Raw genomic sequence first — 127,704 nt, forward strand, 5'->3', positions numbered from 1 at the left:
TCAAGATGACTAACCCCATAAACTTTTGGGAAAAAAAATCTTGTTTTACTCCTCTCGAGAGGTTATTTCCTGATGGCTTTAGCATTTCCTTTAGGGCTGTTATCTGTGTTCCGAAGTGTTCTCTGTTCCCGTAGGCCAGTGATTTATTGGTAAAATGAGAAGTGTTTTTCTTACAGGTTGCAATACAGTAACATACGCTTTCAAAGGCTTTTGTGCCTGTCTTCTGCTTTGCGTAGGTTTTTTTGTGCTTTTGATTTGCAACTTTGGTGTATTAATGCGCTTCCTCTGTTGCAATAGTGAAATATGAACGTGATTCTTGTCTCTGTTACTACACCCTCTGTTATTCAGCATCACAAATGCATTGCAAGACAAAGCAAGAATTTTTGTTGGACATCCAAGGTTATGCTGGTTCCTTGGAAATCAGTAAAAGAACTGATGGAGAAGGCAGTTAGTCTCCTTTTTGCAGGCAGAAACAAAACAAGGCTACATCTATGGCACCATTTTGCATTGCTAATTTAAGCCTGGCCAAACTTCCAACGGTGTTCGGTGTTGCTGAAATCTACCTGTATTTCAGCTCAGGGCATTTGCCAGCAATGTACATCAAAGAACAAGTTGCTACACTGGCTGCACACAGGAGACTTATTCTGACCAGTTAATCTTAGCTTGTTCAGCAGGAGGATATGTAAAGGCATAACCCAAAATGGAGTGGTACAGAGCTCAGAAAAAGGCTCTTGTCCAAGTTCTTGTTATAGTTGTCATAGGCACCCTAAGCCAGGTGTCAGAGAGGAACAACTGAGTAGCCTTGGGGAAAACAGAACACCTTGACAGATGGACAAATGTGTTAAATCAGTCAGATAGTCTGACAAAGGGAATTGCAGATCCTGTCTTAAACTTTGGATGAAACTTGTTCTAAATACAAGAGAATATTCCTTCCAGATAATGGGTTGTGGGTGCCTATTAGTGTTAATGAGACAATACGGTGAGTTTGATTGCCTTGCTTCCATTCAGGGTTAAACCAGAAAGGCCAAATCCTACTGACCTCAGTGACTCACTGACTGATTTTAAAATGCAGAGTGAAATCCTAAGGCTGTAGTGATAGATATCTGCAAGGATGGAGTAGTCTGTAGGAGCTCAAAGAGAATGTGGAAATGCAGAGGAGAAGAGCGTGGAATGAAGCTGCGGAAAGTTTTGACTTGCTGGAGCCAAAGACATTTAGATTTTCTCTTGAGTTACTAATTTAGACAAGTTACAGGTTTTCTATCATTTATGGTAGGCTACCACAGTACTTCTGGATGAGGAATGACTGTAGTTTGCATAAACAAGGACATGAAATTAGAGTAACAGGAAAAAAATACTAGCTTTCAGACAAAAATTGAACCTGAATCAAGACCAATACTACTAACAGAGGCATTTCTTCAGCAGACTAAGCCAACACCTATTTTAGGATTAGTATTACCCATGTATGGCAAATCTCCTGTTTGTTTTCATGGATGTTGCTATCAATGTAAGAAAGCTTTCCAGTCATATGTGAGTTTCTCTGTATTATTGGGATCTAGCCTGAAATAAAGGACTCACTTAACGTGTCTGGAAGTGACTAAGATAATTTCTATTGTATTGTGTACTGAAAATTTGTTGTCTGAGTAGCACCTTGTTAAGATGTCAGAGCTTGTCACTGTGAGATGGTAAATGGAAGCATGACCTCTTCATCTGCCTCCCGTTACATTGCTGGCAACCCCAAGCATGTGTCTGACCTGAAACTGCTCTGAGCAGCTGGTGACCTTTCCTTGATGTTTCTTCTCTGCCAACTGCACGTCAGGTAGAGGCAGACAACTGTAAAGTAGGAAATACTGCACCAGTTTGCAGCCCTTACTCTCTGTGTTCCTGCCATCCAAATCACAGCTGTCCCTGGGCTTGCTTAGCTGCACACTCCTGTGGGCACGGCAAAGAATGAGCTAATCTGTGGTTTGCCTGCACGTGGAACACAGTCACATTAGAGAGGCACAGTGTGTAAAAATAGGGTGGAGTCCTAGCAAGCTCAGAGACATCAAGAAAATTTGTCCTTGAGGGAATGCATCGTCTTCTATCTGTGGTCCTTTGTGCCTTATTAGGGTGATTGGGCTAAATTTAATCAGGATGCCTTCTAGCTCTGTTCTTTATGGCCGTAACTCTTAAATTATGTCAGCAGTCAGAGCTGTGGTCAGGTTCCCAAGGCAGCTGAACCCTAATTGCTCACATAAATGAGGAAGCAGTCTTTCAAACCGGAGCACAGTAGGTGATAAGGCTTCTGAAAACCTGGTGTATAAGCATCCAAAACAGTAACAGCTGGATGAAAAAACCTGACCCATACTCTGTGGTGAGCATTTGAAAATCTGGCTGCATATCAATCATCTCTGTTATCTCAGAGGAAAATCCTCAGATAACAGGAAGATACATGAGATTTAGAGCTTAACTATAATGGTTGTATCATGTAATTGATTTTTAAGTAGAGCTTGTGATTAAAGGTCTATTAGATAAATAGCCTTTTTCATTAGTTGGAGTCAAGCTAGGTATAGTATTCCCTGAAGATACTTAAAATCATAACTCCAAACTTTCCACTTTCCAAAAAGAAAAGGGACAAGGTAGAAAACGTCTTATGCTGTGTTTAGTCTTCCTCTGGATGTTTTTTTAGGGAGAGAGGGGTGCATGGAAGTATGGGAGAAGAGCAGCATGCCTTCCCTGCTCCAAGGCTGTGGAGAAGAGTGGTTCATGTACACCCTTGGCCGAGAACATGTCAGAGTGGCTGCATCTAGCATTCTACCAGCATCCCAAAATTGAACCAGTCTACTTATCCCTCTTGCCAGCTCTACCCTTTAGCCCAAAGCCTGCCCGCTTTGCTCTGCTTCCTGTGGCTTACAGCCCCTGAGTCCTTCCCTGTCCTCTGCCACTGTGCACCCTGCCTAGCTCTGCCCTTCCTCCTGCCCCTCAATACCACCTCTCCTTTCAGGCCTGGCTTAGCCCTTTGGATTCTTCCAGCCCTCCCAAGTAGCAAATTCTGCCCAGCAGCACTCACCATCTACCTGCACAGCCCATGCCCTCCTTCTGCTCAGCTCCCCATCATCACCCTTTCTCCCCTCCCCAACATCCACAGCTGCAGCCTTCCTCATCCTTAATTCTTCTGTGGGATGCAAGGCTTAAAGGATTACAGGCTGTTTGAGTTCACAACCCGAACTCCAAGCTGTGAACTCGTCGAGGCTGGAGCCAGCCTCACCCAGGGCTGGAGTTGGAGCAAGCAGGAGGAATATGTTCCTGTATTAGACATAGAACATGCAAAATATGAAAGAATTAAGAATTATTAGAATCCATAAAAATGGTGGGAAACAGTAAAATTGCTGTGTGTTTGGCATGTATTTGTTTAATTTCTTACTCCCAAGGAAAAATAAAAAAATTAAATGGACAATGTTACATTAATTCTCAAGCTTAGAAAACAATGTGACATTTTATTGTAGACCTTTGAGTCATGGCAGTTTAGGATATGATTTCAGTAAGGATTGCCTTCATTTGAATGGAAGATTTACATCACTTTAGCATGCCTTCAGAGAGCTGATGTTTTGTCAGCTACATGTCTTGCCATTACACTTGTGCTCCTTTCTTGTGACTGTGATAAATCTGCACATCAACTCGTCAGGGAACTTAAAAATTATATTCGTTGGTTTTCATCTGAGGAAACAAACCAGTAGTAGTTGTTATAACAGATTTCACAGCTAAACAAAGATACAAAATGACAGGGATTACATGATGCATGTACTTGGAGCTTGTATCTTCCTTTATGAGCTCCCCCCCACCAAAGACTCTGTTTTTCCCTCATTTCTCTGTTTTATTTCTGTTTGCAAGCTTTGAGTCTTGGCATCCTGATAAACTACAAAGTCAGGAATGCTTGAAACAAAAATGGGAAAGGCACATGTCTTTTTGACACTAGAACAAAATTAATACTGCAAAAGAAAATCAAAATGTCTTTGACTCCAGCAAGTCAAGATTTTCTGCAGCTTCATTCCTCGCTCTTCTCTGCATTTTCACATTCTTTTCAAGTTCCTTGGTTTGGTTCTGATGCTTTTTGGTAACAGGTTAGGGTGCAATGGCCAACCACCAGTCCAGATTTTTGTTCCAGCTCCAGCACCTTACGCTTTTCAGGTGACAAAAATGTCCTGCTCAGCAGCTCCAAGGTTCTTTCTGTGGGAACTGGATGCAATGAATTGTCTGATAGAGGACATGGCCATATCAGCAAGGTCATTTCAGTTTGTTAGAAAGCAACTTATGGCTTTGAATGAACGCTTTCAGATGAAGTCCTGAAAACCTCCTGCACATGTGTAATTTCACCTGATAGAGATTTTAAATAAGGATGCTCCTGTTTACCAAACTTGAACACGCAGTTTGGTGCCTTCCCCTTCAGAAATCAGAGTACTGCCATGAGACAGAGGACTGTCTGTTCTCCATACTGCTAATTCCTTGTTGCAACCAGTTAAGCACTGGCTACCAGTACAGCTCTTTCTTGTGATACACTGATATCTTGTGGGGGACATACAGGCTTCAGCTGGGCTGGGTCCCACAGGCACAGTCCCAGTCACAAAGTTCAGTCCTGGCCAACGAATTCATCTGTGCAGATGATGCAAGTGGCCAGCAGCTGTATGTGGGACAGCACAAGCCTAGACAGTGGCCTCACCTCAGGCTACTGCCATGGACACCTGGAGATTAGAACTGATAGATTCTTCTTCTCTCTTGTGGCTTACTTATTTTGGATATTTTTAATTAATGCATTTATAAATTTCTTCTGAAAGCCAGGACCTGAGATGGACTACTTGGGCAGAGGCAAGCGAGATTATAATACACAGTTCACACAAACCATGAATCCAATAAAAGTGTCTGTATGTCAGTAAGAACAGAACACTACAAAATATTTAATCAGCCAAACTGAGTACATATGTGAACACTACCACAGAAGCAAAGTCATTGATCTGGATAGACACTTTTCAGGAAAAAAAAAATTCTCTGTTTTCATCTCTATTTGTGACTCTCTGCCAAGCAGAAGCCCCCTCAGCACAGGGTGACTATCCCACGCTTTCCACAAAACGTAATCCTACCTCAGGAGCTTAGCTGCTGCAGTGACCTTCTTTTGTCTGCTTCCTCTGTAGTAAATGCTGTCTGACGTGAGTAAAGAAGATTGGAAGAAGGTTATTTTTAATATCAGTATTAAATAATCTGTAGCACAACAAAAGGCAAGAAAGAAAGGCATCCGTTCATTATGTTTTCAGGGAGAATGTCACCACCACCTACAACATCTTGTAGGGAGCTCATAAACAACATACTTTGCAGGATTAACCTGACAGGGCCCCTTCGCTCCAGTTTCTATTATTAACTTTACACCTAGTGCAAGTCTCCTCAAATGAACTATATGAGGTATAACGGTTTATCTAATACAGACTATACCTCAGCTGTAAATTTATTAGCGGGATAGTAAAGGCCTGGGTTTTAAAAGCCCTTCACAGAGTTGTGCTGAACACCTGATCCCTAAGGTTCTTACAGGGTGAGTAGAGAGTAATTTTTGTCATTGTCCAAGTTTCATGGTCTAGGTGATGAACTAGAACTCTCTCTCCTCATATTCAGCTCCACACTTAAAAATTCCCCCAACATTTCTGTCCCCATCCCAAGCTCCCAGTTTCCACTGAATAGTTGGGATAGCCGCCTACTACCCACAAGCTGTTATCACACAAAACAGGAGTGCAACGTCTCCCCTGTGCCACCTCACAGCTCCAGCTCCCTGCTTGGTCATCTCAAGTTTGATACAAAACCGTTCATTATGGCTGAGCAAAAGAGTGCAGCCCTGATGATAACATGATTCCAGCAAAATGACTTTTTTTTCCTATAATAAAATGACTTCTTTTTTAAAAGGAAGGTATTTTCAGAATTTTGTGAAGATTGGCTCTTTCTTTCCCTAATGTTCTCATTTATTATTTCCTGTATTTTACCTTCCTGCTGCTAAGCTTTAAGAGACCAAGAAATTGTGAAGTATTTCTACTGTTGAAGCATGTAAGATGTAAAAAAGAAAAGCTGACCTTTAGCCCTGGTTCTTTGTCTTTTTGTATGTCAGAATATCAAATGATTTTCGTTTTGTAAGTATTTCATGGCAACATTAAGCCTTTGAGAACAGAGAACATGTTTGTTGGAGGACACTCGAGGTTTGTTGCTTTAAAGTTAATCTGTAATCTTGAAATGTAGCCTGAGTTGAGGTAGCACACAGCTGTATTTGTGCAGGCAGCAGAGCAAGAATCAGCCTCATGCTCCAAGAACCACAGGGTGCCTCTTGGTTCTGCCCTACTGCAGGCTACAGCTTCCCTCCCTCTCTGCTTGAGTTCTCAGTCGAGCTGATGAATGCAGCAGAGGTGCATCCACGTTGTTATTCTTGTTTGATCTTTGCTCAAGTGTCCAGTCTTTGGCTCCATAAATTCACACGAGTCTCCAGACTGGTACAGTTCAAGGAATAGTGAAGTCTGGGGTTGCAGGTCATTCGCCTGAGTACATCCTGCAGTCTGCGCCCTTTGGCCTGGGAACAGAGCCCACATAGACATAGAAAACAGAGACATTACACACATCATCTATAAGCTGAGCAGAAAAAGGACTAACTTTCATCAAGTTTGCTTATCACCTGCTTTCATAAAAGGGACTGTGGCAAGTCCTGCACTCTTTGGTCTGTACTGCATGCTGTGAGGAAAGGAATGGTCAGGTGTTATTTCATAAGCCAGAGAGGACTGTTCTCATTACCTTGCATGTGATTCATATGCACAGCATACAGAAATCCAGGAAGGTTTATACTAGTTTCAATATTAAGCTAGCAGGTATGGCAGACTCCTGGGAGTCAGATGAGAGTACACTTTGGTGTACTGTGAATGTCTGAACAGACATCTTCTCTCATCATTAAAGACTAAAATTCTAGTCTTCACCTCAGTAGACCAGTTTAATTTTCCAGTTTCTTTTTCACTCTTTTGAACAGCCTCACAACAGTGATGACCACTGTAGTGGGTCCACAGTACCAAGCAATACCAAAGAATTAGGTGTGACACCACTCAGTGGTGATAGTAAGTCTTCAAGTTTGACCTCTACATCTTGGCCCAACACTGGTGCCATTTGACCTTTTTAAGATTGTTTTAGTCTTTTCTTTTGACAAACTGATGATATTACGATAGTGTAGCACCATTCTTGAATCTTGCTAGGTAGAACTTCTACGCTTTTCTCTTTTTTTCTTATTAATGTATTAGAAAAAAAGCATGTTAAATAATGAAACAAGTTTTTAAAAAGATGGTCTGTTCTTGGAACAGGCAGTGGTCCAAAGTGGACACGACAGATAAATGACTGGGATTTTGGTTCTAATTCCAACTAGAAAGCAGCAGTATTCCCTTCAGCATATAAAGCCTGCAAATCCTCCACAGCTGCTAAGGTAGAAAAGACCTTTTGACAAATCTAGAAGCCATTATTTATTATTCTAATGCTTTATCTATAAATCTGAGCCTCACTCATATTGTGGCAGTCTTTCTGCTCCTTTAATTCCCTGGACATTGAATTACAGATATTTGAAGATCTGAGGTCTAACAGCTTAGAGCTTAGATTGCAAGCTCCTGTTCCCGTTTCTCTCGCTAAATGGACACTTCATTAAATTCCTCTGCATTTCATTCTGCCCATTTGATGAGGCAGCCACAGAAAAGCCTTACAAGGGAATTAGAGGCATAGTTCAAATAATAGTAATTTTCACCATGTTTTGGTTAAGCTTTCTCTGTTTTTGTTGCACCTTGCCCATCCTAGCATTTGCCTCTGTAGAGGCTTGAATATTTGCGTTTTCACATTTGTAGTAGTTACCCTCTGCTATTTGCAGTATGGAAATAAATAAATTCCCCATTTGTGCTGTAGTTGTAGAAGCAATCATCCTATAAAAAGTAATCCACAATTCACTGCAGTAAAATGTATTCGTTTATCTATTCTGTATGAGCTGAGAGTTGATACAGTAAAGGCATGTAATTAAAAAGTGCACATGAGATGTATTTTGAGCTTTCCTTAGCAGCTGTTTCATATTATGAAACATGCACAGTGCAGTGGTTTTGTAATTGGATTTAAGTAGATTGCAGAATATCTCAATACACAGGGCAAAACCCAGCAAAATGTTATAAAAAAGTGCGCATAGTTATTCTGCCCAGGACTTGCCAAAGAAAGAGCAGAGAGCTCACATCAAAAATATTTCCTGCCCATGTGAATCTATGAAAATTCCCAGAAATACTAGAAACATTCTCTTGGATAGGAATGAATACAGTTTACACTAAACTCAACAAGAGGAGATAAATGTGTGTTTAGCTGTCAGCCAAATTTGAATTCTGGTATACATCAAATGTTATTAGTTTGTACTTAATGACACAGAATAGCACATATACTTGAAAAATTCTTTCAGTTGATTTTCCAGCCTAAGTTAGTTTATATTATAACCATTTTGATATTTATTTTCTCTAAGTATTTTGTCTTTTGATTTTTACTGAGAAGCTCAATTTCTTTTTTAGCATTGTGGTTCTTCTGTGATGGAGGAGGCGAGATAGTAATTTATAACTGGAAGCTTAAATGACAGAATCCTAGAATACCAGATTGGAAAGAACCTCAAGGATCATCTGGTCTAAAGTTCTTGGCAGAGGCACTTAAAAATTTAAAGTATATTATTTTCTCTCCTTCAAAATATATTATTTTCTCTCTTTCTTTAAGAGAGGAAAAAATCCAAGATATTTTTGCTGCTGAAGAAGCATTTGCAATACTACCAGGGACTGCTGTTCTATTTGTGAGCTAAGATTACTTTCAGTAAAATGGCTCAGCTCCCTGAGGTTCTCAAAATTTCTCTTATGCCTTTGCCAGATTCACAATAGTCTCACATTTGTTATTTCACTAAAAAGAAAAAAAAAAAAAGAAAAGAGAAAATTATATGTTTGGCTGAAATAAAAAGGAGAAATGTGCATGGCTGAAAAGCTTCAAAAGCAACTCCATAGAGCACCTGTGTGCTGAAAAGCACTGAGGGTCATTTACTGCTTAACCAGGAGCTGTCCAACCCTGGGCTTGGAACAACAGACATGGGGATGGACATAGAAAATCTAGATCCCCTCACTGGGAATCTGTCTGTCCCACTTGTCCTCACGTTGAAGAAAACACTGATCTTGCAGCAGTTCACTTCACTGACTGGAAAAATGGTAAAAATAAAACTTGCCTTGTTTCACAGCTTTCTGCCAATGTATATTTCAGCAGTGCTTCTGGAGCCCTGTTTGAAGAGCCGTGTATGGTACAGTACAGTGTCTTGGGAAATCAGACAGATAAATGCCATGTTTAGAAATTATTTTTCTGTTAAATGAGATCATAATTGGTCAAATTCCTGGGTAGTTAAGGAATTCTTGCTCTTCTGGTTAGATAAACAGACTTTTATTGCAAACAATTCTTGTCTTTCTAAATCAGTTCCAGGAAACCCTATAATGTCAGTCACTATTAGCATTTGGAATAGCATTAAGAGCTTTATACAAGCTCATATTAATCTGTCTAGGTTAACCTTTGTATCCAGGCTGCCTCAGTTGCTATATTTCAAATCTGCAGAATGTCAGTTCTTCTTGGTGGGCAGGAAGAGGTTTAGCACAGATTTAGCAGTGCTTTGATCATAGTATGAAGTCATTTTGAACTTATTTGTGACCAAAATAATTTCTCTGGAGCACTTTTATTCAGTCGTATCAACTGAGTTGTTTAATCAGTTGGAGCAAACTTGTAGCCTCTCTCTTTTGCTCCAGAAGCTGCTATGAAGACCAGATGACCATTACGACAGATAGTAGTGTCAAGAATATTACCTTTCATTGGGTCAGTGGATCTCACAACAGGAGAAATACCACATGTGTAGAGAAAAGAGTGGGAAGGGTCCCCAGTTCCCCATTCTAGCTGCAAAGTCTTCCCAGAACATCCTGAGGCACTTGTCCAACTTGCACTCTAGCACCTCCCTGGAAGGCAGTGCCTCAGACCATGTCCCTCAGGCAGTCTGGTCCAACACTTAATTATGCTCATAAAAAAAAACTTTTCCTAATATATAACCTAAATATTCTTTGCTGAAAAATAGGTTAATTTCTGCTCATCCTTCCCTCAGTGGACATGGGGAATAATTGATTGTTGTTCTCGTAACAATGTTCGAAATACTGAAACATGCACTGGAACATGTTATCATGTCCTTTCTGTGGTCTTCTGGTTTCTGGGTCAAAGCCCAGTTCTTCAAAGCCATCCTAAGAGTCATGTTGTCATCTCTGTCTTGTGACCTCTCTCCAATTTACATGTGTCCTTTAAAACATGGTTCCTCTGTGTAAACAGATTACTCCAGCTGAGAGCTCCTTTCCTGAGGAAACCAACCTGACAACATCCCACATCATAAGGAGCCTCTTCTTCATGCACTGATGCATCTGCCTTCTTGGTAGGCACATACTCAGTGTGTGTATTGGGTCCTGCAGTATCCAGAATGTCTTATGCAATACTGCTGGTAAGACATGTATTTTCAGGGTTGGGGGTTTTGTGACTGTGTGTTTGATTTTTTTTTCTCCTTTTCATTTTGCTTTATTTGTTTTCATGTATTTGATTTCATATATTTGATTTAGAGCTTTCTAAAGACTATTTTGAATAATTCTGCCTCCAAAATGCTTGCTGTTGTCTTTCAAATTGGCATCAGTTGCATATTTTATAAGGATACCCTCCACTAGTTTATCTGTACCATTAAGGAAAGTTTTGGAAGGCAGAGAATTGGGCCCCCAAAAACTCTACTTGAAACAACTTCAAATATTGTCACTGAAGCATTGACACCAAACATCTTATTGTGTACAATGAGAAGAATAATGCACCATCAGTATTCTTGGTTTTATATGGAGCAGGGTTAAACATGGTTTTGTGGGAATAACACAAACCCAGGAGTCAGAGAGGTTTGATTTTGTTGGTTCTTTTGTCCCCATGTTTTAAAACAGATGGCAGAAAGTTATAGCCTCCTTTTTCACTGATTTCCTTGTCTGTAAAAGGGAGGCAAAGATGCTCGTGAAGTGCTTGGCTCCTCAGGGGAAGATGCTATTGCAGCACAGTATGTCCACGGCTGTGCTCTGTCATTACTCATGCAGTTGAAACAAACGGTGCTGAGCCCAGTGAACCTGTGAGACATCCAGTGTTGGTGTCAGAACCCAGGTCTGCACCATGCCCTGGTTTTCTCAGGACCCTTTGCTTCCGTTTCCCCTCCTAGCTCCCAGCAGTGGAAGGCGTGTTTGTGCTTGGCTGGCACTGGTGCTGTGTGAAACGTGGCTGGAAGCAAATTCTAATTGCAATTCCTTGCGTGCACCTGGCACAAACTTCAGCACTGCTCAAATGTACCAGCCACCAGTAAAATAGGGGGGTGGGATGAGATTGTGTTCATGGTTGTTGCTATGATTTTGTAGTTCATATTGAAATAGTTCTCTTCTTTCCATTCTGCTTTTAAGCTTCCTGATAGTGGTGCAAACTAGGTTTTTAAAGCTTATTTGCAGAGAACTGTTGTGATAATACAACAGCTTGAAGCCGGAGTGAGATTTGGGATCATGGGGGTAAACAATACTTGCTCTGAATAAAAATGTGCTGAAATGCTCGCTTGGTGCCCCACACAGCACCGGGTGACCAGCGAGGAAGCTGAGCACAGCTCCAGCCCTGTAGACCCACACAGGGACTGCACTGCTGTGCCAGGGACCTGGGGCTCAGCCCCGGGGGGGTTCTGGGCTCTGCTCCCACACCTCTGGCACAGCCTGTCAGACCCTGCCCGGCTTCTCTCTGCTCTGTAGCACTGGGCTGACTGTGATGCTGAGCCTTTGAGGGCCGAAGAAGAAATGTAGATGATTCTGGAGGAATGATTAAAAAAAAGTTGATGTTGATGACTGGCTGCCTGCTTGCTACTTAAATATGCAGGGAGACATTGATAAATATTTAAGTAGTACCAATTTATCTAGTGCTGTACATGTTTAACAAGATGAATACTAAAGAGGATAAATAGATTAAGATTTCCAAAATGAATTTGTCAAATGTGTCTTTTTACTTTGGGCCTCTGTGTAGCAAGGATGTTTGCACCAGTGTAACTATCTCTTAAAATATTAATAACCATGTGCTTGGAAACCCCAACCATCATATCTTGCTCCAAGGTAGCAATGCTGAACTAAGCAGTATTTTGTGCCGCTGCAATTCTTTCATGGTGTATCAACAAAACATCTTCAGGTCAGACCAGGCTGGGAATTCTGCACCTCTGCTCTGCCTGTCACCTTGAACATCTTTATTCTCACCTTGAAAAGCTTTGCTTTGAAATGAAGATGATTTTAATGTTTAATATTTCCCTTGCACACATGCACACTTGTGTCAGCAAACTCACATGTAAATACATGTGTATATACATGAAGTGTGTGACGTCTGTGTATTTTTCTCTCAGAAACATGTGCTGAGGGGTAAGTTTGAGTGTGGAAGATTAGCTTGAGTACTTTGTATGACACATAAAGCTTCCATGAATCTCTCTTGATTAGTTCTCCTATCCTGACCCTAATACAGAGGTAAAAATATTTAATGGCCTGTACTAAATAAAGTAACACAAGACTGTGACTCAAGTATGCATGACTAAATCTAGTTTAGTGATTCTTATGCTGGAAGTGTGTCATCAAGCTACCCCCAGAAGAGAATGGCTTAGGTAAATGCACTATGGGATCAGCTTGCAAAGGAAGAATTGCATCTGAATACCTGTTTATATTAGTCAAAACCATGCAAGAGCCCTCTGGCAGTGCTTGGCTTTCACTTCAGATAGTAGAAAACCCATTAGAAATGAAATTACAGTGCCAACATTGGGACTTGTTCCCTTTTGTTGTGTTTTGATTGAGAAAAAGACTGCCTTCAGCATGGCAACCATGCAGCTATCATGACCACTGACATCAGGGCAGAAGATTCCAAATATACCTTAGCCCCTTTTTCATGCCTGTATTTGCTTCCCCCACCACACCAGAGAAGCTCTGCTGAGATCAGAGTGTCATGTTAGAAACACAGGCTCATCCTCCACAGAGGTTCAATGTTACATGGGTCAGGACAGGACAAGACTGAAGCAACTCTTCTGGATAGAGCAGAAAGAGCTGAGCTTCTGTTTTCTCACAGTGAACATCTCCTGATACAGCTCCCACTGAAGAACAGGGCAGAGCTGCCTCTGCCCCCCACCAGAGCAGCCCTGCCCCACAGCCAAAACCCTCACCACCAGTAGCAATTCCTTTTCTTGTAGGCAAAGGAGGCAGTGGCTGCCTCTTGTGGGGGTTTTGCTGCCCCTGTCAGGCCTCTGCCTTCACCAGCTGCTTTTTTTTGCCCGTATATTAAACCACTTAAAGGAAGGGGAGGTTTTCCACATGGTCTAGTGAATTCTCTTTTGAGGAGAACTAGAGTTATAAAAACTTTTAAAATTCTTTAGAAATAACACCACTGTGTATGAGAAATATAGCCTATATGTACATATATTACCAAGGATTTCATATGAAATGCATTTATCCTCATTCTGTCACCCATGGAAAGTTTTTTCGCCATTAAAATTATGCATCGCAACTTGTTTATCCATTCTGAATGCACTGGACAGGAGTTAGTTTTCCATATTAAGAGACAAACATACATCACCTTCAAGCACAAATATCACAAATATCACAAATATCACAAATATCACAAATATCTAAGATGTTTTCTGAAAGATTTAATTCCTTTATCGATTTTTTTAGACACCATGTCAGACAGGGACAAAGCTCTGGGTTCTGTACTGTGGAAAGCTCTTCTTTTTGTTTTATTAACGAATAGGAAGAGAGAGGTTGTTGAAGCTCCCTCCCCAAGCAAGGAAGGGACACTGCACCAGTGAGGCAATAAAAACCTGAATGGGAAGCTACCAAGGCCACACTATTATTTTATTTTATTTTGGAGCAACTTGCCAGGACAGCAGGAGTGCTGGTGCCTCAGAGGCCAGGGCCTGGAATAAAGACCAAAACACTGCTGCCAACTGGAGAAAGACCAAGGCCTTCAACTTAGTCCCCCCGCTCTTTGATTTGTGGAAATCAAAGAGAAGGTAAAGGGGTTTTCTTGTCCTCTGTAATTGGAAATATACGTAGAGGATTTATTTTCTCCAGATTTCAAAAGATGTGGTTACTTTTACCTACCAAAACTAGAGGGTCTGGGGAAGGACTCCCCAGCATGTGGCCCCTCTTGGAGACAACACAATTTTTCATGCTCCTACTAGGCAGAGTTACCTGGGGGTCTCTCCACTGCCCCCACCATGGCAATTACCAGAGCAGAGAGGCAGTGGATAAAATGTCAGGATATAGAAAACACTACTTGCTTACTGGCTTCTGTATTTACAATTGTTTTGCTCCAAGTACAAACACTGTGGTCTATTGCAAAGAGCCTTTTAGGGATGTGGAAGCAGAGGAAGAGCTCAGGGTAAGTTTGTGCTGCTTTTGAGTGAAGTTTCAATAGCATATAAACACTGGCAAAGCTCAGCCTCTTGCTGTGAGTATCTTTTTTCCCTTGTCCTGGGGTGAATTGCAGTATGAGATACAGTCTTTAGAAAAATATTAATTAGTATTTCAGTCCACAGCATCTTGCTTGAGCCAGCTGTTCTTTTAGATTCATCTACAGCAGCACATGCCCATTTCTGAGATTTTATAAATAAATTAGATTGTGCATGTACTTGTTTTCAGTTACATGTAGAGAGGACACACATTTTAGGTGAATTTTCCCTGCAGCAACTGAGAAGTTCAGTATTTGAATGTCCTGCAATGGAAGCCCTCATCCATAGAGTTGCAAAAAGCCCCTTGTGATGAGTGAGTGTGGGAGAGATGAAGGAATCATCAAAATACCATTCCCAAATTGTCATATTGCCTTTGTGATGGCTCTGGGAGCTGTACATGTTCATGCAGAGACTTATTTTGAGCATTATTGTCAAGCTCTTCCTGGCACATTCTCCTCTGTTCCATAAGTAACAGATCAGGGTTTCTAAGGGATTGTGCATTATTTACACATCAGTGCTGTGCAATTTCCATCATCCACCTACAGATACCATCCAAATTCAACAGCATGCTTACTTATTCATTATGCATGACTTCCCAAATCTCAGATACACACTTCAGGCCATGCTTTCCTACATATTTTTTTCCTATTTACTAATTTACACCTCCTTTTCCCTACAAATATATGTAATTAATTCTGAATATTTTATGCAAAATGTAATACTAATGGGATTTGAGTCTTGCTGATAAGGATTCAGGTTCCCTAACTGGTATTCATACAAAACTTAGTCTCTAGGTTTCAAAATAGATGTGATCCGCAGTGCAAAGCTGCTTAAAGACACAGAAATAACAACGCTTAAAAGAGAGAGAGAGAAAAAAAAAAAAAAGAGAGAGAGAGAGAGAGAGAGAGAATAAGTGTCACTCATGGAATTCCTCAAGATTTCGTCCTGAACAGGAAGAACTACTTCTTCCCCAAGAAAATGGCAATGCTGAAACCTTTACCCATTTGGAGAAAGATTAAAAAAGGAAAAGTTCCATCCTCAAGCCAACAACTGGTTCATACTGCAATAGTCTTATTTATCAGTGTTCATCGTGCTCACCATCAGGGTAGACAGCTTAAAGGCAGAAGATGACACCTTCCCCCGCCCTATTTTGGAGTAACAGACACTCTGAAGTCATAAAAAAGCCACAAAACCAAACCCACCAATTATTTCAATTTCCAGCTGCAAAGAAACAGAGATACTTTTGTTCAACCTGGAGCCTTTTCTCAGTATTTTTTGGGTGCACGCAGTTATACTTATTCCATGAAAAAAAAAAATATATGTATTAGCTATTTGGTGTTTCATCTTCTATGCCCACTACTTTCTTACTACCTGCAATTTTGCTGACTGGGGGAATTTGAGTTTTATTTGCACTCATGATATTTCCACTCAATGTCATAGTCCATATTATACTGTGCCCTCATCACTTAGTGTCCTTCCATTACCCCTACTGGGTAAATATTGCCTCCCTTGTGGCATTCATTGATCAGGGAGATCTCCTCCATGCTCTTAAAATCAAATCAACCATTTCTATTTACACAATTATTTTCTACATTATGGGGTTTTTTTTCATACAGTGGGACAAGACTCCCAAGCCTACTGATGCTAATAGCCAAAGCAAAAGTACAGACACCTCTAAAAAAGCATGAAGCTGGGACTACCCTTTATTTGCCAGTGCACATCATAGAGAAGATCCACAGGAAGAAGGGCTGTCTGATCCAAAAATTGCAACCCAAATGCTCCACCTGTACCTTTCTCCAGCATCCAAGACTAGCCAGAGCTAGTGCTGCCTTCACTTGTGCAGGACTGCAGCCCCTGTTACATGAAGGAATCCAAGACTAATTCAGACACTTGTGGCTGTGCAGAGTTACTGGAATCACGTGTACAGGAAATCATCTGACTGAAATCACCTGTACTGTAGCTTGAAAATAGACAAGTTACCTGTCAGAAAATTATATATCCCAGATGAAAGACTCTAATTTTTTCAGGACAGAATACTTACATAAACATTGGAAATTGACTAGGCTTCTTGTCAAAACAATATCCAAGAAGCTTAATTTGTTTTCTGAGTAACTTGCTGGGGGTTTTTTGGGTTTTTGGGGGTTTTTTTGTTGGTTTTTGTTTTTGTTTTTGTTTTGTTTTGTTTTGTTTTGTTTTGTTTTTAATAGAGACATTGGAGGAAATAGTGATCCTACTAGGAATATTTTTCAGATATTCATCAAAAGAATTTCTGGTGACAATGGTGTTTTTTATTTCTGAGTTGGACATGAAACAACTACTGGACAGAGCAACACATAAACCAGGGTATTTTCTCACTGGAGTCTTTTACAGATATCAAATTCCAGCTCAGTCTCTCAATTGTTGACTATCCATGGGGATTATAAGAACTACTTTTGCTTGTGTCTGTGGAAATGTCTTCCCTGATCATTAGAGCTATCAGGAATATTATTGAATCTGGGAAACAGCAGCAAGTGCAGCAAGTCCAGAGGAACCTCCCCTGGCAGAACTCCAGCAGCTCCACTCAAACACTGCAACAGCTTGTGCAGTACTGAGTCTGCTTTCAGAGCTCAGATTTCCAACATACAGTGGCCATAAAAGGGCACAAACAACCTGCATTAATTGTGCAAGAGATAGTAGTAAAGCGGTGAAAATTTTGGAAGATGAAAGATGGAGAACTGATTTGTATCAGTGCCAGATGTTCTGGAAAAAGTGGTCCTGACTGGATATGAGAAATTGTTGACAACCCAGTTTGTACACTAATTCGTAGTTGCATTTATCTCCATCACTTCTCTACTGCTAGTGAAACAGGGTCTTCTTTGGAAAAGCAGCTGCTGTTTGGTGTGCTAGGGCACTGTCCTTGTCTCTGATAACCTCACTCTTCCAGATGGGTTCTTCTGCTAACCCACAGTGGGAACCACCAGGTGAAATAGGATACCGTTAGGTTAAATGAGATTATTCAGGTGTTAGAAGGGCCTTGTAGCAGGAAATAAACTGAGAGGAGGGGCTGGATGTTAAAAAGAGGGTCACAGTTGGTTTTGGGAGGAGAATGTGTGTGAAGCCCCACAGCAAGCTTTGGCAGTCCAATTCAAACTCATTTCTTCCATCAGCTACCAGGACGTACAGCACTGAAACCACGTCCAGCAAGGGAAGAGGACTGCTGTAGTAAAGGGGATGTGTGTCCCCGTTTAGGCCAGGGCAGGGCTAATTTTTTACAGTAGCCGATTCGGTACCATCTCACCTCACTGAAAGGTACGGGAGTAAGGGCCTCGCTCACTCTTTCAGGGCAGGGAAAAGTGGTGTGGTGGGGAAGAGCTGGTTGATACTTTGTCGTGTTTTTTTCTGTGTAAATAGTTTCTTTGTCTTATACCTTTTATTTTTAATATTTCTGCTGTTACTTTCATTTTCTTATCTCATTGTCCTTTCCAGTAAATTGTTCTTATCTCGCCCTGTAATCTCTGCCTTCTGTCTCCCACCGGATGGGGGGGGAAGGGGAGCACCATCTGGCCTGGGAGACTCTCAGTGGAGGGAGAGGTCACTAACCTCGGGAGTGCTGTTCCTAACCCACGACATTGTGTTTTCAGGAGTGGTACCGAGTTCAAGAGGAAAGCTTTGAATCTTATTAAGTACAAGGCTTAGCCACAAAGCTCACTTGGGTGCTGATTAAGTAGGTGCAGCTATGAGCACAAGAGAAGAAAGAACTCAGAGAGGGCCAGAGGGGACTGCCATGGGTACAGCTGCAAAGGCCCACTTAACAGGACCTTAAAAGAACATCTTTAAAGACAGGACTCTGGGTCCTGGCTGTAAGGCTGATGAGATGTTAGAAAGGACCCTCCTGTTCGGTCTTTTTCAGGTTCTGCTAAACAATGCCAGTCTTTGCCAGCATCCCGTTAAAGATGCATCCAAATTCAGTTCCCTCCTGCATTTAAAACAGTTTGAAACACCTTTCTGATCTTTCACTGTCTTGGTTCAGTTGTGCAGCAATCCAGAGTGAAACCTATGAAGATGTTAAGAAATTCCCTGAGTTACAAATTAATTCTGCTCAACAATCTGCATTGCTTTAGTGCTTGTCCTTGCGTTACCATGAACAAGAAAACGAAGACAAGCACTATATTTCTTTCCAACTCTTGTGAGAAAGCCTCCAAATAAAGCTCTCTGAAATTAAGGGAATGTTTAGCGTTTGCATTGAGGAATATGTGAAAAACAGCATTTGTTTCAGTGTTAGTACATCTGTGATCAGTTTTAAAAGCTAGAGATGTATTACGTTTGGATTTTGAGACAGAAGCATTTCATTTGCATTTTGTGATTTGCTTGAAGACAAATAAATTTGAACTACAACTTACTCAGAGTTTATTGAAGAGAATTGGTCTATCAAAATGCCTGAACAGACAAAAACTGCCTTCTTTAGCACAAGAGAATTGCTGTGCTGTTGTATTTTTATGCTCCCATTCAACTTCTGTAGGTGAATATTGCTAGAAGCAAATGGTACTCACCCAAGTCAAGTTTTCAGATCATCAGTTACAGTCCTCAAGTGTTCACACAGCATTGGTCATTCCCAACAGCACCTTCTCTGAAACTGTAGCCCAGTGGTTGGCCTCGACTCAGTACAGTTGTAGTCACCAGATAACAAATGCTCCTGCTAGAGAGGGAAATGCCTTCAGCACTCATTCCTGAGCATGTGACCAGCGCTGAATTTCATTTTAAAGAACCATTTCTGGATGGCACAGACATACACATTGATGTGTTTTGGAGAATGTTGCTAAGATGAAATGAAAATAGAGGAAAAGATGCTTTTTCAGTAGTTACCCAACCTGAATTTTACTGTTTGCTTTCTACTACAGCCAGTGACACCTGCCAGATGAACAGAGGAGCTGCAGTAGAGCAGAGCTGCCAGTCAGAACTTAACTGGTAGGTATCATTAATGTGTACTTTACCTCACCAAAGTGGTACAATCATTTTAATATTGCCACACTAAATTTGGTCTAATTGTACATCAGACCTGGAGCAGACCTGCCTTCTCACTTCTAATTGTACCATTTAAAAACATGGAGAAATCATAAGGTCAGGACAGAGGAAGATTATTCTTTAAACTTAGATTTCTGAATTCTCAATATGCATTAAAGAAGGAAAGAGAAAAAATGTTCTCTGTGTGATCAGATTATTATTAGCTCTAGAGAATTGCATGTGACTGTAAATTCAACAACTTGTGACAACAGTTCAGTCAAAGTAAATTGTTCTGCAAGCCACATGTCAGCTAACCCTGCTCACAATCGGGTCTGCTCTAATTGCGGCCTTGAAAGAAAACTGTGCACAGCCGAGGCAACTCAGTAACGTGCTCATTACAGACAAGGGAATTAGGAGTTGTTCAGTTCTTACCATGATTACTCTTAATAAGCCCATATAATTATATGATAATATGATGCAAAATTTCTTCCGTGGGTTCTCAGCACTAAAGGAGCATTCCACCCTGGGAGAAAATGTTTAGTTACGGTGGCAAGCATTGTTTTTGCACTGCAGTCTCACAATTCTTGTGCTTGCTGTATTTCCTAAGGCTGGAACTCCTGGGGTCATCTGATTGTACAGCAATCTGCAATTTATGTATTTATTTTAGAGAAAAAGTCTCCAGTTCTTATGGTTACAGACAAAAGCCTCCAAGTAATTACCACTAATAAGAAAGATGTCCTAGAGGTCCAAGAAAAGAAAGTGACATTCAAAGCTTTTTGTTTTTCAAATCGCAGTGTGTATCAATCATGGTGCTTCAGACCTGCCCTGAATTTTATCCACGGAGAATGGATAATCCTGAAACTTGGTCTTGAAATTGCCTTGCACATTCCCTTGGTGAAGCCTAACACAATGAGTAAATCTAAAGTAAATCAAAGAGTTTCTTTGCTTCAGGCACGTGCTGTTCTTTAGGATGGACCAGCACTATAGGTCCTTCTGGCCTTGTTCTTTACTCTGAGGCAGATTTTGGGTCAGTGAACTAGATTCCCTGTTCTTAATTTCATGGATTTCTTAAGCAGAAATAGTCTATGCCCCACTGTGAGAAACGTGCGGCTGTGAGGCTTAATTGAGATTTGTTGGTTTTGAGATTATTGACTGAAATGTGAAAGCATGATACTACATTTGCACAGGGATTTATTGCACATTTCAAAAAGCTGAAGGACTGTGGCTGAAGTGAAAGCTATTATAGAATTTGGGGTGTAGATTTTCATAAGTGTATCACTTTCAAACAGACAAACTTTTAAGTCGTGCCAGTTGTCTGCTAGAGAAGTGTCCCAGGATGATCTATAGTGTATTTCCTAATTAAATACTTCAGATTAAAGTTATATTAAAATGTCACTGTATTGAAGGGAAAGCTATAGTGGTGCTTTCAACTTACAACCTAGAAATTATTAATTGAATTTGTTTTAATTAGGAAAAGTCAGCTACAATTGAGGAGCTGCCCCACATAATTTTGAAGATTTTTGTAAATTGCAGTGATCGTGAATTGCTACCATTTACCTGATAGTAATAGTGTGGGGTGGGTTTTGAGGGGTTTTTGGGTTTCTTTTGGCTTTTGCTCTTTGTGAGGTTTTGTTTGCTTGTTTATTTTCATTTTCTTGCTTGTTTCTGTGGAATTTGTTTTTTTTTTTAACAAGTATTTGACTTTAGGTTTTTTTCGTTAGATTTTACAGACAAGAATGGGATCTTTACACTAAATTAGCACTGTACAAAAATACATTCATTGCACAGAAAACCTGTCAGGGTGAAGTGTGTCTCTGATTCTTTATGGTCTGCTGGTATTGCACTGAGTATTCAGGCTCAAGGACTTAACTTCATGCCTGAAGTATTTTATTTCAATTCTCATCCAAAAATATAACATCCAAATCTTTGACATGTCACTGGAAGTGTAAATGTAAAGATTATTGAAGTGCAAAGGAAATTGGGCAAAGCTTGCAGCTTTCATCTTCCCTTCACAGCACTACATTGAGGATTTCATTGTCAAGATAGTGACACTGTAAGTGGAGCTGATATTGCATCGCAGTTACCTGCTTCAGGTCTTGAAATAAAGTGACATTTGGTTATCTGTAATCAAAGTGTCAGGGTCCCAAACCATTAATGCATATTTATGGCTATTACACCTTAATAATGAGAAGTGCCAATCTCAACGGAATATGCAAGAGATCAGATTCATAAAAGCATTCAGGTGCTTAAATAAAATTAATTAACATCTAAATATTTTTAAAGTCCAGACCAGACAGTGCAATTTGACCATGCTGCTGCTACATGAGAAACATCCAAACTTCATGCTGACAGAGACAATTTAATGATAGATTTGCTTTATCAACTATGAGGTACTTCAATAGGAGTATAACATGGAAACGAAGGCTCACACTGTTGGTTTTGTTCGCACAGAAGATTTTTGTGAAGCCTTGACAGGAGGACAGCCTCCAGTCCTGGGACCAGTGCAGACAAATAAGGGAGAGTCTAGAGGAAAGAACCTTAAGCTACTTTAGTCTAGGAAAAGAGGTGATCAAGAAGAGTTATGATAGCAGCCTTCCACTAAAAATATGGTTGGGTAGAAAGTGATTTGTTGCTCACTCTACCTGCTAGGGCAAGGAGGAAGGAAATGCATGTATCACAGGCTTCCTCTGCTTCTGCTCTAAGCAGGTAGCACCAGAATAAAGATGGTTCATTATGCTGCTCCAGTATCCTGCCAGCAAGTAAGGATTCATTCTTTGTTGTAGAAAAGAACAAATGTCTTGCCGAAAAAAACAAATTACAGTCATCACTGCAATGAAAAAGCAGCAGGGACCGGTGCAACTTTCAGATGGGTGTGGTGGAAGGGCTCCTGCCCAGGAGATGTGTTCTCTGCACCCAAGCAGCAAGCACAAAGATAGCCAAGAGTCACACAGGAAGAGACCCTGGCCAATCAACTAAGCTTCTTAGAAAGAGCAGGAGAGAAAATAGTGGGGATGCTGCTCTAGACTTGTGAATCCTAAGCCTTCTGCTCTGGGATCAGGGGAAGCCAAAAGCTTCCTGGAGGGAACCACACAGGTGATGTTTCCAAGATGACTTTGTCACCCTCAGCCATGGGATGGCATTGCATGAGCTGTGGAGGAAGGTGGGAACCCTCTTGACAAGGGAAGCTTTTTAGTCTGTCAGCTGTCCAGGATGGGGAGACTTTAAGTCAGATTAGGGAGGAAAAGAATAACAGGAGCCCAGTTATTGGTAAGCAGTAATACTTCAATCTCCACTAAAGCCTAAGGACCAGAAAAAGTCCAGTAGTGACTGTAAATCCAAGGAAAGGACAGGTAGGAATGTGTCTCCACCAAACATTTCAGAGGCTTGTGGACACTGCCTGAGCTGCACACCACTCCATCTCCCTGAGACAGCAAAGGACCAGGACAGAGAGACACAGCCCCTACCCTGTCATTGAGGGCCTCAGCCCTTACTTACCCTGTGTTTGAGGGTCATGGTGGCTGACTTTGACAGGACTTTACTTTCTTGTTTCTCATCACTGGGCACTTAGGGCATCACAAAATGCTTCAGAGATTTCTCTCGTATCTTCTCTAATCCTGCTGAAGGGCCTTTGGGAAACAAATTCTGGCGACAGTTTAGCACTTTTCTCCTTTTACCCCTAGGGGTAATCAAAGGCCCATTAGTAGAGCTTTGCACACCATGAGAGCTTCTTACTTTATCCCTATCACCCTTCTCTGTAGAAACACCACACTAAGACAAAACACAGCAGTACAAACCCACCATTCTCCCTACCAAATATACCACCAGCAATCTCATGGGAACTCATGGGGATCTTAACATATCAGTGTGGAGGTATGTGAGATTTTTCACTCAGCTTAGGTCTTATCCTTGGCACCAAACCAGAAAACTCTGAAAAGTGGCTAACAAAGTTGTTAGCAGATTTCTTGTGATTTAAAAGAGCAATCTTTGGAAAAGGGAAAAAGGAAATGATAGATCAAACTAACTGCAGTCTTCCACAGTTTTTCTGGGCACATAATCAGATTTGGGTTTTGTTCTTTTCAGCATTTGAAGAGTAACGTGATGATGAATGAAAGCCAGAATAAATTTGTCAGATCATTTCAAATAAGTGCATTTCCCTTCAACAACGCAGCACACCATAAGGTGAGAAGCAGCAGATAATCACATATGTTGACTTTTAAGAAGCTTTTGATGCTCTTCTATGTGATATTCCCCAAATAAGGAAACATAGTAGAGATGAAAATTGCTTGGAGCAGATGATAAAATTTCTTGGGAAATCCTGCTTGGGGTTTATTTATCACTATTTCATCCTCACACAGCAGTAAGATTTTGCAGGGGTCTCTTCATGCTCCATTGCCACTCAGTGTTTTTAATCAGTAATATTGGGCAGGTGCCAGAGAAAGGTGAAGTGTAGGCTGTGGATACACTACACAACAGGAGTTCAAAACAAACTTGACTAACCACAGAAACAGATGGCAAAAAATTGAACCGAAGCAGCTCTAATACAGGATTTTACATTTTGGCAGCAGCATACTACAGCACAAGTGCAGGCTTGGGAATAATCAGGCAGTTCCATTGGAAGCATATAATTCCTGTAGCACATTCCAACTCTCCTGGGTCAGAAGTGGCATCCTGTTTTTAAGAGGTAAATTCCATACCAGGATACGGCAGCTAAAAGCTGGCTGATGTAATCCTCAGGTTCAGCTCAGCTGGGATGGAAGGTATCAGCTGGAGTTCTGTGCTCAGAATGAGCATGGGACACACTCTCCACACAAACAGAAGCTGAACTCATTGTGGGGGTTTAGCAGGAGCCTGAAGGGAAACACAAAGCAGTCTCAGCTGCCAAGGATGTAAGAAGAAAAGAGAGGAAGAGGCGAAATCTATTCTCCATGCCACGAATGGACAAAAAGTAGAGAGGGTTAAATTTCAGCAAGGAAGACTTAAAACAGGTAGTAGCGAGATAATAACAGCACTTGCAGCGCTCAAGAAGATTGTGGAACCTATCATTTGAGACGGAGAAAGATGTTAATACCAGGATTGGACACTACATTGGACAGGACCTGAGCTAGAATCAGTAGCTCTATCCAGCTTCTGATACTGTGAAACAGGCTTGATTAACAAGATTTAAAAAAATAGGTTAAACAAGCGAGTGCAGCAGTGAGCACTGGAACAAAGCAAGCAGACACCAGCTGAACAGTGCAGAGGACAAACCTCAGCTCTGGCACCAAGCAGCTCTCCTGGCAGGGAACCCAGCCACTGGGGCTGGACTGTGGGACAAGCACCAACACACAGCAACAAGGGGGAACAGCAGCACAATAGAACCAGAAAATTTTAACAATGGCTTTCCAGAACACTCCAGTTGCTCTAGCCTAGTGCACTGGACTGTCTTCCCTGATTCTTTAAAAGCTGTGACTGGCCCAAGCTTTGAAAGAGTCAGTAGTGGAAGGGCTGGAACTGATGTAGCCTGACTCCAATGCCTCCTTTGCCTTCTACAAGGCAGGTAAATCAATTCCACAAAATTACCCTGATGCCATTAGCAGAATATCTATGCAAAGAATCACTACTGGGGCTTTGGTCCATGCTTTTGAGAAATGAGGGTCTAGCACAAAAACTGGCTGGAGAATTTATTCGCTCCCACATGGAAGCCAAATAGCTCGAGGTCAGTTAGTGAATGGCTGAACAGGCACCATAAAGCATTACCTCAGATGCTGCAGAATTTGCCCTACTCCAAGGTCAAAGTAATTCTAAGTGACTGAAGGCACTCAGAATTTTTGATCATCCCAACAGGTGGGTCCTCTGCTATCACATTAGGGACATTGTCTACCATCAGTGGTTAGTGCTGAACTTCAACACAAGGTTCATTTTCATTGCAGCTACACCTTGAGAGAATCCAAAGGGCAGAAAGCATCAACTGTTCCCAGAAGAAACTCACTTATCACAGCCTCTGCTGCCTTGGCTGTAAAAAGGTGGCTGGTGGCTGTATTTCTGCCTTTAACAGGAGTGTCAAGTTCAAATCAAACCTGCAGGAAAATTTTGGTCTGATAGTCAGAACTGTCACTAGGATGGTACTTGGTAGCATCAAATCACACACCTTCCTTGCGTTGATTTAGAGAATCAATCCTAAGAATATGCTGTCCAATGCTGGATTTTAAGTTTCATTTCACACTTCTCAGTATATCAAATGCATCACTTCCTAAGAATCTGCAATTCCGCTTATTTTAAACTGTCAGCATCAAAAAAGTGTTTCCTGAACTACCTTGATACTTAATGTATTTTCAGGGACAGCAGACAGCCTACAAGATGGAGAAACTTTTTACAAGGGCACGTAGTGACAGGACAAGGGGGAACGGCTTCAAACTTGGAGTAGGTTTAGATTAGACATTAGGAAGAAATGCTTTACTGTGAGGCTGGTGGGACACTGGCACAGGCTCCCCAGAGGAGATGTGGGTGCCCCATCCCTGGCAGTGTCCAAGGCTGTTCAGGTTGGATGTGGCTCTGAGCAACCTGGTCCAGTGAAAGGTGTCCCTGCCCATGGCAGTGGGGTTGGAATTAGATGATATTTAAGGTTCCTTACAACCTAAACCATTCAATGACTCCGTGATCTAAGCACCTGTCAGGACTGGGCATCACAGGAACGTACTCCTGATACTGCAAACAGTCAATGAAGTTGTGACTGTTGTTGTCCAACAAACTGAACATGGATGGGAAGAACAACCAACATCAAACCTGAGACTTCCTTGAACACCAAGAATTGTTCTATTAACAATATACTGCCTTGTAACATAGCTCTCATATCACCAATCCAAGATTAGCAATTCCTGCTATAAAAATGTGGAAGCAGTAAACACAACATATAATGCATACGATGTGTTTGCTTAACCAATACAGGATTTATCTAGCAAAGCTTGTAATAGAACTGCACAAGTCAGCCTAAAAAACTCAAATCCAAGGGTGCTGCTGCAACCCGCATCTTCACACACACAAAAACTGACTCCTCTCTCTCCCTCTCCCCCCAGCGCTCAGTATTTCTCTGCAGTTCATTTCTCAGACAGAACTGCCTCCAACTGAGAATGAACTTCAGCTCCGCTTGATAGCATCAGTCTCCCAGGCAGTGGTGATGAATGGAAGCAATGACAGCCTACACAGCCTGAAGCTGCAGCTGTGAGGCACAGGTGGGCAGCAGAGTTACAACAAGGGCACATTTTAAAATCTGAGTTTACTTCATTGCAAATATGGTGTTTTTTAAAAGAAAGTATGGTGGTTTTTAAAAAGAAAAATTCAAAAACATTGCAATTTTGGAATTTGTAACTGTGAGCTTACTAATAAATGTTCTTTGGTGTTATATATTTATGATCTTTTACAACTCTGCTGGCAGCGTTTTTCTAAATCAGGGTATACTGAAGTCCTAAAAAAAGCCTAACTAGACCCAGGCTTGGTAGCTATGGTTGATGAAAGTTACTATGAAAAAGAATTACAGAAATGATACATCAAGTGTTTTCCAACAGCCTTCACAATCTAAAAATTTTTTACCATTATATACAGAACAATTTCCTTGAGATAAAGGTGGTCCCAACTGCAGCTCCCCCTGACAGCTGCTCACTATTTACACAAAGCTATTTGCTACCCTGCAGTCAGCAAAATTAAGACAGTCCAAATTTCTAAGAAAGAGCACTTACTCTGAAGAAGTTTTAAAAGCAAGTTTTTTTCGCATTTCTGAAGAGCATTCTGAAGCTATGACTCCTTAAGACTGAGTTGGTACAACTCCTAGTTTACTCACAATGGAGGAGCCCAGTTTTGTTTATAAGACAAAATGTTGCAGTGTTTCAGGAGCTTCAGAGCCTGATTACATTTGTGCTATAATTAAGTTGCATCCATCCTTGCTCACCACCACCAAGAAGATTCACATCTCCAGCCCAACAGCTGAGTTGGCACAGCAGCCACAACTGGGCAAATACTGGCTTTAACAACAGTGACCTCTTCAATTATGCTGAGTCACAGAAACAGACTTTGGAACGAATTATTACACTACACAAAATTTTGCACCACAAAAAACTAAGACAAAGTTGAAAAGTTTCCACAAACTCACTTTAAATTAAGAGGAGAGTAAATTAACAGCATGCTTATGATTGTAAAATCTACTATGCTTGAGGGGAAATTCTGCTTGGCTGATGAACATCTGAAAGGCTTCAAAAGATTAATTAAATAATCCTGTCAAAAACCCAGTTGTTTCTTAATGCTCCCATAATGAATAATACTAATTATGAATATACACTGTACTCAGTGTGTGCTTTTGGAATTAATTTGGCAACTGTGACTTTAGCTGAAATATCACTGCTTGCCTAGATTTTATTTTTGGAGGGATTTATCAATTGAAAAACTTAATTTATTCACTGCTTAACCTCTGATGGTCTTATATGTATCACTCTTAAGACAGGAGCTTTTCAAGAAAAGCCAAATGAACAGCTGTAGTTATCGATGAGAAAATCGGTGTTGCTGTTTTTTCTTGTTTGGTGGTTTGTTCCCCCTCAGCCACCTCTAGAGCTCTGAGAAGACCACCCAGGGTCAGAGAAGCAGCTGTGACTTTTCATGAAAGATAGATACCCTAGATATCCAAGGAATCCCTGTAAATCACGAACAGAAAGATGAGTACAATCAGAGAGCTTGCAGCAAAAGGAAGGAATGGCCAATTGGGCCCCTGGCAGACTTGGGGAATTCAAGGGGAAGCGCAGTGTTTGCCATGCCCTCTGCAGCAGTACCTCAGTACACCTTGGTGTTACAGCCATCCCAGGGCAATGATATTACACCTCCACAGCAGGCAGGGATGTATCAGCCATACCCCAAAGCCCAGCGGCACTGCCTTAGACCCAGGCACCACAATTCAAGTGTCAGAACAAAGCCCCAGGAGGATTTAGGCCAGGACTCACGCCCCAGTGCCGTGAGCCATTACCTTTCCACTGCCACCACTGTGTGCTCAGCAAGGGCTTTGCCTGTGCTCGTCCTGCATTCACACTTGGCTTTGCTGTGAAGGTGTAAATCCAATTGTAGTAACTGACTACAGAAATTACAGCTCCCCTGAGACACAGGATTTTTTCATTCACAATGGTGTGTGCCCTTAAAAACCAAATTAGTAACAGGTTAGCAACAATATCTTCTTTCTACGAGCGGCAACAACCAACTCCTACAGAAATAGATCTGAAGCCATTGATAACCCAGTTTTTACACTCATTCCTGTCTCACATTTGCAAGAATCCTACTTTATGGAAATTGGAATTTAATACATTAAATACTTAGCAAGATCACCAACTCTGAATACTAAAAAAGAAATGTCAACACTGTACTTTTCCTTTTTTAAACAAATATTACAAAATTGAATTTTATTGAGTTTCACACAAGATGCACTTATAAAATTGATACAGAATGTCATTCAACAGAAAAAAAAATGAAAGCAATTGGAAGCTTTCTTTAGCAACTGCTAAATAATTATAAAATAAGATACACCAAATTGACAGATACTCTTAATTTCAATGTGTGAACATCTCCAATTAGTATAAAATACATCAAAAATTAAAGATTTCCAAATTTTTCCACAGCACAAGTCCTCTTCTTTTTACTTTCATCCCTGAACATAACCACAGATTTTGGCCATTACTCCCACTGCTCTTTTGGGAGAGGAGAGGCTGAAAGACTGCAGCAAGGAGTTCCCACCAGAGCAGACAACCCTAAACTGTACAGCAGAGTTCTCTCAATAGCAAGTCTGCTCAGACACGTAACTCTGTTCAACTGCCTCCATCTGCTATATTACTGTAGTCCTGCAAGTTTCAGGGATTAGCAGATACATTTAACTTCACATGTTCATACAGCAAATAAAGTTTGGCTTTCCCATTCTGACAAATTATGAAATTAGCAAAGAGCAAATTGTCTTCATTTGTTCAGCACTGAAATACTTTTATGATACCTTCCCTTGGAAAGTAAAATTGGTGCTTACTTGAATGTCTGAAACGCATTTTGGAAGCTAATGATGTGTTTTTACAACATATGAAGAATTTCTCATTAACCAAGGGGTCTCTTATGATAAAACTCTCCAGCCTATGTTTTGAGCTCAAATTGAATCCATTATTGATCTGAGGATTCCAAAAGTTCTTTTTTCAACCCTCCCAACTCTGCATCTCATACCAGAAATGAAGATGCATTGTAGTGCTTAAATGCTCTTTATAGATCTAGTCCATCTACTTAAGTTTGACTACAACCAATCAATTACATTAAATGGATAATTATGATTTGATTGTCAGCGTGAGCTTTTATAGGCATGTTCTCAGGCAAGTTAATACACAGATGTCATTCTTCTAAGAGTTAAATGCAAAATGCAGTGCAATGTTCTTTACTGCTGTGTTAATGTCATACATACAGTTCCAACACAACACTTGTTTGCTGCAATTAACACTGCCGTTCCTTAACATTAGAAGTGCCCCTTTAATATTTTTTCCTACAGCAACAAAAAATTCTCAGCTTTTAAAAGAAAATTTCTAAATTATTTGCCTTGCAGGACACATAACACATGAAATGAATATGCTTCATATTTGCTCAGTTAAGCAGAACCTTCATTACTGTGATCTTGCCTTGGTGTTTAGTATTCAGATAAAATACTAAGCAGTAAGTCTTTCACTTAAAGGCAAAATTTTATTCTGATTACAAGATTTTCAAGATACATCTTGAAAAGATTTTTGTTGACAAGAATAACTATCTTGACTTACTGTTTTATGTACCAATGCTTTATGTGTTTGTTGATATAAGCACAAGTTTTGAATTCTGCTCGCAGATGTTTAATGAAACACGCTAACTGGATAGGCAAGCTTCCGGTCAAGTCGCCATACATTTCCAGGAATATCCTTACACTGGAGGAATCTTCATGAAAGTGTTCTGGAAGCATGGTTTCACAATGCAGAACAGGGTTATGCTTTTTTCCAGTCTGTTTTCCAGAAAAGTGATACTGCAGCTCTGCCACCTGGCTAGAGAGACTCACGATCCACCACATTTTCCAAGAGGCAAGTTAGAGATCACTTACTTGACCTGACCAGATACCAAGCCAAGTTACTTGTAGAAAGAAATTAATTTTTTTTTTTGCCATTAATAATTTAAGTTTTTAAATAAATATTTATGTGCCTTTTGGCAACTGTCCATTCTGGTAGCATCTGCTGTCCCAACAGCTCAGTATCCTTAGCACATTGATTTAAAAAAAAAATAAATTCTTAGTCAATTCTGTTTCCACAAATAGTAAACCTGTCTATCTCCAACAAGTCTTTCTTTGCAGACCTGTGTTTTAACTCTGAACTGTCTTGGCTTATATCTTTTTCTTCTCCATCAGGAGTTGTCAGAAATTGGTCAGAATTGCTTGTTACAAGTAAAGATGGCATATTCTCCTTCTGATGCACTGGTTGATTGGTAACTGATGTAGAACCGTTTTCATCTGTGGAAATTCCTGTTGAAACAGAAGGCAATTACAAAGATAGTAAGGAATTTAACATAGACATATTGATACAATGTACAACATCCAGATTCATCCAAAGGTGTCCTGAAAAAGTGTGCTGCAACAAGTCAGCCGAAGCAACAGAAAAATGCTTTCTGGAAGCCACTACCTCTTCTCAGCTTTACTGTAAGAGATTTCGTTTTCTGATTCAGAAAATACGCAGAAAATAAATAGAAAAAAACAAATTATACAGAAGTTTAAATAATCAGCAAGAGCATAATCAGCAGAAGTTAGGACATACATGCTTATTTTTGTTGGCTTAAGCAAAAAGATTTCTGATGGTCCTTGTGTGAACCACACAAATGTTTGCTACTGAAATGAACAAAAGGAATCTCTGTGGCAGGAACTAGATGTGCCTAATCCTCTACAGAAGTACAATAAACCTGCCCTCTCCAGGGATAGCTAATAAATGACTCATGCACTGCTATGCACTTTAATAGCACTGGCTCCTAAAGCAGTGCTATTAAAGATGTCTATTTTTATTCCTGTCTCTTACTTTAGTGAACTGAACACTGGCTTCATTAACCTAGGATATTGGTAGGTAATATCCATGTATTTTTTCTGTATTTTGTTAAAATGGTTAAAGAATTAAAATGCACAAGCAAATGACAAGGAGATAAGAAAAGAAGACAAGAAAAAAAAAATCTCCTCCTCAGTAAAGACTGAATTATTGTTTGTAAAGGAATCTGAAAAAATCTGACTGATGTTGAGAGTACTGCAGACCAGCCCAGGGAAATGTTACATGTCACAATGGCAGCACTATCCAAATTACTACAAAAAACTTATTTCTGCAAACATCCACACACAGTCTGCCATCTACTATTTAGAAGTACATGGGTTACCTACCCTCTAATCATATGCAAGTTAAAGGTACTAAACTTGCATTGAGAAAGGAGACAAGTAATTTTAACTCTAATACTTGGTTACAAACATAAGCATTTTCTAACCCAGCAGCTTCCAGATGTAGCTGGTCAGCCTATAAATGATTACCAGTAATTAGAGCTTTCATCCTCCAAGAGCAAGTTTTAGAATTTTATTCTCCAAAATTTTAACTGTTTTTGTGGACAAGGTGGAAACTCTTAAAAATTAACTGACTTAAATGATAAGCTAGCAGAAAGGAGACCAGACAAATCAATTCCCTTACCCTCATCCTAATAAGAGGTGGGTTGAGAGACTGTATTGTAAAAACCTGATAAGTGAGGCACAGAGATTAACTAATACTGCAGAGCCCAGCAGTAATACTGCAGCAGAGCCCAGCAGTAATAATGCAAAAGCTGAGGGAAGGTAAAATCATTCTTTCACGTAATCAAGATTTCTAGCAAATAAAAAGGTGTTAAAAAAATACAAAATCCCCAAAAAACTGTAAAATTGAGTTTTTCCCATCACCAGTGGAAGCTAGAAATAGACTGAATAAAATCCACAGAACCTTTTTGGTTGCTACTTTTTGCTCAAAATCTTTCCAGTGAAGAAAATAAGCATCCCTGCTACTTCAGCTCAAAATAGTCTTCAGGATTTATATACTGTAAGTTAAAGCTCAATATAAGAAAGTACAACTTACTAAGTCTCATACCCAAATGCAGTAATAGAATGTTTATCATCATTATAGTCCTCTAATGGAATACAAAATTGAATGTTAATATGAATTCAGAACAATTTATATCACATTCTTTCATCATGAAAGTAAAGCAGTTGTGTGAATTTGAAAGTAAACATTTGCACCAAACTTCTGCCTGATGTGATTTGACACATGAGATATAGAGGTTTATGCCAAACAGTGGCAGATCCTTAACTCTGCCCTTGCTGGCGAGACACTCTGATGACTAATGAGCACCTTGCACTTCAAGCTGTTCCAGTTGCTGGCAAGCCATGGAGGGAACACAATAAAAGCCCCACTGTAAAGTTCTCTAAGGCTCTCATTGAGCTTTTCCCACAGGAAGATGCAATCCAATTCAGTTGACGGGAACAATGAAGGTTTCTGTTTCCTTCTATAATGTGTCACACAAATAGAATAATGCCATATTCCCATTATAAGTGAGGACCTGTAAGAGGAAATTGTGCTGCAAAGACTGGAAAAATGGGCTAGAGACCCACTGAAATTCCTATCTGGATTTCATAAAGCTTTTCATTATGTGTTCATGACAACTACAATTAATTATACCTATGTGTAAACCTACCCTGTTTTACTTTGATTTCCATGAGAAATACAGATTGCTTCCCTACTAAACTCAAGCACTGTCACAGATTATGTGTAAATATTCACTTATTTGTGCAGTGACATGGCAGAGAGGGCTGGACTAGATGGTCTTTAAAGGTTCCTTCCAACCCAAACCCAACGATTCTATGATTATGATTTTAAAACAAAATCATGTTTCTATTCCATTGTTTCTATTACCTCTACATATCACAATGAGATCTTATCAGAGATATGAGAATTTATTACCAAAAGAAGATGTCTGACCCAAAAGCAATAAATTCTATTGTATTTACAGACTTTTGTTCACAGCTGTTGTATGGCACAATTAAGGTCCAGCAAAAGGGTCTGTGCAGCAAACATTGTTATGCATCTGGTTTAATACCAAATTTAGCCCGAAAAATTTTCACTGAAAACAAACCAAGGCAGTTAGCCTTACCTTGGGTAGATTTAAATGTGCCTTGCTGTTTGCCAGCTGGCTTCCCTGGGGTGGCAGTCAGGACAGGATTGAATAATTTCTCCTCCATTTTTGCTTCCTTTACATATTGACATGATTTGCCCAGCAATACAATGCTGTTAAGGACTTTGAGAGAGATTAACCTGGAAAAAAATTAGTTTACATATTTGCATTAGCGTATTAAAATAATTGCATATTATTCATACTGCAATTATTAATATGAAAATAACTGCATACGGTAAGTGCTGTCTTAGAAGGATTAGCTAACAAATTAAATCCTTTCAATATCAAGATCAAAAGGTAATTTCTTTCTCCTAACAATTTGTTTCAGATTCAATGCCTAATTTTCTTTTTCCTCCAGAAAGCATCTAGAGGAAAACATCAAGTTTTATTATTTAACTAAAGGACTACAAGGACAGTTAAGCAGCCATTTAAGACATCAAATATTTAAACACAGAATTTAAAAGTGTCCTCAACACTGCAAGTCCAAAATAAATGCACCCAAATTATGTGTGCCCAGCCAAGGATCTCTAGTAGACTTGGAACCACAGGACAGCAAATAGAGAACCATGGAATCATTAAACCAGCACTGACAAGTCCAATATCTAGCTTTTATAAACTATAGGCTAATCATAGTAAGTCCTTTTTCACATCACAGAAGACAGTCCATGAAACTCAACAGATCTAAAGAGGCTGCACTGCATTACCATCTCAGCACAGCCCAGATGATGGCAAATTCTTTTTCTACTGTGACTAAATTGCAGCACAAACTTCAGAAAATCACTCAGTCTCTTTCACACGGGCCTCTGCATTTGAAGAAAAGGAAGGCCTCATCTACCATCAAGTGCTTTTTTACCACTCATCAGAGTTTTGCAAAATCTAATTTTCATTACTAGCAACACATGACTCATAGAGCAATGTCCACTCGAGGGAGAAAAAGCTCATTGCAGAACGACAAGGAGAGAGTGATCTGTTCTCTGCAGGATGAATGAAGTACTCTCTATGCAAATCAAGCTATGTAACAAGAATGAACCAAATGCAGACTCTGAATTCATTCTCCACTCTCTGAAAAGTCTGTTTATCATGTAAATCATTAACAGACTAAAAAGACAACTTGGAATGAACATTCAGAGATCCATGGAGCAGGTCTAACTGCTTAATCATAAAGTGACACGAGCACACTCCAGCAACAGCTCCTCTAACCGTATAAGTGTACTCAGAACTTGTCAAACAGAAAAACAAACTACACCACACTTTTAAGGGTAAAAATAAGTTTTGTTTATTCCACTTCAATAGAGAAATGGAAGAATGAGCAGAGCACATCACTTTCAGTACTCAGAAGAAAGTGACATTTTAGTATCCAAGCAACCACAAAGAAGGCATCATTTTATACAGGTTGAAAGCTATGCTTCTCTTCAATTCTTTTATATTAGTGGGACAGATTTTATTTCAGAGAGTTGAGAAGCTCTCCTTCATTTTTAATGTTTTAGGTGTTTTTCTTATGCTTCTTATGTAACATGTTTTTGCTTTGAGAGAGGTTTCTACAGCTTAGTTTGACTCTGATTTAATGAGATCAGAAGTGTAAAAGGCCATAAATCACCACTTCCCTGTATCAGTTCCAGCTTCTCACGGAAAATTATGCAAGCATGTCTAGCAATTCTCCTTTATTCTTTTCTGCCAGCCTACCCCAGGCTTAGATTTCTAACAAGAATGTAAGTTTGCAGTTGTTCAAAATTCTAGAAAAAGAAAACTCAAGGGTTTTGTTGGCAAGTCTCTTGAACTACAATTAAAGTTTAACTAGAGTTGTTGATAAACAACACAAAATTAATTCATCCATAGTGTAGGCTCAATTCTTTGCCCAGTTAACTGCTTCAGATTTTATCATGTCATTTCTTACATATCTATGCTATTATGTTTGTATTCTATATATATTCTCACATCTTATGAAAAGCTGAAATTTATGTTCAGAACAAAAATTACTTGAAAGATGCAAGAGGTGAGCTAGCTCCAAGTCTGAGATCACAGCAAAAGTAAAAATTTGTTCTCACTTTTCATTAAGGACAAAAATAGACCAAAATGTATTTACTTTTGTAACATATGTCTGTCAAGAGCAGCATTTAACATGTCATGTTAATCACATTACTTCTATCTGCCCTCCATTCTCCAAGCAACAGACAGTAAAAAATCCTGAGCTGCAGCAGTGCAATGGTAGAGGTAGGAAAATATTACATATATTGGGAAAAAAGGAAAAAAAACCACTGAGCAGGATGAAAGTGCTGACCTTGGTATTCCACAGCTTGAATGTGATGATCAGGGCATAGTGCTTTGAATTATACAAAGCTGGCTTTAGGGAGAACATGGGCACAGCATGTTGTATACTGGGGAAAAAAACAAAGTATGGTGCAGAGGAATGTGGCTAAAATTTTACTGTTTGGCCTGTGTGCAACATCTCAAAGTCTTAGTTATCTGACACTAAACATATGTGTCCCTACACTGATGTAGACAAAATGCATGTGATCAAGCTCTATTTTTTGCAGATCAGGGTCAGACAAGAGATAAGAGCCGACGTATCAATAAAGAATGTGTGGTAATCCTGCTCTTTTCACAAGTTATTGTAGAACAGTAGTCTCCTCTCTTCCTGCTGAACCACTGCCTCAGCCTTAGAAGTCTTACTGCCTTCACTTAAAACACAACTTGGTAGGACACTGGAAGAAGTACTCCCACAATACTGCAGGCAGGTTTTTTCTTCCATCAGCAACTTGAAACCCTTCATTGCTTATGGTCAATTTTGAGAGACAACAAACAATGGCAGTGCAGTATGCAGCTTTCCTAGAAAGTGGCCATCCACAGATAGTACACAGAAAGTGCCTCAAGACAGACAAACTGAATTGGGCGCAAAGTACAGTTATGCAGCCTCAGAAGCACCTATCAACAGGTGAGAAGTTAAAGGTAAGACAAGTATAAACTGACTTGGCAGTGAAGGGATGCTGATGGGATACTTGCACATCATCAGCAATGGAAAATGAATTGCCACAGAACACTGTATTTCTTGACTAAGATTACTTACTGACCCCACCCTTCCCAGGTAAGGTGAGCCTTGCATTTATTTTTTTTTTTTCAACAGCAGTTTCCTAAACCAAAGTAAACCTTGCATTTAACTACCTGAGAGAAAAATTCATGATCTGCTCAGAGCACTTGAACTGCTTATTTTTGTTGGCTTATCGAATCGTTTAGTCTTTTTACAGAAAACTTCCTTCCTTGGAATTCAATTTCCTTTTTGACACAGAAGTATGCTGCTTGTCTCTCAGATTCTCTCAGTCTTTTAGCAGTGAGTTATTTCCATTACTGAAGTTACTTATTGAGGGCTATAATCCCCCAATGTAGTCACAGTACTTAGGGACAAATCTGCACTCTCAATTTCAGATTATGAGCATAAGGGTTTTAAGTTTATGTTCTACTGAATATAAACTCTTTTTATCCTTACATCCAGAAGTATCAACAGAAACTGCTTTCACATATGTAATCAAATAATGGTGAATGCTTTTCAGTTGTGTGGATTTACTTACCCACAGTAGAACAGCACAACACAAACATAAGCTAAGACTCCTTGTACTTTTATTGAGCTTGTTACGACTCTGATGAGCTGTTTTAAGAATAAAAGTTAAAATTTAGCACACAGTTACTAATAGAACATTGTAACAAACATTTTTTATTTGGTAAATTCAAGGAAAAGTAGAAACATTTACATTAACAGAAATTTAGTCTAATGTTCCCCTTGGCAGTACTAACTACTCCAGATTTTGATTTGGGTAAGCATTATACCAGCACTTAGTTGAAACTTTGCCAAAACCAGAGTCTGACAGTGTTTCCTTAACACTTACTTTCTAGCAAAATAAGAAGTGGAAAAAACCTCCAAAACTCAAAGGTTAGAAGAAGAGTTAACAAAATTTGAGGAAAATGTCAAGAGATGCAATGCAGAACAGAATCAGTGTTACACACTATGCTAACCTTATGATTACAAAATTGCTTTGTGGACAAGGCATATGACTCCCAAGTTTGACTAACAAATGGATCCTGAAATTTCAGTTTCATTTCAGTAGTTTAAACAAATCCTGTGAATAGTATTTTTCCCCATCTCTATGGGAGAATATTACACTTAAGTTAATTCATACTGCTGTTCTTCCAGGAACACTGTGCATTAGCATATTTGCTGACAAAGCATGTACAGATCCCCAGCATTATGATAACTACTGCTTGTCTACATGTGTGTATGGGGAAAGTCAGAGCAGCTATTTAGAGAAAACATTCTGCAATAGTTCATTCAGGACAGCATGTGGAGACAGTTCCATTAATGAAGTCATTCATTTTATAGCAACATGTATGTATAACAAAGTCAACTATTTCAGAGTGATGTACTCAACAACAGCTCAGGAGCTCAGTGCCCCATATAAAAGAATATTGGGTCATTAAGCCTGCCATTACAGGGACAGCCACAAGGACTCCTATGAAAAACCTAAATAAACTGCTGCACTACTGCTAACCTTCTGGCAACCAGCTGCTTTGACTATTCCAAATGAATGAATAGGACAACTGCCAAAAGGAATATATGTTTAGTAAACACAGATGTAGTTTAATTTCACTGGTACAGTTCAAGTTCTTACCAATTCTACAAAATTAATATATATTTGATTTTCTGTGAAAGGATGAGAAACAAAAATGCATTTGTGAAGCCACAAGTAGTATGTGATATAGGTTATACTGAGTGTTAACCTTTCAGCATCATTTAAGTTACTTCAGATGATAATTTCATCCTCAATACATGCAGCTAGCTATTTCAGAGGGACACATTCTCAAAGTGAGATCTTATTGACAGAAAACTGATAGGAATGACACAACTTACTAAAACAGCCAGTGGAAGAGGAATGAAACCCATTCTTCTGGAAACTGAATCACTATAATCTGTATATGCCTAGGAAAAGAAGAGGAAGAATAATGAACTACTTATGCAAAGGAATGAGCTTATTTTAGTTTGGCACACCCTCCAGATAAGAATAAAGCTCTGTTAACAAACACTATAGTGGTATAAAGTGTACCTATTCACATTTTGGAATTCAAATGGAGATAGCTGCACTCTCAGACAAAAATATAATACTACCATGACCAGTAAGATTAGCTTCAGTGCTCCAAATCAAGAGCAACTGGGGTATAATACAAATCTCTAAATCAAGAGCAATTAGGACACTGAATCCAAAGGCACTATGATATTTCATTTGTACATTATTACCAGCTTAGAGACCTTTCTGTATTAATTTGACTGATCCTCAAATACTCTACAGAAAAAAAACTGTTACAGGGAGAAAAGAATAATTATCCACCACACTAGCAATTTTAAATCATTCTACAAACATCTATAATTAGCCTTCAGATAACTGTGTTAAAATTATTTTGAAAATATTTTTACATTTGAATTTAAAACACAAGTACTTTGAATGACAGCTTGCCTGCAGTATTGAACATCACACCAAAGTTAGTGCCTAAATGATGCTATTTTATTTCCCACAGAGGCTCCTTGGGACCAGTACTGGAATTTTCAAAACTAATAAACTGGTGTTTTTATTATTTAGAAATTATTATTAATTAATTGTAGCTGATGGTGTCTAGCTTCTTTATAAGGTTTAACTACTGCATTCCTCATAACAGCTCAAGAAAACTACAGAAATCATAGTAATAAAGTTTATTTAATAGGTATAGCACACATCTAAAGCACTGATGAGTGGAATGCTAAGAGGTGAAACCTAACGAGTCCTCATGCATGAAAGGTGTGCAGTAAACAGCTTTCCAAAAAATGGTACTAATTCAAAACAAGTGGTGTGTTCTATAAATACCCATGACATGACAGTAACATGCATAGTGCAAACATCTCTAAACATCTGTGCACTCTGTCTGTAAGGAAATAGAAATTCCTAATGAATACTGTGTTTTAACCAAACACAGTTAAAATACCATGAAATAAAACAGCAATCTAAAATTACCTTGCTAAGTTTACTTACTCCCCATGGATGTCAAAAATGTGAAGTTTTTACAACTGACCCCTTACTGTAAGTATATTTGGAAGAGACTATTCAGCAGTATATTAAATAAAGCTCAAACTGACCCGAATAACTAGATAAAAATAATATAAATAATAAAGAAATATTTCTGTTATCTCATACTAAAGCAAGAGCAGAGTTTCAGCGTTGCAGGAATGTAATAGTACTGCATGTATTTCTTTAAGTGTTTGTTCCAATATCCCCCCCGTAACAATTGTGTTAGTTAATACAGGAAAGTGCATTTTATTTCCAGGCTTACATTTTTCTGTCGACTGCTAACAAGGTCAAATGCAAGACTGGCTCTGTATTCACTGTAGACCTGGAAAAAGTCCAGCACATCAGATGTGTGATTAATTTATTGTCACACTTTATAAAACCAACACAGATATTAATAAAGTATTTCCATAAAATATTACAAAATTATGCATTTGCTGAAAGAGTCAAAGCCAGTTTTTCTGAGGTCTAACTGTACTCTTCAACAGATGAGCCTCTATTCCGCAATAAAGTAATTTGCATATATATATATATATATATACACAACAAACAAACAACACTATGCTATGCTTTAGGAATTGAATGAGACTTCATAAAATTACTGAGTTTCAGGATCATGACAAACACAAAATAACAGAAATCACATTAATCACATTTAGTTTCTTTCCCCCACAGTTCATAACTGCTTTTAAGCTACAGGAAAGCTAGCCCTGAGATTAAATTAAACAAAGAAGAGAGCTTTCTTATACACTAAGCAAATGATCCTATGAAAAAAGCAAATTGTATCTGAAGATGAATTAAGTTTTTCCTTCTCTTTAAAACAGTTCAGCATATTAAGAAAGAAAAGCATCTATTTTAAGCATAAGTGGCAGGACAACTTGCTCTGCAGGTGTTAATAATTCTGCAAAAAGTCTGACCTAGCAACCATAAATCTTTAGCTTCATACATAAACCCCACAAAGTTTATTAAATAAACCTTGCAAAATTGCCAGTAACTACCCCCATCCTCCAGCTGTTTCAGCACTCTGAAGCATGCTACGTTTTTGGCTACCATGACTTCATTACTGCTCTTTTCCACACTCTCTACATGAAAGTAGGGCATGCATAAATGCCTCTGGCATAAGGGAGCTTATTAAGTGCATCTATTACACTTGTTTCTACACCCCACAATGTAGTTACTTTGGAGATGCTGAAAAAGAAAGCACTTCACAAGTTCTGATCTTATTTCCTGAGAAGTGGTTTTAACAGTGAAAAGACTCTAACTCTCATGTTCACAAATTTATCAAGCATGTTTGAATTCACGCAGTGTGGAACACAAATGGTGTATGTATCATGCTGCAACACACAAAAAGCTACCTCATCTACTGCTTTAAAAGAAGGACTGGATAATATATGCGGCTTAAGAAATTTCAGGAGTGGGAAACTAACATAACCTACTTCATATTAGTGCTCCAGGGACAGTGGGAAAAAAAAGTATCTCTGATTTCAGATTCCACTTTTAACACACATGCAAGAATAGAGTTAATCAAGTTATACAATGCTTGCAATAATTTATGCATCTGGAACTACGAATTTAAAAGCAGAGGTTTAGTTACACATTATAAAGATCCTCAAAAGTATAGTATCAGGAAATAAGCAAGCTTTCCCAAGTGGTATCGAATATATGAAAATAACAATTTTTTTTATTTTCTGCACTGGAAAAAATTGTAATATTAAAAAAAAAAAAGGCAAAATTAAATACAATTTAAAATAGCACCCAGCATTCCAAACAGGATACCTACATCTGCGGTGATGTCATTGAATTTTGTTATAAAGGCATGTTTCACAATATCCACTGCAATTTCTGAAGCAACCACCATGCAAACATCTGGGAATAACACCCAAAGGTGATCTGCAGGTTGTGAAGAAAAAAGTTAAGCCACTTAATTTAATGCCAGCATAAAAAAAGAATTATAACAATTCTATTCAACAATGAAAAATCCTCATGAGTCTGAAGAATCTGTAAGTTTACATCATCACTGAGTGATGCAAATTCTTGCTTATTCCATTGCTGTCCTTAAAACTTATCAGCACTGTACAATCACACCACAGTTAGGATCAGGCTCTAAACTCTTTACTTTGTAAACCTTTCCTTCTAGCAGCCTTTGTAAGTACTAGATACTACATGTTCAGTATGTGTAAGACATAGACAAAGCATCTGCAGTTTTAGATACTTAAGGCAAAATTTAGGTAGACTGATGAGATTCAGGCAAAATACATCACACAGATCAGGGGTTAAAAGTACTAAAACCATGTTTTAATAAAATTGGTATTATACACAATATTTATTAAATATGTCATTAAAATCATAAGTATAATCAATATTAGATTAAGAAATGTATCTTTAACATAATCTTTATCACATTTCAATCTCACTACCCACTTTCTAGGGGATCCTTTATTCACAGTACTCCAAGGAAAAAAAAGGGCTGGGAAGAAATCGTTCCAGACACAGCCTGAAATATAACTATACATGTTTATAGTATAACAATATATATTTCTAGCTGAAAGAACACACTCATACTTAAAAGAATACCAGAAATAGAAAAATGAGAATCTAAGGTATTTGACAAAATTAAGATTTGTTAATTAAATGTGTTGATTATCCTTATCTTTCAGATTGAGGGAAGAAGCAAGATACAGTTCTTGATAGAACAGGAGTTTTTCTTCTAGTTTACTCACCTGGATTCCATGAGAACTGCTCCATATTCCTTAGACATACAATTAGTAGCAGCACATAATTGGTGAACCTCTCCTTTATATCTGGATTAAAGAAAACCAAAATCTGTCAGCTCCAAAGAAACATTTATTTGCATACAAATATATCTACTCAATCTGAGGTTCTATCATTTAATAATTCTTGGATTAGATAACATTTTCCACAAATTATTTAACTGAACTTAAGGGGTGGGAGAAATTCTGGGAACCACACCATGGACAGGATTTCTGCAGTAGGTTGTGACCCAGTCTGTCTGATGCTGCCACAACCTGTTGGTTTCCAGCACCAGAAGGGACTTGTGACTTACTACCACCTCTTCTAATACATTAGCAAAATAATCATTCTTCTTGATAAAGTCTGTGCATTCCTTCAAAAAGAACCAGCACTTCCTGTTACTAAAATGAAGAGAATACCTATCTGTCCTTTCAAGCTATTAGCAAGGTACTTCTCATTTTCTACAGACCATAGATATCCAAATTGCTGCATACTGGGTTCAGTAGAAGGAAGAAAAAAAATGTTTGAAGATAACTTTAGCTGGAAGGTTCCAACCAGACTTTCACATTGCCATCATAAAAGAGAAAAGTAGGATGTATCAGCACAGTTATCAAAACTGTAAGCACTGTAACACAAAAGCAATCTAATTAGGGACAAAGTCCTATGACTTGCCTCCCAGACAAGGCAGTCTTTTTTTCTACTTTGGTGTCCTGTTCCCAGAGATCACACACAGAGCTTGCTTCAGGAAGCATCACATTTTTTATTAAAAAACACCTTCATGAAAGTGTATTATTGAAAAACAGGGTAAAACCTAAAACATAATGTCATCACAATTTAGGAAGTCCAAAGAAGTCTTTTTAGAAGCTAGAGCTACTAAGAAAATCTGTGAAGACACTGTTACTGCTTGTTATATCATTTTCTTAAGCACCTCCAATATTGTGTGGGCTTCTACCTACTGGTTTTGGGAAACAAGAAATAGAAATGTTTGGAAGAACATACAAGGATTAAGCTGGACAAAAAATATTTGACTTTGTTTCAACAGTTTCCATCACCTCTGACTGACTACAGGCCAACAGCAATGCTCATGGCTGCAGTTACTGTAGTATAATAATATCCCTCATTTTACAATAGAAGTTAGGAAATACTGGCAAGTCTGGAAAAAATGGAGCAAAAAGAAAAGAAGAAATCCTTCAGAAAAAGGAAAGAAAAAGCACACAGAATTCAAGAAGAATGAGATTTCATGCACAATAGAAAAAGGCACATCTTGGGGTACATAAATTCATCTGTCAGTATGGGCTGGGGAAGGGAACGAAGAAGCACAAGCTTTCAAAATGGAATGAATGGCATATATGTGTGGGGGTGGGGGGAGAAAAAGGAAATCTTTCAGTACAATAAATTTAAAGTAGAAAAAAGGACATAGGTAAAACCTAACCATAATTTCTTGATTTCCTGCCAATAGCACTCCAACAAGTGAAGTACATCCTTCAATGCTTCTGAATTCACACAATACTGACCAAATGACCAGAACACAGTATTATCTGAAAAATCTAATTACAAGATACTACTTGATGCTGTCACAAATAGATGAAAATGCAGTTGAGCACTCATTGATCTACATTCTTTATCATGCCCATTAGTGACTTGGAAATAATCACTGAGTTTTGACACTCCTGCACAGAATTTCAAGATGATTTTATCTTCTATTTTCCACATCACGTACTTCCACACTGCCATGACACATAATTGATCAGCAATGCATAACAAACACAGATCTCATATTCAGTTTTTCAGGTCCCAGAGAGGCCTGTACAGACAGACACTCTCAACTGGGAAGCAAGGACCTTAATTCAGGCCTAACACTAAAGCATGTCTCAAGCTAATCCTCCAGACATTTATTACCTGCTTGGTATATGTTAGCTCACCAGTCAACAGGATTAAATTGAGAAAGGACATTTTGGGCTTTAAATTTCCTCTTATAATGCTGTAATAATACAAATTCTTCTTCCACTAATTTCTGAGACTGGGTGACAGGCTGCTACCTATTTTTCCCGCTCTTCTTATTTTCCCTGTTCTCAGTGGCCTCCCTTCTAATCTGTTATCTCTGCTGCCACAGCTGTTCAAGGCAGTCAGGAGGGAGAGGAATGACTGTGGCTGCTACTCTTCATCCTCATCCCTCTCATCAACTGTCAGAGTTGCAAGCAAGGCAGACAGGGCACTTTACAGCAGATTCAACAGTAAACTCAAACAATTCAAAAATTCATTTCATTTCTTACCCTCATGGACAAAGACAAAAAAGGCTTCAGGATATCTAAAACAACCACTGGAAACAGTCCTAAATACCAATTAAAATTCCAGAATACAAAATATGTACAGTAATGTTTCATCATTTGGGTTTTGTTAGCCAGTGAGGGGATTTTCATATAGCACACATTGCCACTTCTTGGGTGACGTGGTGAACTACGGCACAAGTGAAGCTACATCCCTGGATCCACGCTTGCTCACACTCTTAAGAACAACAAAGGCAATATCACTGTATTTTTGAATTTGGCAAAACAGTGACAAGCCACCAGTGGTAGTGATCAGTTACAGCACAGGTACTAGCAGGAGGAAATCATTCTATTCTGCTTCAGCATAATGAAGAGTGGAAAGAAAAAGGGATCTCTTTTCATTCTCCATTGTGACAATGCTTAGTAACATTGATATAAGCCATTTCAATTCAGTTTTGCATGTATTCCACTAAGTATATATGATAAGCATATCACACAATGGTTTTTCTGTTCGGATATACTATAGCTTTAATAACCCTTGCCATTACAAGACAGGGTTAAATGAGAGCCAGAATGACAGACCAATGACATTCTAAATGGTCTTCAGCTACCTCCACAAGGACATGATTAAGAAGCTTACCTTCTCAGTGTTTCTGATCTTAAGTGTTAAAATCCTGACATGTAGTACTAATTCAGATATATTTATCCCCTTGAACAGTCTCTTGTCAGCACATACCATGCATAGGCCGATGACATACTGTGCATGAAATGTGGATGGATATCAGTGATAGGTGCTGCCCCTCGGGGGTCCTTATTGGGACCAGTGTTACTCAAAATCTTCATTAATGACATAGATGAAGGAATTGAGTGCACCCTCAGCAAATGACCCTCATTTGCAGATGACTGAGTGCTGAGGTTGCCACACCAGAAGGGTGGGATGTCATCCAGAAGGACCTGGACAAGCTCAAGAAGTAGACCCATGGGAGTCTCAAAAGATGAAATAAGACCAAGTGCAAAGTGCTGCATCTGGGTTGGGGCAACTCCAGGTATCAACACAGGCTGGGGATGAGATGAACAGGTCAAAACCAGCCCTGCTGAGAAGAACCTGGGGATTGTGGCGGATGAGAGGCTGGGCACGAGCTGGCAACGTGTGCTCACAGCCCAGAGAGCCAAACGCATCCTGGGCTGCACCAAAGCACTGAGGGCACCAGGGCAAGGGAGGAGATTCTGCCCCTCTGCTCCACCCCAGTGAGAGCCCACCTGCAGGGCTGCACCCAGCTCTGGGGCCCCAGCACAGGCAGGACAAGGACCTGCTGGGGTGAGTCCAGAGGAGGCCACCAAGATGATGAGAAGGATGGAACACCTCTCCTATGAGGAAAGGCTGAGAGAATTGGGATTGTTCAGAAAAGAGAAAGCTTCAGGGCGACCTAATTGTGGACTTCAAGTATCTGAAAGGAGCTGACAGAAAAAGACTCTTTACAAGGGCACATAGTGGACAAGGGGGAATGACTTCAGACTGAAAGAAAATAAGTTTAGATTAGATATTATTAAAAATTCTTTACTGTGAGGGTGGTGACACCTTGTCAGAGGTTGCCAAAGAAGTCGTGGATGCCCTACCCTTGGAAGTACATCTCAAGGCCAGGCTGGATAGAACTCTGAGCAAGCTGGTCTAGGGAAAGGTCACTTCTGGCCATGGCAGAAATGTTGGAACTGTAGATGATTTTTCAGGTCCCTTCCAACCCAGGCCATTCTATGACTGATAGACTGCATTCTAATGCCATGCTGAAGCTGCACTCTTTAAACAGGGCTGGCTCTGCAGCCTGACATGCATCATACTACATACTGCCCATACACGCTCCAGATTATTTTGCAAGATGACCCTATATTTGCCTGCACTTCTATGCATCCTCTAGTGCTGCAAGTGATATGATCAAATCTTTTCAACTGCCTTTAAAGTATTTATTTCAGTACTTTGAAAAGCGAAAGGGAGAATCAGACATTCCAAGACTTAGTACATCAGAACTTAGTGGTCACATGTCAAAAACTAACCACAATACACCCTTTTCCATTAAGGTAAGTCACATGTGCCTATAAGGGTTGTCACATGAATAGAGGTGGAAAATGTTTATTTCAAAGACATGTAATGCCTGTGAATATACTGCCATAAATGCAATAAAGGGAAAAAAAGCAAGATGTATTTTATTTTCCTCTTGGTTGTGTAAAGTAAAGCCCAAAAAAGGATTGCACATAGCCAAATCAGATTTTAAACACCTTTGCCCCACTTACATGAACTCTGCCATTCCAATTTTAATAGAATTCTATCCCCATATTAATAACATATTCTGCCCTTCCATAAATCCTCCTGAAAAATAGGAATACATACCCAGCAATTAATTTTCAGTGTGCCAGAGGGTATCATTGCTTTTAGAAAGCATGTAAAAGACATGAAACAAGTGTTACTGGAAATAAAGATTCCTGGCACAGCACTGAATCTAGTACGGGCTAGTGTAATTAATTAGTCAGTATCCCAACCAACCATCTGCTGAACCCTGAAGATCTGAGGTGCTTTGCAGTGGTAACTAAAAGAGACAGTGAGATCCCAGGAACAGAGATCCTGAAGTGGGGTAAATAGTCTTTAGAACACATAGCTATTTTTCTTTCCAGATTCCCTGACACATTATGCAGGAATCTGAAATCAGAAAGAAAAAAAAAAGACTTTTTATCATGTTATCCCACTGTTTATATGTTTAGATGAAAAGCTAGTTATTAATTTTAGCATGTAAGAAGTGAAACAAGATCTTTTGCTTTACATCTCAGCAACTCCTAAACAGCCGTAGTGCCAACTACTTCTTAAAAAGTGAACAGAGCACAAGAAAGCATCAAACACTGAACAAGGAATGACCAAGGACACACCAATCTTAAACATAGTCCTGCTCCCAAATCCCTCATCCTTAAAAGGAATAACTTGATTAGAATAATGGTATTAAAAAAACCTAAACCCACATGAGAAAGCAGTTTGAATCTCAAAGACCAAAGGTAAAAATAAAGGCTATTCAATACTGTGATTGAAGTCAGAGACTGATAAATTTGGAACAAAGAAGAACAGAGAATAAAAAGTACAGAATTATAAAGTTCCTAAAACTTCAGAAAAAATATGTTAAATTTTCAAAACAAGAGATTTAAAAAACAAGGAAGAGTTTAAGCCTAACAACCAACTGAAGGAAATAACCTAATGCACTATATCTAATGCACTTCTTTGTATAAGGTACAATTGACTTTTGTGAAAAAAATTAATTTAGAGCACAGCTTGAAATTAAAATAAGACATTTAAAAGCATAAAGGAAGGCAGCATGCTGGGCTTTCAACAATGATGAAAGAACTTCTCTTTATAATTTGGTCTCCTTGTTATCTAATACTGACCCTACAAAATTAGTTTACAGATAACTATTTCAAAAAGAGAAGATACTATTTAAATTTAGGGAAATATTTCTTCCTGATATAATAAATAAAAGATTTTCTGTATAGAAGTGTTTTCTAATGGCCACAGTGTTTAGATTGCCTGGGTGTGCATAAATTTCCTTGTAAAAGTCAGGGTAACAATGCAAAGTAGTTCTGCTGCAGCTGACAAAGCTGTGGGAACAGCATGGTTGAAGTCCCAGATTCTGTAGCTGCAATCTCAAGCCCCAAGGTCTTTGCTGATCTGCCCTAAAAGAAGATAGGTTTAGTTTTATTAGATAACAATTAACTAACGTATATTTCATGTCCTGTTCAATTAATTTTCATGTAGATGATTTGGTTATTTTAGTCTTGAGGTCTTAGTGAATTAACTGTTACAGTAGAATTTTACATTGTCATACAAAGGTGAGAATGATCACTAACTCCACTAAGTCCAGAAATGTAAATACTGGGAAAAATAATACAGCCACACATCAGTTTGCTATCCACGAATCAGTGCGGAGCATGATGCCAAGTGAAAATGATTTCACAACTTCCAGATCTGAACTGGCAGCTTGGTGACACTTCCCATACTGATGTCTTACTACATAAGATGCTTGAGCCAGGCAGGGCTCTGCAAGGTATTTCAACATGTGATACAGGGCATGTCTTAGAAAGTACAACTTGCACAGTTCATTTCTATTCACAAGACAACTTGCTTTTTAATTATAGTTGTAGTAACTTCCCTTGAACACAGTATCTACTCTTGTGGTCACTGCTTATCTTTTCTGCTGCATCATATTTTTCTTTTGATTAACATGTTAAACAAGAAGAGAGTTTCACCTACTCCAGGGAAATTCCTCAGATGCCCCTATGAGATTCCTGTTATTTCCCTCAAGAATGACTATATTTAGCTACCATGTACTAATCAGTGCCTTTTCACTGAATTGAAAACATATGTTTGACAACAGTAAAATTTTGAGGTGAGCCCCAGAAAAGGTGGGGCAAGGGGAATCCATTCAGTGTGTCTAAGCTTAATCAGCTACTGCTACCATCATTACCCTACAGATTACTGCAGACCTCAGAAAACTCCTGGAAGAGGCAGAGAGAGGTGGGAATTATATGGGAGTGCCAAGATTTAGTGTTTCCTTTCAGAAGTTTAGCTCAGCCCAGGCATGCAGTTTAACCACAACGTATTCTAGGACACACAAGACACTCCAAAGGCTAAATGGAAGCTCAGCTGACAGGACGGGACCAGTCTCAGTTCCAGGGCAGGATAAAGTACTGGCATAGCATGCCAACACAAGATGCACCATCATTTCAGCTGCATGAAATAAAACATTTAAAGGATACTAAAGTGATCAGAATACCTGAAATGAAACAATATTTTTCCATCCTTACTGAAGCTGTGATGCAGTAAATCTGTTCAAATTCAAAAGAGGTGAAAAGATCTACTAAAAATCTGTCTGCTATTTATCTCTGAGAAGAAAAACACAGCTATTTATAACCATACTGAAAGGTGTTCCAGGAAAAGCTATCTGTTTGAAAGGAATAAATTAGCTTGTTTAGTGCACTCTTCTATGTATGTACTCACTGCTTCCATCCCCACACTGTTTAATGAATGGCAATACTTCTTCCATCAACTGATAAAGGACAACCCAGTTTTGCTATTATGGGTCTTCAATAACAATGTCCAGCAATAAAATATTGATATCCTTTTCTTTTTATGGAGGAAATTACTAGCAATTTCTAATATCAGTTCCTTGCTTATTTCAACATGAAAAAGGCTTCATCTTTAGGTAGGAGAGCTAGATGCATGGTTGTAACTATTTTCTGCATTAAGAAACCTTATCTCGGTTTTCTGTCAATACTTAAGTAAATTTCATTTTTAGCATTCTCATTGTAAAGTTAAATATCTCTGATTTTATAAATATAAGTAATTAAATCTTGCAACTAAAAATAATACTATTATCACAGAATAAACAGATAATCAACATAGGTGGGAAGATCTTCCTGGGGAAGTTTAAGAGCATCTATGTGGTAGCTTAAAATTTAGTGTCAATATTTTGTTGTATAATTTTCTGTGATATATTTAAGGTTTTATGTAAATTGTCTTTCATCCAAAGAATGACAAAACATTTGCATGTAATATTGCAGTTTGCAGATGAATTAGACAAAGGTCATATCAACAGTCAGAATTCAAAACCTGATGAAAGCCTGTTGAAAATTTAACTTGTGATACAAAAATATGAATCGTCTGTTTTTAAATAAGTAGCTATATTTTTTTAACCCAATGCACATTTGAGTTATCTAGTTTAAAAACTATGAGCTGGAATGAAAAGAATATATTCTCTTTGCTCATCTGTATAAATGAAAGTGGGGAAATTCAAAGCAGGTACACTGAAGAAATTCTCCACTGTGAGGGTGGTGAGGCACTGGCACAGGTTGCCCAGAAAAGCTGTGGATGTCCCAACCCTGGAGTGCTCAAGACCAAGGTGGATGAGGCTTTGAGTAACCTGGTCTAGTGGAAGGTGACCCTGCCCATGGCAGGGGGTTGGAACGAGACAGTCTTTGAGGTCCCTTCCAGTTCAGGGCATTCTGAGATTCTACAAAACTACTACAAGCAAAGAAGCTCTAGCACAACCTTAAAATGCAATCACTCCTACTGGCTTTGAAATCAAAAATTCAATAAATATTTCAAATAGCTGATATCAGTATTAGGAAGAATCTCCATCATAGGATATCTGAACAGCTTTTCCTCATGAGACACACTAGAGCTCCCAAAATTCATCCTAAGCAGCAACACAGTTAAGAAGTGCCAGAAGCATGTTTCGCAAGTACCCTCTACCTATTATCTTGAGAGCATATCAAAAATTAGAATAATCGCTGGTATATCTCTCATATGTCAGGTACTTTGTTACATTGTTTTTTAGTTTGTTTGGGTTTTTATTTGTTTGGAGTTTTTTTGTCTGTTTTAGGGTTAGGGGGAAGTATTCCAAGATCAATCCTCACAGCCACCCAACATGCCTTCTGAGACCACTGTGCTAATACAGCACACTATAAAGTCAGTTTTTTGAAAACAGAAGCCTTGATCACTTGGAAGCACGGGCATTTCAGCACAAAGCCAGAAGGCTGTTTGAGCAGCTCAAATAAAACTTGCCATAAAAGGAGTAAGTGTTCCTTGAAGTGGATCTCAGTTTCATCCTACTGAACCAAACAGTAAAAGGCGTGATGAGGAATGCAAGTCAGAACACTCAAATGCATCAAGGTAAAATGTTTATAATAAGAATAATATTAAATACATTAATCGCATTAAATACATTAATGAATTAAATAAACAGCACTTCACATTTTCTCCTGATCAGCACTGCTATACATACCACTATTTGACATTTGAAAAAGATTGTTCTTCTCAAACTTCTTGAAAACACTTCCTTTTATTTCGACGAACTGCAATTTTTAGAAACAGTTAGTTAGTTTTTACTCATAAAAATGATATAAACAATAAATATAATCAAAATAGATGTTATTTAAAACATTAATATTTAGTATCTATGATACACAAAGACATTTGATTCTGAAACAAATTAGGGTAGCTATATGATAAAGCTACATACTTACATTATTGGACATCATGATGGTAAGCAGTGATTTATTGTGAGAGTTGAAGGCCACGTTAAGGGTTGTTGCTTGAACCATTATAAGAATAGCATGCAGGACTGCATAGCAGGGTTAAGGAAGAATATTTGCAACACCTTTACTGCACAAGAGTACTGAAGAGCAGTGAACCACAGATTTCCTACTTTGCTTTCAAAGTTTAACAAGAAAGTTTCCATATCCCTGTAAACCAGACTTACAGCAAGACAATACTTACATGTAATATATGCACAGTGCTTTGTAGATGTAATAATGATGCTAATTCTTCTTGTTCTAAAAGAACCCAATGACACTAGTCTTGAGAAACATCAACACAATCTGAAGAAAAAAATCTGAGGTAAAGATTCAGAATCAGCCTAAAGATTTCAGAGAAAATAGGGAAAGAGGGTGAGAATTCTAAATTCATTACCAAAACTACTGGACTATGGTATCTCTTTAGATTCATCAATTCATTCTAAGATTATTTCACATCAAGAACATTTGCATCCTGAATATGCGTGAGTTTATCCAATCACTTAGAGAAAACATATTCAAGCTAGATGCATTTAACATTCCACTAAATAACAAAACCCCACTGTCTTTAAGGCCCTGTGAGCCAAAATACTTGAATACAAATCAGAAAGAAAATTTTCCATGAACTACCCAATTATGGTTTTTCATTTTACTATAGGTACACCATCATGAAGGGATTCTTTTTTTTAAAGCACCTGGTGCTGGCAATATTAGTTTTTAAGTAAAGAAACACTGATTTGGGAATACTATCAATTTTTCAGATGTATTAAAATAAAATATTGCAGAGCAATTACTCTGTAATTTAACTTAGAAAATTTTGCAATTTATCAAAGAAAAAGGATACAGACATACAGCACTGCCATGAAGAAGTGAGGAATCACACCTATGTGAGCTCTTTTTCTTTCCTTAGGTTCTGTAGCTGTCCAATAAAGAGCATCCAAAATATCTTGTCCAAATGAAGAAATCAGACGATCAGCCACCTAAACAAGAACAGCTTTACTGCCTTTTACTGCCTACCTCTCTCTCCAACACTTGAGTATGCCCACTTCAAGAACAGTTCAAACTAAAAGTACAGCTCAATTGAAAAAAAGTTTCATATATACATCACTTTTGATCACTTAGTTATTCCATTTTCTCTCTGGATTTCACAGCAATACTGTTCCTTTTGTATATTAAGCAGTTTATTTTTCCTTTCAAACTTACTATCCCCTTTGCAACAGAAATCGGAATAAATAATCATGTATTGCTATCTCAGATGTTTTCCTGAAAGACACCCAAGTACAGTTCAAACCTCAGCCTTCGGTAAAGCAGTATGTATGTTGTATAAAACCATTTAAAATGTTTTTCCCTATCTCTCGGAGTTTAATAGGAAAAAAACCCCAACAATGAAAAGTGAATTCCAGATGACAGGGAACATTAGCTTACAGGTACAAAAAACCCCTGAAATTAGACTTGGCTCTACTGCATTCTATATACTGAAGTATATACTTAATGCAAATGTCTGCATAAGGCAGAATTCAAAATTAAAAGTACTATAACACAAAAACAAGAGGTTTTTTTACTCTAGTACTTTTGAAAGTTTGCCAAAAAGAGAAAATATATTGAAAAAACAACAAACACCTGGGGTATAATCCAAAGAATATATGCACAAACAGGAAAAGAATGCTGTAGCAGTAATTCCAAAGATAGATAACATATGGACAGCATTTTGAACTTGTAATTTAATACCACAGCAAGAAAGGTCACAGGGAGTTCCACCAGTTCCCAACACCAGCAGCAAACACATAAAACTGAAAACCATTACAAAAAAGAACATTTTCTTCTGCCTACACACTACAGTTCAGTAATTTTAAAACCAAGCTGCAGAGGGCAACAAAACCAGAACTTCAAAACCTAAACTTGGCACATGTCTAGCTAAAAAAAAAAAGCTATCTCTCATTTCTTACTAACTCAATCAAATGGAACCAGTTAAAGATGACAAACTGATAATCTCTACCTACGAAAGACAAGGAATATTTTCTCTTAGTGTCTTTCTGTTAAACAACAATTTTCGACATGTTAAATCAACATGGAGCAATACAGAACCAGGTGCACAACGTACCTGCAAATATTGATTCTACTAAATAGAAAATAAGTTCTTGGGACAACACAAACCTAGACTTCAAATAATTTCCTGACTTTTGAAATTAAATGGTTCTCAAGGTAAAGATACTGAAGTGAGGAAAGTTGTACTTATTTCTGACACTATTACTGAATGAAGTTTCCTAGAATACGAAAACTGAATTAAAATGAAATTTTACAGGATGCCTCAAGTAAATGTACAATGTGCTGTGCTCTAAGAATCACCTATGAAATAAAATGCACAAAGCCATGAGCTGATCAATTAGCATAAATCTGAAGCTCCCAACCCCAACAGTTTGAGAGATATTTACAGTGGCATTGTTTTCGGCTTTTTGATTTTGTAAATTGAGATTGTCTGCATTATTTGGTTCCTGCTCATTGTGATGACCCATTGAGCAATTACACCTGATGTAGTAACACCAGCTGCAGAATGCTTAAGAGTTTGGTAAGTTTTTGTTCACAATATTGTGAGGGTTTTAATAGATAAAATGGTGGCTTTGCTTTCTTTTCTGTTTAAGCAGTCCTTGGTTCTTTGCTGAAAGGATAGAGAATTTTAAAACCCACCACACAATATTGTTGCTTGCTTTTCCAAATAGGACTTACCTAAACCCTACATGCCGGCTCCAGGCTCCAGCAGAATTCCATGGTGAGTGCTGTCACCAACGTAACGCACACTGGGGCTTCACAAGGAGCAGGAGCCGGTGGGTCTGAATCTAAAAAAGAAAAGTGTCATTTAAGCCAAATGTGCTGAATGCTCCCCTTAGCCTGTCAGTTGGGAGCATTCAGCACATAATTTGAAGATTTTGCATTCCTCATATCTGTCCAGGACAATACGCCCTGGACTTGCCAACAGCCGAAAACACTAGGACATTGTAAACATCTCTGCTGCTCAGTGATTGACTAGACCAAAATGATCTTCCTTATTTTGAAAACTTGTGAAAAAATGTAAAGTGTATTGCTTAAAAAAAGGGCATATTAAGAATTCCTTTAAAAGAATTGCTTTCATCAGTAGCAAAGACCTTTAATAAAAATCACCAAAGTAGTCTAAGCAAGCCAATATTCAAACAGTTGAAAGCTGACTATCAACCAAGTCTTTCAGTGGGATACCATGAACACTTTCTGCCAATATTGCTGCAACTTGTCATGGTAAAAAAAGCCCCTTAAAAACACACACTCTGCTTGGCATGCTGGGTTTCATAAGAGACCATGGAAGTTAAATACTGTTTCCAAATCCAAAGTCTAATGTAATTTTTCTAACAACCATGAGTAGTAACAGACTTCCCTCTTTTCTGAAAGAAACAAACTCATGCAGCACTTTTCTTAGTTTAAACACAATTTTGGTTATTCCAAACATAGCAAAGTAATTAAATTCCTCATTCCAAACAGGGTGGCACATGGCTTCCAATTTATAGCAAACACTGCAGTATCACTTCAAATTATGTGGTAAGCACATAAAGCTGAGAAAGTACAGTACTCAGTGATTTGAAGTAGTCTTGAAATAAAGAGAAATTACTATTTTAAGCACATGGATTTATTTAGTAAGTGATAATCTCCCATCAATTACGGAACTATATATGCATGAGTATTTCCCCACACAACTAAAATCCACATAGTAACTCAGTGCCAATTTAATATTTGTACATATTTTTCAGCAAATGTAAAATCAGCAAAAGGCAACAAAAACCCTATGAATTAACAACTGAGGTGGCCTGTATGATATTTATTTCACTTATTATAACAAATGTGTTCCTTATGAAATATTTTCATATTTTATTAGGAAAGAACAAATGCCTTCTTGCCAAAATATTCAGATTTTGCAGAATGCAACCCTCTTTCAGCAGTCTTCAAACAAAGGTACAACAGATGTTCAAACAAGGATTAATGTATCAGTGAGGAATCCCAGAACCCTAGCAGAATAACTTTTGTGCACAAAGCTCTGACTGAGTCCATTTAAGAGGTTGTATTCCTACTATGTCCCATATTTGCAGGATGGAGATTAGATTGTGCCTATGAAAACATTATTTACTTTGTGAACTACTGATGATAGAAGTACAATTAAAAATATTATACTTTACATTAATATCAAAACAGAAACTTTTTCTCGACAGAATTTCTCGTGATCTTACCACCCAAAACAGAATTTTCTTTTCTCATGTCACTACATTCATTCATTCACCTTGTGCCTCCTAGTCAGGACTGAGGTAAAGCTGTAATATGTGTCCTTGCAGAAAATGAAAGCTGTATTTCCATAATGATGCATTAAAAACCAAATCCCATGTTTTCTATTATTCTCCTTCTCTGCTCTCTCTCAGGATCTTATTATTTCAAATCAACAGCTTCTACTTTTCTTGGCAAGTTCAAAAATCTCATTCATTACCTGGCATTTCATAAGACACTTCTTTCATTTCCAGTTCTCAAGTTTCCTGCTATGAAATTGATTAATGAGCTCCATAAATTAGGCATTATGAAACAGTACCTAAAACCTTAGTGTTCACAAACCTGTTTCACTGCATCTATGCTTATTATCTTAGGTGTGCGCAGATTACTGAGAATATCAGATGTGCCACATTCTAAGTATAAACACTGGGATACAAAATATTTTAGATAGTCTGAGAAAAGCATATTTCATATTCTGATGCCAACATTCTTACCTCAAGCATGTTATAGATGATGTAGAGCTTTATTACAGACTGTCCCCTTATCAGATGGTACATCATAGAGTAGTCAACATAGTGCATCATGAAGTAGCAGATGACCAATATAACTCCTTTGAGCATGTCACATACCTGAGCAGGTTGTAGCAAACGTCTGTCACTGAAATACAAAGGGCAGAAAGTTCCACTAAATGTCACGTACCCACAAAATACAGATGTTACTAAGTCAATATGAATTTACAGAAGCTGTTCACCATGGATATATTTTAATGCAGTTTACTGTGCTCCTTCCCCTGCCCTTCACTCCAACACTATGACTTTGATACACATTTACAGATCACACTCACAAACAGGATCACAGTCTCTTACTTGCCACATGCCTGTAATTAAAACACTGTATTTGTTGAGAGCTCCCACTTTTTAATAACTTTCTGCATGCATGCCCTTTGGTTTCTAATTTACCTTCCCTCTTCCACACAGTTCTATGATTTTGACTTCCTCAGGTACAGAAATTGTGTTCACTATGATCAAAAAGAAATGAAGCAGTCATCTTCAATTTCAGTATAATGAGCCAGATGCTGAGGAACAGGTTGTAAACTCTGTATCTTCTTTTAGCTCTAAGCTCTGTAGCAGTACATGCAAACAATTTGACATCAGAGCTGGAGGTTGATTGTGAACCAAATGCAGCTTTCCTGAGTAACCCAGGAGACTAAAGGAATCATTACACAATTTCTTCCTAGTAAAACTACAGGAAGAAAATAGCTTTATCTCAATTGCCACAACAGTATACATAAGCATAATGAAATTGCAAGGCCATATTCACTTCTCTGTTTATTTAGTTTAGTATTAATAGGATGCAAAGCAGCTAAAAAGCCTTTGAATTACATAAAAAGGTTGAGAACTAAATACAAAAAAGGAGGAAATAATTTCTATTAAATATATTTATTTTTAAATACACTGAAATGCTGTTACACAAGTTAATGTTTCAAACAAGTTGCAAGCAATTAGCATAATTCAAGTTATGAATTTACAGTTTCTGTATTCTTAAATCAGTAGCTCATCCAGTGATTAGGCAATGTTCCCACAAACTGATACTACGTTTAGAAAAAAAATTAAGAGTTATCTTGTAAAAATGTACACCATTTGTAAAAAACATCCAAACAGTTACTTATGACCTCTGGAGTAGGTCTACAGACCCTGCAGAGAAGTCAAGAATCCCTGCTACCTCATTCATTCTATTAAAGTCACAGCCAGAATGCTACACTTTGTGTTTCTTTGTTGTCTTCCATTCTACAGAAAAATGCCCTGAAAACAACATTCATACATTATATCACTCCTGGGACCACACAGTGACATTCCACAATGGGCAAATAGGTCATGCTCTTCCTGGGAGTATGAGCAAGAAAGTTTTCAGAACTCTCAGATTTACAGTATTGCACTTTGAACAGAGAGCAACTGCTCCTTCTATTATATACTCTTTATTGCGTAAACTGCATTAAAATCAATTACATTCTGAATAAAGGAATTCAACTTGGTCCAGCATACCAGAACTGCTTACAGGGCTTTCTCTCCCTAAGACATCTTCTTGCTTTCAGAAGTCCTCCAGTAACAAACAATATTCACACTGTATCTTATTTCAGCCCAAGTCCTTGGCAAAAAGCCTCAGTGAATTTTCTTCCTTTCTTCAGTCCTCAAACTGAATTCTAACTGCAAATATCAATTGAAAAAATTAAAGAAAACTGAATGTGTCCTTTTTGCCCACTGCTTAAAAAGCCTATGACTGTCTTTGCATGACACACAATAAAATGCACTCTCCCCAACCTGTAAAATCACACTTTGAAAATTTACTGCCTTATTTAATTACATCTAACTTAAACGATTATATATTATTGAAATATTTACAAGACTTAAGCCCATGATTATGATTACTGTTCATATGCTGAGTAACAGCATATTCCTTTTTTTCCAATCTACTTCCATTTTGGAAGTGTATTCAGTCATTTCTGTACAAGTTTCCCAGCCAACACTCAAACTCTGAAATACAGATTGGCATACAGTGGTAAAGGTACTATTATGCCACAACAGTAATGCCAGGCCTTAGCACATGAAAAAGAGAATCAGAATTTACCACTCAGAAAATCAGCATTCTTCCACCAACAACTACCTCATCATTAGAGAACTAGGGAGTACCTGGTAGAGAAAACCTGATGAACAAAAGAGACACCCACTTGAAAATCTCATTCACAGTCTCTAAGGTACCAACTTTAATGATTGGATGGTCTCTTACTGAAATCACTAGTGAGTGGAATCTGTTTATGAAGCTTCTGAAGGAGAGCAGAAAGATTCTCACAGGAAAATGCTTTGATGTCCACAAATCAATACAGACTGAAAATACCACATCAAAGGTTTTCGGGCTTACAAGTAACATCAAAGATGCTCAACCACCAGTCACAAGTTGCAGATGTTCTGCACTGATAACTCTATCAGTCCTCTCCTTGTGTTGATTTTCAGATGTATGACTACACTCAAGTAAAACCAACTCAGGAGAAGCCAATGTAAATGCATTCAGCAACCACCACAGGGGACTACAAATTCTGAGAAGAGACTACATAAAACCAGGAGCACAACTGCTCTTCTAAAGGTGGTCTCAACTCTGAAAACTATCTCAGGAGACTAACTCTGTATGAAGCTGCATACAAACTTGCACATAGCAGCCTATACACTGGTAAGATTAAAAGATTTTGAGAACATGCTGTGTACAGAACAAACTTGATTATTGCTGAGATTCAATTCAAAAGCTGCCCTAAAGAGTCAGCTCAACTACTCTTGATTGCTGTGCTTTACAGGAATTAAACTTTTGCAGAACAGATCCCATTCAAATAACGCTTTTAGAGAATTTTAGAATCATTTAGGTTGGAAAAGATCTTTCGGATAATGGAGTCCACCTGTTAACACTGCCAAGTCCATCACTAAACCACAGTCTATGCATCTTTTAAGTACCACCAGGAATGGTGATTCCATCACTCCCCTGAGCAGCAGCCTGTTCCACTGCTTTACAATCATTTCGGTGAAGAAATTTTTCCTAATATCCAACCTAAACCTCCCCTGGCAAACGTGAAGTCCTCTTGTCCTAGCTCTAAACGTGACAATCTCATAACTTCTTGTGCTTCTCATTGACATGAGAAGCAGAACCAATAGTAATGCTCTGACAACTTCAGAGCAGGTCTCCTGGTTTGGGCTGGGACAGAGTGCCTTTTATTTTTAGTAGCTGTTTTTATGGATTTAGTGTAAGAATGCTGATGACACACTGAACCTTTTGGTTGTTGCTAAGAAGTGTTTACTCTGGGTCAAGGATTTTTCAGTGTCTCTAGCTCTACTAGAGAGGAGCTGCACAGAAGGCTGGCACAGAGTGTAGCCAGGACATGATGTCCCAAACTGCCCAAAGGGATATTCCACACCACAGAGCATTACACCCAGTACGTAAACTGGGGGAGTTACCCAGAATGGGGTCTATCACTGTTCAGGGACTGGCTGGGTACCAGGCAGTGGCTGGTGGACAACTCAACACTTGTTTCTCTTAGAATGTTTCTCTTAGGGTTCTGTTAGACTCTCTCCTTCTCCTTTTCATTACTATTATTACTATTGTATTTAGTATTATTATCAGCATTTTTTGTTTCAATTATTACATTGTTCTTATCTCAACCCATGAGCTTTACCTTAACTTTCCAATTCCTTTCTCCACAGGTGGAAGATGGAAGGAGTGAGTGAGTGGCTGCGTGGTATTTAGTTGTCAGCTGGGAGCTAAACCACGATATCTCAGTCACAAAAATATCCTCACAGTTTCAATTTCCTCAGTTTGATGACAGAACGGCTGCCAGCATCTCAACCCTCTACTCATTACAAGGGATTACTCCAAAGATTGACTAGAGAAAACTGTTTTCTAAAAAGTAAGAAGAGTAAGAAGATCCTGGCATTTAAAATGTCTTCCACTGTTCTTTCACTGTACACTAGGAAAGACCCTTTCATATTGTAAATAAGTAATCTACAGTGTACCACTACAACATGTTTCCAATTGAGAGAGATTAAACATGCCAACTCCATAAATCCACAGAAACATTTTTATTGTAGCAGAATCATCTTCCGCTCTGATTAATAACATTTAAAAAAAGGATTTTGAGGTGTGGTTCTGAATATAACATAGAAATGGGACAATTATTTCCTACAAAGACAAGAAAATCAAGTAAACAGATTACGTCTAATGATTAGTCACCTTTTGCCGAATACACAGAACTGACTGCAAAGCCTGCAGTAATGAAATGATAGTCTGTGTTCAGTGAGAGCTGACCACTGAAGTTTTAGTACACAATCAGGCACATGGTTTTAATCTTTGTCACAAATCATTCCTATCCTTTGTATTAAGCCGTTTAATACATATAAACACACACAGCCTGACGCGATTTCATGCCTGCCACAGCATCCCAGCATCCTGCATTCATTTTTCTCAATATATGTTTTTACTAATTGTCTCCAGTAACTACTCAATACCAACACTAAAAAGTACTTTCAGGACATCTTAAGCACTAAATTATCAGACCTCGTGATTAATATCACACGTAAACTCATACTGCTGTAGTCATGCACATCACGAATACCACAGAATCTCAAAGAAACAGAATTAAGAAGCTCACATTGGCCAAGCTATGACAACTACAAAAAGGCAAAAAACAAACAAGAAAAGCATAGCATGGTGCTGGTAATTTCAATACCTCACTTGAAAGTAGGGATCCAAGTTTTAGTAATTAGACATTACTGAGGTGATGTGATATTGTACAACTTTAGAAACCATTGAATGGAGATATGAGAAGCCGAAAGAGCTTAGCTCACTTCCAAACACTTCACATATACAGAGCTGTGCATGAAGTATGACAGCGAGGAAGATTTCACATGAAAATTACATATGGGTCTTTTTTCTCATGAGTGACGAAGTGAGAACAATAATTAAAGAGCACTACAGCAATACAAGTTCATTATGGTAACAAGGTAACAAAACAGTGGGCAGTAGAATTTTTCTGTAGAAAGCAGTTAGTCTTTTCCTTCAAAGCTATCCCAGGCATACAGTGATGCTGCACAACTGATTTAACTATTAACGTTTGCCTGGCTTTAATGAACTATGCTCTTGAGAGACAGTATCACGAGAGCCTTTGTCCAAGATGTAGTTCCTCTAATATCCTACCAGATTCCAGAAATAATGTTACATGGTTTCAAAAGGTAGCTGAATATAATTTACCTCACAATTTTCACACCTCAAACCAGTAAATAAAAGGATCCATGGCATTTGGACTGTCCTTCAAATGTACCTTAATATGATACATGATATATATCTTACCTAATTATTTTCTGCCATTATTTGAGCGACCTGTTTTAGTGGCAGGTGTCCCTGCCCATGGCAGGGGGTCTGGAACGAATGATCTTTAAGGTCCCTTCCAACCCAAACCACTCAATGATTCTACGATTATTCCATTACTACTTCAAATATTTTTGGCTTTAAGTCATGCTCTTTAAGATGCTTTATACAAAATTTTACAAGTGGTTTCATTATGCTAAATCTCAAGTTCCCACATTAGCTGTATAGCCTAGACTATCAAGGAATCAAATGTTAAAACTTCTTCAAATAGACAAGTACATCAATACTAAAGAGTAGGACTTATCCATTCTAGTATCCACTATGTAAAATCTTATGTTGCTTTACTATTACTAACACTGAATATATCAAAATGTTTAAATGTGGGATGATCCCTCAATCTGCATGAATTCAATGAAAATCCAAGCATTCCTCTACAGTGAAACTCTCTTGCACTGTAACGTTAACCAGCAAATTATGACAATACAGAAAAAAACCCAGAGACTTCACCATTCTACAGAATGTACTTAACAAGATGTTCAAAGTCCTCACCCTTTGGCTATATTTATCATTACAATCAATCTACTAATCGACAGAAAATCTGCACTGAAACAATGCCTTACTTCTCAAAATACCACGAACAGAGAAATTCATACTTAAGGGGATATACAAGCTAATTATTCATTTGAACATAAAGTGATGTGCAAGCCATACTACTATACCTCCCTATTCCACCACAGCATGCTTCTGTTTCAGCCCAGTCAACTGTTAAAAAAGCAGAAGCATGCCACACTCAATGCTTATCTAGCAATATTTAAAGCAGTTGAAAGTCAAACTGTGGCGAAGTTTCCACAATGCACTGACTGATATCAACCAGGAACTGAGCAAATCAGTCTGTTACAGAAAAAAAACTATTTCTTACAGCACAATAAAAATCAAGGTTTAATACTCATGTTACAAACTTTCCAACTGATGGTTTGTCCACCATGAAACGAATTTAGAAAATGTGAATCCAAGTCCTCTGTTTAGAAAGGCATTGGATCTGCATAAGTCCTCTCCCTCTGGAAAGCTAAAAGCAAGCAAATTACTTTATAAATAGTTAGGAAGGATTACTTTGTTATTCTACAAAATTAAATTAAAATACTATCTAATTAGAATGTTATCAAATATCCTCACTAACCACAAACTTGGATGTTAGGAAAAACAACCTTTTTTTTTCAAGATGACTTGTGACACTTGTAAAAAAATCCCGTTACAAAATTAAGTCATACTAATATCACAAATTCCCTAAAACACCTAACCAATGAAGAAAAATCTAGTGTGAAAACCAGTGCTCATCATAAGCAAACTCTTTAAATAAGTGAAAGCTTAAGGAGCTAGTTACCGGCCTATAATTTTCAAGGTATTTTTATTTTACATCATACTCAAAATGCCATGATCCCCATTTTATACAGTAGTAAGAGTTCTGTCTCCATCTACTGGTGGACAAGCATTAGCTTCCATCATCCATACAGGCTATGCCTACACAGATGGTCACGTCATTAATGTTTGCTACTGAACAGCATGGATTTCACAGTACTTTCTCTTTAATTTATTAAAGGAGAAAACCAGCTCAAGGCTTCCTAAGTATTGGTATCAACCCCACCAAACTAGTTTTTGTTCCAACAGCTGTACAACTGATGTCACTCAACATCAAGCAGAGCATTATTAAAAAGAAAACAGTTTACCAGTATTTTTCTTTAATATGTTCAAAATCACAAGTAGCTAATGCACAAAATTGCTTAAGCAGGTGATTTCCAAGAAAACCAAGACTGTGTGTTAGGTATTTTAATAAGCCTTGCTTATTGAATTTAAAGTAGCTAAACCATTTGGAACATGAAATGCAACCTGGACAAAGAGAAATTTGTTTTTGCTGTACAAAAATGTCTAAAAAAAGGTCTCACTTTAATTATTTCTGGTATGCTTTTCAGTAACTGACAATACAAAATGAACAATGCTTTCGCTACTCTGTGTAATCTGAAGATAAGTACACTTGTCTGAGTACTTAGTCACTTTGGCATCCAACCCATATGCACTCTGAATATATTATTTTAAACTTAACTGCACAAACTGTCACAAGATGTCATACGATTTCTTTATTTTTTGTCTTCCAGGCTTCCTGGTGCTCCTCAATTCTTCACTAGTCTGATTACATATGGTCTTCCAATCATCTTTTAGAGTTGTTTGAGTCCTGATCGTTTTGTTAGTTTTTTTAAAAATCAACAGATGTTTTAGATTTTTTCTTGATTATTGATACAATTCACTGCATTTTAATTGGTTCCTTTAGTTAAGACTACTTAGTCTCATCCAAATAATTCAGATTACTCTAAACAATTACTCCTATGAAGTCAACACATACAAACTTTCCAATACTGCTGCCATATATACAGTAATTTAAAGATATGAATACAGTGTCACTGCAAAAATATTTTATAGATGGGTATTTTCATCTTAGTAACATACACACACATATATTTTAAAGCTTTCGCAACACTAATATTTTTATAAATGCTGTCACTTAAACCCTTTTTACTAGGGTTTATTGTTCAGCTAATAACGCACTGAAGAAGTCTTTTAGCATGTTACAAGTTCAAGCATGTATTTTACAGCAAACCTCTTCTGACTGTATTATTTATTCAATGCTAACATTTTCAAACAGGCAACCACTGAGGTTTATAATCATATATTTCAGTTACTGATATGGTGGTCTAGTTAAAGTTTTGCTTAGGTATTTTTTTCTTTCTCCATTTTACATCAAAGACACTTGCACGGAAATTGACAATGGGATTTTGTTTTACATGTACTCTTTATCAAATTCACAATTCTTCAGTATATCCTTGATTAATGAACTTTGGTGGTGTAAATTTCTAATTTTACATGAAGCACTAACAAAAAATTATTACATTAACACATAAGGGGATATTTTCCTGTTAGCATAAGTAAAGATGTTAGGGAAAACAAATCCAAGCAAGGTTGTCTGAAGGGTCTACTTGGCTATATAGCGACACACTAACGTTTTTTAAAATGGACTATGTGATCTATTGGAAATATTTTCCTACCATTATGCTCAAGTTTGGCTTCAGGAAAAGAAGCTAGTTTGAGCATATCTAACTTTCAGTTTTTGATTTTAAGAAAAGGTACACCTTAGAGTATGCAGGACTTCACTGCTGTAAAATTGTGATTATACAGACTGGTAAGAAAAATATGTTCCATGTAAGAAATCAAAGAAACTGAGAGCTGAGCTTGCCAAGTTTAGGTGGCATTGCATTTCTCAAACAATAAAAAGCCTCTACATGCACACAATACAGCACGAGACCATGCTAAGAATGAAACAAAACCAACCTTGCTGTTAGGCCCCGATGAGAGCTGTCTCAAAAAAAAATAAAAACGAGGTTTCAAATAAGTGACAACTAGAAAAAGCTTTCATTAGGCTTTTATTTTTTAAATAACAGCATCAAATATAACTGATTCAGTAAACAAACATATGCTGAAGTGCTGTATTTTATTATGCATAGATTTATCTGTAAGTCCAATACCTGGCAATGAACTTTCTGCACTCCCTAAGACTGAAGTTAAGCATTACAAAAAAACCTGCTCTAAGCGCACAAAAAAATATGGCTAGGAACCTGACTCAAGCAGTACTTAGAAGAAACTTCAAAAAGCTTAAGGCACTATAAACTCAAGTATAGCAGGGGCTACAGTTTTCCAAGAGATCCTTTTTAAAACTGGGCCAGATTGGTTCATAGGCACTCTATGTGAAAATGCTTTAAATCTAAGATAACAACTCATTTCCACAATGGCGTAAAGTTACATAAGATTACATACCTACCACAAATAGCACTGAATCAATTTCATGTGTTTGGTATTAAAACTAAGTGTTGGTTTCTCCTTTGAGGTATGTTGTATGTAATAGATATACCATTCATTTGTAACCAGCCTTTTTGCTGATTACATGTAGATGTGTGAATTTGGCTGACAGCACAGAAGGAAAAACAAAATCAGGATTTACTCACCAAGGAGGAATCCCTGTGACACCACATTCCATCCTATAAAGGAAGTGAAAGTGCTCTTCCCTTCGGTCTGATTTACAAGAAAGAAAGAAAGAGAAGGTTGTAATGTTGCTACACTATGCACTGTTATGGAAAGGAGAAAGGAGTTCTTGATCTGAGAGTATACTACAGAAAATAATGAATGCATCTTTCTTTTCTTGTCTGGTAGAAAGCTACACATTTTGGTGGGCAGATGCACAACTTCCTCAATGATCTTCAGGTGACAACAGGAAGTTTATGGATTTCACAGCTAAATTCCTCAGCAAAAAATAAAATAAAAAATAGGCTTGGGAATAAGTGTGCAACAGAGGTTCAAATTTATTTAATAGCCAGATAATATGAACTAATAAATAATGTCCATAAAAAGAATGCCAGTGTATTTGTTTGTTTTATTCTTCCATATATGCTTTCTTTCTTGGAATAATGCTGTTTCTATTTATTTCCTACTGAAAAACATGAATCTGTGAATTCACAGGATGTCAATGGGAATTTTAAGAGGTACATACAATATAGCTGAAGTTATGCTTTTGCTGACAGGACCTAAATTCACTTATTTCAGAGAGCAGAGTAAAAGAAAAATACAGAAAATGTATTTATAATCTATCTATATCTACTTCCACATGAAAAAAATTACAGATTCACAGAATATTCTGGGTTGGAAAGGACCCACAAGGACCATTAAGTCCAACTCTTAAGAAAATGGCCATCGCAGGGACTGGACCCACAACCTCGGTGCTGTTAGCACCATGCTCTAGTTCCCAGTTGGATTCAGCTCCCGTGTGAGGCATGTGAGGGGTGTGTGAGTGCTGCTCACACAAAACAGGATCTTGCTGGGCTTCCACCATCCAGGTGCTGCTCTCATCCCTTGGGAAGAGCCCAAAGGGTCCTGGACACACTCTTGGCAGTGGGGGGTAGGGAACCCCTGCAGATGAGGTGTGTGTGGGAGGTCTCTTGTAAACGTTTTGTCAATCTATCTTTACATGTAAGAAAATTCATAATCTACTACTGTATTTTCTTGAGAAAACTAGAATTTGGAGAAAACAATTTCACTTTTCCTCATTAGTCCTTTCTTGCTTTGTGCAGATGATGTAAAATGCCTTTAAACACAATTAAATTGTGAGTCTCATCAGAGTTTCACTAACTAATTGCTAATTCAATTTTAGCTTTCACAACACGGTGTTTTACAAAGAATGCAGAAGAGCTTTTCCACGTTCCCACATTGCCTTTTATTGGTATGCAACACATTTTCAAGAACAATAATAAGTTAGTTCTATGAAAGAGCTTCAAAACAGGCAGCGATATTAATCCAATATTAATCTACCCAGAATGTCTGGGTCTGAGACATTGAAAAAAAAAATTATGAGAATTATAAAATGAAACTATACCTTTCAACCACTGGCAGAGTTAGTTTTAGGAATCTGTCACCAAGGACTCTAATTCAAACAGAACTCCACCAGGTTCACTTCTCTGTCTACCTTGGCACATACTTTTTCATGGAACAACAAACTCTTGTCAAAGAATATTTTAATAAAGTGCGAAGAGTCTACAAGATTCAAAGAGAATAATTTTTTGGGAAGTTCTTGTCTCAAAAGAAAATACAGTAGAGGTGATTTTTTGTAATTTCAGAAGATGTAATCTAATTTTTGTGAATTGTGTGTGTTAATTTTCTTAAAAGCACCCAGCCACTTACAGAGCATAGATGTAATGAAGTTGCACCTGCCAAAACTACCACCATGTGATGATTTAGCCTTTGCCAGTTTGATCTCAGTAACTAAACAAAGCAGTTTAGTTCACTCAATGACAGAATCTTGGATTCTTCCAACTGAAGTTCTTGAAGTTTTTTAAAAAATTTCTTTGTCAGCACCAATATAGCTCTGACAAAAACATAGAACTTGATTTCCTCAAAAGGAAAGATCAAGTGATGAGGAAGAATGACAGAAGTCAAATTAAAATGCATACACTATCTAGGCAGAAAAAAAGAAACTATTTTCTTTTAAAAACATTACTCTTTGTTTCCATTCAGAACTGCGTAAAATGAAATATTACAACATGTGGAAGAGGCGATAAACCACTTCCCCTATATTTAAGCACTTTGCATAATATAAAATAGACAGGAATTAGCCCATTTATATAGAATGCAGTTTTATTGTTTTAAAAAATAATGAGTAATATAATCTTTCTCTACACTGAAAAGAGAAGATAGAACTGTGAGGAAATAAATAAACCGAAGAGTAAACTAGAAAGGAAACAGAACACTCACTGCTCAATTACTTCACTGAGATGTTAAGAAAAAAGTCAAGATGAAGGGAGGAGCACTTTTATTTACTACACAGAATGGAATATGATGTGGCAGGTTCAAGTAATAATTACTCAACATTTATTTGATATTTGCAAGGAAAAGCAAGCTAAAAGATAAACAGCCACCTGCTTAGTAAGTACCTTTTGTAATTACAAATGTGTTTTACCTATTCAACTCTATTTTGTTACTAATACATAAAAATATATTTCCAGAGCTGGAAGAAAATCGTAAATATTTTTTGCTGTAACAAATAAAATCAGCATAACTACAAAAACAAGAAAACCCAAAAGAATTCAAAGTACAGGTTTTGAATACTTTGAAATAAGAATGATTATTTCTGAAGAAGTTCCATTACATTTAATAGGCATGAGTTCTAAAAGTTTCAGTAAAAAGCCACCAACTTGAATGAATTAGACAAAGCCTCAGGTACTGAACAAGTAGAGAGTGTAGTAAACTAAATTCCAAACACATTGGAGGAAATGGTGACGAAAGAAAGTGCTTCAGGAATTGTTACAAAAACAAACACTTCTTCACTGAAGATAATCACAGTTTCACAGCATCTTACTGCGTAACACTTCAACAGTCAAGTTCAATAGATTAAACTGGCTTCTACTGTGCCTTACACACAAAATACTGTCAAGCAAGCAGACTAAGTATTAGCATTGCAGGTGCATGTATGCAGATATACACATAGCACATACATGTGAGTGCATTAGGTGCATTAAATGTCACTTTTGTCAGCATATTGAATGGTAACTTAAACCAGCAACTGGCTTTTGAAATCTTTAATTGTAATTTCAGAAGAGCAGAAAAAATTCTTTGCCAAAAGCAAAGCTATATTTATAAACGAGGAAGATTTTTAAACAGAAGAAGATTCAAATGATACATTGAACTCCATTACATTTACCTGAATTTAGTAATAGCATCCATATAGATATCTACAAATAAGCACATAATTTGCCTTGCCATCAGGCGAAAACCAAATAACTGTCATTTTTACACAGCTACATTTTTACACAGTTTTAAAACTCTCTTGACATAGTAAGTCTGAAGTTCAGTTCAAAATTAACAGCACAATGAAACATTAGAGACTGCCATCTAGTGTCTATGTTTAACATCACCAAACACAAACATTTCAACTTTAGACTATGTTTTAAAATATTTTTTTGAAACTAGACTAGCACTTGCTGTAATCAGAACACACATTTCTAAACTATGCATCTAAAAGACCTTCACATATAAAAGACACTACTGATAATGCAAATACAAACAACTTGATTAAAAAAAATAAAAATCAGTAACCACAGATCAACTTCAAGTTTTGGAAAATTCAGAATAAAGATCCTGAGGTCTTTATTTATTCAAGCAAAAAACGACAACATCAATAAAAGTGCCCCTTCTATTTTAGGCTACACTTAAAGGCTTATACAAGCAACTTTACCATGAAGTAGCAGATTTTATGAAGGAAATTAATTCTATCCAATTTTTAATGCCTATGTCAGAAGGGCAAACTAAAAATTTTATGCAATAACAACTTCTTAGTACTGAAACAAACAGACAATCAAGGCATTAAGATCTAAAATATCTTAATATTCTGACTGGTTTTCCTCTTTATGTTTCACTCCCTAGGATTCTTCAGAGGAAAGAACACATTTTATTCAGGGATCTTTTCACCAAAGTTTTCCATGAAAATAAGAAAAGCTTTTACTATTAAAAAACAAACTACTTCTGTTTCAATATCAAAGAGCCTATCAAAAGACATGAGCCAAGTCTAAGAAATTTTAAAAAAATGTTCAAATAGATGTTAGATAAAAGAACAAAATTATAAGGTAAGGTTACATCTCTCTCCTTTACTAACCTGAATATGCCTAAGTGGTGCTGTTATCAAACTGTTGTGTCTGAAGGAAGCAACGATGACAGTTAGTGACTGCTGGTAAAGCTTAAAGTTCCCACACACACCTTTACTTTGGCTAGTTTAGATTGACACTTCTATTGTACAGTGGAAGAAGTCATTAGTTGTTCAAACAGCACTGCAAGGCCATAAAATGAAGCACACACATAAACAGTGACATTATTTAAGGGCATCAACACCTTTCTCTTGAATCAACTTACCGTAAGCCATAGCAAGGCAAAGTGATGAACCGGAACATTGCCAGAAAAACTCTCAAAGGAAGTAGGGTGAACACATACAGAAAAGCATCCAGGCACAAAAAGATTCCAAAAAACATCAACTAAATTACAAAAATAAAACAGAAGTACGTTAGTAGTTTATAAAATTTACAAAAAATTAATAAAGAATTATGTTATGAAAAATACATTTACATAAGACTAATTAACCAAATAAGCACAATATTCTCACTTGTTCAATCAGCTGAACTGTAAAAAAATTAACACACTGTGCATTTGAAGACTATTCAGCAAAAATTCTGCACCACAAGGTCCAAGCAGTGAAGGTTTTTGTAGACTTTCACAGCTCACTGAACTTAGTCTCTATTTAATATATAAACTGCAGCTGAATATAACTGTAGCTCATTTTCCAAGTGTGACTTTCCTGTAAGGTTACCAAAGTTCATGTTTTAACCTTAGGGGAAAAAAACCATAGAGCTGTGCATAAATGTGTATGGTCATTTTCTGCTTACCTCCTTTTTCAACATTACTTCCTGCCCCAAAAAGTTTTCAATTACCTAGTAAATCTTCTATTGAACAGCTAATTACAGCTGTGGTAGATCTCCTTCAAAGAATAACCACCTTTTTCATACAAAGAATACAAAATATAAAGAGGTAAACTTCCAGTTGCCCTCACTTTATATGTTTTATCCTTAATTTACACAAACATTAACGCCATTCATTGTGGCCACAAGCCAAGCAACTCTATGACAATTAAACTAGACATATACTCTACAACTCCAAAGTCTAGAACTATGCTTTTATGTGTCTGTCAGATCATGAGCTAGTATTTTTTCCTGCAAGGATAATCCCATAGAAGCCAGCTTAACTGGCTACACAATTAAGACAAGCAACATCTAAGCAGACCTAGATATCCATGTCAGATATGCATTTACATGTAAAAGTTGTATCTACTGCTGATGGGAAAGGAAGATACTAGGGTGGGGGTGTAAACCAAAGTACAAGTAAATTACTTTTATGTCTCACAATCCATTTGCCTTTCAAAGTACCTTCTTTGTTAGCTTGTGCAATGGCCAGTTCCATGCCCACTGAGCACTCTCACACTTCACACATCTTCATAACCCCGTAAATCCGAAAGCAATCCTACAGACTGTGCTCCAGAACAACTATCCGCAAGCCACATAAGACAACTGACTCAGGCACAACAGCACTGCCATCGCCCCTCTGTTTTTACTTCCCTTTATAATATTATTTCAACCAACTCTACAGCGGTACAATACTTCAATACCATCATGATGTCACAGTCTCTTTTCTGATATTTACTCATTCACCTCTAGTACCATTTTCTAACATTTCAGCACTTTGAGTTGTTATTCAAAGTTATCAAGAGCAGGGGTTACAAATAAATTTATGCACTGCGTTGATAAGCCATAAAACTATTTCTTTTAAAATAACTTTTAAACTAGGTGTTGAATATACTGGAACTGAACACTTAATATTTTTAAACTCCTTAACCCAAACAAAACAGAAAGATAGCCTGTCGTTTTGCTTGTGTTCTTTCAGAACATCTTTATAATCTCAAAAACAACACTACTTTTTCTTTTAGATATAGACAGACTTCTTCTCCACCTTAGTGCAATGATGGTTTTTCACATTCTATAAATTTGCATAAATATTTGCAATTATTGTTCAATGTCCTCACTTTCCCAATGTTTTCATACATGCACCTGATGAAATATAATCAGTGCCAAACCTTCTACTCATTTCTGTAAACATTATTTTTGCTGCTCCATTCCAGATATTCAGGAACTAACAGAAAAACCTACAGAGCTTTTCCGTCATCATAACTATAATTTAGCAAAGGAGCACAAAGTTTAATTTTGAGATCAACTGAAAAGTGTTCCCTTAAGATGGCAGGAATAGAGATCACCAGACCACTATTTAGTATAAGTAACCTACAACAATGAAAAGCTCCCACTGAAACTGCACAAAATGCTTGACTGGAAGTAGCATTTACATGGTAAATTATCTAGCTTCTCTAAATAAAAAAGAGGTACTCACAACAACAACAATAAAAATACTACCCTTAAAACATTTACACCCCTTTCTAAAACTATGGATGCTAAATAAGTGCCTATTAAGTAATATCCCCCGAGATTAGGCTTTGATAAATTTACTCCAATTTATTCTCACTACCTGATTAGAGTTTTCATTCTTATTCTATAATTATACTATGAGGTAGCAAACAAAACAAGCCATCGAGAAAATTCTTTTCTTTTTTTACTAGTGTCTCACATGCTTTATTTCAAGTAAGCAGATTTCTGCATCACATCAGCAAGTGGTTTCTGCAACAGGTGATGATCTGCACACTATGTAGTTGATTTCTAGGTGCTCAATTTGATATAGTTAGTATGTATACTAACACAGACTAAGCCAATGCAAAGAACTAGAAAAGTATTTCATAATCACACTGTAAAAAGATAACTAACATTTTTAAAATCTCTTTATTATTCAGTTTCATAATATTTCATATTCAAAGCACAGACTGAAGTTTGATTTACCATGCAAAACCCATCAACTGCACCACTTACAGCATTATTCTTATTTATAAAAAGACTGTTGGATATTACATGTTCTTACACACTGAAAGTTTTATTAAAAAGCTATGGTGACGATCCTTCAGACTAATTTCTGTGCCTTGGAGACAGCATGTAATAATCTACATAATTAAAATGGAGATGATGTTGAAATGCTGTATCGTTCAACTGAGTTTCTACCATAAGTGGAATATTCTATCATAAACTGGAATGGGTAAATACTGAGGATGTGAAGACACCATCACTGGAGATGTTCAAAGCCTCCAATCCTGAACAACCTGTTGTAGGCTACACAGCTTTAAGCAGGGGCATGGACTACTCCATGGGTCCATCTCAATCTTATTCACTCTGTGATTTTCTGCGGTAACTGACTGGGAATTTATTTTGGTAAAGCCAGGCCTCATTATGGCTGAAGAATGAATTTAATGATACTGAAGGGGGAACATGAGTACTACTGACCAAGGGAATCCTGCACAACCTTCCTCCCTCCTCCACTGCTCTTTCATCTTTATAAAGCTCCCCTTCTGTCCTTGTGCAGACTCTGAATTCTCAAGAATATTGGCTGAGCAAATCAGCTCACTCGTCTAGCACAGAGCAAACAGAGCAAGAAAAGCCCAACATTCACTGCTGAATTATGAGCGGATTTAACTCCTGGAACAGTCCAACAAGCACCACAGCTCATGCAAAATAGGCAGAATGCATAAAGCAGGAGACTGAAGTGGAAGGAAGAGCAAAACAAGTTTCTTCCTTCAGTCTAAATTAAAATGATTTAGCCCTGTGTAACTTAATCCCTAGAGATTTTGGGAATTTTAGCAGTATTAATTTTAATGTTATCATTACATTGCAGCGTAGACAAACCTTATTACTGATGTTGCTTTACTCATCACTTCCTCAGCATACTGCTGCTGCCGTTGCCTCCCAAATCAACATGGTTAAGGCAGAACAAAATTGGCTCACTGCAGGGCCAGAATGAGAGCTAAGGTGACATAAAGGAGGTGGCAAGAATCCCCCAGGAAGGGCCGTAACATTGGGACAGAGAGGGGAGATGTGGTAAACAGTGACAAGAAGCAAAATAAAAGACTATGAAAATTAAGTCAAAAACCTTAGAAAAACTCATCTGTCACCATATTTTTATAAGACTGAAACCTTTCCATCCTCAGAAAATTTTATACTGGAAAAAAAATCTTTGAAACCATTTTTTTTTTAATGTAAGACTACATTTTGCTGTAAAAAGTTTTCTTTTGCTTGATAGTTCTTTTAAGGATCAGTGACATCTTTGTAATTGAATTATTTTGTCATCATCTTTACTTGTTTGTCTCCACTAATAACAAGAGTTGCCAGCAGCAACAAGCAAACAGGCAAGAAAACCCTGAAACAAAAATGTTTAAGTTAGTAACATTGCGAAATAATCATTACAGAGGTTTACATCTTGTTTTCGTAGCAAAAATATTTTTAAAATAAACAGTTATTTAAATAATTTAATTCAACAGATTTCATCTCTGAACTGAATCAAATATTAAAGCATACTTCACCTTTTCCAGTTCTTTTGGTATCCGCATGCATGTGTACACTCTCTCTCGCCGCTCGGTGTATTTTGCTTCATTGTGTTCAAGAAAATAACCTCTGGTTAGCTCGGCACTGATGAATCTCAGCAAGGAAAGATCTATTCAGAAACAGAGTAAGCAGAAGACACTTCAGGCACGACCCCCAGAGGATGAGAAGCTGCTATGCTTTTGTTACTTACAACTTGCTACATGTTTCATTTACAGGGCCTCTAACCCAGAAGGTTTCTGCTAATGGTTAAATAACTTTGCATGAAAGGAGTTACAGGAGATGCAAATACGGTGCTCACCCATTCTTTCCCCTGCTGCCTCCCAACAAACAAGCTACTTTTTCCAGGCAATCAGACATCCCACTTCTGTAAAACATTACTCAAAGCTGCTACACAAAATGCAACATGCTGAGTGAATCTAATCTTTAATGTATTATCAGACCTCCTAAATTTACTGAACTCTATTTTTGACTTCTTAAAAGCTATTTTCTCTCTCAGCAACATTAGCAACTTGTTCATTATTTTGCAAGAGCAAACCGTTCACACATACACAATCCCAACCATTTCAGTGCAGAAACAGTACAAACACACTGAACCTTTGGTGATCAGGTCTTTCACAATCAAAAAGCCATCAAGCACATACAGATCTCCTATGCTTTAATGGCTGTAGGTCAGTAACCTGAGGGCTGACTGGCCTGCGTTTAAGCAGCTTATATGACTTCCAAAAAAGACTTTGCACTTTTGTCTTACAAAATTAATAACATATGAAATTATAATTATGAAATTCAGGCTGTCAGCACAAGACGGTTGAACTTAATCTTCAACACTCACTGACAAGGTCTGACATTACCACCTCCTTGTAACACTTCAGAAGTGACAGAACACTACCATTAAGTTCAACATCTCTGGTTATGGGTATTTAAAAACAGAAACTCTCAATGTTCACACAACACCCAGAAGATGAAAATCACTTCTCTAGACAAACAGATGAAAAGCTACAGACACGTACTACGATACAAGCGCATGTTTCAAATTTCAGCCGAAGTCTTAGGGCCTAGAGGAGGGAGAAGTAACCTTGCATGGTAGAATGCTCTATCTTTTTCAGGGCAGGAAGAGGCTGTGTATACATTCTTAGTAAAACAACTCAGGTAACAGCTGTTAAGAGGGGAATGCAAGCACTGACACTCTGCATGAAGAATTCACCCGAAACTGTCTGAGGCAACGCCTTCTCAATATTCATCACATTGAAGATGAAGACTTTCACAGTAGCCAGAAATTACCAAGAGTTTTAAAGCAAAGAAGGAATCAGCTCAAGCAGAAGTACAGAAGAAGCAAAAGAGGATGTGCTTACAGCCTGCATTAGCTTGGGTGGGAGGTGTGATTAGAATCTGGGGGGATTAGGGTCACTTTGTAGTTTATGGTGGTGCATTAATATTCTCCATATGTTTGGTATTGTGATTTATCACATCACTGATACTGATCATAGCTATAAAACTCACTGACTGCCCATTAATTATGTATTGTCAATAAATCACGTTTTCCTTTAAACTATGAGAACGGAACCATTTTTCTGTGTATGAGCTTGTCACTGGATAGTGATTTGGATGATCTATGTATACTGATCCACTTCAACTAAGTAGGTCAAACCACTTGAAGCCTTAAAGGTATTTATTTTAAAACAAACAAAGCATGTTGCTTAATGAGTAGTAATAAAACTAATATTTACGTATAAAGTTTCAATCAAAGTTCATTCTGTGAAATCACTGCTCAGACCTCTTATGAATTTGTTTTCTGGAGTCTTCCTTTGTAACTTGTAACTATCACTTGCAACTTTTTTGGTTATGCCAATTTTTCAGTGTTTAAAAACTTGAAAGTAAAACCAGATATGCATAAGCACACCAAGTAATTACTCTGTTAATTGCCTAGGTGTAGTTTCTTCCACCTCAAACAACCAACCTTCTCTAACTTCAACCAAATCTCAAACAACTAAAGTTTCCTACACAGTAAATACATGCATAAGGGCAAGTACCATGGGGCAACTTATGAGTCCCTGCCAACTTCAGATATTCTAAGATTTTAGCTAATGAGATATTTGTTCCCACCCCTTGTTACATCACACAAAGTATTTGAGAGGCCTATAGCTGAAAACCAAATAATTTTAAGTTTTCAACATCTTAGACTTTCATGCCCTAGCTATTGAGGGGATCAATCCTCATGGAGGTTGATCAATACACAAGCTCCAGAGTGTGACTACAAAATCATCTCTCCAGTGCCAGGGAATGCACTGGAGCGCGCAGCCACTCCACCACCTCCCCTCTGAGCACTCACTGCCACCCAGCACCAGCCTCAGCTCTGTGCCAGCTGTGAAACAGATCAGCGGCTGACCCTGTAGGAAAAACACAGTAACTAAAAGAACAGCATGAGACACCAAGGCAGAACAAAGTAATAAATCACTTGAAAAACAGCTCAATTCTGCTATCAAAGCATCAAACAACATTTTCTTTTCAAAGTAAACTCTACCTCCTACTTCAAATTCCTTCCCTACTTCAAATTCCCCGCTTTTGCAGTCAGAAAGTTTTAGACTGTGGCCCAAGTTTAATCTGTTCAGACAGCATACTCTTAATGCTTACAGTATGCTCATTTATCTCCACACCTCAGGACAGGAAAGCATAAACATCTTCAAAAAAAACACAAAAGGACACAAATTCCTTCAAAGTAAGAAGATAATTATTTAACTCAGTCATACTTCAGTGCATAGCTGCACAAAGGATAACTATTAACCAGAAAGTAGAGGAAAAGTTGTGGAAATGTGAAATGCACTGCACTTCAGTAAGTTTCTATTATGTAATCATAAATTTAACCATAAAGAAAACAATTCCAGGTATTCACTTCACTACTGTAAATCCTAAATACACATTTCTTCCATAAGCGTGCCAATTAATCAATCAAGAAAATACATCTTTTAAAATGTATTCTCTTCTAATCAACTTCTCTTTACACTACTAGTCCTGCTTCATCAATGTGAAGAAAACTATACTTCTATTATTTAACATATTGCTACGCTTAGATGAGTTAGAATTTTTAGTTGCTCAATCAAGAAGCCTGTTCTTATGTTTTCTTGCCATGAAGAGTCAAAGAGCACCGAATATTTTTAACTATTTTAAAATTTCAAATCCATTGCATGAACACAGTTAAGTATTCTCCACCACCTCCAGTAACAATCCCCTTTTTATAAAGTTATTTGTTCAGTTATTTTTCAGGCACATCAGAATGTATCTTGATCATTCTTTTTTTTCACCTCAAAGCAATTCATACTACTACAATCAAGCCAATTCCTTTATAACTATGGAAATTACATCACCGTTACATTCTGTAATATTCGTCAACAGCACAGAACTGCAGTCAATGATGCTGCATGTCTGATGACATAACACATCAGAAACAGACACAGCACCCCCCAAACTCAGAAGAAAAGCATTCAATTGTTGAAACATTATTAAAGTAAAACCCTAATTCCCATTATTTTGTTGGGGTTTTTTTTAAGACCCCTGTATTATCACATTCAAGCCAAGACTGAGAAAGCCCTGAAAGTTTAACACTTCAAGTACTTTCCAGATTTTCAGCAAGCCAATCAATTAAGAATACAGTGCTAATATAGTTATTTATAACCTTACCAACATTAAATTATTCCTGACACGGTGACTGACAGTTTTCACAGAAACGGCGGGGCTGTTTACAAAAATTACTTGGTAGATACTCGAAATAACCAGTTGAAGTGTGAATGTAAATATAGCTGCATATTGATAGCAAAGGCCTAGACATTTCCCCTTAATTTTCCTTATAAATCCCCAGCTGGTAAATTTCACGTACTTTAAATGACTTTTAATAATCTGCGTACAACTTCAAAGTTCTAACGCCACCGTTACTGCCAGCAGCAGAGGCAAAGACCACTGTAGATACAGCTGCGGCGTGTAACAAGAACTGGTAAGACCATGAAACACTTCTAGCACTTCAGCAAGAAAGTTGAGCGAAGCCGCAGCCTGCCGGCCCGCGAGGCTCGGGGAACGCGCGGCCGCGGTCTGAGCGGCCCCTCTCCGCTCCAGCCACACACTGCGCCCGCTGGAACCGGGCAGGTAGCGAGCCTGACAGCCGGAGTCCCACCTTCAGGGCACAACACAACTCCAGGGACCACCGTGCTGCTTCCAAACCTCCTGAGCAGCAGCAGTTGACAAACTGCGTGACACGGCACAGGGACCCGTCCGCCCGCGCTCCCATGCCCCAACAGACCCGTGCGGAGAGCCAGGACACAGCCGGCCGCGCCGACGGGCTCCACCGCAGCCACCGGGACGCTTCACGGAACAAACCCACAGGCAGGGGGTCGGGGAAAGCTCCCTGCGGGCCGCCCGGCGTTCCCGGGCCCCGGCAGGTCCCAGGGCACTTTCTGAAGTCGCTCGCCCAAGTTCGCACGGGCGGGCGGCGGCGGCGCTGCCAAGAGCCGCCCGCCCCGGGCAACACGGCCACGGCCACCCCGGTTCCCCGTGGGGGCCACCCCGGGCTCCCCGTGGGGACCACCCCATCCCGGGCCCCCGCTGCCGCGAGGAGGAGGCCGCTCGCCCCGCCGCCGCCCCTCACCCGAGAGGCTCCGCTTCTTCTTCCTGCCTCGGTCGCTCTCGTAGAAGCCCAACGTCTCCGTTCGCTGCTGCGGGGACGGCTGCCCCGAGCCGGCGGCGGGCGGCCGCGGCTCGCTGCTCCCCCAGAGAGTTTTCGGCTCCCCGCGGCCGCTGTCCTGCCGCCCGTCGCGGGCGCCGTCCTGCCGCCCGTCCCCGCCGGTGCCCGGCGCGGCGGCGGCGGCGGCGTCGGCAACGCCGGCCATGTTCGCCGCCCGCTGCGCGCCCGCCACCCCCGCGCCGCGCGCCTGCCGGTGACTCATCACCGCGCGACAGCCGCCGGCCCGGCCGCGCGCCACTGCCCAGCGCGCGGGGGGCGGAGAGGGGTGGGCCGGCGCGCCGCCATCTTGCCGCCGTTAACCCCTCAGGGGCTGGACCCGCTCCCGGCCTAGCTCGCCGCCCCGTCCCGAGCCCCCCCCCGGCTTTGAGGGCCCTGCAGCGCAAGGCACCAGGTTTGCATAGGGCGACGGACTCAGCGGGCCCTCTGCCGTTTCTCGCAAAACGCGTGTGACGGTCACGGTTTCACGTCCCCCCTTCCCCTCCCCACGGGCCGCGGTACAGCAGCTCAAAACAGTCGCTAACAAGGTGATTAAACCTTGAGCTACGCAAATAAAGACCTTGTTCAGAAATGGAAAGCGAGTGGTGAATTATTAACTTTAAAGCCAACAGGGTTTCAATGAACTGGAGAGCACGAGCTGGCCTGGGCCGGGCGCTTGAGGTCACGGCCCCGCGCTGCCCCGGCCGGGGCGGCCCTGGCGGGGGCCGCGGCTGCCGAGCCTGCCCCGCCCGGTCCGCGCGGAGACAACCGCGCCCGCAGGGCTCGGGGAGCCTGCAAAGCTCAGCGAGCCCCACCGCACCGAAAAACGGCCTGGAATCGCCTGGCTCGTGAAGTGCTGGAAATGCCATTCGTTCCTGGCAGCGTGGTACTGGCGGTGATGAGGATTGCTAGAGACCATACTAATGAAAAGTAATTGTTCCTGCCACAGGGTGCTTGTAATTTGTACACAAACGTAAGCATAAGAAGCAGGCAGCTCAAGGTAGCACTTGTTTGCAGGGGAATTCACATGGACATGAAGACAAAATACCTGACCTGAATTTCAAGAACAAGATCTTGACATTCAGTTCTCATGTTCTTATCATGCAGATTCAGTCAGCTTAATATTTAGCCACTCACCCTGGGAAAACAAAGAATGCTTTATTCTTTCCTTGGAAGGCCATAGTAGTCTTCATCTATAAGTTAATAACGCAGATGTCTCAAAGAGCATTTCGGGCTTTGGATGGACTAGATGTGCCCATTTCCATTGCCACTGGTAGTTCTAAATGTCCCAAATCTGGTATTTCAAGCCAAATCTTGTACTTTCAATCCAAATTTTGTATCCAATCCAATTTTGTATTCAATCCAATTTTTGGATCCAAATCCAAATCCAAATCTTGTGGTTTAGGGCAGTGGAGTGCTTTTCGCAGACAGTGATACAGTGTAATAAGAGTATCATAGAGGGAGCTAACAGGGAAAGCTACTACACTGTACTTTATCAGTGTGCAATTTCATCTTTTCTCTTTAGATGTAAAAAGCAGTTGAAAAAATAGGATGCAGAACAAAAGCTTCAAAAAGAACTGAAAGATTCTCTCAGCTGAAGGGCTGGCACAGTCTATACAAAGTTACATGACGCCCTGGGAGATGTTCTGCTTCTCTCCTTCCAACTGTATAAAACTTTTATCCGACCATAAGACACATTGCATGATATTTAAGGATAACAAATTTTGTCACAACCTCGTTATCAGTCTTACAAAAAAGAAGGTTCTTGCAGCATCAAGCATCATCTAACATCTTACTCAGGCCCACTGAGAAGCTATCTAATGAGTTGCTGGCAACAGTTGTGACAGCACATACATTTTTGTCTTCAGGGGTTGACCCAAGATAACCTTGCTTAATTTACAAGATCTTCAGTTTTCTACTTGAAGTAATTCAGCTGAATGCATGATAATATTATGATTGTAATATGGTTCAGCTTAGAATTCACTCTACTTTTGGCACTTCAAAAGCACTTTGAGCAGATACCCTTGAGTTTCTACCCATGGAGTCCATACAGTTTATAAACATAATTTGCTGGATTATTGGTATGTTCTTTTTCACATGCAAATATATGTATTCCAAATATGACATGTGATATTTTGGCACAGTGGCCACTTCTGGAAGGTCAACCCAACTGCAGTGAAATCCAGTGTTTAGGTGTCTGGGGCCTTGAATTAGCCAAGATAGAGAAGTTGAGAAACGTTAGCAGTGTTCATATAGGAAGTAGTGGTTCATTATGATATCTGCTGTTGGGAGTTATCTGGAACCATCTGCTGTTTGGGCAGGAAAAGCTGATTTCTTTTTGCCTTCTATAGCTTATCTGCTTTGAGACATACTATGGAGTGACTCTGCAGCAGGTCAGAATCTGCTTTACAGTTTCATAACTGTTCACGAATCTTTGTCCTGAAGTGATTTTCTTAGAACAAGACACAGTTTTGTCAATGTTCCCACAGCTGCAGTTCCACCTTTTTCCCCAAGAGATAATTAGCAGGTGGGGAGGAGGGGGAGGATTTTTTCAAAACAATGACTGTCTCCCAGGAGAAAACCCAGGTTCATTCATAGAACAGCAAAAACCACTAGGATAGTGAATATAGACTGAGAAGGGCTACTTAAATTTTATTAGGAATGTCAGCTCTTTTGATCTTTGGGGCTTTCTTTGTACAAACTACTTAATTTCTTGCCTAAAATTTTCCATACATATAGTTGACTAATGTTTAAACTACCCCAAAAGTATCTTATACATAATCATCACAGAGGGATTTTTACTAATTTGTTATCAGAAAAGTTTTTTCTGGCACTGTTAAGTGTTAAAACTTTCATAGTGTATCCAGCTCAGCTGTGCTTTAGTCCCTGAGTACTCATTGCTGCAACTACTCTCTCTCCTAGTGAGGGGAGTTGTTTTACTCTGAAGAACATTTTACATGGTTTAAAACTTCTTTTGTTGTAGTGGATTTTTTCCCTCACAAGACTCAACAAAAGGTCACTAAGAAGAAGACTTAGAAAATACATAATATTTTTTTGTTGTTAGTGCTTTTTGCTGGCAGAACTTTGTTTTATTTTCAGACCTTATAATTTATATCATTCACCCCCATGAACTCAGACAGCCTTCTTAAGAGAGATGATATATCAGTGGTGTGTGTTAAAAAGAGGTAAACTAAGATCTTCTTTTTAGGTAATAATAGTAACATGGAAAAAAGATCTATCACCAAAATTATATTTCATATGAGAAGTAAATTGTTGACATGTGGTTAGGAAATGTGAAAGAAGTCTAGAGAAACTCAGTGTACTGCCCCAAGAAGAGTTAAGTGAAACGAGAATACATTAAGTAACAATAAAGAAGAGGCAGGTATTAAAATGATGATAATAACAATTCAATATGAAACAGTTACAAGTAACTGCAATACCCATAACTATGTGAAAACATCTCCTGTCTTTCCATTGCAAGCTTTTTGCTAGTGGGGCTCAAACTTTGCAATATCATTCAAAACAGATTAGGTACTAAAATGTATGGATTAATTATTGAATTTCTTGGGTCTCCTGCAAGAATTATCTTGAATTATGATTTTGAATGTGATTTTCAATAATTTTTCATTTTTAAAAGTGTCATTGGTATATACACTTTCTGTGAGGAGGCAAGTTAACAAAATTCATGGTGAATTCAAAGTGCAATAATGCTGATTTATTTCCACAATAAAATACTTTTGGCCCCTTCTGTAATATAAACAATTTATTTTGTGTTGGGTTTGTGGCTTTTAGTTCATCAGTCCATTTATTATGTGAGTGCATATTCATTCTTCTACTGTTGGCAATGCATCTCTTAGCAACAACTGATATTAACAAACTTAGTTCTAAATCTTTCAGAGTTGCAGCTATCATATATTTGCAAGGTAAAAAAATATTGGTTGGAAATATAATCTAATTCTGTCTCAGTCAGTTGTGTTTGGTAGCTGAAGTTAAAAATATCTGTTTACGCCCACAGGGGAAAATTCCCATAAAGACTTTTTTCTCCATTTTATGTTCAACATCTAAGCAGCACATTAATTTTGCATGGGATAATCCTCACATAAGAGAAATAATCAGTATAAGAAATTTTCATATGCTGTTTCACTTTTTAACAAAATCTCAATAGAAAATAACAATGCTAGAGTTTACCGTATTTCTTCCTGTGCTGTAAACCAAAGATTAGGCTGACTCCTAGGTAAGCTAAGGGCATTACTCAACATCAGCCTGTCCTTGAATAATGAAAGTGCAAATCATGTTATGCAATACTAAAGTACCTGAAAGTCGAGTTTGACTTCTCACTGGTACATTTCCATTGTTTGTTTGCTTTGGATACCACATTATATAGCTACTGCAGAGTTAAAAATCAATGGTGCTTTCCAGCGACATTGTGATTGTCCACACCTGCCATCTCTGAAAATTTTGGAAAAATAGTTCTTTTGAGATACTTTTATATGGCATTTTATCCTGGGACCATTGTTCAAGCAGGACTGAAGGGAAGAGGCACAGGAAGTTTGTTCCGTGTAACAGGTTTTTAAACGCATGCTCACATTAGCTTAAAAATAAAATTGATAATATTATTTGATTTTTAAGACTTCTAAGAGTTTTCCAGTGTAATATTTTTATATTTCTCTTCCAAATTTCATGATTTTTTTAAATCAAGGCAATACTTTTTCTGTGACCATCAGTGACAGTGTTTTCTTGCCCATGACCTGATCTCCGTTTCTCAGTGCCAAGATTTCTTCAGGTTTTATATCTTGTTTAAAATTCCACCACTAATATTTAAACTGCTGCCTCTGTTGGAGTGCAAATATCTGAACCTCTGACAGCTTTTATGTACGAAAAGCAACAAACTGTCTTTTCAACATCAGCATCTCTGAACTCTGTGATGGGGCATTTCCCCATGAAGTTCAAAGTAAAGTTTGAAAGTAGAGTAGTAGCAAGATTCCTAAGTCTCTTCAATTCCAAGTTACTTTCTTCACAACCTTCACCCTGAGATGCTGGAAAAAAGGTTTTATAATCTCTTCTTTTCTCTTTTTCTCATATTATGTGCCTGTAGCTACATAACATTCAAAGATGACTCTATACATGACAAGATAGTTTTAAGTGTTATAAAATTTAGGTGCAGCTTTCTTTGACTCCATCCTCAGCTACTTCCTCAGGAAGGCTAAGCCAGACATGAAGTGTGAGAGAACTAGGTGGGAGGAAATCGGTGGAGAAAATGCAGATGGAAAAATGGTTATGAAGAGCTCCAAAAGTCAAAAATTGAGGAAAGAGCACCTGACAAATAGGGTCTTAGCACCCAAACATGAGTTTCCTGTACCTAAGAATGAAACTTCCAGCATCCTACAGAAATTGGTTGGTGTTTTGTTTAGGTGTCAGAAAATAAGTTACTTCTGAAAATAAGTTTCCTAATGTATAAGTTTCAGTCTACCATTTCTTCATATTTTTCAGGTCCAGGGAGCAGAGGTGAAATCCCAAATTTAGAGTGACCAAGGTTTTATGACTGGATTTACATTATGAGTTTTCAGTCATGCCAAACCCAAGTGGAGATGGCATCTCTGTTAAAAGAATCATTAGCAATCAGGTTTGCTGTAAATGGTCCTATTGATTTTCATAAGTTGAAGATCTCAATTTAGCAAGAGCATTTCTACTATGATAATGTAAGAAGATATATAGGTATAGAAATGTAGATATGTATAGATATACACATATACAAGGTTTGTGCCTAAAACTAAGTTGTGAGATCTCTAGATCTTAAGTTTCTTGCTTCTGGGAAACAGCTCTACTCAGAAGAGAGTTCATTTATGTTAAATTTGAACATAAGGGTGTTTTCTGACTTTAGGCAGTAAAGAATTACAGAATGGGTGAGATTGGGAGGAACCACTGTGGGTCATCTGGTCCAACCTCCCTGCTCAAGCAGGGCTATCCCAGAGCACGTGACACAGGATAGCATCCAGACACTTCTTAAATATCTCCAATGAGGAAGACTCTACAACCTCTCTGGGCAAGTGTTCCAGTGTTTGGTCAGCTGCACAGTACAGAAATTCTTCTTCATGTTCAGGTGGAACTTCTGTGCATCAGTTGCTGCCCACTGGCTCTTTTCTTATTGTCTGGCAGCACTGAGCGGAGCCTGGCTCCATCCTCCTGGCACCCTCCCTTCAGACACTGATGGACATTGACAGTCCAGTTTTCTCTTCTCGAGGCTGAACAGGCCCAGCTCCCTCATCCTTTTCTCCTAAGAGAGCTGCTCATGTCCCTTCATCATCATCATTGCCCACTGCTGGACCTGCTCCAGGAGCTCCATGTCTCTCTTGTACTGAGAAGCCCAGAACTGGACACAGCACTTCAGGTGTGTCCTCAGTAGGGCTGAGCAGAGGGGCAGGATCCCATCCCACAACCTGCTGGCAATGTTCTCCATAATTCACCCCAGGATGCCATTGGCCCTCTTGGCCCCAAGGACACACTGATGGCTCCAAGGCAGCCTGTTGTCCACCAGGACCCCCAGGTCTTTTTCCACAGAGCTGGGTTTTCCAGCAGGTCAGCCCCCAGCCTGTGCTGGTACCTGGGGTTACTCTTTCCCACATTAAGGACCCTGAACTTGCCTTTGTTAAATTACAGATAGTTACTTTCTGCCCATCTCTCCAACCTGCCCAGGTCCTTCTGAAGGGCTGCACAGCACTCAAGGGGATCAGCCCAAAGATCCTCCCAGCTTTGTGCTGTCAGTGAACTTGCTGTGGAAGTATATGGACCTTTATCACAGTCACTGATGAAGAAGTTAAACAATCCTAAGACTAGTATTGAACCCTGTGGGACACCCCTAATGACAGACCTCCTTATGCCACTTAATTTTTACAAGCCTCTGGGATCTGCTGGTCAGCCAGTTCTCAATTCACCTCACTGTCCACTCATCCAGTCTGCAATTCCTGACCCTGTGAGGAGGTTGTGGGAGACAGTGTTGAAAGCCTTGCTGAAGTCAGAGTAGACATCCACTGCTCTCTCCTTATTCCTCCAGGTAGTTGTTTCCCCATAAAGGCAATCTGATTGGCCAAGCATGATTTACCTTCAATGAATCCATGCTGACTACTGCTGATTACCTTCTTGCCATCCCCATGAATAGACATGGCCAATGAGACGCTCCATTACCTTTCCAGGGATAGAGGTGGGGCTGACTGGACAGTAGTTCCTCAGCTCCTCCTTCTTTTCCCTTTTTGAAGACAGGACATTTGCTGGGTGACAATTTGCTTTCTTGTAGTCCTCAACCACTTCTCCTGGTCTCCATGACCTTTCAAAGGTAATCATGAGTGGCCTCACTATAATGTCTGCCCATGTGTTCTTCAAAAATGTTGTGCCTCCTGTAGGAGCAACTGTGTCAATGAAGAGGTTCTGGGACACTAAGCTTAGATTTCTATTTGTGAAAATCGTGGTTCATTTTGTAATTATACTTGCATGGTGAAAACCATGAACTATAGCATGCACAGTAAAGGAAATGTATTGCTTACAAATGTTGGACTAATGGCTTTGAGACCAGATCTTCAGTCATTTTGTAAGTCAAAATAAAGTCATGACCTTCACTGGACTCTGATACAGGTTAACACCTGGCCAGAGTCTTATAAGCCACGTGCTAATGTATCAATCTCTGAGGGTCCAGCCTTTGCAGAGAAATGGCTAAAATTAATTAGCAAGACTGCTCTTCAGAGATGTTTTGTAAAGCAAAAGGTTTAATAAAAAAAAATAACAAAATAACAAATGTTATGGAAAACAAATGATAAGCCACACATAGGTGCCCAAGAAATCTCTGATACCTTGCTACAAACACTCCAAAAAGCGCTTCTACTTCCTTCGTGCTCCTTCCTAAATACTGAATGTTCTATGAGGGATAATCTGCCTTGCTGCCAATAGAGAGAGATACAGGGTTTGAAGAACAGTGACAGGATCCAATAGATGCTTATCTCTTGGCACTGAGCCAATCCCTGCCAGGAGGGTATCGAAGTTTCTGGGTTCTTTACCTTAAGGGGTGACTCTTAAACTTTTCCTGATATGGAAAACACTTACTGGGTGTGCAAAATGCTTTCCTACAGGACTCGTGCAGTGTTCGTGAGGTTGGGACTGGTTTTGAAATATTTGAAGTTTGAAAGAATAAATGTTTTATTGTTTAATTGTTATTTGTTATTTAAACAATGCTAGAATAGGTACACTTAATCCACTGCGCACAATATAATGAGGGTGAGAAGCTTTACACAGAACTGCTCTTCTTGCAAACACATATTGTTTTTTATATATAGACACACAAACATTTATTTACATATATATGACAACAAAATACTGAAATCAAGGTCAACTTTAGGAGCTGAAATCAAGGTCAACTTTAAGTATTTTTTTAACACAAAAGATGTTCTAAAATCAGCCATTCTCATTCAAGAAGGGGTTGGGTGCTGTGTTTTTTTAATGGCAATCATCCCTTTAGATAGATTTTTGTTTTATTTATTGGTTTTATTATTAACTCCTACAATTCAGTTGTCAAATGTGAGAACAGAATTTGGATCAAATTCAACTCTAAATTCATTTCAGTAACACCAGTATAGTCTATATGATCTTTTACATGTTAGGGTGCAGGTGTAGAGTTTTGATACTTTTACAAACTATGTCTATCAATATCTCAAATTGTGTCCATCAACAGCATAGTTAGAGCACCAAGGGAATGATTTCTTATGTGCCAAAGACCCTCTGTAGTAGCTTGATGAGATAAGAAGACATCATCATCTGGACCTCAAAATCTCCTGTCCTTTTTTTGCTCAAGTTTTATATTTTAAGCAGGCAATTTTAATTTGGCAGGCTCCATGCAAGTCCAATTATCATTTGGAGCTGCAGGAGTATTGCTCTACCTTGATGAGTAACAAGATCCACTGGAATGTATTGGGATTGCTCTTTCAGCCCTGACAGATCATAAAGAAAGGCACTTGATACTGAAAATGCTTGAAATTCCTGCAGAATAACCCTACCTGCCCTATATTTGAACCAACTAGCACAACAATAGCAAAACATGTTTTTCCCTTCCATTTTCAAATTATTATTGTTGTGAGATTCTGTAATTTTCAACAGTTTATATTTTCCAGAGTCACATTTTGAGTTGACAGAACTCATGGAGAGACATCAAGAGTAAAACTTGGTTCTGTTTGTCAGTTGCTGAGTTCACATTTGGAATACCAGAACATATGTCATATGTATTAGGGAAACCATCAAAGGTTAAAAAAATCTAGCAATTTAATTGAAACAAAATGAAATGTATTCATTTTTGGAAAATGGGATCATGTTTTAAAACACAGCAGATGACTAAGAAAAAGTCATGCAAATGATGTATCTAAACCCTGTTACATTTAAGGTACTGACAACATTTGAGTTAGCAGGATTTACTGGGAAGTACTAGATTAACTTGTATCTTGTATTTATGAATTTATGCTGATTTACACTCTAACAGCTTGTTCTGGCCTAAAAACTTGCACCAATATGCATTGATATTCATGTTTAGAGCACCTGCAGAGAGAAATGCATGTTCACCTGACCAAGTACCCAATATCCCATGGAGATGTTGATGAAAACAAGCCTAGACAAGCAATTATCCAACCAGCTTGCACAAAGATGACTCCCTTGTATAAAGATATTTTTGTGGGCATTAGTCAGTTGCTTGGTTATGATAACTTGATCCAAAGTCTGACTCTGGAGTTATTTTAGTGACCAGGGTGCACTATTTTAGTTCTGTATTACAAATCCCTATAATATAATTGCTGACAGAATCTTTATCGCAGAACTGCTAGCAGGTCATTTATGATCATTATGATCTGTTAGAAGACTCTTCATTCAACCCAGGAATAAAATGCTTGAAACATAAATTTTAATAATGTAGCCCTACCCAGTCAGGATGACCCTTTCCGAATGACTGGAAATTACATGACTCATTCCCTCGTTTTTATATTCCCAACTGGTACATTCAGTTCCCTCCTAGTACTCCTATATTTCACAATCTGTAACAATCATTCTCCTATTTCCTTAAGTGAGATTGTTTGAAATGAAATCAGGAGATTTATAGATTGAAATAAGAACAGTTGAATGCCTGAATGTTGCCCCTTGGATGAATGCAAAGCCATCATCTTAATTGAAAGCAGCATACTTTATGGTAATATACAAAGTATACCTTCTGATTATCCGCAGAGCACAAGTGTACATTTAAATTGGAGTCCCTGATATGGACTAAGAAAGAGATACCTGAGAATTAGCAGGAAAAAGTTAATGATGTTCACAAAACTACTGTGCCTTCTTTTTTACTCTTTCCTACTCACAGCATGCTCTTGATTTCTGAGGCTGTGACTTGAGTGATGTCAAGTCACCCTTTTTTTTTCTACAGTGCCTCCAGGGCACATCTTGTTTTTGCCCCTTAAACATGTTTTGCTCGGTCTTCAGTAGCCAAACTTTACAACTTTGCCTGAACAGTACCGTGGACTTTTCAGACCTCTAGCCCAACCTGAGTGAGCACATTTAATGCCTGGCTGAATCAGCCACATGATGAGCACCACAGTGTCCAGCGGGCACAGCCAGGAGCTGCGTGTTTCACTCTGGAAAATAACTGGTGTCCTGGGAGAGAGGAACACCCTCCCGTTTGTTTGCAATGACTGCTCAAACACTGTTATGCTAGAAGCTGTCTGTTCTAGGAAGTTAAGGAATAGACTGATCCTGGGCCAGCTCTTTCTGTGCAGCAAAGCCCAGCTTCTATGGGCTTTCAGGGATCACTGAGCAGATAATTCAGTGCTGAGAAAGCGAGAGCACTGTGTCCTACTGGGTTAGAGGCAGTTGGAGATGGCAAGCAGTTTTGCAGTGAGGCCATTTGTATTTTAAATTTTAGATCTGTATTGTAGAGTGTCATTTTAGATACCCAGGTTTAAAAGTTGGAACTTAAATTTAGGTGTGGGTTAACATCAGGACTTTGTCTCTTATGGGAAACGGATTTCCTGGTTGGGAACTACTCTAACAAGGCAGTTTTCCCATTCACTAAATATAGCTATTCATTTTAATTTGAATAAGAAGAATAAAGAATGTGGATATGTAAGACCCCAATTACTTTAAAGGCAATGATATGATGAAGTAATTAGTTCAATGAGGAAATGATATTACGTAGTGGAAAGCCTGGTTTGCCAAGGATCAATTTGTTGACATTTGAATCCAACTAGAAATGAACTGTGTGGAACAAAAAGTAGAGTATTTTAGTAAAAAGCCATTTCATCAATTTGGACACAAATTAAAAGCATCTTTGCTTCCCAGCCAGAGGGGCTTTGTAAGGGATTTCTCTGCAGTAGAAGACTCAGAAATGACCATTTAAAATAGAAGAAAAATAGAAGAGTATATCATAAAAGCATAAGGAATGAGCATGTTTCTTTCTTTACTCCAGATGTAGAAATATTATAGCACTTCTTTCCTATGTATAAAATGAGGATACTACTACATATGCCACCTTTTACCAGGACTGTGGTGCCTAATCCTGGAACATTGTATCATAGAACAAATTGGGTTGGCAGGGGTCTTAAAGATCATCTGATTCCAATCCTGCTGCCATGGGGTGGGGGGGTGTGTGTGTTTGTGTGTGTTTGTGTGTGATGTGTGTAATGAGTGTTATAGCTGTAAAATCTCTGAAATCCTCAAATAGGAAATGAAACAGGAAAGCGAATACCATAACTTTGGTTTACATCTAGATTTCTTTTGCATGATGGCCACAGTTGTGTATGTGGTCATATCAATTCATTGCATCATCCCTACAACAAAAGCACAACAAAATTTGGTTCCAAGAATTTTCCTGTCTGAACAGAAGATTATAAAAAATACAAATCAGATGATAACAATGAAAAATGAGCAAACTACGAGGAAATGAAGAGTACAGCTGTGAGAGGTAAAAAAGCAGTTACTATGATATACACGTTTTGTTAGTTTGCCCGAGAAACAAAAGGCAAGGACAAGGTGCTTTTTACAAGCTAGGAGGGTTTCTTTCTGAGTACAAGACAGATGTGAAAGTTGCAGACATAACAGGTGAATGAAGGGTTACATTAATTATCCAAAGCACAATGACTTTTAGTTATTCTTGAAAATAATATTTTTTTAATCTTTTAATTAACTTAAGCTTGGATTTAAAGTTCATAGCCCCACAAAATTTTACTTTTGTGTTATTCCTGGAGTCATACAGCTACAATAAATTAACAAAAGGTAATATTTAAGATCATTCATGTTAGTGTTGGATAAACACTCAGCAAAAGGCTAGCAAGGGTTCTCTTTGTCATCTAGAGATTGTTGTATCATGCCTGTCAGAAATACATACATATGTATATATATATATATATACATATATATATATACATATATACACATATGTAAACCCCCACCCTCCTAAAAGTGTTCAGACTATCTCCCCAGCTGAAATTGAATCAAAATAGGGATAAAGTAAAGCTCTTTTAACAGCATATAGGTAGGCTGCACAACAGCTTCAAACAGGAAATGAAGCTATAATATCCAGAATTGAATTGGCAAAGATTCATTTCTGTCGTAAAAATTAATTTTCTTTTTTTTGGACATTAATCAAGTTTTAGCTGATGAGAGTTAGAAAAATCTGTCTATATGACCACTTTTCATTCCAACCTGAAATGCTTATGGATTGCTTGCTCTTTCCTCAGAAGAAAACAATTGGGATTGAAGATAGGCTGCTGGAGACAGGATACTGCCTCAAAGTAAGGAGAAATCTCACCAGCTGTGGCCATACTTATCTGTTTACACAAAACACACACAGATTTTGTGCATTCCAGTGTGACGGGTCATTTTAGGACAACACTATGACCCATTTCTAGTACCAGGAAACAATTCACCACTTAAAACCAAAAGAGACCCCCAAGTGACCGAGTGCTGCCTTTCTGTGCTTGCATTCCTGTGGATGTGCTAGGTCAAATAGTGGACTAGCTCTGGCACCCCTCGTGCTTCTGCTATATTCTGCTTTCACCCCCTTTCGCAGCTTTGACAAAATTGGCTCAAAAGTATTTCAGGCTGACTCAGATCATTCATGTCTCACTGGTTGGTGCGTACTGGTCTCTACCTCACACTGCTGCAGTAACCTGGACCACACTTGGAGGCAGGACCAGGGCATCACACTCTGCCTGGGCTTCTGCTTCCATGTGATCCCGGTGGCTTTGTGTCAGCAGTCAGAAAGGGAAGATTCCTTCTGGGTGACTCACGTGTTCCTAATTTGTCAGTTGTCAGTTTATGCCATTTTGAAGGTGAAAACCGTGCAGGGACTGGTCATGGGTGTGATGAAGAATAATAATAAAATGCATTGTGAACTGTGGAAACAATCAGCAATTAATTATATTTTGTATTCTAGAGACTTGCCACAGCTAGGTTAACAAAGAAAGACTGCATGGCCAAACCAAAAGGCTCCACAACATACCTGTGTGCAGCTGCTGGTACTGACACAGCACTTGCAGAGCCATTCTGAGATGTGTCAAAGCCACCTTGGGGGAACATTTGAAGTAGGAGAAAAATGTGCCCTGCGTAGTCTATCATTCCACCTGTGGCTTGCCTCTTGCAAGTTCTGAGGGGAAAAATAAGCAGACAGCACAAATTATGGGGGGCATTTATATTATGCAAGTGTACTCCAGGGGCTGCACACACTTGTGGTAGAATATATCCTTTTAAATTATGGTTTTCTTGCCTCTCTGTTGATCTTAGAGACCTTCACTCAGAACTCTGTTCACTACTCTGTCTTAGTGATGTGTCCACTTATTTATGAGTAATTCCTTGAGTTTTAAAAATGCATCTTTCCCTGCACTGTATTTTTTATTTTCAGTGTGGACTTAGATCTACATAGTTGGTGGTGAAGAGTTCTTGCCAGGAGTTGAATTATCACTCATTCTCTAATTCTGACATGGTTATAAATTTTGTGTGCTTGTCTACTTATAAGAACAAATTCTCTTCGAAAGACTCACTATGGTAAAAATCAAAAGGTAAGCAGATTTTTAAAGAAAAGCCTGAAATTCCTTAGGAAAATGTAAACGAAATATGTAACTATGCTTCTTTAAAATATTTAATAAATTTAGCGCCAAAGATAAAATGTTTTGGGCACTGCTGAAACGTCTCACTGTTTTTAGCGTAACTCAACGTTAACTAAAGCACATTGGCTCAAACACAAGGTATCAGAAATCTTTCATTCTCTGCTGCCATCTTGTGACTACTTTTGTGACCTGCTGGTGTATTACAAAATCCGAGATACTTTTTCCCGGGGAAGTACGCCTGTAGTGAAGTGGAGAAACTTCTGTTGGAAGAATTTGTGGCGGGTAGCTCCAGTTTGGAAGATTGCATAGGGAAGAGTGAGAAGTTCAGTTAAGACAACACCACGGTACTGAATTGCTTTAAGTATTTTCTACTTTCTTTGTTCACTTTCAGTTTTGATCAAATGGTACATGATCACGGTGAATTAAGAAGTGATGTTTTGTAGAAAATAGGTGGAACTGATTTTTTAGCACATGCAGCAGATTTGGTATGTTGTACTTTATCATGTGTGCAGGATACAGTGCACGTTTTATGTACACAGATGATGCCTATATTACCCATATTTCATGACTCACATTTGCTAAACTTCAGTGAATGCAGTGGTGCATTTCATGATGTGTCTGAGCTGACATACACATTGTATACATTGGCAGACTGGCAGTTCTTTTTCTGTTAGAAGGTATTTTCAGACAGAAGGCAGTGGCAGCTAGTTAAGTGAGGAGCAGAGATGGAGGCTGCATTGAAGATTGACTGTTGAGGAAAGTTGTAGAGGAAGCCAGATGTTGCTATGACAGATATTTTGAAATTATTGAGTTATACCACAGCAATTTGTAAGATTAATGTAGGAGAGGAGTGGCATTTAGCAGATTTTTTGAATATTCCACTGGATGTGGCAAAGTAAAAATAAATACTCTTCCATTTACAGGTGCTCAGAAAGCACAGCAGGCTGGAGATTGATGAGGGGTGTCAGACAGAGGAAATTAAGCTCTTGAACCTGTATATGCCATGATGCTCCTGCTTACTCACAGTTTGCTTTGACAAATTCTAACAGAATAACCTGCCTTCTCTGAACTGCAGAGAGCTAGTGGTGAGATACATAGCTCATATACCAACTATAGCTACATCCTTTTCTGAACCTACTTTGTGTTGGAAGACAAAGCCATGTGGTAATAAAACTGGGCTGGGGACTATTTATTAAGTCCTTATGGCCGTAAACCTTCTCTTCACCCTATACCATTCCCCAGGGAGGTCTGCACACCTCCTGCATTCTGTACCTTAGGGATACCTCAACAACCCAGCTGAAAGGTGACATGCAAGTTGCAGCCATCTCCAGAATCCTAACTTCTCTGCATGTGCCCCTGAAGTTCCCTGCATCTTTGTCTGAACAAGGTTGTGCTGTGTCTGGATGTGCTGCACCTTGGAAGAAGTGGGAAGCTTCTACCTTTGCTGTTTCCCTAAGAGCTTGAACTTGCAGTAGGAACACTGGCCTTTGTTTGGCTTACCCAGTGGAACTGCTGGCTTTAGAAAAGTAAATAAAGTCATATAGGGGTGATTTTTAGTTGTGGGCCTTCCTGACTAATTCAGTCACCAAAACAGGGCAACCTTGGTTAAAATAATTACTTGTTAAAGTAATATATCTTTTATCAGCCATAAGGTTTCAAAACATTGAGGGTTTTCTAAGGTATTTTGATCTCTTGTTTTGCATGGAATGGTTAAGTTTATTTCAGTTTTTAAGGATCACAGACATTGATGATACTGCTTCAGAGCTGGCTAGATACTCATAGTTAAGTTTGACAACATTCAGGCAAAAGACCTGATTTGTCTGAGGTCATGCAGTTATTTCAGCATCGTTTCCATTCTTTTGGCTTTGCAAAATGTGGTTTGTTTGTTTGTTTGTTTGTTTTTTAAATTACCTTTTGTCTCAAGTTTTCACTAAGTTTTCAGTACTTGAAATACTGACCTGTGACTCACTTAACAGAGGAGTTTGCTCTGATTTTACCACTCTCTCAAGTTAAATTTTAAGTTAAAAATTTGTCTAGATTTATCTCCCATTTCTGCTTGCGTTTGCCTTTCCATAAAACTTGCTTTCATAACCTGAAATTTTTGTAAAATCTTCTAGTGCTGCTTATTCCAGCTGTCTCCTTCATAGTTCAGAGTATAGGCAGTCTATGTATTTTTCCCCTTTCTAAAGTAATCTTCTAAAGTCAGTTATCACTTTCCTTTTTTTTTGCTGCCTTACTCCTGCTTCATTTATGTTCTCTCAGCTATATCAGTTTGTAAGAGGCAAACACTGTTATTTTTTCCTACTGCATACAATCCATCAAACACTATCTTCTCTGCCCAGATTCAGAGGGGTCAGCAAGTAAATACTTTTTGGTGAGATTTCCATCTTCTGCTCAATGCTAATTAAATGAAAGCGGTGATGACCTCAACATTAGGGTTAGGAAGGAGAATATGTGAATATCCATGAAATGCAACAACTTTTCTCTGATGAGAAAATTACCAAATAAATACCCATATAGTAAACATGTAGATACAGCAATGCTTTATGAGTGTGTTCTTCCCTGGTTTAGGTTATGTAGCCTCAGTACAGCAGAGGTGGTTCATAGGTAATGCAACAGTGTTTCCATAAATCACTTTCAAGCGGTATTCCCTATCCTGCAATATGTGTAAGAAAAAAGACAAGATGAGCTTTCAGGCTCATGATGATTCTTGGGGTGTCTTACACAGAGCCAGGAGTTGGCCTGGATTGATCCTGGTGCCTCCTTCCAACTCAGCATATTCTCTGATTCTATAAGAGCAGAAACAAGGCAGCATATATAAAAATTAAGCTTTTTTGTAGGTCCTTGAACATACCAAACCTGAGGACTATGCCCCACATTTCCCATCCCTTTGAATGACCCAGTTTTTTTAACTTGCTTTCACTATGCTCAGTTACCGTACTGTTCATCACAGCCAGCCAAGATCAGGGTGGACATTCACTTGGCTATGCCCATTGGAGATACTCTCTCTCCCCCAGACATGTGGCTACTTGCTTATGCTAGAGGGTACTGACCTCTGGAGGAATCTTGTCAGCATTTGCTGCTCTGCTTCAGACAACCACAACTGGGTTAATCGAAACAGCTGATGAAACTGGTTTGAACTAGCAGGGTTAGGGATGCCAGAAGCATTTTAGCAAATCTACCCAAGATCCCTTCCAGGAGCAGACCCTCCAGGACAGTGCTGGCTGTGCAAACAACTGGGGTAGAATGGTTGAACAGGCACGTGGGATCTTGCAGAGAACGTCTGTCCTAACCTGAGACCCTGGGAAAACAAAAGCTAGTCACAAGAGCAATGCCAAAAATAAGGATAGAGGCCAAATCAAGGCTTTGTCTCTCATTTGATTACCATGGATGGATTTTTTTAACTAGAATTCACTGCTGATGTCCAAATGTCCTCCAACATCACAAGGAGACTTGTGAAAAATTCTTTAATGCCTCTAAGATTACCTAGAGTACCTGAGTGTCTGGTGTTGTAACCCAAGTAACTCTTCTAATTCATTGTTTCAGAAGAGAAAACAAAATGAGAAAAAGCAAATAAAATTTATATATATTTTGTAAAAAATCTTCTCTATTGAAGCTCACAAGTACAGCTGTTAGGTTTCAGGCATTATTTCAAGTAGCAATGTCTGTCTCTTATCCTTTCCTCTCAGTAGGGAAATGAAAAACTAAAACCCACTCATGCCTTTTACCTCTCTCCACCCTCATCTCCTTAGTCAAGTATGTAAGTCAATTCTTGCATCTATATTTTCAGAATTGTGGTAATCCAGCTTTCTCTGGGCTGCCTTTTGCCTTTTTTCCCCCAAATATATCACCTCCTGTATTTCGTGCCGTCTTCCTTCCCACCATAATCCTGGAATGTTGTATGCCTCATGTGCTGGATAAGGGCATGATCTGATTCCATGATTACAAATAACTGTTAACAGATTTAATATAATTCTATTTCTACAGGTATGTTTCAAGTGTGTGAACACAGAATGACCTCCTCTGGGCTGGTTTTGACTGCCATAGTGCTTTATCCTCCACAGCGTTAGGATCCTGTGGCCTGCATCTGAAGACAGGATCAAAGACAAAGCATCAAAGACAGGAAAATATAATGTATGAAGCAACAAAATCAGTAAGCTTCACCATGAATCCCTCCACCCCGTTGTTTACACACCTCCAGATAGCCAGGAACATCCTGCTAGACAAGATGTTTTTATGTTATCTCCAATTTGTATTTCATTAGACAGCTAAGTAGCATGGTCTGATGTGTTTTTACATGGTCTGATGTGTTTTGCTAGGGATACATTCACTGCTTATTAACTGGATAAAACCTGATATTAGCTTGGCTTTGTTTAATTTCTAATGTTATTTACTCTGCGATAACTGACTAACCTCGGTTAACATTGTGAATTGTTTGCCCTGTAATGACCAGATATTCCATTACATTATGTAAATTATTTGCATAGTGATCAGGATTTAATGTTATTGGTAATTAGAATTATTTGCCTGCTGGTAATGCTGTATAAATGATCTGTCATTAATCATAGGGCACACCTTACCAAGAACTCTAATGAGGAAAGCTGCAGTTTAGTGTCACTAAACTATTGGTCTCCTCTGGGCCATACTCTTGGAAAGTTGAGTGTCCATTTAAAGCTGGGTGCCAGAAAGACAGAGCTCTGAGCCCTGCAGGGATGAGCCAGTGTGTAAGAGCAGGATCCACACTGCAGATGTGTAGTGACCGTTTCTGTGTATAGAAAACAGAACAGAACCATTAACCACCAGGATCTCCAAGGTAGGAATTAGAGCACAGGGCCCCAAAATCAGGATTTAAGGTAAATTTCTATATCGTCGAGCTTCAGGTATGTTGAGGTCATATGAGAACTCTGGGAAGACTTTTGTGTACCCACAGTAAGTGTAAGGCCTGTTTGTCTTCTCAGGCTCTGAAGTTACTTAAGATCAGACCTATCTGATGAACTAATGTTAGATGATAGAGTTATTCCCAAATGAAGCACTTTCTGAAATGAGATGCGTACCTAAGAAAGAGCCTTTCCTATGACGTAACTGCAAAGCACTTAGTGTAAATACTTTCCCTGAGTATCTGAAAGAGCTATAACTGTATACGAAAATGCAAATACTTGTCACAACACTTTCTGTAATTTTTGTGGAATAAAGAACTGTTTACCTGTTTAGTGATTCATTCAAATTTCAATGCCCGTTTATCATGTTAAAAGATTTGAATAGACTGAAAGAAATATTTGTACTGCAAAGCTTTATTTAAAATCAAAAGGAAAATCGCTGAAACCTACTGAACCAGCAAATGTATGCTAAGGAAGATTAATGTGGATAAAATATGTCTTCTAATATTTTACCAAGGGAAAAAACAGCACCAATAATGTTATTTTTAATTTTGATCCTGTGTAATGGTCTTGATTTTGCCTGGTAAAGTCAAACTAAAAACATAATCAATTGTACAAGGAAGAAATGGATAATAGAGAAATATGAAGAACAAATTATCATATATATATAAGGCTAATTGAGGATTGATTGATACAAATAAATATAGAATATGAATGAATTTGATGAGCTTTTCTCATGAAACCTCTGTGCTTCATAAAAGATGAACTATTTTAGTCAGTAAAAGATCTGCAAGACAAGTGTTCTTGCCTTTTTAATAAATAAAGAGAAAAAGAAAGGGGTGAATACATTTCAAAGTATTTGGAATCATTTGCAGCAGTTTGTACCCTCCATAAGGTACCTACTGACATAATTAAGGAGGCAAACAGTGAGGTCTGCACACAGCAATATACTGGAAACATGGTGGGTATTCAAAACACAGCACCTACCTTTTTTGTGAAGCCAAAAAAAATTAAGTGAACAGTTTGTCCACTAACATTGTGCTTTTATCACATAAGAACATTATGTTTCTCCAAGTTTTTTGATATACATGGACCAATTGCCTTATAATAACAAGAAACTGAGGAAATATGTTCTATGAGTTCTGTGAGCATTTTGCTAAAACAGCAGCAAATGACTTTTTCTATGAATGTAGGGATGGATGTGTTTTGCATGTTAGTTCATTTCATTTCACTTATTCTTTCATCAACAAATGAAACCATAGAAGAGTACATTTTTAAATTTAGAGTTAGATTTTTTTCTTTACAGTGATTCACACAAATGTATTTCAATTTAAGTTAGAATGGAGCCATCGATCAGACAGTGCCTTCAGCTGAAAACACTGGAATCCCACAATCATGGGCACTAGGCAGATGCAATGGGTAGCAACAGACCTGCTGCAGATCTGCTGTGGAAGAAAACCAAAGGCACAGGTACATTCTAAAATCTGGAAGTCCAGACTCAGATATTAGATTTATTAGTGTCTGTTATTTATTTTCCCCCCAACTTGGTCAGTTATTGAGATTGGGAAATGCCTTTGTGGAATCCTCTGAGTCTTTGCATGTAGGCAGAGAAAAATAGCAGGGAGCATAAAAAGGCTTTGGAGAGGAGGGGTTTCTTACAGACCTTATAGTTTCTTGAGGGTTTTCAAAATGTATTTAAAGCGGGAAAACAGTCCAGCTACACGCCTGCATTTTTTCTTTTCCAAGAGTTAGGCTAACCAGAGCTTACTCGCAGGAATTTGTATGCAAAATAGCATATGAGAGGAAAGCGCCTTATGGTCTGGAGGGGAGAGACGGTGCAGGACAGCTGTGTGTGCTGTATCCACCACATCCCATCCCTCTCCTGATCCTCTTGGCAGTGCAGGAGTGTCTGTGCAAACTGGAGCACGATGGTTCTTCCTGCTGAAGGTCTTCAGACTCTCTTTTGCTCATTCTCCCTGAAGAATCTGGAGGTTTTCTAGCCATTCCTTTCTTTTCCAGGCTGAAAAGACTAGATGATTTGTAGTTACTGGATTGATGCCATACTGCAGAGACTGAAAAACTGCCTCAGCAAAGGGAATGGAATTATATATACATATATGCTAAAATACAGCCTGTACAGAAACTGAAATAACACAAATAGGGAAATAAGGACTAGAAAATACTGACAAATTTACTGCATAATAATTATTGAATTTACCAAAAAAAAATTATAAAACTATTTGCAAGTACAGGCCAGTGTGTATGTTGTAAAACATATGGCACTCCCTTAACAGTTTGATTCTGAGCAATATTGACTGAATTTTGCTTGGCCTTCAGCTGAGAAGCAAAAAAAGGGTGACATCTTAGTATTGTTTGTAATACTACCTCAGTGCCTCCCTAATCCATAACAGAAGCATTAATCACTGTGTCTGTCATGGCAGCAGGGCAGTTTGCAGTCTGTCTGGGTACTTGATTTATGAACAGCTGATGGCCATTGAACTGCAGCAATCCACCTCACAGTACTTCCTCCTGCTTTGAGTATAAATGTTACAGAGCACCAACATTATATTCTATCTAATACATGCAAGGCTGAATTTGTAAGCTCCTTAATTTTTGTCTCTCTTTCCTCTGGTTTTCATGTCTTGCTTTTTCCTCCTCCATCACAAAAGGCATTGTTGATCTCAAACCCCAGCCCACCACCTTGCTTGACAGTCGGCACTTTGCTGTGCTCAAGAGCAGGATCAGCACTCTTCTACCTTCCAGTACTGTCAAGGTGAGCTCCTGCCTCAGCTGAGAAAGAAATGGCTTGGTCCTCCAGCCTATCGCCCTCGGTAGGTTTCCACTTGTCCCATGAGTTTCATACGAAATTTGGACTTTTGAGGTCCAGTGCAGATTCTTTTGAGCAGAAATGCCCAGTATGGCCGAACTACATAGTTGCTTTGGAAGGAAGAAAAGAAGGGGACTAGATTTGCATTTTGTTCTTTTCCAGATCCCTGGCAGCTGGGACACTCAGCTAGAGCTACGATTTAGAAACACCTGGGCATTCAGAGAGAGCCCCCTGTTCAGCCCCAAGCTCCCATTCCTTGCACGCAAAGCATGTATCCTGAGTCCAAAAACATCCAGCTCCAGTCTCAGCAGTGGGTGAAGTGGCTCCCTGACTGTGTGTATCTCTGGTGGCACAACAGCTGTGGAAACCCACAGACTTCATTAATATGCTTAGTTCATGTGTTGTTTCTGTTTTGGTCTGCCCTCCAGGGACACTTTGCCCATTTTTGGTGAAATATCTGTGTCCTCCTTTTTTAAATGAAATATCTATGTTCTCCCTTTTTGATATTGTCTCATTCCTTAGGTGTCCTCTGAGCTCTGGCAATTTTTAAAAGCCAAGGCTGCGTCCAAATTTCTATTAATTACAAGACTGACAGAACAGAGGTTGCTGCTTTTGGTAGTGCTTAGGAGGGTATTGCTGTGTAAACTCTGCATTTCTATTCACCATTGCCTGTAACAAAGCACTTTTTGTTGGTTAATAATACCCAGAAAAGAATGGTTAAATTTAAAGCCTCTCCAATTCTGTAGAGTGCGTTAACAAAAAGAAAAGAAAAAGGCAATCACTAGAAAAGCTTAGGTTTTTAATTCTTTATCTCCCGTTTCTTGGTAAGAGAATGAGGGGTATATTCACAAATATTTGAAGAGTGGCTCGAAGAGATAGTGCTGCCCTACAGAATCTCCTGGCATCAAAGGGTGTATATCAAGGCATAATGGGATGAAATTAGGCAATAAAGCTAACCAGATGAGTAGTCTTTCATCCTGGAAGTGCATTCAAAATGTTGCATAAAGGAAATAGCAATTGCAAACATTTTTGGGGGAGGATTCCTGCCAGCGGGATCTGCCAGGTGTGGGCGGGGACGGAAGGCGGCGGGGAAAGCAGAGCAGCGCCCTTGTCGTGGCCAGCGCAGCGAGGGCTCCAGCTTCCCGCTGCCACCCCAGAGCAGGTCGAGCTGTGTTCCACGGGGTTCAGTCCCCGGGGAGCTCTGCTGGAAGCCCTGACCCCCGCAAAGCTGCACTGAACCAAAGCGCTATTACAAGGCTCGCGCTGGTGGAAAAATCCCTAGGGTAGGGCACAAAGCAGGGTTTGGCCCAGATACCTCCATGAAGCCCTCGGCCCAAAGCCCGTGAGGTCCGTGGAAGGCCATCCCTTCCTCCACGGGCATCATGCCAGCGGCAGGGAGAGCAGGGAGAGCAGGGAGAGCCGGGCAGGGGAGGCACGGCCCCCGTGCACTGCCGTGGGGCAGGCACCATGGGCAGCACTCGGCTCACGAGTGGGGACACGGTGGATGACATCCTACATTCATTCGGGCTATGACCACAAGTGATGAGAACAAATTACTGGCCCATTTCTAACAAGAGAGTTTGGGAGAAAAGGTGGGATGTAGCAGAGGCGTGTCAGGTCGTGAGGCTGCAAGAGGGGGGGTTGTACTAGTTTGCTTTACCTCCTTTGATTTGATGTTATTTTTCAATAAAGAGTTTGCGTTATCATAATGATTTATTTTAAATGCCTGAAAATTTAAAGAATAATAGTCTTGCGGCACGCAGAAAGCCACTGCACTTCCACCAGCCCACACAAGATGGAGCTCACAGCTCAGGAGCGGGCATGATGTTCTTTGTGTCACCGAAAAATGAAACGGTTTTATTCTCACCCTTTTCTAATTTTTATCTTTTGCTAATATAATGCAGATTGATTTTATACATTATTTATGGAGCCCAGAACTAGTATAGGGGATGCTGTCACTCACTTTAATGATTTAGATATGGTTTTTATTATTATTATACTGTATAGGCTTTGGAAAACCTTCATTTGGATCCCATTTAGAACACAGGAAGTTGCCCAAAGCTTGGATGTGAACCTTAATTTACTGAAATCCTTGTAAGGCTGAGAATATTTACTGCTGGCATTTATTGCTCCTGTGAGAGTTAGAGTGAGAGAGAGTTGGGGGGGAGAGAAAAAGAAAGACAACAGTAACTTCAGCCAAGAAAGCAGAGAACATATGTTGGAGTTGTGCTCAGCTGCGTGCATGCAGAGCAGGGTAATCTGCCTTTGAGTTGGTCTGCTAGGGCAGGAGGTGCCTTACTGCCTCCCAGATTTAGGAGAACCCCACCAGGGCTCGTCCTTTAAGGAGCTGAATCTGTTTTTTCTAAAGCTTCTCTTTATAAAGTGAGGTTCACAAGCAATTTGGACACTCACTTTGAAGTACCCCATAAAGGACTGGGTCCTTTTTGCACTGCAGCAGAAGTCCCTTTGGACTTCCCACTGTGCTCTGCCGATAAAAACCACGGGGATTTTAGCTGTGCAGAGTTGCAGAGGTTCCAGGGGTGCCCAAGGGAAGTATGATGCATGGCTGCAGGCAACCGTGGCTGGAGACAAGGGAGAGTTGCAAACCCACCACTGTCTTGAAGGGGGTGGAGCGGGTGACCCAGCAACTAGCAGCAACTGAGGAAGGAAAAGATCTCTTAATTTTCTTCTCCTTCCCGATTACTTTGTGGCTGCACAATAATAAAAAAGCCTATTCAGGCTTGGTTGTTATAACTTAGAGAGAAAAGTACTCCTAGGATGGGTCAGTCTTTGTTCAGGTTATGAGTGCAGGCGATTTCAGCAGTCTCCAGCTTTTCAGAAAATCAGAGTTCTGCACTTCAGGGGAAAGAACAGGTGCCTCAGTAAATCCCATAGCATTTTTTACTTTAAAGAAAAGCAGAACAAAATATTTAATTTTTTAATTTTGCTATTTACTTTGTGCTCCCCTGTTCCTCCGGCCCTCCTTCATTCAGCTGCAGAGACCTGCCTTTCAACTGGTCTCTCTGGTGGCTTGTTTGTCCTGTGCTGCGACAGCTAAAACAGCTAATAAAGTGGCTGGCAGGAGGGTGAATGAAGGGACCATGCCAGCTACTGCCCCTATTGTGAAAAAAAAAAAAAAAAACAACAAAAAAAAACCAAACCAGTAAAAATTTTATATGTCTACCTTGAAATTTCCTCAAAAACCTGTATGTGATGGAGAGTTCTTAAATGAAAACATTGTTTTGTGAATCTCTAAAGAAATGTAATATATTTCCTGTAGAGCAGCTTAATTTAAAAGATTGGCCATTTATTTGAAATACCCACAACTGTTTGCTACTAATATTACTGAACCAGCTTTTGATGATATACTGTCATTATTTTGAATTTAGCTTTGCTTTGTTATTATTTATTACCGGCACTGTGAAAGGATCAAGGTGTTGCTCAACAAGGCATGTCAGTGTGTGGTGAGGAGACAGCTTTTCTCCAGGAGCTCACAGCCAGAGTTCAGTCCTGCAGGAGGCAGGATGGGGTGAGCATTTGGGAGATGGCAAAAGCAAAGTCAGTCAGTGAGAAGCAGTCCCCCTTGTAAGGGCTCTATATTTCATGCAATAGCTGGGTGGGATCCAGAGACACAATATTATTGCCAAAGTCTCAAATAATAGTTCAGCTAGAGAACACGATTCAAGAATCGGAAGATCTGTGTTCATGATACGCTATCTAGATGCTTACTGTATAATTGTAATCATAGCACCAGATTGCTCCTGCATAAACATCCAACATCTCCTCAGTAAAGGCCTCCTGAAGAACCTTGAAAGACATGCAGGTAGTTCAGATATGGAATGCCTGCTCATAGAATTAGGAAGAGGGAAATGAAGAGAAGGAATTTGCAATTGCTTGTAGAGCTGGAAGGTTAGGGATCATTCTTTATCTCTTGTGTGAGTGGGAGGGCACCCATCATGAGCAAACTGCTAGGCATAGTTGTTCATTTTTACATTAAGATGTCATTTCACATTAATTTAAAGGACTTCAGTGCAAGATGTGGTGGCATGGTTTAATTCTTAATAATCTCATAAGAATTGCAATTTTGAGAAGATATTTAAGCGCTGGAATAGATAAGGAAATTGTGAAAATTCAATTCTTATAACTGTTTAGGACAAGTTGGAAAACTATCTGCCAGGAATTACCTAGGTATGGTTGATTCTTCCTTGAGGCAGAGAAATAGACAGAATGACCTATTTACTCTTTTTCAAGGACCTATGTGCAACTAACTGCAGGTGCTTAAAAGCAGAAAATATTCTGTGTCAAGGAAAAGGACCGATTGCATTGAAATAAAGTTAAATTTAAGCTCAAGCTAAACAAGAAGTTTGTAGAAATCATGTAATTATCCAAAATCCAACATATATAATATCTAAAATTTCAAAGGAAAATGACCTTTCAAGGAAGTACATAGAAGATAGCATGAGAAATGCTCAGAAACAGCATCCAAGAAAGCTCTGCTGTCTAACATTATCAAATAAAATAAATCATTCCAGTGAGAGGAATTTTGTGGTTTTAGTTCCAGATTCAAATGTTTGCCTAAAAATAGAAATTGTCTTTTTTTTTTTCCTCTTTGTGTCATCATAGTGTTGCCATTAAGAATATAGCCAGCAGCTACTTTCATAAAGAGAAGCCTGTGATCTCAGCTGCAGGAAGAACAATGGAAACATGCCGTTCTCCTCAAAATGCCTCTGTGGATTTAAGCTTCTTCTGCTCTGCTTTTTCATCATAAGCTCTCTGCACACCAGCGTTGCAAGCCTCAAAGCAGCCAGGGAAGAGCAGGGTCAGACTGGATTCCTGGGTACCTCTGTCCCTCTTGCCATGTGCTGGGGCTGTGCTGGTGTGTCTGCAGGCTGAGCTGCAGGAGGACCAGGCTGCTGAGCTGCAGGATGTCCAAGCTGTTGCTCTGCATGGCTTTTGCCATGCTGGTGCCACGGTCTGGCTGACAGCCTGCAGACTGGATTTCTTGGCATCTTTCCTAGGAGGGCATTCAGCCTGTGCCTCATACCGTATGCTACAAAGGTAGCTGGGACTGATGGGCAGCCTGAGTGTCTCTTACTGTGGACACCGGGAGCTCAGCTATAACCAATCCCATAGCCATAAATATGCCCTCACAGAGCCAGGGCAGGCAATCTGGTGGGCCATAATCTGACTGATTATTTAAGCAGAGTACAGGTGCAACTTTGTACTGGGAAGTCACTTCCATTAAGAAAAAAGCAGCCATTTTGTATGAGAAGTTTTTCACACTGTCCATGAAATTTTCTGCAGAAGAAATTCTAAAAACAATGTTTGGTGGAGGGAGACAGTTGTTAATCCTACAACACTGTGTTAGAGGATAGATAGAGCACAGTCTTTCATAGCTTTAAATATTTAAAGAGTATAAAGAATCCCCTGTTTTACTAAGATCAGAGGAGCAGAGCATTGCTTTTATTCAAGATAACCTTTTAAATGAAAATTAACTCCCACACTGACTGCCCTGGTTTATTTATAAAACCTTAAAAATGCATAGCTATTTTGTCTTTCCCTGTTAACAAGGTGGGTTTATTTGGCAAGGCTGTGACCTCCTACTATCATTTTTTTGAGGTATTCATTGACTGCTTGATGGACCTTTGAGTTGACACTGTTTTACTTCAGGATATCAGCTGCTAGAATGACATTGTCTTGTTGGCTTCATTTGATGAATTCTTGCAGGTGGGATTCAATTGAATGTGTAGCAAGCAGTGTACAGTGACCTGATTATTTATCTTGTCAAAGGAAGTCCCTAGACATAACTATCAAGCTGCCGCTGACACTGGGATATATCCAGCTCTGTATTAAGCTGTAGAGCTGTGATGTGAAGAGCGCACCAATTATTTACTTAAGAAGCATAACACAGAGGACGTTTGAGAGACTTGAGAGCCTGTTTAGGAATAACTGCTGCCTCAGTAGCCTTTTTGAGGATGGCCCAATATCAAATTTTCACAACACTGCTCCAGAAGGTCATGATTATATCATATTTAGCACAAATTCATGGAACATGCCCACAGTTGGTGGGGTTTTTTTTATTTTTAATGATTTCATTAGTTACTTCATTCAGTGTAGCAGAGTATGATGAGGTCATGAAATTTCTAGATCTTGCCCAGCAATAGAATTCATCGGGCTTCTTTAGCACAGCTGTGATACTTGAAGTTACACCGTTGTACAACTTGAAGGGATCTGCGACTGATGCAGCATGTTGCAGTTTAACCCATCAGGCAGTTAAACATCACACAGCTGCTTTCTCACCCTCCTCCAGTGAGATCTGGGAGAGAACTGGAAAAAGGGTAAAACTCATGGGCTGAGATAATGACAGTTTAATAGGACAGCAAGGCAAGGGAGAATAGCAATAATGATAAAGGGATATGCAAAACAAGCTCTGCACGATGTAATTGCTCACCACCCACTGACCAGTGCCCAGTCAGTCCCCAAGCAGTGGCCACTGCCCCACAGCCAACTCCCCCCAGTTTTTGTTCACTATGATGCCCTATGATATGATACATCCCTTGGGTCCTTTGGGGTCAGCTGTCCTGTCTGTGTCCCCTCCCAGCTCCAGGCACCTGCACCCTCCTCACTGGCAGGCAGTATGAATAGTTGAGAAGTCATTGACTTAGTGTAAGCACTGGTCATTAACAACTAAAGCATCAGTGTGATATCAATATTATTGTCATCCTAAATCCAACACACAGCACAATACCAGCTACTAGGGAGGAAATTAGCTGAAGCCAGGACACCTGATTTCAATTTGTTTTTGAGGCAACAATGACATGAAGAGACCTTTCAGTCATTAATGCCAGCTTTAACCAGTGCAAAAAAATATACTAATACTGGACACTTGACCTGACCTCCTGGAGCTGAATCCCTGTCATATCTAGAAGACTTGTTTGGTGAAAATGAGCTGAAATGGAGGATGGGGACCAGCTACATCACTGAAGTAGCTCCACTGAAGAGTTAACTGTTGACCTGTCTCTCTTTGCATCCTGCATATTTACAACAATTGGATAAAACAATAATTAGCAATTTATCTTAAGTACAATCTACCTAAGATATAAGTGTAGCTTGTGCACGAGTTTTTGATTAATTTTAAATACATGGAGAGTTGACAGAGCCTGTAGTTTTAAGATTATTCAGGTCAAAGAAGAGATGTTAAATTTCTTTAAATAACCAGTTTAATTTTAGCCCAAATTACCAGATTTGTTTATTAATGTTCAGAACACTCAACCTGTTTTTAAAGGATGAGAATTGTAAGATTGGAGAGGTGCACTCATTTTTTGTCCATAATAAAATTGGTAAATCTGTGCTCTAGAAGCAAGAGAGAAGTCTCCCTAAACCCATAGGGTTGTGACCAATGTCTTAAGAGCCGAGCTGAGAACCTGTTAACTTTGTGAGTAGTGGGGGCAAGTGAGCCTTTCAAGGACATTCTTGAAGTTGAGACATTTCACAAAGGATCTGCCATGAACTGGACTCAATGAAGGGAGTCCTTGCAGCTGCGCATTGTCTCTTCTCCATCCTCCTTCCTCTGACAGGCAGCCCAAGAGCAGGGGGGCTGCACATCCCTCCAGTGCCACACTTCATCCCTGTGGTACCTCCACATTTTGTTTTCTGCTTATCCTTTAAGTACTCTGGTCATCATAAACTGGTGTGTGATCCCAAGCTATGAAACCACATTTCATTTTAGACACAAGAACCAGCTTTGAGAGGTCCCCTCTATTTGCAGAAAATCTAAGCATCAAAAAATGCTGTATATTAAAACCTATCAAAGACTGTGATTCCTGGCATTCATGGGAATTAATTGGCTTTGTGAAATTTGAGAATTATACAGGTTCACTGCTAGAAGTAAGTCACAATTAGTGCCAAGTGCTTTTACCACTAAAAAAGCCCCACGGATTAGGCCTTTCAGAAGAAAGAAAACCTGCTTCTGAACTTTTTGCCGCAGTTGGATACTCAGTCATAGAATAGTCTCCATACTGCCAGTACATTTACAATGTAAACGCTTTCTTTTCAAGGTCAGGGTTTTAAAGCACTAGACTGCTATTGAAACTGCAGGGGCAGAGCCTGAACAATTCTACTGGTTTTCTAAAAATAAGGAGCTTTATAGCTAAACTGCAGGATGTATTTTAAAAGAGTCTCAACATTTTTCTTTTTACTGCTCCTTGTATCCCATCTCTACCAATTTTTACTGCTTTACACAAAGGCACATTTATCGCAAGGCATGGCATAAAATCAACACTCTTCCATTCTAGCAGTTAAGCCCCATCTTACAATGTTTGTGATGTGCCACAATATTCAAATGCATTAAAACAATACCTGACCCACCAGAGAGAATATGGATTTACAAATAAAATGACAGAAAGGGAGAATGCCTACTTCGCTAGTTCAGACTTCTTAGCTGCAACTACTGTGTTGAATTTTGCATAAAAAATGTTGTATTTTCATTTAAAACCTGCATCCCTCAAATACCTCAAGAAATACTGCAAGACTCTGAAGTGTGAATGAGGCAATCAGTTCTTTCATTATAAATGCTTAATTTTAATCAATCAGGGCTTAGTACTTCCAAACCTTTGGAGCTCTGTTGGTTAGCTTTTGCAGTGCTTGAAAATAGTTATTGACCAAAGGATAAAATGCTTTTTCTAGTTAAAATACTTAGGACTAATCCCCTTAAAATACTGAGGACTAATTTCTGGTCAGTTTGCAGCTAGGTGTACTGACAGAAGTGAGGTCTCGGCACCCACGTAAGGTTACAAAAGGATTGTCCAGGGTTGCAAGTAAAAGATTATATACCTGCTCATACTTTCCCGGAGGCTGTGACAAACGGTTATTTGCTTTCAAGTGTAGAGGACAGCTCAATGTGCACTTGGATGTCCTTGCTCCAGATTTCAGGGTGAGCAGTTGTGCCTGTGGCCCAGCTGTCTGATTTGCCTGGCCCAGCTGCCAAGCACTGTCCCAACATAAAGGCCAACTAGTGAATTTAAGTGCCACCAGTCTTGCTTTCCTGGTCCTCACTGAGCACCAGGACCAAGGAAAAGCAGATGTTGGTAAAAACCTACCCACATGGATAACAAAGACTCATCTCTCATTTTCTTTTGCAAGGTTTTCTCCTTGGCTTTTAGTACTACATTTAAAGCTGAAATACTTAACCTCTCTTTTACAGACATCTGAAGATTGTGTTCTTCAATTCCAAGCAATACTGATCCTGTGTTATTTGTCATTAGCAAATGTGGTAAAGGGGTAAGTTTTACACACAAGCTCTTTTTTTTTTTTTTCTCTCTATTCTTGTAATGTTATCAAAAAATAGAGATACGTATGGAGATAGTGTACAAAAATTTTTTGAAGTCAGACGAAGTGTGGCAATTTAATTGCCCCAGTCCAAGTATGTCTTAGCTGAATTTGGGTACTGGAGTGTAAAACTTAATTTTCATTTTTTAAACGTTATCAGTTGCATCTCTAACTTTCAACCTTTTTTTTTTTCTCTTCTCTTTAATTGCTTCTATTAAAATATGCAAAAAATATAGTGGGAAAACTCTATCAATTATTTTAAAAATAGCAGAATTGTAGTTGACAAAATTGGTACAACTATTAGGACGAGACTCAACTAGGAAATATTTCCATTCTTTAGCATATAGAACTTACATATGGTTTGCTATCACTGCTGCCCAGCGCCAAAGCCAACATCTCAGTCTGTGCAAAGAAACAGGAGGACAGTCAGTGGGTGGCCTCGAATCATGAAACAGAAGGAGGGAGAGGGAGTGAGCCGGGGAGAGACTGTGTGCATATGTCCAGAGGAGTTGGGTAGTTAGAGCATCCATTAGGGAGACGAAGAACCAAGATTCATACCCTTCTTCTCTATGATCCACAAATCGTGCTTAAATTCACCTCTACCAGATCCCCCATGGGCAAGTTATTTGGTTATTCTGTACTTTCCAAATGCCGCTTCTTGGAGATATTCTGTTGTGAATAAATAAAAGATATTCCTTGGGGCAGGAGTATTCTGTTTTTGTCAATTAACAGTATTCTATATGTTCTGCCTCTCTTTATTTCTATGCTAACTATATCAAGTGAACAGCAGCAGTGGGACAGCTGGAAAGTTTAATCCTAAACTGACCCAGGGGATGGAAAATGTTGATTGAAGTTTGGGCTGTGAACAGGAGCAGAGCATGGTTGCAGGATGTGTCTCATTCCTTAGGATCCTACTGAAGGAGCACACCTGATTTGAGTTAGGTGCTGTATCTGTATCTCCTGGGGCTTGTCCTCTCCTCTGAACTGCAATTGTATCTGTCAAAGCAGCTCTTTCTTCTGCCACAAGTGCTCCCTGATCCTACAGGTTCTTACAGGAAAGGAGATGGTATTAGATGGCAATCATCTCTGAGTAATATATTTCAGTGGCTAAGTTACTTTGAGGATTTATTCATCGCTTTTACTGAAATCAGGGGGAAATGCTTCATCTAGATTCCTCTGCAAGTAAACCCTTAGGATTTTCAGTGGGAAAGGAATGTCTGGGCATCATCTGTATTATAAATTTTTTTTTGATGCTTCCATAGATTTTATAGTTTTGCAAAAACACGTAGCAAACATGGAATTTATTGCTCATAGTTCATCCAGGAAATGTGTCATAGTACAAGATGGGCTGAACATAAAAGATGGTTAACAAGTATACGACAGTGGTCTGTAAAACTGTTAAATAGATCAATAAATAATTCCAGTGATAGCATATTGAATTTCAATAGTCAGTGAAAACCAACAGTTTCAAAATGCTGAATTTTGCTTTTCTAATGACTAAGTCTGTATCACTTTACCATAAATACTCAACTTTAGCAATTATCATCAAGGCCCTATTTAACAAGTTTCTAATTTTAACAAATGTGATTTACTGCAGTAGTGAATTGTTGATACGATACCTATTCTTTATTCCTTGATGAGTTTAACCCATAAGTTCACAGAACACACAGAATGTGTAGGTTGGAAGAGACCTTCAAGATCACGAGTCCAACCCAGCCCTAACACCTCAACTAGATCATGGCATCGAGTGCCACATCCAGTCTTTTTTTAAACACATCCAGGGATGGTGACTCCACCACCTCCCTGGGCAGACTATCCCAGTATTTAATCACTCTTTCCGTGAAAAACTGCTTCCTAATATCCAACCTGTATTTCCCTTGACGCAGCCTGAGACTGTGTCCTCTCATTCTGTCAGTTGCTGCCTGGAGAAAGAGACCAACCCCCACCTGACTACAACCACCCTTCAGGAAATTGCAGAGAGTGATAAGGTCACCTCTGAGTCTCCTTTTCTCCAGGCTAAACAACCCCAGCTCCCTCAGTCATTCTTCATATGGCTTGTTTTCCAAGTGCTTAGCCAGCCTTGTTGCCTCCTCTGGATGCGCTCAAGCATCTCAACGTCCTTCCTAAAGTGAGGAGTCCAGAACTGGACACAATACTCAAGGTGTGGCCTCACCAGTGCTGGGTACAGGGGGAGAATGACCTCCTTACTCCTGCTGGCCACACCATTCTTGATCCAGGCCAGGATGCCATTGGCCACCTGGGCACACTGCTGGCTCGTGTTCAGCCAGCTGCTGATCAGACCCCCTCGGTCCCTTTCTTCCTGGGCACTGTCCAGCCACACCGTCCCCAACCTATAATGTTGCAGGGGGTTATTGTGGCCAAAGTGCTGGACTCAGCACTTGGACTTATTGAACTTAATCTTGATGATGATTATATAAATAAAAAATGTCTGCAGGGACTTTTTTCAGTAAGTCTAAGGAATAGGATGGAGGATTTAAGCAGTGCTTTTTATACTCTGGGGATACAGAACTGAAGGTTCTCCGATATTTGAGTTAAATGACATGCAGAAAGCTGGCAGCATCCAGTCTTTAGGGAAAAGCTCAGCTCTCTTAGCTTGCCTGGGTAGAAGAATTTGTTCTAGGACCTTTGCTGTGGTTAGTTGGTGTTTACGTTGGGAGACCTTCAATACTGTAATGCTGAAAGTTGTAGCACCACCCTTGCCATGCTTCCATCTCAGAAATCTGAGATATCAGGTGATGAATGTGAGGAGTCAGACACTCAAGATATGTTCTCAAAGGGACAGAAGACTTCCATACCTGACTGGAAATCAGAGGCAACTTTCCAGGAAACAGAGCCTGAAAAAGTAAAGCATTTCAAAGAACTCATTTTAGAAGAAGTTAATTGAAAATATTAAAACCAGACCACTGTAAATTGTGTAAAAAAAACCCAACAACAAACTGAATAAAATATGTAAAAGGCAGCATGATTTTATAAATGCCTAACACCAAAATTCTTTGTAAAGAACATAAAATCCAGTAATAGCCAGTGAGTCAATTTGGCCTAAGTCTTGTCCAAGACTGTTAAGATATGAGGAAGTGAGGATCTCTTTTCCCTGAAGGTGAGGATCTTCAACTGCAGAGGACTGCGGCTATAAGGCATGTAGATCTTTATTATCTAGTCATTAGCACTTTATTATACAAACATTAATACAGGCTGCATCTTTACTAATAAGGCAAATGGGTGTATTTCCAGGCAGACTAGATCCACATGCATTGGTGTGTATTCTGGGATTAGGTAATCCAGCCTGATTTCAATCTGTGGTCAGTGCTACCTGCACTGGTTCATTCCATTCTTTCACCTTGATTTTCTTTCTTTTTGTCAGCTCTTCTGACTTTGTCAAATAGACTTACTTTTTCAAACACTCTCTAAGAAAGTCTTATAAAATCTGCAAACATCTATTAGCATTGCTACATCTCCTCAGGCATACTCTTTCTGCCTAATTCCTTATGCCAGGATGGATCTCTTTTTGGTTTTTAAGATGATGTTTGTATAACACCCAGTCCAATAGGGTTTTGGTTTCTCTGGTGCAGCTGCATGGAGCAGTAACTCAACAGGATATATGAAGTAGACAGGCATAATTTAAGGCCCTGGCCAATGAAAAATGGGAAGAGAAACTGAGCAAAAGCAGAAAAAACACTATTACCCTCTGAGGTAGTCAGAATTAGCAATTAGACCAGGCACCAGACAGGTGGCCGACAGGGACTGTATCCATTAGATAAGTTCATATTTAGTGTGAAATAGTTCCTGACAGTGCCAAGAAGCTTAGAGCTCTGGGTGGTACCTAAACAGGCACCAGATTAAGGGGAGTGTTTGAAGGGGAGTGTTCACTGTGAGCTAAATGGACTTCCCACTGTGGGAAAATATTTCTAGGTACAAGTTTATAGTGAAAAAAGTTCATTATAACTTGTCAATTTGGACACAATGCTCAGCAAAGCTCCTCTGTTCTGTGAGTCTGTTCTTAGGCTGGAAATTAAAGGGTACAATTATAGCCACCAAAAACAAAAAACAAAAAAACAACAAACAAACAAACAAACAAAAAAAACAACAAAAAAACACCCCCCCAAAAAGTACAAAACAAAAAAAAAAAACCACAAAAAAAGAAAAAACCAAACCAAACCAAACCAAAAAAAACCAGCAAAACCAAAACAAAACAAAAAACAGATATGTCATGCTTTCTTATCTTAAATCCACTCAATAGCTTCCACAGGTAACCAGGCTGGCACATGGCCTAAAATCTACACTCTGCTATTAGGATTAATTATCCAATGGCAGCATTTTAGAACTTTCTTTTCTTTCAAAAAAACAAAAAACCAAAAAACCAAAAACTGATTTGCCATGCTATTCCTCATATAATAATTCCTCATTCCTTCATATAATGCTGTGTTATTCCTCATTCCTCTATTACGTTGTCTTCTCTGGATAAATAACTTTCATGAGCTAGGGAAAAGTACTCCCTCAGCATCTGGCCCATCTCATGCATCTCTTTTACCAGAACCTCAACGCAATCCGGGTGGGTCCTTTCTGAGGCAGGCTGTGGGGCAGAGTCAGGCTCTGGGGTATCATCCCTATTCTGTGGGCTAGGTATCAGGGTGGTTATCCAGGTCAATCTTCCCTTATCTCTGAATGCTAAACAGAATACGCATATTAGCAGCACCAGCCATTGTATGATATCATTAGCATTCAGAGAGGATTTAAACCCTTCAAAAACTGGTGGGGCAGACCCAAAGAGATGGGTAAAGGGTTGGGAAAAAGAAACTTCCCCCGGTGTCATTTCCTCACGGTAGGTACCATTGTTAAAGTAACTCCAAAAACACACAGTTAGTGTACGATAGCCCTGAATCCATGTGCCTGCCTTCCAGAGGAAATTAAAAATCCATGAGTTCTTCACCTTATTAAGCCATAAAATAAACTGGATGACAGTCACAGTAGCTTTAGTTATGGGGCCCATATTTAGATAATGGCTTGCAAATGGCAGAAATACAGCCACAACCACGTGCCACCCAAACCAGGGAAAACTGGACCACATGATGCTGTCCAACAAGGCTTCCATACACAAGAACTTAGGTCACCAAAGAACAGCTATTCCTTTTTCCTCTCAATGCCCTCTAGCCCCACGTTGGGTGCCAAAATCTGTCTTGATTTAGGTAGACAGGTATCTGCCAGGGAGGGTGGGAGTCTCCCTTAAAATGTAAGCCCCTCCCCCCCTTTTCTAAATTATCATAAATTTGCAATTAAAAGGCTGTCAGGCAAAGATTTTGGGAATAGGTATAGCAGTTCTTTACTGGGGATATAAAAATACAGATATTGTAGTACAGAAGAATAAGCAGACAAATAAACAAACAAGAAATCCTAGAAAACCCTGACAGAGTCAGAAATACAACCTGACACCCTGTTGGTCAGGGTGTTGGAAGCAGTCCAAAGTAAGCCCTCCTGGAGTGGCAGATGTGGTTCTGTTGGAGTAGAAATGGTCCTGTTGAAGAAAAAGGGTCCAGTAATGGTGAGATGGGTCCAGTCTTCCTCCAGGGATCCGGTGGAAAAACTGGATACCTAGTGGTACTGTGGCTCCTTTTTATCTAGGTTAAGATGGTTTGGCTCCTCCTCCCTGTGTGGAGCAGCTTACAATAGTGCAGTGTAATGTGTAATGTCATTGATGAGCTCTTAATGGTCCATTAGCAGAAGACATTCCCATGGAAGTACTGAAACAATGAAGAGAAATAAGTAGCACTTCACTATCTGATAAGTGACATTGATCCATTTGGGCAAAGATAAGCAATTCTGCTCCACCCAGATGGAATAGAATGGAATATGCTCTTTACAAAACCCATGACAATAACATACACTAAGTCTGTATGGTTTATGGAATTTGAGCATTTTTCTAGGTTTTCTTGGTTGTTCTCACTCTGGTTCATCCCATTCCCCACCACCCTTCCCAACCCCCCAGACCTTCTTGAGTTTTACAATAACACTTTAATGGTTTTCTGGCCTACTCAACATGAACATTGTGGAATGTGTCTGAAAGCTGTAGTTCACTACCTATATTTTAATCCAAATGGAGTGATTTAATACAAATATCAGGTTCAACTTCTAGATACATAAAGTATTTTGGTGTTGTCAATGAGTTACCAAATCACTTCAATCCATTAATTATTATGCGAATTAATTATGTATGTGAAAAGTAGAAAATTCTAGAGGATCCATTTAATGTTGAGAAAAAATATACCAGCCCAATGGCTATTGCAACAACTTTTTCATTATAACAGCAATAAATTTTCTGCATGCATTAGATATGCTGACTAGGCAGAAAATTTAGTAATTTATACTGCTGGAAGTTGCATGATCACCTGTGATCCCATTGCTTCCAGTAAGTGTACTAAGTACCAAGTACTTCTGAATTAAAAGTCTATGCGGAAAATTATCTTGTTATTTTTGTTTGCCTTGCACATTATTTAAACAAGATTTTCACGTTCATGGCAGCAATTTCTGTCTCTGAAAGCAGTATATGATTAGGTATCTCTAACAATAATAGGAGAAATACATTTTTTTTTGTATTTTTAAATAAATGTTTCCACATTATGAAGTCTTAATGCCTCATTACCTGTTTCAGCAAATAATCAAGTTTTGTTTCACAGTACAAATATTTATACTATTTTATTTCTCTACTTAGTTCATCCTCTTTTTTGTATGGATATATGTATATATATCCTATGGTAGTCAGCACCAAGCAACTCAAATTGGCATGAAAATATTACCTCACATGTACATTAAAATGATTTATCGAATGGAATCAGTAAAAACCCAAGTGGACAATTTATCACTGAAAAAGATCATAGTTTCTGACACTTTATTTAGTTCATTTATGTGTCCTGAGCTGGAGCTTTAACTGAAACTAACTTTTCTTGCCTTCAGCAGAGCTGATCTAGCAGGGACAAATCATGAACAAACTCTTTGGTCTCTATTCTAATTTTGGTGCTCACTGAAACCGTGAGCTGCTTTTTCAGTTTTCAGCTCCATGTTGAAGCTAGAGCAGACCTTTAGGAAAGTGGACATTTCCCTGGAGAGCAGAGATTTCAGCTCTACTCTGGGCCAGTTGTAGAAACCTTAACAAAGGTGTCACAGTTTACCAATGTCACAATTCATGTCAATATACTTTATTACTGTAGATCTTAAAGAGGTAAAGGGCTTCTGTTGGGGTTTTTGTTTTGTTTTGGGTTTTTTTGTTTGGGGTTTTTTAACTTTTTTTTTCTCTGTAGGGGCTTCTACTGAAAGATCTCATCTTTTTGGGGAGTCTGGATTAGAAGATGCTCATTCGGAACATGTTGAACCTTTCTGTTCTACTCAAAAGTACCCATATCTGTATAAGACCATGCCATGTTCTGCCACCCAACACCACACAGAAATTTCTGAACATGTGGGGGGACATAACTATGTTTGTGGCATGTTATTCTCACTTCTGGTCCTGGAGAAGGCTTGGACTGGCACTGATTTGTGCATTATTTGCACTGGAATTTGCTGAGCTGCACAGAAATACCTGTAGCTTGCGATGATCCAAGCCTGGATATAAGCCAAATCTGATCCTTCCAAGAGGAAAAGTTTTTCCCATCGACCAAATCCTTAGTTTGGGTTTGCCTTCCTCATGTTGCAGCTTGGGTGCTGACCCTTTGCTGACCATCTGTACAAGAGGACTCTATACCCCAAAGGTCATCTTCACCCAAATCCAATCATCTCAGCTACTTTTCCTGGCCTAGGTCCTATGCCAAAACATCCTCAGAGGATGTTCTGCCTTCTCTGTGCTGCCCTTTCAGGAATCAGGCTTATCAAGTGGAGTCTTTTGGGTTTGTCTTTGTAGAAAAGATTGATGCAGAGGAACACAAAGTCATGAACTGAGATTTGAGGGGTTTTGCTGCCTGGGCTTCCTGTGTTCCCACTCTTCAAACCTGGCTCTGACAAATTACTCAAGAGGCAAATCCCAAAGGGAAGGCTGTGGATCTGTCACACTTGTCCAGTTTGATGTAAGAGAAAAGAAGTTGCAATGTTGCAGCCCAGGCAGTGCCAGGTGCAGTGTGGATCTCAGTGAGGTTGGTTCCAATACCTGAATTGCACCTGCCCCCCATCTGCAGGGGAATTACACTTCACTGAAGTGTGTGTTTTGTTTAAGCCTTTTTTTGCTGTTTTGTTTGCTTGTCTTCATATGAGTATGTAAGGAGGGCTTAGGTAAGGAAAGGAACAAGTGCCTAGTCCAATCCTGCATGCTGTTTGGATGTGTCTCTTGAAGTGACACTGCTCCTTCCCATAGGATGCCCCAGATAAGTCAGCAGTGCTCTGCTCTCAGTGGCACTAAAAAGCTACACCTCACTGCTGCAGCAGGGGCTCTTGCTCTCCCTCACAGATGAGACAGGCAGTGCAAAAGGCTCAATTCGCCATTAATGGGTTTCAAAATTTGTCTTTTTATGTTCCTTTAGAGTTTGTAAGGCACTGCTCACCTACACAGATGCTCTCTTCTGCTTTGGGAGTTTCAAGCAGCTTTAAGTTCCACCAGTAAATAAGTTTTAAATGGATCCCTTCTGCTCTGCTGAAGCTCTACTGCCCTACTTTGGCCAAGCTGCTGGTTTTATTTGCTTTTAGGCACATTTGCACAGTTTGTTAATACACTATAAAAAGCGTGAATATCAAATTACACAATCTTCACATTTCACTTATGCAATCTTTAACTTCTTACAAATAAAATGCTCTGCATCTTATAGACCAAACTACCTTTGTGCTTGGCCTCTGTATTAGCTGTTTATTTAGGAACAAGCTTGAGGAATATCAGATCATTTCAAATGCTGCTTGTGAAATATACCCTTGGTATAATTTTTGGATTATTCCGTTTTATCACATCTTAACTTTGAATATCAGAAATTCTTCTCCTGTGGATAAGGGTAGTTATTTCCAACCTAATTTCAAATGGACTTTAAAAATCCAATCTTTTTAGCTCTTTAGGTTTGATTGTGCATGGCTTGTAGGATTATATCTTCTTAGTTTTAATGTCTATTTTTGAATGCTGGTTTGGGGTCAATGGTTAGAAACTCTCAGTATCATTTTTAGTTCTGAAATATCCTTTTGATTTACATGTCTGAAGCGACTAAACCTCTTATTGTTATCATTTTTGAAAAATTGCCAAGATACAGCCAAATCTTTCACTGCTTGCTACACAGAACTGGTTCTTGCCTTCATGTACTGTGGAATTCATTATTGTAATGCCTTGTTTACTTACATTTCTTTCTGGTGATAATAGGCTTTTTAGCCTTCAGCATTCAAGGCCTTTGTCCACAGAGGAAAAGAAAAATCAGGGAAAACATCAGGCTCTTTCATCAAGTATTTCAAATCTCATTTCAAAAGTCTGCTGTTAACCATTTCAGCATCACAACAGAGGAACAAAACCCTTCACAATAAAAGATCCAGAATCAGAAATACTTCTGCAGGGAAACAGTTTTTGTTCCTAAAGCTGTTTTGATGCAAAGCATATCTTCCAGGATGCATATTCTCCTTTCAGTAGTAAGGGTTTCCTACCTTCACATACCTTCTCTAGTGTATTGCTTTTGATAGAGTCAGAAAATAATGTGGTAGCATCCTTCTATTGGCATTCTGTTCATGGTAATAAATCCAGCAAAATGCCAGATTTAACTACTGGTCTGTATTTCCCTAAATGCACAAGTTTTCTTGTTCCTTTAGGAATGGCAGCCAAGGCTAATGGGTTTCAAGGTGCTATTGAGTATTTTTCAATCAATCATATTTATTTTTGAACCCAAAATATTATCTGAAAAAAATTACTGACATTATCAATCATGTTTTATGAAAAATGGGATTTTTCCACTTTTTAAAATAACAAGTATTCACATAATGTTATTTTTTAGCTGTAAATGTATTTTTTGTGACCGTTAAAGAAGTAAACTGGGCTTTTGTTACCATCAACAAACCTGTAAACCTGACAGTGCATGTAAACTTGGTAAGTAAGCTTCTGTTTTTCAGGTAATTTTAAAAAGTTTTGTTTGATTGGTTGGGTTTTTTTAAATACTAACTTCACTGCTGTTATAGTTCCACAGGCTTACCTATTTTAATACCTTCTTCATGATGCCTTTAAGTATGTGGAACCTTGCTGGTTTGATATCATTGATGGCTGGCTCAGAGGAATGTTTTAGAAATTTCATTTTCATTTCAGTGAACACAAATAAATGATTTCAAACAAGTACGCAAAGGGCAAACTTTTCTTTCTCACGTTGGACCCTCATCACATTTCTCCAGAAAAGGTCTGCTCATCAGTTCTGGATACTGGACATGGTGGTGGTTCAGTGGGAGTGAATAAGAGAAATGTGTCATCAAGTGTTTGAAGATTACATTGGACAAAATAAAAAGTTAATCAGTTTTCTCACTGCTGGTGCTTGGCTAGCACCTGTGAGTTCTTCAGGCCTGTCTCCGTTGTCATCAGTGAATTGTTTGGCCACTCCTGTTGTGAGTATGTATGATTTTGTCAAATATAAATCAACTAGTCTGAAATTTTCTGTGCTTCATTTCTGCCCCATGTGATGCTTTTTGGAGATATTTGGAATCAGTATTCAAATGGCTTTTCCAGAATTAGGACAGATTTCCAGCTTTTCCAGAGGTAGAACTTCTTTTCTAGAATGGAAACACTACTTTTTAAGAAGGTCTCTAACATGGTCATAATTATTGCAGAATTTGAAATCTGGCCAAGGGGGTAGGTTTGGTGTCAGTGGCACTCCTTTTTTTCAAGCTCATGAAAATTCATCTGTGTTTTCTTCTTGCCCTGTTGTGACACATCAGAGTTTTGCTACCAGTTGTCAGTAGATTTCACCTACACTGTGCAGACTCCATCTTCTTACAGCTCCTGTCTGCCAGTTAGACTGTTCTGTGCCTGAGCCATCCCAAAATACATTAGCTATGGGCTGCTCAGACTTCCCAGCAAGGCTGCAGCTCTGTTGAACGTACTTGCCAAGTGATAATTCTGGCACAGTCCATACCAGCAAGGTGCTGCTTCTTGAAGACTTTTCTACAACAATTGTGCATCTTCCCATAGATTGATGAGGACTGTCAACTCTGAAACTCTTGAATTTATGGTTAGTTTGGGGTTTGTTTACCTGGTGTTCCAGCTCTGGCTAGACGCTTTTAAAATACCCAGGCTCTTCATATTAATACCTACCCTTCCCCATACAACACAGTCCATCTGGTAACGTGTCATGGGCCCCATAAGGAGCGTGTGAGAGGTTTTTTCCTTTTTCCATCACTTATGTAGTATTTACTGATGGCTAAACACCATCGGTTGAATGTCAAGCTTAAAAAAGCAGAAGCATATTTAAATATGGAATCTGAGTATTTTAATAAATTGCACACATCTGAAAATAGGACATGTTCCTATTTTACTGTAAAAATAAGCACACCTTTGTGAGTTAAGGTAAGAATTCATGAAGAAAAACATTACCCTGTGCTTTATAAGCATCTTATCAATGAATAATAAGCTCTTTTATTTCAGGAGTCTTGTAACGATACAAAGAGTTGAATCTGTTTGGAAATGTATTCTTTAATGAGTGCATGCTACAAGCACATCCATCAGTAAAGTTGAACTTTAGCATTCAGGTAATAACTGTGCTGTCAGCTTGGCATCTATCTTACGGTCAGCACTATAGCAGTAAAATAATTAAGAAATATTAAGTGTCTTAAGATTCTCCATTTGAAATACTACATTAGAAACAGTTTTCCTAAGTTATTTTTCTTTTCGGTGTTGGCAGATAAGTTTCTTTCCCTTTAAGGCTCCTGGAGCTTGGTGGAGTCCCTAAATTCTGTGCATTCCTGTGGGTTTTGAACTGCATTTAATGGGTGAACATATGAATACGTAAAAATGCTTCACCCCCTGCCATAAATTATTCATACCACTAGGCCACTCCTGCTGCTTCTGCACAGCCTGTGGAAGTTGGACACATGGACAGACGGATATTTCTAAGAGCTTTAGCATGAATCATGTTGGAGAGGTGTTAAGACAGCCAGCAATCCCCTAAAGATGGACTGTATGTGCTTTCTTCTTGGAGCATGTGCTCATAAGAAACTGTCGACTTATTCCCCAAGTAGAATGCATTAAAAAAAAAATCTTTCTGTGTACATTAAGTAAAACACTTCAGCCTTCATTAGCAGGTCTAAAAGATAGCAAGAGCATTAAATATAATGCTTGCAAACAAGTTAGATATGATCCTGAGCCTGCAGCAAACAGCTTTCAGAAGGCATTAAAGCAGGATGGGGACTACAGCCTGTAAAACACCAAATTCCTCTGACAAAGAGAAAGGGAGAGAGGGAGAATGAATATGTGAAGCAAAGGCAGGAAAGTTCATTGGTGCAAGGATATTGCATCCCCAAAGTCCAGAGCAGCTTAAGCAGGCTGGCTGGGACACTACCCTGGAAAGTGCAAGCAGAGGTCTACATGTGCAGCTGGCAGTTTTCTGGTTGTATATGAAGGTCTTGACTATAGGGTTTTTCCCCCATTTAAGTTTGTGATGTCAGCAGATCCCCATTCAGCAGAGAGCAACCCTCTATGGATGGGATTTGTACACATACACAAGTGCTTTATTGAATTCAGGCCAATGGCACTGATGATATCAGTTTGTGAAACCAGAGAGTAGGGGTGTTATTGACTCGTGAACCAAAACTCAGAAAGCTGGTGTTAAAAACTTCAAAATTACTTAGCATTTTATCTTGGCACCCTCAAGCAGTGGAAGGCAGATATATGAGATTTTAAGCAAGGACTCTTAAGAGGTTTTTAATTGTTTTATTTTAAAAAAAACTTTTATATTTTATGTCTTTGATTCCTTTCTACTCATGTTTTTAAAACTAGTAACAGTGTTACTTAAAATAATTTTCTCTTATCCCAGAAGACATGAAACACTATGACATAAAACCAAAATAATTATTTCTCCCATTAGGAATTACTTCTTGATGAAAAAACACAATATGTTAAAAGAAAAAGATAGAGTTCTTCAAATCAGTCAAGTCAGAATCAAAGGAAAAAGCCTCAGAAGTGAATATCCTTTGCACAGGCAGATCAATCTAAAGTATAACTCGATGTTCTTGTGCAGAATGTAAGGATTACTGTAGGATTCTGGATGTTTCCTTTTCTTAGTTTCATGATTGCTCATCCTAAAATAAAACAGATTATAATTGATTGAATTTCCTTACATTTATGTAATTAATATATCCTCATTAGAAATCAATTAGCTCTGATAATTCCCATTGGTGCCATGACTGATAAACTAAATGCCAATCAGTGTAATAAAAGCAGTGAAATATAATTTCTTGTTGTTCCAAGTGATGATCAACTAATCAGCGGTAAATTTAATCAGAACATATTAGCATCAATCAGTCATTAGTGCTTGCAAACTGTAATAACCAGCTATGTCTGACAAGTAGTGGAAGTTTTTCTATGAACAGTTGTAGGCCATATGCGCGTTTAAGTATATGGGTTTTATATATGTGTGTGCAAGCAGTTTAAACATATAAGAATATAATGAATATAACTTCCATGAATGAAGTACTTAGCCCTGTAGTAAATGTCTCTTACTTGAACAGCCTACAGTTTTAAAATCTCTACTGAGCTTTACTGTTAATGGATCCAAGAGACTCTTATAATCAATGCCAGCTTTTCTGCATGTCCTGTAAATGTGTCCGTACTGCTTGTTCAGACAGAGAAGCTTTAGTCTCTTGCCTCTTGCTGGTGGGCAGTAAGTTGGGAGAAAAATGGACCTAGCTGATGCATTTCCCTGGATTTCCTTTCCCTAATTAAACAGTAAGGAGGAGATAAAATCTGGATCCCCAGCTTTATAGGACCTGTCCATCAGTGGGGACGCAGGCTACAACTCAAATGGCTTTTAGGGCATTCCTAAATTTTTATTGGGTTCTTTTCATCGCAGCCACCAAAATTCAATATATTTAATGAAGAACTTGATGTCAGGCATATAGGATATGTGGGAATTTATTAATTTCTACAGTGTAAATACAGACATCATCATTCAGGCCCTGACCTTTAAGATGCACATATTTGCAGTGTTTAATTCTGTACCACACATGTTCATGGTAATGACTGAAGATCTGAAAAAGCATTTTGAAGGGTATTTATTTGATATTAAGAGAAGCATTTTAATTTGTCTTCAAATAGACCACAAGTGTATATCAGAGCAGTGTACATCTGTTTGGGGTTAGTTTCTATGGTTGAATGAGTTTTTTGTAGCAAATAACCTACTTAATTGTTCTAACCTTTCTCTGTTTGCATATGTTCTGAAGATGCTTTATAATTTTCTTGAATTAGTGGAAATTACTCTTTCAATAGATTCTCTGAATATTACCTGTAGATTGTTTATGTTTGAAAGATCCACTATTCAAAATTAAAAATGTAAGATAATTTTGAACTTCACTTGCTACATATCATTATTTCTATTCACAAATTAGGAGAGATTTCTAATGAAACTGTGAACTACAAGTTTAAATTCACTTGGTGAATAGTGTCATTATTCTCAAATATTCTTCAACGCTCCTGCCTGTGAACTCATCTGGAGGAATAGTCACAGAAAGTAAATGGAAAGAAGACAAACAGCCAAGACACATTCACTGTTTTACTTGAGTGAATATTCTTAGAAAATATTTAGAAATATTGGCTCTGTTATTAGTTATATAAATATTCATACAAATCTGTCTATCCAATTGCCTCCCTGAAATTACTCAGGCCTTTTTAGGAACTTGGAGAGAAAAGTCTCTTAAAATATATATTTCTGCACATTTTCCAGACATATAATAGACTGGATATGGCCTTATAAATTACAGGCTTTCCCATACTCATCCAGTCATGGGGCCAAATCTCAAAGTTAACTTTAATGGGATTTTGGCTCAGCAAGGTTGGAGGAAGGGCAGCAGAATTTAGCCTATGATTTATACTGCTTTCAGAAATTGCGCAGTGAAAAAAAAATACAGCAGTGGTACTTAGGTAGTACAGTTGCATTTAATTTATTTTCTGCATAACCCACATGAAATTTAATAAGATATAAAAAAGTCTCATTTTTGACTGAAATCTTACAAAATCTAGCTTTAGTGAAAATAACTGGCTTCTCAAATGAGTTGATCAAATAAGGCAAAAAGTGAAAAACATCTATTCATTCAAATGCATTTTATTTGATTTTTTTTTTTTAAAAAGGAATTGCATTTCACAAAACACACTAACATATGATAGAAATTAGGAAATGTGCTGTAGCTGTGTTCTCATCGAGGATGAAAAATGAGAATGCTCTGGCAGTCTAGAGAGATAGGGTTCAAACTCCAGGGCCAGGAGCTATATTAGTCTCTAGGATAAAATGACTGATTTTCATTAAAGACAGTGGTACCCATTGCTTAAAAAATAAAATAATAATAAAAAGGTGGGTTTTTTTATGTAGGAAATTCCTTTGTAGAATATCATTGGTTGGAACAATTACCATAAAGAAAACTTTTGTGATCTATCATCTTTGGTAATTTTTCCATGGATTTTTAGATACACCTGTTTGTGTTTGATGACCAGATGCCAAGATAAGATGGCAGTGATCCTTGATGTAGTCAGTTCAAGCAGATTTGTGGCAAATGGAATTCAGTGAATAATATTGTTTATTGACTTCCTGAGGTAGATCTCAAAGCAAAGCAAACCAAAAAGCAAAGCAGAGAGCTGCCTGCAACCACTGGGGATTACACCCAACCTAGCACCCAAAGAGTAGCTGCAGCCACAGAGGCTTTGCTGTGCACCTAAGCAATTAAGCCTCCTCTGTAGAAGAAAATTATACAGAATGTGCAATTATTTGTATACTTAGGCACAGTATTAATTCTTTTTATGGGACACGTATATTGATTACAAACGCAGGCACTATAAAAAAACTAAATCACATCAAACACAAAAATGCCCCAAATTTTAATTGCCAGAGGTTGAGTAAAACTCATGCCCTGTAGTCACAGGGTTCATATGTATGTGCCCGTTGTTCTCTACATCTGAGAGAAACTGGGCTTACATTTGGAGCAAGGATGACTCAGATTAGACATTGAAATAGCTTGTCTGGGGCATCTTCAGTGCTGGAGATCTAGAAGAAGTAATTAGATAAATACTTGTCAGAAAGGCAATAGATATGGCTGATCCTGCCTTGGTGCAGGAGGCTGGCCCCCCACTGGTTTCCCAGACTTAGGATTTAAAAGACAGTGTTATGTATATAAAGCTGCACCTTAGGTTAAAGCTACATATTCAATAAACAATAATTAGAATATACTCACTATTATATTCTTCTGACACCTAAAACTAGTTTTAAATTTGACCTAAAAATTTATTTCTCTAGGGGTAAATACAAGAATAATCACAGATCCTTTTTTTTTGGAACAGGAATGCTGTTACTTTATGCTCAGAGGTCTACACTAAACATTTAGAATTCTACTAAGGGCAAAATCTCTCCCTCTCATGCAGTGTTCTCAGAAATTAGGTCAGGCATTTCTCAATCCCTGGCAAGAAAACTTTCTGACTCATTACTCCACCACAATGCATCCAGAATTTCCCCTTGGGTCCAAGTCAAATTGTTCAAATGTTTTGGAAAATTATATCCTTGACATCCCAAGAAAGGGAATATAGAAAAGATGTCCTCCTAGCATGAAAGGATTAGAGTCTTAGATTTGAAGCAGAATTTCTTGCAGTTTCCAAGATATTATTATTTATTAATTCATGCAGTGGGCTTCACAAGCACTGAGGTACTTTTTAGAATTACAAATTCTGTTGCAAAAAGACAGATGTGAAAGCCCTGTTGTTACTGACACTGCTGAACCATGACCAGCTTCCTTGTAGGACCCAGATACCATCAGAAATCCCCACTAAGTTGGCAGTGAAATGACTGAGCTTCTCAGTCTGATTGCTGAGGACTTCCAAATTTCCCAGAGCTTCTTGCCCT

At 38.8% G+C, this 127,704-nt stretch overlaps 1 protein-coding gene and 1 long non-coding RNA gene across 3 annotated transcripts; one reads left to right on the forward strand and one right to left on the reverse strand.

The window, feature by feature from the left end:
• Positions 1-17,660: 17,660 nt before the first annotated feature.
• Positions 17,661-26,936, forward strand: LOC136290549 (uncharacterized). Its single transcript, XR_010721195.1, has 4 exons — positions 17,661-17,875; positions 19,465-19,531; positions 23,648-23,746; positions 26,620-26,936. It is a non-coding gene; the product is annotated as an uncharacterized lncRNA (long non-coding RNA).
• Positions 26,937-28,954: 2,018 nt separating this feature from the next.
• On the reverse strand, positions 28,955-79,716 carry TAPT1 (transmembrane anterior posterior transformation 1). Of its 2 annotated transcripts, XM_066185498.1 has the most exons (15): positions 79,452-79,716; positions 74,800-74,930; positions 70,656-70,774; positions 65,538-65,561; positions 56,753-56,915; positions 52,825-52,960; positions 51,933-52,030; positions 51,692-51,761; positions 42,579-42,659; positions 41,639-41,748; positions 40,124-40,183; positions 38,676-38,744; positions 37,342-37,418; positions 33,758-33,918; positions 28,955-31,079 (listed from the first exon to the last, which is right to left on the reverse strand). In XM_066185498.1, the coding sequence occupies exons 1-15, from the start codon at positions 79,690-79,692 to the stop codon at positions 30,850-30,852; spliced, it is 1,770 nt and encodes a 589-aa protein (XP_066041595.1). In that variant the 5' UTR covers positions 79,693-79,716; the 3' UTR covers positions 28,955-30,849. The 2 variants fall into 2 exon arrangements, with proteins under 2 accessions (XP_066041595.1, XP_066041596.1); XM_066185499.1 differs by lacking the exon at positions 65,538-65,561 and having other exon boundaries at positions 79,452-79,697.
• Between the last annotated feature and the right edge of the window lie 47,988 nt (positions 79,717-127,704).

Source organism: Chamaea fasciata, unplaced genomic scaffold, assembly GCF_029207755.1.
Source record: "Chamaea fasciata isolate MVZ Bird 193981 ecotype frontalis unplaced genomic scaffold, bChaFas1.0.hap1 SCAF_6, whole genome shotgun sequence".
Lineage (NCBI taxonomy): Eukaryota > Metazoa > Chordata > Aves > Passeriformes > Sylviidae > Chamaea > Chamaea fasciata.

Coding starts and splice junctions, on each gene's coding strand:
- TAPT1 (XM_066185498.1), bottom strand. CDS start 79,692: ATGGCCGGCGTTGCCGACGCCGCCGCCGCCGCCGCGCCGGGCACCGGC. Junction 52,961..56,752: donor TCATCTATAACATGCTTGAG/GTAAGAATGTTG, acceptor GTTCTTGTTTAG/GTGGCTGATCGTCTGATTTC. Junction 40,184..41,638: donor TCAATGACATCACCGCAGAT/GTAGGTATCCTG, acceptor GACTTTTTCCAG/GTCTACAGTGAATACAGAGC.